The 125,215-nt window shown below is 51.6% G+C and overlaps 7 protein-coding genes across 18 annotated transcripts; 4 read left to right on the plus strand and 3 right to left on the minus strand.

The window, feature by feature from the left end:
* The first annotated feature begins 5,883 nt into the window (after positions 1-5,883).
* WNT2B (Wnt family member 2B) lies at positions 5,884-21,105 on the plus strand. Its single transcript, XM_064399188.1, has 5 exons — positions 5,884-6,131; positions 16,399-16,619; positions 18,143-18,420; positions 18,801-19,065; positions 20,063-21,105. The coding sequence occupies exons 1-5, from the start codon at positions 5,968-5,970 to the stop codon at positions 20,290-20,292; spliced, it is 1,158 nt and encodes a 385-aa protein (XP_064255258.1). The 5' UTR covers positions 5,884-5,967; the 3' UTR covers positions 20,293-21,105.
* A 7,057-nt stretch (positions 21,106-28,162) lies between these two features.
* On the minus strand, positions 28,163-50,941 carry ST7L (suppression of tumorigenicity 7 like). 8 transcript variants are annotated; one of them, XM_064399303.1, is made up of 16 exons: positions 50,914-50,941; positions 48,761-48,843; positions 47,690-47,849; positions 47,138-47,192; positions 46,499-46,614; positions 44,592-44,670; positions 43,629-43,783; positions 43,410-43,507; positions 42,891-43,005; positions 41,070-41,142; positions 40,298-40,418; positions 37,050-37,200; positions 36,818-36,910; positions 34,201-34,340; positions 28,923-28,990; positions 28,163-28,697 (listed from the first exon to the last, which is right to left on the minus strand). In XM_064399303.1, the coding sequence occupies exons 1-15, from the start codon at positions 50,924-50,926 to the stop codon at positions 28,937-28,939; spliced, it is 1,506 nt and encodes a 501-aa protein (XP_064255373.1). In that variant the 5' UTR covers positions 50,927-50,941; the 3' UTR covers positions 28,163-28,697; positions 28,923-28,936. The 8 variants fall into 8 exon arrangements, with proteins under 8 accessions (XP_064255373.1, XP_064255372.1, XP_064255374.1 ...); XM_064399302.1 differs by lacking the exon at positions 50,914-50,941 and adding an exon at positions 50,838-50,875; XM_064399304.1 differs by lacking the exon at positions 50,914-50,941 and adding an exon at positions 50,274-50,731.
* A 36-nt stretch (positions 50,942-50,977) lies between these two features.
* CAPZA1 (capping actin protein of muscle Z-line subunit alpha 1) lies at positions 50,978-62,247 on the plus strand. The gene is made up of 10 exons (XM_064399306.1): positions 50,978-51,075; positions 55,234-55,297; positions 55,537-55,588; positions 56,403-56,466; positions 57,797-58,003; positions 58,388-58,467; positions 58,889-58,967; positions 59,462-59,533; positions 60,105-60,167; positions 60,742-62,247. Exons 1-10 carry the CDS (start codon positions 51,037-51,039, stop codon positions 60,880-60,882), a joined length of 861 nt encoding a protein of 286 aa, XP_064255376.1. The 5' UTR covers positions 50,978-51,036; the 3' UTR covers positions 60,883-62,247.
* A 928-nt stretch (positions 62,248-63,175) lies between these two features.
* Positions 63,176-69,701, plus strand: MOV10 (Mov10 RNA helicase). Of its 2 annotated transcripts, none has more exons than XM_064399295.1 (22): positions 63,176-63,375; positions 64,076-64,169; positions 64,265-64,398; positions 64,480-64,718; positions 64,800-65,040; positions 65,210-65,332; positions 65,421-65,574; positions 65,652-65,806; positions 65,927-66,103; positions 66,188-66,335; positions 66,426-66,587; positions 66,680-66,783; positions 67,016-67,113; positions 67,190-67,309; positions 67,398-67,500; positions 67,702-67,825; positions 67,899-68,090; positions 68,219-68,293; positions 68,375-68,500; positions 68,684-68,772; positions 68,902-69,022; positions 69,182-69,701. In XM_064399295.1, the coding sequence occupies exons 1-21, from the start codon at positions 63,242-63,244 to the stop codon at positions 69,014-69,016; spliced, it is 2,907 nt and encodes a 968-aa protein (XP_064255365.1). In that variant the 5' UTR covers positions 63,176-63,241; the 3' UTR covers positions 69,017-69,022; positions 69,182-69,701. The 2 variants fall into 2 exon arrangements, with proteins under 2 accessions (XP_064255365.1, XP_064255366.1); XM_064399296.1 differs by having other exon boundaries at positions 69,333-69,701.
* Positions 69,702-70,040: 339 nt separating this feature from the next.
* On the minus strand, positions 70,041-79,552 carry RHOC (ras homolog family member C). Of its 2 annotated transcripts, none has more exons than XM_064399052.1 (6): positions 79,448-79,552; positions 77,339-77,404; positions 71,719-71,876; positions 71,358-71,478; positions 70,934-71,064; positions 70,041-70,798 (listed from the first exon to the last, which is right to left on the minus strand). In XM_064399052.1, the coding sequence occupies exons 2-6, from the start codon at positions 77,343-77,345 to the stop codon at positions 70,625-70,627; spliced, it is 591 nt and encodes a 196-aa protein (XP_064255122.1). In that variant the 5' UTR covers positions 77,346-77,404; positions 79,448-79,552; the 3' UTR covers positions 70,041-70,624. The 2 variants fall into 2 exon arrangements, with proteins under 2 accessions (XP_064255122.1, XP_064255121.1); XM_064399051.1 differs by having other exon boundaries at positions 77,143-77,404.
* Positions 79,553-80,928: 1,376 nt separating this feature from the next.
* PPM1J (protein phosphatase, Mg2+/Mn2+ dependent 1J) lies at positions 80,929-90,657 on the minus strand. Of its 3 annotated transcripts, none has more exons than XM_064398974.1 (10): positions 89,263-90,657; positions 87,956-88,082; positions 87,167-87,490; positions 86,608-86,720; positions 84,973-85,057; positions 83,552-83,670; positions 83,335-83,398; positions 83,061-83,168; positions 82,759-82,910; positions 80,929-82,517 (listed from the first exon to the last, which is right to left on the minus strand). In XM_064398974.1, the coding sequence occupies exons 1-10, from the start codon at positions 89,514-89,516 to the stop codon at positions 82,370-82,372; spliced, it is 1,494 nt and encodes a 497-aa protein (XP_064255044.1). In that variant the 5' UTR covers positions 89,517-90,657; the 3' UTR covers positions 80,929-82,369. The 3 variants fall into 3 exon arrangements, with proteins under 3 accessions (XP_064255044.1, XP_064255045.1, XP_064255048.1); XM_064398975.1 differs by having other exon boundaries at positions 88,970-89,400; XM_064398978.1 differs by lacking the exons at positions 84,973-85,057; positions 86,608-86,720 and having other exon boundaries at positions 89,263-90,656.
* A 4,785-nt stretch (positions 90,658-95,442) lies between these two features.
* On the plus strand, positions 95,443-110,371 carry TAFA3 (TAFA chemokine like family member 3). The gene is made up of 6 exons (XM_064399030.1): positions 95,443-95,781; positions 99,917-100,001; positions 100,269-100,387; positions 106,328-106,477; positions 107,382-107,506; positions 109,092-110,371. Exons 3-6 carry the CDS (start codon positions 100,270-100,272, stop codon positions 109,101-109,103), a joined length of 405 nt encoding a protein of 134 aa, XP_064255100.1. The 5' UTR covers positions 95,443-95,781; positions 99,917-100,001; position 100,269; the 3' UTR covers positions 109,104-110,371.
* The last annotated feature ends 14,844 nt before the right edge of the window (positions 110,372-125,215 follow it).

The raw sequence follows: 125,215 nt of genomic DNA on the forward strand, positions 1-125,215 counted from the left end.
TATCTGATCTGAGCTCTCTGGCCTTTCCTCTCTGGCAGACAGTCCTTCAAACCCATTCAGGGATGATGAGTCACTGAAGAAGCACTTAAAATCCATCCTGGATGATAAGGTTAGAGCTATGTGTGGTGCATTTCCTGCCCTAGTTTGGAGTTATGCTGGGGCTCTCCGCACTTCCTCGCTTATTCCACTTTCTTTCTCCTTCCAAACTCCCCACCGTGCTAAGCTGCAATGCCTCAAGCAGTTCAGTGGAGCTTCGTCAGGACTCAGTGACCAGGCTGGGCTTCAGCAGGGAGCAGGCAGCAAGGATGGATCAGGTCTGGGGAGGCACAGCACTGCCTGCCTCGAAGGGCAGAGAGCATCCATGGGAACTGATCAGGAGCTGCTGCAGGGATGCCACCAGCCAGGAGCTGCTCCTCGCTCGGCTGAACAAAGCAAATAATCTCAGCGTGTGGCTCCTTTAGACCTTTCACCATCCTCATGGCCCTCATTTGGACAGTCTCTAACAGCTTTATAACTTTCTTGTACTGTGGTGCTCCCCAGGACCTGAGGCGAGGCTGCTGAAGGGTCACCTTTGCCCGGGTGGGTCACCTCCAGGCAGGAGAAGGTGACCCCTGTGCCCAGGGGCTGAGCGTGGGCTCATGACAGCAGCACTAAACCCTGACCTCAGTCGGGCACCCACTGACCCACACCCCTGCTCACATCCTGCCCCTCACTGCCTTACAATGACGGTAAGAAATTTGCCTTACATCAGTGAAATGAACATTCTTAATACTCAGACACCGATCGTATTCCTGAGGAAAAGGAAACATAAATCCCTCCCGCATCCCTGGACAGGAGAGAGCTAATTAACCCTGGTCATTCCAGCCAAGGCCCGGCCGTGTTGGTGCGAGCTTTGCGGTCAAAGCAGTGAAAGATTTGGCCCCATTTCCCCATTTTCATTAATCACAGGGAAAATTCTCCACTTAGAAGCAATGCTAGAGATATACCTGATAGGGCTTTTTTTTCTCCCTTGGCCACTTCCCACTTGGCAACAGGGATGAAGTTCTGCCTTTGCAAAACATTTTGAAACCTGTTTCTGTTCCAATTCAGAATCACCCACCCCAAAGCTTTCCAGGTTATCTGTAAAATAAAACCTAGAGAAATTGATGGCTTGAAATGCTTCAAACTGATAAACTCAGAATATATTATTTTAACTGCAATTTTGGTTTGTGTTATAAAGCAGAGTGAAAATGTTAAAAACCACAGAACAAATAGCCTTTCGAAATGGGAAATGTTTTGAAATTGAAGAAATAGAATGTTTTTGCCCTGGGGACCACCTTCCCTTTCCTCCAAAGCTTGACAGAGTTTCACAAAACATTTCAAGTTTGATGTGCTGTGTTTTGGGGGGAGCTGAGCTGTGTCTGCTGGGGAGGGTGAGGAGAAACTCCAGGAGCAAAGAAAGCAGCTGGAATCCAGAGAAGGTGCACGGTGCCACAGCGGGATCAGTCCCTCCAGCTGGGCTCCAGTGCTGGGTTAGGCTTGGTTTGGGTGCCCCTGAGCCCCGTTTCAGGGGCTGTATTGTCCAGGGGAGGCAGAGGTGTGCACGGGAAGGCAGCTGCTCCGGGGTGAGCAGCAGGCAGCCCAGGCTGCTCCACTCCTGTAAAAACCCACCTCAAACCCTCCCCTGGTTATAAATAAAGCAGCCCTGACCTCGGAGATGAATCAGTGGGCCGGTGTCTCTGCGTGATGTCACGCCGTGTTTTTCCACAGGCCTGTCAGGTGTCAGCCCCTGCAGATTGATGGCCGCGCTCCCCGGCCCTCCCGCACGCACAGTGCACAGATGCCTCTGCAGGGGATGGAAACCGGGGCCCTGTGGGTATTTTTGGGTGTTGTTGCACCGTTTCTGGCCGCCGGTGGCTGCCACGACTGGCACAGCTGGATTTGCAGGGCTCCCTCTCCAGCTGGGTGCTCGGGCACGTCCAGCTGCTCCAGGAGAAGCCTCTCGCTCTGGTGGGTGAGGAAGGGAGGGAGGGAGGGAGCCAGGTCTGGGCTGATGCCACAGCATGGGATGGGTCTCCTGATGGGAAACCAGCTCTCTCCAGTGCACCACACCTGGCAAAGGCCTCGGGAAGGCACAAAAGCTGCTGGTTGGAAACCCAGGTCTGCCATCAGGGTTTAAATTTCACTGTTTGACCTTTTCTCCTACTTGCAGTTGAACCTGCAGCCTGATCCCCTTCCCACGTCTGGCAGGCAGGAGCTGCCCAGCTCCAACAGGCTCCAGTGGGAGGGAGGATGTCCCCACAATGTCTGTGCCCAGGTGGCCACGGAGGCCAAAGGGTTACACACACCACACAAGGCGGGCACTGCATGTCCACACAGCAATCCATCAATTAATCTGAGAAGGAACAGAGCAATTAACACTGGGAGCAGGGGACAGGTGACCCAAGCACACGCTGTCACCCTGCTAACAGGGCTGCCTGTGCCTGTTTGTTTGGCTGCTGTTTCTATGGAGGTGGGGCCGGATCGAAGGGTCAGCTCACTGCTTATTTCTATCTACCCAAAATGCATTCTTACCACCTCAGAGCCCGAGGAGACAGCCAGGGGCTACCTGGGGACTGCTCAGCCTTTGGGAGCTGTGCTCTTTTGGGGGATAAAAGATCTTCTTACCACAGCCAAGTGCTGGGGTCACCAGGACTCAACACCAGCCACAGGCTCGCCTTTGCTGGACCAGGTGCAGGGCCCCGGGCTCCCGTGGCCCTCATGTCCTACTGCTGTCCCCCTGCAAGGAACCCCTTACCCAGCCCGAAAGGAACCCCTACCCCATCTCCAGGTGGCTGGAACTGCTCCTGAGCACCCTCCTTGGCACAGCCCGGGGAATGTGGGGGCACAGGGCCAGCTCTGCCAGCTGCAGACACCCCAGCACGGAGCAGGACTGCCTGTCCCAAGCCACCTCTCTCCTGGGCTCCACGGGTGCCACTGTGCTGGTGCCACAATGCCCAGGGCTGTGTTCCCTGTGTGCTGTGGCTGGAGAGGAAAAGAGCTCCAGGGAGGCTCCAGCAGCACACAGCCCCTCACTGATCCCTTCTCTACGAGTCCAGGAGCTTGGCCGAGCTGCATGATCAACCCCAAAATCAGCTCCCAATAAATATGGCTATAACAGGGCTTTGCTCCCTCAGGAAAAGGGCTTCCCATGAGGTGAGCCAGCCTGGCACTGAGGGTTATCCCAGGACAGTGATTTTTCCCGTGATTATGCAAGGCTCCGAGTTATTCCTGGGGCTGCCACGTGAGGGGTGAGCTCCCTCCCAGCACTGGCACTGGGAGGCACTGGGAGGCACGGCAGCAACCCAGCGCCTCCTCTGCTCACACCCAGCACCTGTAGGCACCGTGACAGAGGAACCACGCAGGAGAGACAGCAGGAGAGGGCAGGGCAGGGCAGGGAGATCCCACTGCTTCCATCTCCTGCAGAGAAGGGGGATCTGGAACCCATCCATGGCTGGCAAACCCTGTCTGATGCTGCCCTGAGCACACTGCAGGCTGGATGCCACCCATGGAGCAGCCCTTTGGAGCAGGGAATGCTCCAGACCAGTCTTGCCCATGCGTTTACTCACCCTGTTCTCCTCCTCAGGTGTAACACTGACCATGGCTGTTCCTCTGCCCTTCACCACAGCTCGGTGTGTGACACCAGGCCCTGCAGCTGTCCCAGCGTCCTGGCATGACCAGTCACCACCTCCAGCACCCAGAGTAAGTCTGTGGAATGACCGACCTGCTAAGAAAATAGAGAGCCCGTTCCTTTGAAGTTAATGAGTCGTGAAAGCCTTTGAAAGCAGAGCCTTGTTTATTTACTCACCACAGCTCATGTGGATGAAGCACCCAGTCACTCTGAGCCCCGCTAATTTGAATGGAAGATCAAACACGAGGCTCTGCCCTGGCCTCTTCACTGCCCAACACAGGGAGAGCCCCAAAAACCCAGGGCAGTCCGTGGGCTGTCAGGTGGGTTTTATGGAGACAAACATCAAATAAGCCACAGGGTGACAGAGAAATTCAGTATCCTGGGTGCAAACCTCAGCCTGAGCATTTCACCTCGACACCAAAACTCAGCTGTGACCCTGCAGGCAGCATCACCTCCCCTCCCAGGGCTGGCACTGCTGCCACTTGCTCTCATGCTGAGTTCCAGCCCAAGCCAGGGGTCTCTTACCCAGCCCCACATCACAGCCAAGACCTGCACATGCACATGAACGTGGTGCTTGTCACCTCCTCCCTTTCCCTCCCCACGAGAGCAGGACACTCAGGCTCCTGTCTTTGTGTAGAAACAAGCCAGTAACAGAGAAAAGCCCACAGCAGAGCATCCAGCATTCTGCCCACTGTGATGGGTCTTCTAAACAAATCCACAGCCTTCCACAGTCTATAAATATCAGCCTTTCCAGTGCCACCACTTTGGGGATAAGCTGTAATGCAATATTCTGTGTGGGCACTCGGACAAAAGGACAGCACCCCACCAGCATCAGCTTTCTGTCACTGCAGTTTTCTGAAGTATAATTGGATTATAACCGTGTGTGAGCTTCTAGTCCCTGTTTCTCTCAGGCTGGGGAAGTCTCTCTCTGATCTGAACAGGAATAGGAAGGAAGGAGCAGAATGAGCTGAGCTGGATCGAAGGGAGGGGGCAGCTGAGGGCTCTGGTAATGGGGAAAGGACTTCGGTGGATAATGAGGTTTACAATCCCAGTAATTAATCAGGTATATCACTAAAGTGCTGACAATGAGAGGTGACCAGAATGCCTGCTCACCTCCACGGTGTGGCAGGACATGGGGAAGAGGGAGCTGCCAGGCAAGGTCGGTCCTCACCAGCTGTCAGTCACCAGTTTAGGTGATGAAGGAAGGAAAGCTGAGAGCCCAGGGCAGCTCATCCCCTGGCTCTCCCTGCCCCACAGCCACGGGCGGCAGAGGAACGCAGAGAGGGAAGAGCCCTCGCCAAAATAGTGCAAAGGGGCTGTGGCTGAGCTTGGCCACTGACACCCGATGGCGGCTCCTGCTGTGCCCAGCACCATCCAGGGAGTGTGTGCCCACTGTGCCCTGTGCCCACTGTGTCCTGTGCCCCAGACCGCTGCCTGCAGGTTCCCGGGCACCTGTGGGGTCTGCACCGCCTCGGCCCCGGGGCTGGGACCAGCGGAGCCGCCAGCTCCCGGCAGGGCGGTGTCCGTGCGCTGCCCGCACCGCGGCCCCGCGCAGCGCGGCTCACCGGCGCTTCCCAAACAGCAGTGACACCTGGCGGGGGCGAGCGCGGGCGGAGCCGGCCCCGCGTCCCCCGTCCCGCATCCCTCATCCCGTATCCCGGGTCCCACATCCCGCATATCGCATCCCGCATCCCGCATCCCACATATCGCATCCCGCATTCCGCATCCCGCAACGCCGCTGAGCCGCTTCCCCGGCCGGGGCCCGACGGAGCGGCCGCGACCGGCGGCTCCGCACCGCATCCCCGCGGGTGCGGGAACGGCGCCGGGAGCGGCCCGGGGGCAGGAACCCGGCGGGGGCAGGAGCCCGGGGGGGCAGGAGCCCGGGGGGGCAGGAGCCCGGGGGGGCTGTCCGACGTGCCCTCGGGGAGGCGGGGGTCGGTCCGGCCGGAGCGGCGGCTCCGCGCCTCTGACTCTGCCCAATGAGAGCCCGCAGCTCGGCGGGCGCCGGCAATATTTGGCCGCGGCCCCCGCGCTCCCATCCCCAGAGCGCCCTCGCCCTCCGCGCAAGGACCTCCATGGCCCGGCCCGGCCCCGCCGCCCGGGGGGCCCCGCCGAGCGCCCCCGGCCCCGCGGGGAGGGACCCCCCCGCCGCCCCCCCGGCAGCATGAGCCTGGGCGCGGGGGCCCAGCCGGGGCTCGCTCAGCAGCGCGGAGCCGGCGGACGCGCCGCGGGGCCGTGACGGGCAGTGCCCCGAGGGGAGCGCGGGCAGGACCCCCTTCCCCGGTCATTTCTCCGTCTGGACCCCGCCCCGGAGAGATATGCTCAGCCCAAACCGCCTGGAAGCGTCTCCTGGGATTGCCGTGGCCCCCGGGCGTGCGGAGTGCGGAGCCTTCCCTCGGACGGCGGGCGCGGCCCCCCGGCTTTGCCTGCCCCTCGTCCTGCTGCTGCTCGCCCTGACGCCCCGCGCCGACTCCTCGTGGTGGTGAGTGAGGCCCCGCCACCGGGGATGGAGACGGGGATGGAGAGCGGGATGAGAACGGGCACGGGGAATACCGAGCGGGGCACGGGGCAGCGCCGGCGGGAGCGCAGCGAGCCCCGCAGCGCCCGACGTGCGGGAGCGGCCGGGCCGTGCGCGCTCCCCGCGGCTCCACCTGCGCGGCCCCGGCCGCACCGGGCTCCCAGAGCCGAGCGGCGGACACGGAACCGCCCGGGCCGGTACCGAGCCCTCCGGGGCCCGAAAATGCCGCCGGGATTCCTGAGGGATGGGACTTGCCGCGGGGAGCTCGGTGCTGTCGGGGAGCAGAGCCCATGAGCTGAGACACCGCTGACAGCGTTCCCTCCCTGGCGAGGAGCAGGACGAGCCCCTCGGTGCGGTTTGGGCAGGGAAGGGCACGGCTCGGATCCCCCGATCCCCCCGCCGGAGCTCCCATCCCTCCCATGCCCTGCTGCCCCTGCAGTTATTTATTTTGCTCCTGGGAAGCGAAGAAAGTTGATGTCCCCCTTCCTTTAGATAAGATGAGGCTTTGTAAGAGACAGAAGTGACGCCATAACAAAAACCTTGTGGAAATGAGTCCCCTCCTGCCCCGGTTCGTGTAACAATGAAAAGTCATCTATGCAGAATGACAGTAATTAGGAAAACAAGGATCGAGAAGGTTTCCAAGTGACCCTGTGCTGTTTCAGTAGTTCAGCAACACTGGCGAAAAAAAATAGTTGGCTGCAGTAAAGTTCTCAGTGTCCCCCACCCTATAAAAGTCCTCTCTAATCTTGTGGAAAACAGCGTTTTCCATGCCAATCTCATCATCATTAACAGATCACGGTGGATGAGGCAAAACTTAATCAAATTCAACCCGACTGCCACTGAAAGAAAGTGGTAGTTTCTGGGAATTCTCAGCTACCGTGGAGCTCTCTGCACGGGGCCGGGAGCACTTAGAGTCGCGCAGATAGCACAAGTATTCGGTGTTGGAGAGCACGTCCGGGCGTGTGGCAGCCCCGGCCGGGCTGGCATCCCCGGCAGAGCGATCCAGGGTGAGCAGGGCTGGTGGGAACGCGGTGGGGCCAGGAGGGAGCGGGAGCTCGGGGCTGCTCGGGCAACTGGTGGCAACCAAGCACAAAAGCAACTCCGTCAAGAGACCAGAAGATGGTTTGGGGGACAAATGGCTGTTCACAGCCGTGCCCAGAGGAACTTTCCCGAAAGCTGGTCAGCTGAGGGGAGCTGGAATCACTGGGAGAGAAAATGAGTCACTGCTGGGGAGTCTCAGGTTGATACAAGCACTGACCTGGCTTCCAGAGCCAGCTCTGCCCCAGCCCAGCAGGGCAGGTGAGGGCAGGATTGCTTCTGCGGGCAAGGCGAGGCTGCTGAAATGTGAAAAGCTGAGGAAGGAAGGAAGGGACAGGGCAGAAGTTGGAGTATTTCCATTATCACAGAGGCTGGAGAAAGAGAGGTTCCTTAGAGCTGAGGAGTGGGTGCTTGGGATAACACGGCTGGGAGGAAAGCAGGAATGGAGCAGCCACAGCATCGTGTGCCCAGAGATGGGCAGTTCTGGTAGCACTCGTGGATGCTGCCTCAAGGGTGAAAATTCCTTCTTCAGGAGGAGTGCTAAAGCCGCCCATTTCCCCGGCTGCAGCCGCGGTCTGCCCCGCTCCGAGCGCCTGCGGCTTCCCAGCGAGCGGGAGGAAAAGCAGCCACGTTTAAAGCCTCGGTAGCTGTGGCTTGTTTGGAGGAAGCTCGATTTAGCTCCCACAGCAGTTTGTGTTCTCAGCTCGCAGGCTGATCCCCGGCTGGCAGCCCAGGGGAGCTGAGCCTGTCCGGGGCTGGGCAGCCCCACGGCCCCGGGGCAGCCTTTGGACATTTTTACCGAGCATATTGGTCCCCAGGACCTGAAATACATGACTTTTAAAACAAAAACAGTTAGAAATGGAGTATAATAAACTCTTAAGGGTCACGCTTTCAATTGAGCCTTCTCTTCTGGAAAGCAGAACATTCCTAAGAAAAGCCCAAATTGAACTGAGCGCTGGACGTGTCAGCCCTGATGAAATAGCGTGTTTAGATGAAATTGTGTTTTACTGAAAATGGTTTCAACCAGCTGTGGTTTGGGAAAAAAGTTATTCAGTGATTTGCATAGGTTTCCAAGTACATCTTTAGCACCACTGATATTACAGTAAATACATTTGGTGGTGCATCATCCTTCCTTATTTTAATTATTATTGCCAAATTCTTCTAGGGATTCACACACAATAAACTTGGGGAACTAGAGGAAATGCTTCTCATTTTCGGAGTCAACTTTTTAAGTAGTTTAATAGGAAAAATTGGGTCTCCTCTGATCACAGTACATGGAAAGGAAATATCAACCAAATGTTTCTCCTAAACAACTGCAAATTATTAATTTTCAGTGACGTCAGGCATGGCCCAACCGCTTCACATAAACGCCGGGAATGGGTGAACTTTGGCACCCAAAAGAGTGGCTGTGGGTGGGGGTGTGTGCGTGTGCACGTGCTCAGAGCACGGGCAGAGGGGACAGGTTGGGGACAGTGTGGTTTTGGGGTTTTGGCCTGTGTGGTTGTGGCCGGGCTCTGTCACCAACGGTGACAGCGGGGTGGCTGTGGCTGTGGGGAGCAGCACCCTCGCACAAATGCTGCCAAACTCCAAAGTGTTACTTAGCAACAAAATACCAGCTGAAACACAGACAGAAATTAAGGAGGAATGCAACGGGAAAATCCCTAAATCCCGTTTACACTTGCGTGCGGGGTGGGGAGAGCAGCGTGGTCGGGGCTGGCAGGGCTGTGCCCCGCGCCCCCAGAGCCCGCCAGGCCCCAAAAGCGGCCTCCGAAATTCCTTTGGAAAGATTTGGGAGATTAGACAAATGTTGCTTATAAACACAAACTGTGCAATAAACAAACTCGTTGTAAATAACTAAGTAGAGTTTACTCGCTGTTGAGAGCCCGGCGAGCCGTTCTGGTGTGGAAAGCCATCCTAAAATTAAAGGTTTGGTTAAAGAAAAATGTACACAAAGCCCTGCATAGCCCCCTGCATCCCACCCTCACACACACCCACTCTCCTGCAACCCACAGAGACCCCCCCAGCTCCCCAGCACACCAAATCCTTGTTAGCTAACTTGTTTATTGCTAACCACAGCCCTTGGAAACTACAAATATTTAATTTCATTTGGCATTGGAACAGATGGGAGGCATCAGGCTCCCAAAGAGATAAAACAAATCTGTGGAAGGAAGAGGATTGCGAGTTTGGGTGTGGGTTGGAGAGCATGTGGGAGCCTGGCAAGCACATGGGGCTACCCATGGAGCTGTGAGGATACGGGGGCTCCAAGAGAGCTGCTGCATGCCAGGGTGTGATGCACATGTGGGGATTCTGAGGGATGACCAGTCCAGAGTCAGGCAGCCATCATGGTGAGCTCCCTTCCCTGCCCAGGGAAGGAAGAGTGTGTTTATGGGCATGGAAAACACACCACGGGCAAATCATGAAGCAGGAGTGCCCCTGGCTCCCTCTGCGCCAGAGCAGCCCCTGGGCATGGCTCTGGCAAGGTTTGGCAAGGACACCCCACTGAGATGGAGAAGGAGCCATTCCCACCAGGACGGGCTGCTGGCTGTGCTCCCACTGCTGTTCTTGCCCAGGATTTGCCGTGTGTTTCCACTGGGACGCCAGTGCTGCCCAGCTGCAGGGGATGGGCACAAGGAGTGATGGAAACATGGAGCCACACGTGTGGACATAGGATATAGGATACAGGAGAGACAAGCTCATTTAGGCAGGCATCATGCTAAGGTGTGCGGGAGGGGAAATAGCATCAATAGGAATGTTTGAAATGGAGCCAAGGGAAGCCAGCTGCATGGAGGAGCTCCTCAGCCCCGCTGCTCCCTCCGTGCCAGTCTCAGCTGGGCAGACCCACAGCAGCCCCCGGGGGCTTTGCTCCTAGAGGGTCTGGGGGCTGCGTGGGGGCTCCGAGGGCTGTGTGTCCGTGGCTGGGATCCCATCCTGAGCCGTGGAGTGTTGCCCCCAGTGCTTCTGCTGCCGAGCAGCTCATCGCCCTTTCAGTCTTGGCACTGCTGCAGAAACAATACCGAATCATGGAATCACAGAAGGGGTTGGAAAGGACCTTAAAGCATCTAATTCCAGCCCCTTTGCCATGGACAAAGCTGCAGGAGCAGAACTTGCCACCTCGGAGGGGAGAGGACGTGCAGCCCTTGGGACACGGAGATCTCCGGGTGCTCGCCCGGCTGTCAGTTTGTTGTTGCAGAGCACTTTGCATGGCAATAAAAGCAGGAGGTCAGTGACCAGGAAGTCTTTATCCTGAGGCGCTCCGCAGCTCGGCTGTCCGGGCAGCCATGCTGTGAAAAATCAGTTTTAAAGTAATGTCAGGCTGATGGAGAATGAACCCCGTGGCCTTTGCAGCAGCCCTGGTGTTCTTGGTTGGGGTGGATGGAACAGATGGGTTCTCTCAGTCACTCTGAGCAGTTATAATAATCCTAACTGTGCTGCTCAGTCCATTTTTCATTAGGGTCACTTTCACCTATGGGAAATCTTTCTAAGAAAGAAATGCAGAAGGAAAAAAATCCTTCTGCTCTTCCGAACTCATTAGGTTTTGCTATTACCAAAAGTGATTTCAGCAGTGCCATGAGGAGATGTGTGCTGGGCCAGAGCTCGTGGAAACACAGCTTCTTCTTGGAGCAGCTCACACCCAACACCCAGGATATGCCATGGAAAAGAATTGTACATCCAGTTCTATCACCAGAGGCTGTCTTACCTCCCCACCTTTTAGGAAAGGACTTTAAGGGAGAAAAAAATTATTCTTAAGGGTAAAGCATATTTTTAATGAGCAATTATTTTGTATTCATGCACCAGCAACAAGGAGCAGCTTTAACCCAGTGCTGACCAAAGATTTCAGACCTCAGTTTTCAGGTTACTGTAATGCAAGATGCCAACAGCAAAGCCTCCCACATCCGCTCAGGGGACAAGAGACTGCAGCACCCATCTGCTCCATCTCCCCAGGACCACAGTGCTCAGTCCTCCTCACAGAAACTGCATCCCAAAGACTGCACAGGCTGCAGGAAAACCACAGAGAGAGGACTCTGACCAGGATCTGAAGGCAGACAACTTTAAAAGAGGGATGCACAAGAAAGAGAAAGATGGTGCAGAAAATAAAAAATGCCCCCTTAGTGGCACTGGTAGTGGCTCAACATTATGATATTAAACATTATTGAAGTGAGACTAAGGCTCTCAACATGCAGAGTAGTGGCTGTAAGTGAGGAAATTAGGACTATTAATCACTCAAAGGCGTTAACAATTCCAGCAGGCCAGGATGGCCCTGTTCCCAGTGGGGCTTAATAAAATACTCAGGTTTGTAATACTAAAATAATATCTCAGATGTTTATAGCACCTTGCAACCCGCAGTGCTTGGCAGTTGGCTGTAAATTGTCTGCCACAGCAGGGAGAGCAGAGGAAGGAAGGTGCAGCATCCTTGGGAAGTATGCAAAGAACTCGAGGAGGTGAAATGCTGCCAGGCATGATGGAATTTGCTCTTTAGCAGGCAGAGAGGCAGGGATGTTGGATTTGATCCTATCTGCTCAAGCTGTCTCCAACAGCTGCCTGCGGCTTTCCAGCCTCCCTCCAAAACACAGATTTCATGAGGATCCAGTGGGATGGGAAGAGACCAGAAGCCAGGGTAGCTTGGCTCCCAGGCTGGTCCTTCAGGGCTGCCAAAGCTGTCACAGAGCAATGGGGAACTGAGTCACTCTTCCCAGGGGGTGGACTCCAGCAGCCTCTGATGCCACCAAGAAGCCAGACCACGTTCTCTTCTCAGCCTCAGAGCTCTGAGCAGACCTCAGAAGCACAGACTGTCCACAACCCCCGGGGGTAAAACTGTGACAGTGGTTTTTGTTAAGCTTAGCTTCTATTAATCTAATTTAAAACTGTGCCTTTAATGGTATTGGTGCAACCCGCAGTGGGAATTTATGATGTTTCAAGCAGCTGTTTGAATTCAGAGCACTAAAATGTAGATTTGTCTGAGAATGGTAATTCCAAAGATTTCCCTTTTAAAATCAAGTTATGTTCAAATAGGTTTTCCAGTGCCTTATGAAATGGTGAAAAATCAAATCTTAGCTAAAGCAGTGTCTAGTATGAATTTCATTGAAACTGAATTAGGGCACTCACTCACTTTGCAGGAACACCTTGGTATTATGGAAGAGCAACGGGACAGTTTCTGATTCCATGTAATTCTATGAATTCCCACTAAATTAATTTCTTCCAAACCTCATTTTCCAAGAGACATTTCCCAGCTGATCTGTCCCAGTGAGCACGTGCAGGGAGGAGCTGTTCAGAGCCCAGGGCTGGTGTGGGAAGCCCAGGAGCCGGACACCCAGCCCAGCCCAGCGAGGAGGGGGCTCGCACAGCCCGCACGCCACCAGCTAAATAGATGCGTCTGCCTCTGATTTGCATGTTTATCTTAGAAGCAATTTAGGTTTCTCCTTGTTTACAAGAGCCAAAGTCAGCAGACTCTCCAAAGAACAACAGCTTGGAAGGCAGCGCGTGACGGGTGTCTCCTGTTCCACTCACGGGCGCTGGATGAGCTCGCTGCAGCCCCTGCATGCAGCCCTGCACCTCTGCATGCAGCCCTGCACCTCTGCATGCAGCCCTGCACCTCTGCATGCAGCCCTGCAGCCCCTGCATGCAGCCCTGCAGCCTCTGCATGCAGCCCTGCAGCTCGCAGGGACAGAGGAGGGCTTGGCCTCGCAGGCTCCAAAAGCACCTGCCCGTGGAGGATGAGGTGTCCGTGCCCTGCTGCTGCTGCCTTGTGAGCAGCAGGGCAGGGAGGGCAGGGAGGCAGCCCTGCGTCCCCCAGCACGGCCCTCACACCCAGCTCTGGGGAGAAGGGAGATGCAGCCAGCTCCAGACTGCACAGCGACGGGCAGGAGGGGACACTGCAGCCCAGGGTGGCCACAGGGGTTGTGCCAGCCCCTCAGCCAGGCTGGGCAAACAGCTCTGCACTTGGCAAAGGGCAGTGCCAGGGCTTTGCACACCCCCAGGAGGCAGCAGCATGTGGAGTCCTGTTGGGCAGGGTGGGGGATTGTTATCCCCACATGCACTTAATTATCCACTCCCAGCTCCTCCTCACTGCAGGCTGCCTGGCTCCTGCCTCTCTCCTCCCAGCCCTGAAGTCCAGGCCTGAGCAGCCTCCAGCATCAGAAGTTATCCCTCACAAACTTTTCTGAACTCAGGGCTGGGATTCTGTGGGTTTTTTTCAGCTGTAAAAATGCAGATTGCCCCAGAGTACAGCACTGCAGAAGTGTGCCACTTCCAGCAGAGTTTCATTTGTTTGAAAATGAAGTTCTGATAAGGCAGCTGGGGACTTCTCAGAACATCCATTGTCTTTCGCGTTGCAGTATTTTTAAAATGTCACAGATTTTGAGAAATAAAATTGGAAGGGATGCTTTCATCTATCCAAAACAAATGTTTGGGTTTTTTCCTTCCCAAAACTCTGCTTGGCAGAATTTTCTGATGTTCCTCGTCTTGCTCCATTTCAGAGTAACTGAACTCTACTGGAGCATTTCTCACCAAGCCTTCGCCTTTGCCGAGACAACCACAGCCTTTCCAGGTCATGGGAGGAATTTTCCCTTTAGTTGTGTTAGATTTCAGTACATAAACTCTGCTGGAATGCTGTAGGTGCTGTGGTGAATGTGCTGCCACAGGCAAAGGGAGATGCAGCCGCTGCCCCTGGCCCTTCTGGGGTGCTCACGGCGAGCTGCTGCTGCAGCAGTTGGTGCCCTTCACGCTGCTCTCCCTCCACTTTCTCCTGCTGATAATGTTTGCTCTGATCTGGGTATTTGGCAGGAGAATTAAGGAGAAGTAATTAGCTTCCAGTGTGAAAAAGGGAGTGCCTAGTGTTTATCTTGTCTGGAGGGTTTCCCTTGATCTCGGTCTCCCGGGGGATGGTGTTAGTGCTTTATCCATCACTCTCAGTCCTGGCAGCTCCACTCGCAGTGCTGGGACTGGAGACCAGTGCCCCAGCCCCACAAGGTCCCTGGCGAACTGGCCCATCACAGAACATTTCACCTTTCCCACCTTCCCCAGCATCACTTTTCTCCAGCAAAGAGGAGCTTTGGCTACTTCTGAACCTCCATCGTGCAACCTGCTGCCTCCCAGCATCTCCTCTCACCTTGCCAGCACAGGCAGGGGAAGCCAGCCACCCCCATCCTTGCTGGCAGAACGAATTTAGGGCTGGGGACCTGACCATGTGTCCTGGAAGGAATTCTGCAGTCCCACTTGATGCCACCGTGCCACCATGCAGCTGGTGGGACTCCTCTGCCCTGACCCCATGGGAAGGGAGGGGCTGCTCTGAGTCTGGCACGAGCAAGGCAGTGAAACATCTGCAGCTGGCCCTGCTCGAGGAGCTCCTGTTGGCTTTTCTTTCCTAAACAGCTTCTGCCACTTCCCCGTTCCTCTGCCCCAGGATGAAAGGCTGGAGAGCTTGCCTGTGACAATAATGCTCACTGCCCCTCGGAGTCTGGGCTTGCAAAGCCATGGGGAGCTGGGTTTATTATCCTCAGCTCCAGCCCGAGATGACCTTGTGCTTCTGCCAGCATTTAAACAAAATATTTTAAAAGAGGGAGCAGATCCCATTGCTTTGTGTGCTTGCAGGGCTTTCCTGAGCCTGGGAGCTCTCGCTGGGGTGGATAGAACTGAGAGAACATGTCCAGAGACAGACAATGAAATATTATCCAAGCTTATTGCTTTTTATTATTATTGAAGGACGGTTTTTGCTTCCAGACTGGGGGTTAGAAAAAAATCTGAATACCACCCAAACCTCATCCCTTTCAGCCAGAATCCCAGCTCCGTGCTCTGCAGCAAAAGTCATCCTCGAGCACAAGCAGCCGGAGGGGTGAGCGGGCGGTGCAGGCGGGAGCCGACTGGGATGGAAAATTCCACGTTGCTGCCATTGTCCGGGATGGGGAGAGTGCGGGGCAGAGCTGGGGTCCCTCCCCCGTGGCTGTGGGAAGCTGCCCATGGGCTCTGGCAGGCTGCTCTCTGTGCCTCGTCCGTCTGCTCCGGGTTCCTGCTCTCCCCCTGCTGCAGGGAGGGCACCAGGACACAGGTGGGATACAGGCAAGAGAGGGGCCACAGCTTAGTTCTGCCAGTTGTGGAGCTTCAGGGCACGGGAGTAAAGGTTCAGGAGATGCACAGAGCGAAATCCACAGCTGGGGGATGGCAGTGTGGGTGGGGAGTGCAGCCTGCTCCTCTTCCTCCCTCACCTGCGCATGCCACAGGAGTCTGTGCCACGGACGTTCCTGATGAGTGCAGGCAGAGGAAGGGCAGAGCCTGCACGAGCTGCACTGGGCTCAGCTGGGCTCCATCCTGCTGTGCTCAGCAGGGCTGGGGTGTTGGGAAGAGGGTGGGAGGGAGGTTTTGCACATCAGCAAGTTTCTGTGCTGCTGCCCCAGGAGCTGACACAGGCCAGGCTTATGGGAGACATCCCGTGACTCACAGCACCCAGAGCTGACTGTGCTGGGGGACAGGGGCTCCACAGACACCCTGCTCCTTCCTGCAGTGATGCACACACTGAGAAAAGCTCTGCTTGCTCCTGGCTCATGCATTTCAGGGTTATTTTATTAAACAAAAAGACTGTGATGGCTCAGCTGTGCCCTGTCCCTGTGCCCTGCCTGTCTGAACCACAGCCCCAGGCAGGTCTCATGTGCCTCACAGCTCTCCCGTGCCAAGGGGATGCTGCAAGGGCAACATTTCTGTGTAGAGACACTTGGGGCAGAGCCTGGAGCAGCTCTGACACAGCTGGAAAGGAAAAAGGGAAACTAGGCTTCAATGTAAGACCCAGCAAGCAGAGTGAGGACCTGGAGTGGCTTGGTTTGTTCAGCTGGAGGAGACTGAGGTCAGACCTCACTGGGGTCTGCTGCCTCCTCCTGAGGGGCAGTGGAGGGACAGCTCTGATCTCTGCTCTCTGTGACCAGGGACAGGAACCAGGGCAATGCCTGGAGCTGTGTCAGGGGAGGTTTAGGCTGGATATCAGGAGAAGGTTCTTCCAGAAGCTGTTCGGGCACTGAACAGGCTCCCCAGGGCAGTGGTTGTGGCCCAAGGCTGCCAGAGCTGAAGAAGTGTTTAGCCAATACTTTCAGTCGCAGGGTGGGATTTTGGGGCTGCACTGGATGACCCTCGTGGGCCCCATCCCAGGGGATATTCAGTGGTGTGTGACTCGGCAGGCAGGGCAGTGACGCGGCGCCGTTCTCTCTCGCAGGTACATCGGGGCACTGGGCGCGAGGGTGATCTGTGACAACATCCCCGGGCTGGTGAACAAGCAGCGGCAGCTCTGCCAGAGGTACCCTGACATCATGCAGTCGGTCGGGGAGGGAGCCAAGGAGTGGATCCGGGAGTGCCAGCACCAATTCCGGCACCACCGCTGGAACTGCAGCACCCTGGACCGCGACCACACCGTCTTCGGCCGGGTCATGCTGCGAAGTAGGTCCTGCCCTGTCCCCTCCCACCACCACGGGACTTGTCTTCCTGGAGAGTCTCTCCTCCCCTGGCTGCCATGCCCGGTGGCTTGGATTACTCCCTGAGGAGAGCTTTGCCTTTGCTTGTAAATTAATCAAGTAGTAATGGGAGCAGAGCACTGCGCTTGGGATGGCTGCACCAGATGAGATGGAGCAGGGGGAGCGCTGGGGGAGAAGGGGGAAGGAGGAGACACCTCCGGAGAACAGGCGCATATGTAAACAGTAATGGGATATATAAATATTTGGAGAGCGGGGTTGGCCAGGACTCAGCAATTCACGTGGGAACTGGCTGTTCCCTCGCATGGCAAGGGAGGCAAGGCACAGATGCAGCTCCAGTCCCTGCTTCAGGCTCTGAGGTGGAGGAGGACCATGGCTACGGGCAGGTGCCAGCCCTGCACAAGGGACTGGGCACAGCCCTGCCCGGGAGAGACCTTCCCTCTCCAGGTGAGGGATGGATACAGCACAAGCAGGGACACACCCAAGAAATGTACCCAAGGAGCAGAGAGGAAAGGTGGGGACAGGGGTGGGGCGGCTCCAGAGCAGGAGCAGCACGGTGGCTGCAGCTGCCCCGGGAGTGCTCTGGGAGCAAACAGGCCCTGGGAGCCAGCGTGAGCCCTGGCCCGGGCAGCAGCACTGCAGGACAGATGCTGCTGCATCCCATGACGTGCCGGGAGCATCCAGCCATGTGGCCTCCAAATCAAAAGCGGCTGGGAGAGTCTTTCCACTCGCAGCTCGTATGGAGGACACGTGAGTGCCACGGAAGGAGCCGGTGAGTGGGGGGCTTGCTCCTGGCTGGCGGGGGGATGGGGCAGCTGCCCGTGGGGTGGACAAGCAGCAGAGCCACGAGCCAGATGCCCGACCCGACTGGAGGAAGGGGACTGGAATGCTGAATGCAGCATTCACCCTGCCATGCTGCAGCCTGCCTGCTCAGCCTCTCTGTTCCCATCACGGCACCTTTTCTCCTGCTCGCATCCTCTCCTGGCAAAGGACGGGGAATGATGAAAGCTCCTCGCCACAGCCCCATCCTGCGAGGCCCAAAGAGAGCTCTGCTGCCTTTGAAGTTGCTTTCAAAGGCTCTCGAAATGAAGACTAACATGGTTTTGATTTGCAGCTTCTTTTACAGCATTATAAAACCAGCTGCGAACTTGAACCAGAGACACAAAATCGCAGGCAGCAAGCTGTGCTGTGCAGGCAGAGCAGGGCTGGGGCTGGGGCTGGCTCTGCTCAGCGCCAGGAGGGAGGACAGCAGCCCTGGCAGGGGGGCTGGCTGCTCTCACCACCCACGGGCATGCACCCTGAGCATTGCAATCACTCTGAAGGGCTTCAGGGCAGCCGAGGCTGGACACTGTGGTCAGCAGAGATGGCTGGGCTTGGTTTATCCCCACACAGGCTGGCCTCGCTCCCCAAGCCCTGGTTCTGCACGGGTGGCAGGCGCTTGGCACAGCCTGGCACGCTCACTCCCCGTTGCTGTTTCTCTCCCCGTGGCAGGCAGCAGGGAGGCCGCCTTCGTCTACGCCATCTCCTCGGCCGGGGTGGTCTATGCCATCACGCGGGCCTGCAGCCAAGGGGACCTCAAGGTCTGCAGCTGTGACCCGCTCAAGAGGGGCCGCTCCAAGGACGAGCGCGGGGAGTTCGACTGGGGCGGCTGCAGCGACAACATCAACTACGGCATCCGCTTTGCCAAAGCCTTCGTGGATGCCAAGGAGAAAAAGGTGAAGGATGCCCGGGCGCTGATGAACCTGCACAACAACCGCTGCGGGAGGATGGTGAGTGCAGCCCCTGCAGCAGAGCCAGGGCTCGCCTGTCCTCTGGGACCTTCTGGAGGGGACTGGGCAGAACAAGCCAGAACAGCTTGCCCAGAGAAACGGGACCTTGGGCATCTTTGGAGGGCAGTTCCTGCTGTGGATGAGGCTGGATGCTGCCCTGCCTTCCCAGAGCTCCCCTGCATGCCTTGCCCTAGGGAATGGCAGGACCTCGCTCACCTTTGCCTCCTGTGTCCTTGCAGATGTTGGCATTGGTGGCTTCCATTAGGAGCCCCATCCCACAGAGCCAAGGGCTTATAAGCTGCACCAGGAAGGAGTAGACCCTGCTGCAGTGTCTGATGCCCAGGGTGACCACTGGTCCTTACCCATCTCTCTTCCCACAGGCTGTGAAGCGCTTCCTGAAGCTGGAGTGCAAATGCCACGGGGTCAGCGGCTCCTGCACACTAAGGACTTGTTGGCTGGCAATGTCAGATTTTCGAAAAACAGGGGATTACCTAAGGAAGAAATACAACGGGGCCATCCAGGTGACGATGAATCAGGATGGCACTGGATTCACAGTGGCCAACAAGAACTTCAGGAAGCCCACAAAAACAGACCTGGTGTATTTTGAGAACTCACCTGATTACTGCGTGATGGACAAGTCAGCAGGTAAAACTTGGAGCTCCAGGCATTACCCAAAAGCATCTCTTCCACCCTTCCCAACAAGCCAGCCGTCCCATCTAGCCCAGCCTGGGGGCTCAGCTCCCCCACTCAACCCCAGTCTTTGGAGAGGGAGTTAGCCAGACCCAAGAGTCCCCACAGCACCCCACACCTGCACAGGCAGGACTGTGTTTGTCCAAAATCCCCAGGCTTTACACCAAGGCCCAAACCCTTCAGGCTTTTGGTCACCACAGAAGTGGAGTGTATCCTCAGAGCCCATCTTCTGCAGAGCAAAGCTCCCTTGAACAGGCTGCTCCTCTGAACACGAGGTTGGGATAAGAGCAGGGAAGAGGCATCAGGGCTGCTGGACTCCAGCAGAGATGATCAATTGTTTCTCAGCCTGGAGCATTCCCAGTTTAGTTTGCAGCAGCCACGGGAGTTCAGTGGGGAGCACATGGCCCTGCCATCCTCAGCCTAAGCAGAGAGGGCATTCTGAGCTTTGCCAGCTGCAAAACCTGGCTCGGTGGGCACACACTGCTCCAGGGGTTCCCCAAGGCACAGAGGGGCTGCAGAGAGCCCACCCCTGTCCCCTACCACTCTTACGCTGTGGCAGCAGCAAACACAGGCTCTAGCAGTGAGCATGGGAAGGGGGCCGTGCAGATTGCCATAGAAACCCAGAAGGTTTTGGGTCGGAAGGGATGTGAAAGATCATGTCATTCCACCCCTCCATCGTAAGGGACATGAGAGACACCAAAGCTGCATCCCTGGGCGGGCTTGTGGCATCCCATGTCCATAAAGCACAGCAAGCGCAGGCTTGGCAGCGGTGCCTTTGGAGACGCCCCTGCAGCGCGTGCTGTGACAGGAACAGCGCGATGTCCCCCCCAGAGCAGTGGCACCCACGGCCCCCACTGCAGATGGAGACGCCCGGTGTCACCGTAACCCCTGCGGGCGGGCAGGCGGGTGGGGAAGGGAGGAGAACAGCCTGACTGCTGCCGCTTCCCCGCAGGCTCCCTGGGCACGGCCGGCCGCGTGTGCAGCAAGGCGTCGCGCGGCACCGACGGCTGCGAGGTGATGTGCTGCGGGCGCGGCTACGACACCACGCGCGTCACCCGCGTCACCAAGTGCGAGTGCAAGTTCCACTGGTGCTGCGCTGTGCGCTGCAAGGAGTGCGAGGACACTGTGGACGTGCACACGTGTAAAGCGCCCAAACGGGCCGAGTGGCTGGACCAGACCTGACCAGACAGGAGCACTGAGGGAAGAAGCCACTGCCACCCCCCCTTGCGATTTTTTTTAAACCCCTGTGCCCTGAGGGCCACGATGTTCTGGGAGCTGTAGTTCAACTGCATGGCTTTTATTTAATTAATTCTACGAAGCACTAAGGAAAGGACTACAGTTCCCAGGAGGTACTGTGGGCCCTTCGGTGTGCTCAGCAAAACTAATCCTCGACATAGCAGGAGGCTGTGATCCTTGCTTAAACTGTGAACCTGCAAAGGTTCTCTTGGCAAAGGGTTGGTGCGACCGACGGAGAATCGGAGGACTGACTGTCGGGACGTGATGGCTGAGGAGTCCTGCACCTCCCCAGAGAATCTACCTTACAGTAAAGCTTCACCAGCAAAAAACACTAGTTCAGAGTAATCCACTCTTGCAAAAGCATTCTTGCTGTTTCTTTTTTGCAAGGCCAGAGGAAAGGTGTTGTGAATCCGTAAGACAGTTCCATGATAGCTGTGTTTCCCTCGAGCAGACCTGACACATCACTAACACCACTGAGCAAGAGTCACCTCTGCACGAGGCTTGTCCCTGTGTCCCCAGCACAGGGAACAAGTGGAGCTGTAACTTGGAACTGAACCCTGAAGGACTGCACACAGACAAAGGCCACCTCTAGATGCTGGTGGACACACGGGGCTTGAGAGAGCAAATGAGACCTGTGAACTTACTGGTAGGTTCTGAAGCCAACGATACAACAGCATCTCTGTACAACTCACGTGTATGTTGTGTATACTGCTTATTATTTTAAGTCAAAATTCATTATAAACCTGTACCAGAAAATTATGTCCTTTGCTTTCTGAATTCCTACACACTCAGCTGGGCACGTCCCCAGAGCAGGAACCAGCCCACAGCGTTTCTCTTCCCCCCTGTCTGCAGCTCCTGCTATCCCAAAGCTTCCTACAGAGCTGAGCATCCAAAGCCCCAGGGGAATCCTTTCTCAGCAGGGTCACACTTCAGGACATGTGGGTGCCCCATCCCCAAAAGTGCTCAAGGCCAGGTTGGACAGGGCTTGGACCAACCTGGCCAAGTGGAAGTTGTCCCTGCCCATGGCAGGGGGTGGAACAAGAAAGGTTTTGAAGTGCTGTACCACTCAAACCATTCCATGGCTCTAAAGCACAGGGTCAAGCAGGAGATGATAGATAAACTTACAACTCTTTCCCATTAAAAAACCCCCAAACACTTAAAACATAATCAACTAAAATGGAAGCTGATAAGAGGAGGGGAAGGCAGCTGCAGAGCTGCTGGTAAGTAGTCACAGGGACCCACCCCTCATCTCTACAAATCTCCTCTTTTCTCCACCAATTTGAGCAAGCAGACATTACAAAAATGCTTTACTTGGTGTACAAATATTTTATAGAGTCTGGTCAAAAGGTCCCAATCCACACAAATAAATGCAGTGTATAACAGTTGAACCTGGAAACTAAACTGACCCAGGTGAAAAAGAAAAATTATCTTAATCATTGCAATTCCTGAGGCTGAGAGTGCTCCTGCAGTTCCCCCACCAGAGCTAGGCTGCACATTGCCCCAGGCAGGCTGTGCCTCCTCCCTGAGCCAGAAAAATGGGGTTCATTTTCCTAATAGTGCTCAGCACTGTGCTGATGGGCAAGTAAGGACTTTTCATACAGAGGAAGTTTTCATGAAGTTCCAAACTTAGTAAGAAAGACCAAGTCAACAGGGACATTTATCTGCAAATACTTCTTGCTGGGGTCTGCTTTCCTGCTGCCAGAGGTCTCTGAGGAGCTGGGGTTTTCTCCTGGAAGCAGTGAGATGTGTGGGCAAGAGGGGCTGAGCAGGCTACAAGAGCAAAGTCTGAAGGAAGGTCAAAGGAACAGGATGGGATTAAGGCAAAGAAGATTATGCTGGTCCTAAGCCACCCATCGGCTACTGCACCAAAAGCGTCTGTGAACAGGGATTTTACTCAATGGCCCTAGGAAATAATAGTTTAAGTGGGGAGAGAAATCCACTTTGAAAACGGTTTTGATGGGGGAACTGCTCAAAGACTTAAAAGATCCTGCCATGGGCTGGATTAAGCACCTTCCTCCATGCCAAACCCCCAAGAGTGCTCATGCAGAAAAAGGACCTTCAGCAGAGCTGCTGCAAAGCCACAGCCAAGCCAAAAGGTGACATTTTAATGGAGATCTTAAGAGAATTACAGGACCTCCCCACTGCCTAGAGTGTTTCTTACAGAATTAAACCAATTCCCTGACAGCACAAGAGGGCTGTGCAGCACTTCCCTCCTCTTGCCTTGGAGCTGGTGTTTACCCAGGAGTCTTCTGGTCTCCCCCAGGCCCTTCCAAGACCCTCTGAATTTCAGGGAGAGACAATTTTCCCATCCTGGCTGTCCCGAGGAATGCTGGCAGGTGAGCAGGAGGTCTGAGGCAGGCCAGAGGCATCCCGAGCCAGCACAGCATCCGTCAGCACAGGCTAATCAACCGGGAAGAGCCTCTCATTTATCTTCATTACTGCTCCACCTACTCTCAATTTACGACAGACTTGAAAAAAACGCTGCCCCCTCAGCCATCAATCCAAGCCTCCCTCCCAGAGCAGGACACACTCCCTGGGCTGGGAGGGACCCGGTGCCCGGGGACCCAGGGTCAGCCATCAACAAACACCACTTCTTTTGCAGAGGACCCCTGGGGGGTGTCTCTAGGAGATCTGTGGGCCAGCTTGATGAATGACACCTTAATCAATGGCTGCTGCCTAAATAGACCCTCCTCGTGAATGCAGAGGTTCATATTTTAAAACAAAGAGGGAAACTCCTGAGGACAGGTTGTCTTAGGTTTATTGGCTTCCCCCCTTTCTTGTTTCATCACTGAGATGCTGAAATTGGATGCCTCCAGTGCTCTGTAGAGTAACCACAGCTGAGACAGGAAGCCTCCCTAGTCCTGCCAGGTCCACCTGTGCGGCTGCATTCCTGTCACAGCAGTAAATAACAGGAGCAGAAATACTTGGAATCAAGTGCAAGTGCTACAGAAGTACCTGGAGAAGAAGTCATGGGAAAGCCCACCAAGCTGAAGTCCACCTGAGAGAAGTGACAGTTTCTTCTGCAAAGGACTATGTAAGGCTACACTCATTTATTAACAAGCAATTAGCAGAAAACCACAGAACTGGAACAGAAACACACCAGTCAGCCAGAGCAAACTCCCAGTGCTTGTACAAGACAAGGTCCCACAGTGGTCTAAAGGAAGCTCAGGCTGGTCAGTGCCCCACTGCAGATAAGACCCATGGAAGCCCCCCCGAGCACACTCATCCTTGGCAAGCAGTTGTTCTCCATCTCTCATTTCTGAAGGCTATGGTCTCATCAGGGAACACTCAGTCCTTCTCACAAACCTCTCTGAAGTGATCTGCCTAAAATGTGGAAGGAGCCTTTTATGCAAGTTCATCTTCTAATTATCTTCCAGTCAAAAGCATGGCTGCACTCGAGGACAAGGTGCAGAATTAATTCCTTATGAGCTTGTGAATATATTACCTTCCCTGAAGCAGCTGGACAGGACACACAGGAGGCAGAAGGCATTGGAAACATGGAATCATATGCAGGGCCAGGAATTGGACTCGACATCCAAATGCTCCTTCTGGGTCTCTCCCCAGTCCAGGAGATTCTGTGATTCTGATTTTCTCCATGTGGGTGAGAACAGGCCTTAGCCCAGGTGACACCACCATTTTTGGGATGGAGGTAATGGCAAGATCTGTAAATCATTGAGCTCAGCAATGCAGGTGAACACATTGCCAAGCTACATCCCAATCCCAACACCCCCCTGTCCCCCCATGGGCCTTTTCTGTTCTCCACTGGGTTCCTAAAGGCACAGAAGGCTTTGCTCAGGTACCTGTGACCAGTGTGATCCATGGGGGATTACAAACCTGCCACGAGAGACCCAGCCCACAGGAGCAGATTCACTGTGGCATTTGGACTAACATTCACACAGCTTGTCAAGGTCTGTGTGCAAGCTTTCACATCCCAAATTCCCGCAGCCGAGTCACGGAGGGCTGCTCCAGCTAGCAGCAGGGGGGTCACTGCTCTGGAATCACAGCCGGTGAGTCAAGGCAGGAGAATGCAATAGTCACATACTGTGTCACTCTGTTTTATAACTGATGAAAGCCCACAGCCAAATTAGCAAAGAAATCAAGAGGTTGTTAAGAGAAGGGTCCAGCGATGAGGCCGCTCTGTGATTGCACAACTCAGTGCATCCAGAGCAAAAGGAAAATGTTGCTGGCCAGAAAGAACCAAAGGGGGAGATCCCAAGGGAGGAGCAGGCTCGTCGTGGTGGATGCACCCTCGGTGATGCCGTCAGCAAGGGTGTGTTATCTGCTCTCCCCAATGAGCAGACTCACTGAAGGTCCCACCAAAGAGCACAGAACAGCAGTCGAGGCTGGAAATGAGGAAAATTCCAAGCACATGAGCAGCATCCCTGATCACGGTCTTGTCCCTCCAGTCAGGGCTGGGGCGTGCAGAGCACACCCTGCCAAGGAGGCTCCAGACAGGGAGGAGGCAGCCAGGAGACAGGGCTGGAAACTGAAGCTGCCTTTACTCTTTGTCCACCTTTCCTATAAGATGGGTGAATTCAGAGCACAGGACACTGAACGCAGAAGCCCACTGTGACTGCTACTGTCATCCTGACTGATCAGTATTTTTCCCAAAAGCAGGTGACAACAGCTCACACATCACCTCTGCAGCCATCCTAATTAAATGCAGACAAGAGGGGTCTGCCCCTTTTAACAGCAAAACAGGGCAAGCTGGGCACTGCTCAGAAGCTGGCAGAGTAGGAATGCTGGAGAAGAGGTTTAGACAGGGTATCAGGAAAAGGTTCTTTCCCCAGAGGGTGGTTGGGCAGGCTCACCAGGGAATGGCCATGGCCCCTTGGCTGCCAGAGCTACAGGAGCCTTTGGACAAGGCTCTCAGGCACGGGGGGGGATTGTAGGGGTGTCCTGTGCATGGCCAGGAGCTGGAGTTGATCTTTGCAGGTGCCTTCAGCTGCGGGTACTCTGTGATTCCATGAACCCCCCTGCCCTGTGCCAAGAGCAAGCACAGGTCACAGGTGCTCCTGGCCTGCACAGCTGGGCCCACTCAGGCACCTCAGCACAGCCCCACTGCTCCCAGCCACAGCCCCACACATCAGTGCTTGGGAGGTGCTGCTCCCCTCACTGTCTCCCCTCCGAGCAGGGGGAAGGGCAATATTAATTTATGTCTGGCCTAGCCCCACACATACATCTCCTTTCCCTAAGGGAGTCTGCTCTCATATTTAACCTCTTCATTCTGCTGGCACTGGAGGTGGATGATGCAGCTTGTGGAGAGGTGCAGGCACTTCCCTCTCCCCCTCCTCCTGGAATCTTCCTCTCACTTGTGGTCCTTGGGATTCACCCAACGCTTCTCAGGAAAAAAAGGGGAAAAAAAAAGAGGACCTCTAGACAAGTATGCATTTAATAAGCAGTGAGACAAATAAGCTCCAGTTATCCCAGCAGAATTACAACACCAGAGAACAATTTTCTGCATTCCTCTGAAGGCCTGAAGGAACCCAATTGCCTGCTCTCAGGCTAAATAGGTACCAGACACCAAGTGCTCCATAAGCAAACAGAGCCCCCAAAGTGCAAAAATGAAATAAGTAAAAAGCTTCACATTACATATAAACCAGCCGTTTGCACCTTGTTATTAATGGTCTCAACTATGACCTTTACACCCTGCCTTGCTCAGAGTCATGGATCTACGAGGCTTGGCACCCTCACAACAATTCCAGGATGAGGAGCAGGGAATAAACTTGCCTAGCCAGTGCTGGAGAGATGCAGGAAGGGAACTGGCCTGTGACAAATCTGGATGGAGAAGCACCCCAGGGCCATCTCCATAGGAGTTTGTCCCCATAACCTCAGTGACCCAGGTGTCTGACAGCATGAAAAATCCTTTTGCCACATACATATACGCATAAAAGCTACTGACAGGCACCTATTCCAAATTTCAAAAATGAAGGGCTCCCAGCATGGTAAATATCTGTCAGAGATGACCCCCAGAATTCTGATCTGATTTATAGCCCACATGAACTAGGGTTGCAATGAACAGACCTTGTTACCCTGAAATATTTATTAGTCTGAGCTGCCTCACCTCTGCCACATAAAGCCTTGTGCAAAAGCTATTGCCAACCCAATGGTAAAGTCACCACAGTTCTTGTTCAAAGAAGTTACATCAATATTCATCTTGTCCCGAGTCATAATTGCCATTTTTAATGTATATATACACAGAAATGTATATGTGTATATACACACACACACAACATAATTGCTATGGTATTACTAAGGTATGGGTCAGGTGCAAGTCTCTGCTCCTAAGTGGCAAAGGAACACTTCCCAAAAACATGGAAAATTATAGAGAGCACTCCTTCCTCAAGAATTGCTGGCACTTCTAGAGACAGGAAGATTTTCATTACACAGCCTGCTGCCAGCTCTCCTCTCAGAACAAGCCCATCCCCTTTCTGTTACTGTTATGTCAAGGGAGGACAGTGAGAGAAAGCAGCTCTTGGGATGATACATGGGAGGCAGAGCTTCATTTATAACCCCACACAACTGCTGGAAAAGGTTCAACTTTAAAAAGCATTAGGCTGGTTACCTTATGGGCCCCTGCAGACCACGAAGTGAAATCACATGAACACAACAGGCCTATTAATCACCCCAGTGATTCCAAGGTGAGAAACAGCCCCAGTGACCAACTAGAAAGAAAGTTGAGAAAATTACATTCTAGTAGTTAGGTAACTCTGAAAACACTGGTAGTATCTCTCTGTAGGGCTTCCCTTTTGATTGCTTGATTAATTCAAATATTAACTGGACTTAAGTCCAGTCAACAGAAATATACAGTGGAGAGCAAACAATGGCATTTCCATCTAAGCAAGTATGTTTCCCTTCAGAGTCACAAATAAACTACACTTGCATGAAATACAGAGGTGACTTTCTGCTTCACAGACCTTGGTTTACAAGGTAAAGAAGGATTTGAAAATAAGCAAAAAGAAAGAGAACTAATTCTTTATCTTCAGTGTAAGGAGGTATTTTAAGTCAATTCAAATGACTTGTAATTGACTGCTGAAGAGATTGTTTCAGAGAATACAGTAGGCTACAGCGAGCTTCTTCCATCCAGGATTCAGAAACTGGATTAATATACACTACCTTTGGAAGAAGCCATCAATGTCACAAACATTCACAAAGATAGTGGAGATCAAACGTGTAAAATCTCCCCAGTTCTTATTGGTAAGTGTATGTGCTTATCTGCAAAAAGCAAGATGATGGGTTTTCATGTCTCAGAATTAGCATTTATCCACAAGTCTGTGCTATTTTTATCACTTTCCCTTCTAAGAAGCCTGGGCTGACACGACTGCTTCCCTGATGCCAAGCAGCAGACCTGTGTGGGAAAAAGATTTTTGCTTTAATGGGAGAGTGGAGATGGAAGTCACACCAATTACCTCAAACCACGAGGCTGCCACAGCCATCTTTTCACCTCTGCAGTAAACAAACCCTCAGGGCTGGTCTGCATGGGAAGCAAATCCTTTGAAGAGCTTTCCACATCTCCATTCTCTTCAAGTCTTCGTAATGACAGTGAAACTACTTTGGACTAACACTTGAAGGTTCAGGTCTCCCAACAGACTCCCGTGCAGGTATCACAACACTTTGGGCAGTTTCAGAAGCCATCCTGTCTTTCAAAATGCCTTGTTTAAAGAATAAAAGATGCACAATTAAATCTAAAGAAGTAACGTGAAATAAAGGAGTTCAACATCTCCTTGAGTAATGCAAGCTCATAAGACAGAGAAGAAACAAATTTTTGTTTGCACACTGTAATCTATATTTAACAGACACTTAAGAAGTCAACAAATTCAATGTGTTAAGTAGCAACCTTTTAATAAAGAAAGCAGAACCATACTTTGCTGTTAACAAATATTTTGAAAAAGGCTTATGAAATTAAATCTAAGCCAAGTATCTGGTGCATCTGCAGCTGAGAAGGAAGCATCAGTACTCCAAACACCTGCTCAGTTTGTGTATTCTCCTTTCTTACAGAGGAAGTATGAGCTTCCAGTTGTCCAAGTGATTTAGAGAGCAATAAACTCTTGCTCAACAAGAACTATTTTCTTAGATGATTACAGATTAAGGCCAAGGAAGAAATTCACATGCTAAGCACCATCAGCATGGAAGCTGGTCAAGGATATCAGTTTGAAGAGCCCAGATTTCTTCCTTGGCTCCCACAACGGGGGGTCAGCCAACCACCAAGTGAGGCTCATAAGAACAAAATCAAACTATCATGGAAAATACACGCCAGTCACACTAGTCAGCTGATGCCAGGGGCTGGACAGCAGCAGGTCCTCAATGTGCTCCATAGTGAAGATGAAGGGTGAAAGAAGAGTCCCAAAGCACTGGAAGAAACAGAACACAACAGTAAATCATCTCAGTTTCCAAACCAACTTCCTTCTGCACTCAAAGTATGAGCAAAAACCACCCTGTGTCTTGTCCTCAGGGCAACAGAATTCCAACCCCTTCCCTGCTGATGCCATGAAACAGGCTTGTTGTAAGCACTAGATATTAATGAAGACACACAGGAGAAGAAAAGCCCTCTGGAAGCCCCAGCCTGGTGCACTCACCCTGGTCAGTCCATTCAGCTGGAGGCCAGAACGCTGGGAGCACTCACGGGCCACAGCAGCCGCAGCACCTGGGGGGAGCACGAGGGTTAGGGGGGCATTCCTCCACAGCACAGCACTTCCAGGGCTAGCACTGTCCCTCAGGGCTGAAAGACCAGGCAGCAGAGGACAGCGGATTTTCAGAGAATCACAGAACTGTTTAGGTTGGAAGGGACCTTAAAGATCACCTGATTTTTTCAATATTCAGGCACAGATTATTTACAGGTCAGCGACCCAAACAGAACAGCCCATCCACCAAGAGCAGTCTCTGCTTCCAGACGGGATCCATATTCTAGATGCCATCTAAACAGTTCCAGAAGTAAGATTAGGCTAAAACAAATCCTGCAAACTCCTCTGCACCTTCTCAACCCATCCCCCAGATATTCCACTGGCACTCAGGTTATCCTTGTGCAAACCCTCATTTCATGAGTTAGCAACAACAGGACTCATTTACTTTGAAAGTTTTACTTTGGCCCTCCTGGCTTCTATCATAACCTCAAATATTACATTAAAAAGGCTTTTAAAACATAACATTCACAGCAGTGTAGGCGCTTTTCCTTGCAGTGGGCTTCTTCCCTGCCTGTTAGCGTGTGGCACCTTCACATTAAGTGCATGAGTTAAGATGTAGATTAGCAAGGCAAGAAACCTTTGCCCTTGGCATCGACACTCAGCTCTGACAGGAAACTTCAGGCTTTTTTTCCCTACCAAGTGTAGAACCACTCATTACACATTGGCAGGGAAGTGCACATCTCCAAACTATACACATTTTCTCTTAGATAAGCAAAAGACTCAAGTGTTTATAAATATGAAAAGTTCAGCAGCTGGCTAAAAAGTTAATTCTCCAGTCTCACTTAATGAGCTTTGGGGAAAGTGGTAGGGGGATTTGTTCTTAAAGTAAAGCAGAGTGTCACACAAAGCAGGACTTGCCAGACACAGCTCTGCTTTGCCCTATTTTCTGTCCCTAGATGGCTGCCACAGACAAAATGGCAAGGAATCCTCCAACAGGGAGCTAGGGAACAGCCAGAATGAAAAATGTTTTCTCCTAATCTTGCAATCATAAAAATTAGCCAATTTTTAATTTAAATCCCATGACTTCCTTCTTTGTTGTGAAAGTATCAAGCAATCCATATAAAACCACTTTGGAACAGGGACTGTCTTAGGATTTTGTCCAATTCCCTGAAAAAGAAACTTGTTTTCAGTAAGATACAGCAGGAACACTGCTGCACTATTTTTTCAGTACTTTAATAATAATTTACACTGGTCTATTCCAGTAACATACAGTTCTGATGTAAAAAATGGGATTGATCTGCTTGGAATTGTCCAGAGCAGCTGTGGCTGCCCCATGCTTGGAAGTGCCCAGGGCCAGGCTGGACAGGGCTTGGAGCACCCTGGGATAGTGGAAGGTGTCCCTGCCCATGGGGAGGAGGTGGAACTGGATGGGCTTTGAAGTCCCCACACAAATCATTCTGCGACTCTGTGAAGGTATGTTCACTGTTTTCAGGAACTTGTGAGATCTCTGCAGTGCCTGCTATCACTCTGTATCACTGCTGTTCTTCGCAGGCTTCTTGGTGTCTTTGTATTACAGAAGGAACTGTGCAACCTCACTTTTGCAAGGTGATACACATCCACCCAGTCCTCCATCTATGTAATTATTAAAACATAAAAATTCATACTGAATGAAAAAACAATCAGACCATTTTGTCTGCAATTTCAAAGGAAGTTGTTTTATCTAGCAGCATTTTTCAGCTTGTTCAGGTAATCGTCATTTGCATTCCTTCCTCCCTTCTGTCACTTGCTGTGAAGACTCTAAAGAGCAGCTACTTCAGAAACAGAGCTGTCTGATCATCAAGAGCAGTGTGATTCTCCAAGAGATCAGAAATCTGAATGAAACAAACAGTGAGGCCCAGGGAGCACCTGTGCTGGTACTGCAGCTCCTGTGGATCCTCTGCCACTGCCTGTTCCACTGCCCTCGCCAGCACCAACTCACACAGTTATCATGGAATCACAGAATAGTTTGGGTTGAAAGGGACCTTAAAAGATCACCCAATTTCAACACCTTGTCAAGGGCAGGGCCACCTTCCACCACATCACGTTGCTCCAAGCCCCATCCAGCCTGACCTTGCACACTCCAGGGATTCAGAAGCTGCAGCTTCTCTGGGCACCTTCATGGGCTCCAACTGCACCAGCACCTGCTCAAGGTTCTGGCAGCACCAGTCCCACACCTGCAGAGCCCCGAGGGTGAGGGGAACAGCATGCAGGAGCCCAGAGAGCCCCCAAGGCGAGGGGAACAGCATTCAGGGGCCCAGAGAGCCCCCAGGGTGAGGGGAACACCGTGCAGGAGCCCAGAGAGCCCCCAGGGTGAGGGGAACACCGTGCAGGAGCCCAGAGAGCCCCAGGGTGAGGGGAACACCGTGCAGGAGCCCAGAGAGCCCCAGGGTGAGGGGAACACCGTGCAGGAGCCCAGAGAGCCCCAGGGTGAGGGGAACACCGTGCAGGAGCCCAGAGAGCCCCAGGGTGAGGGGAACACCGTGCAGGAGCCCAGAGAGCCCCAGGGTGAGGGGAACACCGTGCAGGAGCCCAGAGAGCCCCAGGGTGAGGGGAACACCGTGCAGGAGCCCAGAGAGCCCCAGGGTGAGGGGAACACCGTGCAGGAGCCCAGAGAGCCCCCAGGGTGAGGGGAACACCGTGCAGGAGCCCAGAGAGCCCCCAGGGTGAGGGGAACACCGTGCAGGAGCCCAGAGAGCCCCCAGGGTGAGGGGAACACCGTGCAGGAGCCCAGAGAGCCCCCAGGGTGAGGGGAACACCGTGCAGGAGCCCAGAGAGCCCCCAGGGTGAGGGGAACACCGTGCAGGAGCCCAGAGAGCCCCAGGGTGAGGGGAACACCGTGCAGGAGCCCAGAGAGCCCCCAGGGTGAGGGGAACACCGTGCAGGAGCCCAGAGAGCCCCCCAGGTGAGGGGAACACCGTGCAGGAGCCCAGAGAGCCCCCAGGGTGAGGGGAACACCGTGCAGGAGCCCAGAGAGCCCCCAGGGTGAGGGGAACACCGTGCAGGAGCCCAGAGAGCCCCAGGGTGAGGGGAACACCGTGCAGGAGCCCAGAGAGCCCCCAGGGTGAGGGGAACACCGTGCAGGAGCCCAGAGAGCCCCCAGGGTGAGGGGAACACCGTGCAGGAGCCCAGAGAGCCCCAGGGTGAGGGGAACACCGTGCAGGAGCCCAGAGAGCCCCGTGGCGCCGACTCCAGGCTGGGAGCACGGGGCTGATGCTGGATCACACTGTATACATTGGAACCAGCACATGCTTCCTTGTGATTTTTGGCCACTTGGAATATTTTTAGCAATTTGCCAAGGTTTACCCTGTGATTTATTATGGAGGAAACAAACTCAAGCACTAACAAATGAAAATATGTAAACTCAGACTTTTCAAGTCCATAGAAAGGTATTCAACTTCTTAAACCCCTTCTGAGGCATTCAGCTTGCTGTGGATTCAATTGCTGGAAAAAGAGTTTGATTAAGAAGTAACTGAAATGTAATCTAAGGAGTCACTGCTTGGAGATTTACAGTGAAAAAATTCCATATACACAATACTTTCCAACTGCCATTCCTAAAACAGTGTTCTAGGTTTCTTGGAAATTCAAGAGCTGGAAATACATTTCACATTGCTTTTACCTACAGCCAAAACACTCCAGATATACCAGCTAGAACTTTATTATCTCAAATTACAATATTTATTAAGTTAAAGAACAGTAAGATGAAAAGTACTTGAAGTAATGAAATACATAGGAAAAATAATTTTAAAAGCCTAAAGTACTAGAATTACTTGAAGATATAACACTCAATGCAACAAATAATAATTGCTTTATTACAGTATGCTTGAGTGAAAAGGCTGGTATCATTAAATAGAAGATAATCTTCTATTTTTGGTATGAAAATTTAAGTAGATGATACTACAGACCTCCAGAAGACAAGAGAGTATGTTTAAAGTGTTAGCAGCCATCAAAGCATTATCTGCAATAAAACTATTGAAGCAATCTATTAACTGAACCACAGAATCACAGAATGGTTTGGGTTGGAATGGACCTTTAAAGTCATCTAGTTGGAACACCCCTGTTTCTGAGGGGTGTTGAATCATGAGCACAATCATCAAATAAGTAGAATGTGGAAGAATTTTTATCATTAGGATATGATTGAGAGTCAACATTAATACTAGCTAAAATAGCAGAATACTGGAAGCTGGTATTTCCTTCTCAGCTGTCAATCTCAAGAGAATAATACAGAATTCCCTTCTCACTAGATGATCTCAGTGCACAATTTCAACTTTTGCTGATAATCAACTGCCACAGAGAGTGTCAAGAGCCCCTTTGTCTGTGCCTGCCACCACTGATTTGGCTGGGGAAATGCTGTGGCAATGCACACTCTTCTTGATCATCTATCTTTTCAGCTGAACAGACACTATCCATCTTTTCCTAAAGAAAATAAACAAAATAAACACACTGCCAAACAACTCAACCCTGAGAGGTTTCTCCCCACACTGGGATGTGTCACTGGACATCCTAACTGCAAAGCCAACTCAATCATACAAAGTCTTTTCTTTTTCTTGGTTCAAGAAACCCAGCAGAGAGAACTTCACCAAACAATTTTTTGTTAGCATAACATTTGACATCCTATCTCTCTGGAAATCATACAACTTTGCTAATGCAGCCCTTACAGAATTAATCAAACAAATAGTTAGCCCCTAGTTACTATGAACCCAGCCAATTATGAGCAGCACTGAAATTTGTCACCTGGCATGTCCAACTACATTTTCCAGCATAAAGATCAACACCACTGTGTGGAAATGAGGCCCCACTCTCCGACCTGCATGACTTGGACACTGGACTGGGCTCACCAGTAAAGCCAACACCTCTAGGAACAAAGTATTCTTAAAAAAGAAGGGCTTTCCTCTGGGTCTCCATTACCTGTTGCATTAAACCAGCCAGCATGCAAATGTCTTTTACCCTCAATTTTGACTAGCAAAGCCAGAATGAATTATTCCCTTAGAGTTCAGAGCTCTTTATTTGCTACTCTGCTCTACTGCACGAGATCCACAGTTCAGTAAAGGCCAAACTTACTGCTTGGAGTAGTTTGAGAAAATAATTTATGCTCCACAAGCATGAGACTGACTAGAGGCTACTTTGCCCTGGACCTTTAAATTCCCAAAGCCCCACAAGATACCTTAGCAAGTCCCATGATAGGGACAGTACTTACAGCTTTTGCAAAAATGACCATCAGCTCAGGGAACTGGTGGGTAAGGAGGGCCAGCATGGCTGAAAAGGAACACAGGCCTGCTGTGAAATGGATGAAAAAGGGAAGCTCCTTCTGGGGGTAAACGGAGACTTCGTGAAATGCTGAAAGGAAAAAAAATGAAGAATGCTGACATTTGATAATCAAGGACTGCTTTCTGAATTATTTATGGCCTTTTAACGCATTTCTGGACTTTCAGAAGGAAAGACTCCTGCAGCACATCTTAGGTTCCAGTACCTGAACTTCTTAAAAAATTTTCCTCTACATCACATGCTTGTTTTCATTATTAAGAGTCTTCACGTATTTGTTTTCATTATTAATATTCTCTTCCCAGTTTTCATTTCTAACAGGACAGAAGGAACACCTGTAAAGTTCACAAGCTGTCAAAATTACCCAAACCAACTAAAACAGTTCAGGTGTCTTCAACTCTCTAGAGCTCTATGAAGCTGAGCAAGTACAAAACAACCAGCATGCTGTATACATATATATTTCATAGTACTTCTTGAAGACTTCTGGCTGTAGACTACAGTAAATCTGTTCAGAGCAGCTGACAGAGCAGACCTCAAAGAAAACAGTGCCAGGACGGGGTTATAAATTCTGTACATAGCAGCTCCTTGCAATTTCCAATCTCTGGTAACAAAATCCAAAGCAGGTGATTAGCCAGGCTAAGGGTGGCATGTGGAGCTTTCAGCACTCACAACACTACTACTGGTCACTCGCCGAGGACCTGCTGGGTGAATTTGCAATTACTTACTGCCTCTGGATACCTCCAGCTCTGATTTCTGTCTAATGATTTCAGAAGATTTTTAAATTAAGAAAAAAATAGTTTCTATAGACATGAGTAATTATAAAAGGACTGCCCTTCTTGACAAGCTGTTTTTAAAATCTAACAAAAAACTAAAAATATAAATGAGCCTTTTTTTTGTAAAATAAGAAAATACAATTGTATTCTTTCTTAAATCGAAGTCTGTGGAGGAAAAAGACACTTTACCCTCCCAGTTACTGCGTCTGTATGCTAGCACATTAAAGCACCATTAGAAGAGTAAACCCAGCACAAGTGTGTTGTGCTCTTGCAATTCATTAATGGCGAAGTGCTCAGGGTTTGTTTTGGTTTTAATGCTATGACTTTGGAGCGCAATTACATAGACTCTTTGGAGATCCATGTCTAACATCCATCAGAAATGTTAATGGTACCTAGAGATTCATACTATACAGAAACTCACCTCATTTCTAAAACATGGAGCAATGTAATTTAGGAAAGTATTTAAAAAACAGGAATTAATTTCTTTTGCAGTAGCTTTTCCTACACTGGGAAATTAAAACCAAATTCAAGATAGGTAAAGACAACTAAAGCTAATTCTGTATGTTCACAGACATTTCAGCAGCGTTACTCATCAGACCAATCCAGGCTTTTTGAATCATTGATCTGGTCAACATTATTTTAAATAGATAACTTTTAAAAAAATTAAGTGTCAAGATTTCTCGAAGAAGTACTGCAATAAAAGTGCTAAGATGATTTTATTTATAGGTAGTTCTATATTTAAAACAAAACAGGAATGCGTGAGTGATCCTGTTGAAATATCTGCATGTGTTGGTGTTTAATTATGCTGGGAAGTCTACAATTTAGGGTTAGTTGCTAACCAAGGAATTCCTTGTGCAATATCCTGCATAAGTGAGAAATGAGTAATTTAAAGCAGTCTGGGGGCAAATTTAAATTACACATTTTAAATATAACTTCAGGCTTTTAAATAGAAACATGTCTGTGCAGTTTTCCTTTCCACAGCTGTGGTCTCTGTAGGGCTGCTGCTGCTTTTGCAGTAGCCCTTTCCAGTCCTAGGGGAATTGTGTTTCTTCAAGATATAGAAATTCAACCCCAAAGGAATTCAATTAAGATGTATAATTAACAGCTCAATTCTAATCTAAAGTAATGCTATTTTCCTAAATATCATGAGTACAGGCAGTAATGATAAGAGTCTATTTATAGAAAAAAACATGTAGGCTCATCACTGCATAAAGTAACCTTGAAGCAAAGAGCAGCTGGATGAGACTTACTTTTCAGAATCAAATGTTAGTATAAAACCATAGAAATACATGTAGAAAAACTTCCAGGAGGCAGCCAGCAGATCAATACAGACCACTGAATTAATGACAGAAAGCAATAAATGTTCTGTGAAGCTACAGGTTAACCAAAGATACTCTGTAAGATCACAGACAGGTTCTACTGGACACCCAATGCAGGACTGGAGCCATGGATTGAATCAAATCCATGAATTCTTTTCAAAGCAATTTTTAACAAATGGTCAACTTTGTTGTTCTCAAGGCTGGCCAGACTCAGCCTGCATGTACCACACACAGATTTCATCTCTGAAGGACTTAGGTTATTACTGCATCAAGCTGACATTTACCACACACACAAGTCAAGTGCTTCAGGATCTTTTGGGAGGGACATCAACAAATAGCTGAATCCCCTTCACAGGAAGCTCAAACTAAAAAAATCACAGTAAGGTAAATACAGAATACCACAACCTGAATATGTCCTTAGCCTGTGTTTTATTATCATTACTGCTTAGAAACCACTTACTTGGCAACAGTTCTCTGTCTGCTGTTTCTGTGCAGCTCGGGTAGGGATAGAAAAGATGTCCTTTCTCTAATGGGTATGGGATCATCCTAAATGCTGCAAAATGGGTGAGTGACATTAGATCTGAATCTAACCAGACAACCAGCTTCTCACAAAGAGAACCAATCATGTTTGAGGGGGGTAAAGGCAGAGAGGCTAGTCTACTGTACAGAAAAGAATAAAAGGAGATACTTACTGCCTTCCCATGTGCAGTGCAACAGATTTAGAGCCCCTTCTATCCTCTTCCAGTGCTGGAGGTGAAAAAAAGCATATGCTACTGCCTCACTGTCCCCTCGCTTCAGAATGTGCTCTGGAGGCAGCACTAGGCTTTTCATTTCTAGTAAATACTGAAAGGAAAAGTGGAAAGCACACCTGGTTACATGGAATGCTCCAAAACCTTTGATTGGGAAACGTAATTCATCATTTTAGCAATAATTGAGCATAGAAGGGGCCAGGGCCACTTCTACCACACAGCAGCCAGGCTGCACTAAGTGAGAAATGAAAAGCAGCAAAACACACTCCTGTGTGTATGACTCTTAAAATAGGCTTTCACACAAAAAATAAAAAAGTCAAGAAAAACCATACAGCTTCAGTAAGACAAATAAAAATACATTCTTGTGGATCAGACATTAAGTATAATGCTGCAGGTGCAACACCAATGAGGGACAAATTTAGGCTGATAAAAAACCCCAAACCAACAGTATTTTTGCTCATTACTTCATCACTGAAAGTTTTAGTGTAGGTGGTTGAAGACTTGTTAGTTCTGAAGTATGAGCAGCAAACCTGAAAGTATCAGTGTGCTAACCAAAAAAAGAATAATAAACCAAACCCAGGAAAATCTTTTAATGCGGTTTTACTGGGCTACCACAAAGTATCTTTGATTTCAGATTTTTTCAATTTCAGCCCTCTCCCTCCATCAGCAGAAAATCTGATGCTCAGAGGGGTCAAAGAACACAAGGATTAATCATTTCCTATTTCTTTGCAACACAGAACATGCAATTTTTTTAATGTACCACATTTTCTTATGGTACATTAAAAAAGTCAGGTATTCATTTGAACTTAGCTTTTAAAAACAGATGACTACTTTTTACAAGACTGAAATGACAGTTTCAGCTCTAGTATTTACCTGTGAGCTGTCCTCTCCTACCATAGAGTGTCTCACTCAATAACAGCCAAAGTTAATCCACATCTTTGATCAACGTAGCTGGCAATTCCTTGGAGTGTCCCCCAAAGTGTAAGAATGCAGCTAACTCACCGATTTATTTCAGCAGATGCCACAAACCATGAGATTATTTACTAATCCAGTTTGAGGACTTAACTTTTCCCATTCAGACTCTTCAAGGAATGTAGGAGGGGTTGTGCCCCAGCCAAATAAAGCACATTTGCTGCCTGGCTAGGTTCTTCTCTCAGTGCCTTGGGCCTGCACTCTGGAGGGTAATATTCTTGCTAATCCTCTCTAATCCTCTTCAATTTTTTTTTTTAACACAGTAAAGGATCACTCACACAGCACTGCTGTGGGAAAATGGTCTCAAATATCTGACCCCTGACCCAATCCTCATGCTCTCCACAGTGCCCACTTTTCCATTATGCTAACTGGGAATATAAACCCAGCAGTGGTGCTGAAGCTCCGCTGCAAGTATTGCCACAACACACCAATGCTCATCCCCAGGCTTGGGCCCTCTCTGAACCCATGTTACCACATAAACAGAAAAATTCCAGTCTCGCAGGTTTTCACATCCATGTTTATGCATAAAACAGGGAAGGTGTCAGTACTGAAGGTGTCTCAGTACTGAACTGAAGGTTTTGAGGTCTTTACACACAATAAAAATCACTAAGATATTCAGAAGATGTTTAAGATTGTTTCATAAAGAACCACAATGCAGTTAGATTTCTAATTTGAAATGGCTTAAGAGAACCACTTTTCTAGCTGGTTCTAACTTTCCAAACAAACGCCAGCCTTGTAAAAGCAAAACAAAGAGAAATAATTTATTTTCCTTATGCAAAATGCTACGAACAAAGACAATCACTTTCATCTGATGTGCTAACAGGGGGATTTCCTGCTTTACACACCCATTTTTAGTCTATGGGGTAGAACAGAGTAGAAATTCAAAGATCAGATTTTCTTCCCCTCTGTGATCCACTGGGCAAGTTCCTTCACTTCCCTGCCCTTTTTCACCTGTTTGCTTTGACCATAAACATTTCAGAGTTCTAAACAGCCTGCACCAGTAAAATTCTGCTCTGTCATCTAATCAACTGGTGCCTCAAGGCAATGTTGTAATACAAAACCCACAAAGAATGGACAGATGTACAATTAGAAGAGAAAAGCAAGTTACTGAAACCTGGAATCAGTTTCTGCATTTGTCTGCAGAGTTACAGACCATATTTTAACAACAGCCTGCTTGAAATCATCTCTAACTTCTTTAAAAAGGTATATGAGGCTCCAGAAGCAACTGGAGGATACCCAAAACAAAAGAACTTTTAGATAATGATAATGCATTATAATCTTCTGCCCCTAAAGGCAGAGGCTAAAGAAAAATCTGTCTGAGACTGTCTGAAATGAACTTGCTACGCTCTTGATCAGTCATGCAAAGAAGCAGCAATTTCTCCCAGCAATTAGCTTCCTCAGTGCACATTCTATTGGATTGGACAGGCAGACAGAACGGAGCGGCCGGATCATTCCAGCCTCCCCAGCAGCAGCCACTGGGGCTCCAGCATCATTTCCAGAGGATTAGAGCCTGCCCTGAGCCAGCCTCCTGCTTCAAGGTTCATACTCAAAGCATCCCTAGTACAGTAAAAAGCAATGCAGGACTTTATTTTCACCCAGTGCTCTGTGGAATCTGTGTTTTGACGGGAGACATTAAATTACAGCCTGTGCTGATATAGACTCTTCATCTTGTTTACACGTGGATGAAGAAAATAAGGGACTGCAGATCTTTCAATAACCATGGAGCCATGGTTGGAAGCCCAGCTGAATAAAGGGGTTTGGAATACTGGAGTGATTATTGTTTGGAAAACTTAATTTGGCTTTAGGGACTTGGAAGCAGGGTCCTGGAATGAGATATCTTTAAGGTCCCTTCCAACACAAACCATTCTGTGATTATTTTATGACATTAAATATCTACATTTATATTTATTAATGTCCACCCTTATTGAGAGTAAAGGGCCTTCAGTAATACATTACTGGATTTTCCAGTGTTAGAAAATTTGCAGTTTAAATTTTTGTGCAAAAACCCATGTTTGAACATCAGCTATTATTTTAAAAAAATCTGGCCACAAAATATTTATTATATAAATACTAATGTTTTTAACAACTCCATGGTGGGAATTATAATCAAATTCAGGAAAATATGTGGCTAGAAAGGCTCCAATAACAAAATTATATTATAATACAGTATTTTTCAGAATACATTACAAGTGGTCCAACAGGAAATAAAATACTTTTACCTTTGGAACATGAGGGTTAAATTCCACAGCTCTGTGAATTGCTTCCACAGCATTAATTTCTGCTGTACTAAGTCCTCTCCTGGAGGCAGTTTCTGGGGAGAACCTGAAGGGAAAAACCCACCTTGAACAAAAGTAATAAATAATAAATGCTAACCGGGTATTTATTTGCACTGCAGCTCAGAGTTCATTTAAAAACTGGCTGATTTATCAAGAAAGATAAACCCCTCTAGGAGAAAAAATATTCATGTTAAGTCAGGTATCTTGACTGCTACCCGTGACATATGAAAATTCATGTTGATCCTGACTTTCAGCTCCCTGTTACAGCATCACCTGCTGGGAGGAGGAGCTGGGCTCAGACCATGGTGAAATGCCAGCATCAACTACCACAAATATCCAAAAAAAAAAAAAATCCCAAGCAAAACACTGAAAACAGAACTTACACGAAAGCACTTGGCCAATACACGGGTTTGTAAAAAACATCCTCCCCTGTACTAACTTTATGGATGCTTAAAAGCAGTTTTAAATTGTATTTTATTCCACACACAAATATATGTATATATATAAATACACTCAACTTGCTCTTAGAAATGTAATTGCTACATAAATAGGCATAACCAGGGATGTAAAAAAGACTAAAAAATTTAAATAATCCTTTAAGTGAAGCAAAGATATCATTACAGATTGGAAGTAATTTTAAAACAAAGGATTTAGACCTTTTTTCCTTCATATTTTACATCAGAACCCAAGATCTAGCGACAAACCCTTGTCTTACCTTTCTGAAACAGCTCTGGCTTTTAGCAGAGCCGCTGTGTAACATATTGCTGCTGATTTGGGAAGACTGATATCTGTGATAAAATAAAATAATTAAGCTGTAAGATTCTAAGGCAATACAAACATTTTAAACCCACATCCTCTGAGTTAAAGATTTTTCCTTGGGTATGGGAGACAATGAATTTAACATCTGGAACATTTCAGCTGTGATTAGAAACTTTGAATTTTCTTTTTTCTGACAGTCACCAGTCAGTCTCAGATTGAAAACCCAAAGTTGCATTTAGGTGATAGCCACCTTTTGTTTCTAAATGTACTAACACACTGAAACTGAACCCAAAAAGAAATGTGCATATAAATACACTTAAGATTAGAATGCATTTCCTGTATTAACCCACAAAGATTTAAAGTAAGCTTCTGATCTTTACCTAATTTTGCAACTGTACATTAACACGGTTTTGTACAATGCTGAGAGACTGACCAGAAGCTGACTGCAAAAAATGACATTACAGACAGGTAGATGAATCTTAACCAAAATGCCATTTCCGTTCTTCTGCAGTTCCATGGGGGAAAATTCTGTTAGTTGTAGCTTTGTAGCACATCTGAAGCCAAGTTTGAGCTGACAATTACAGATTAGAAGGTTAGCACTCCACAGTGCAAGTTTACTTTAAAAGCAGACAAAGTCTGGGTCTAATTCCCAAGTACCACGTTGTGTATAGTCAGATGGTTCTTGCTTTTCTTGTAAATCCCATCCTGAGCCTGTCCATCACTTACTACAAGTCTGGCTGTTGTGTCAAGCCAAACACAGAGGTGCTGCAGGGAGTTTGAAGCTTGTACTCATTTTTCCAGATGCTCAGAAAAAAAATCAGCAATGCTTTCTTAACAAAGTGTCACAGTTCCTGGTGCTAACAGAAAGAAGCACTGGGCAAAGTGCAAATGGTTTTCATAAATTTAAAATAATCCACCCAGAAGAGGATCAAGGAATGGGAGCAGGGTGCTAGGCTGGCCATGTACAAGTGGCACAGGATTTGGGCAAAAATATCATACCTTTGACTCCCTGAGGCAATGAAGAATTGACATAAGAGAGAAATCAACAACTTCTGACAATAACTGTCATAAAATACTGCTATGTCCCTCCATTCCAAAGGTGATTTAAGGCCCTGCTTTGAAGCAGCCTTTTGTACACTTGTGAAATGGGCACTATCCAGGGGGCAAAACTGAGTGCAATAAAAAAAAAGAATATACTTTATTAACCTTTATTTAGACTTACACAATATCCAAAACCTACAGATTGAGACAGAAAGTGAAAGCAAATGACACCATTTGATGCACATCAGTGATCTCTGGCAGCAGCATGTTTGCACACTGCTGATTTCTGACAAGGAACCTCAGTACTACAGAAGCACAAGACCAAGCCTAGAAGATGACAAAAAGGGAAACTACCTTTTCCAGCTTATTTACATCATTTACTTACAGGGCTATGTGCTGGCTGAAAAAGGCTGATGAATTTAGGCATATCCAGGGATGTAGAAGAGATTAATTAAAATAATCCTTGAATTGAAGCAAGGATTTCTTTACAGATTAGCAGTAACTTAAAAACACAGGAAGTAATTCATATGCAATTTAGTTTGCCTAAATTTGACCTCAGCAGTCAGAAGGAGAACTTGACCTGCACTCAGCAAGCACCTATTTGTTACTGATGGAGGGAGCCTGCTCACCTTGCTGAGGTCATGGGTGGACTCCTGCCTGTGGACAGACATCCCTTGCCCACCCCACTCACACTCTTATTCAAAAACAGCCACATTTTCCAACAGGCATCACTTACCATCATACTTGGCTAAAACTGCCTGGACATCTGCATATGCCTGCAACTCCAGAAGGGCCTCCAGGAGGTTTTCATGGATATTCAGCATACTGAGAAGTGGAAACTCTTTCATCAACTGCAAATCAGTAAAGAGAAATAAATTACATATAGAATTGCAGCTGAATGACTGAAATACTTAATAGAAATCAGTACAATAATCTAGGGCTTTTTAATGTTCTCAGAGTGTTAGAGAATGGCATGGAAGCAGCATGAAAAGAACTGCATCCTTTCATAAAATCACAGAATGGTTTGGGTGGGAAGCAATCAAAGCTCATCTCATTCCAACCCCCTGCCATAGCAGAAGGGCAGGGACATTTCCTACTAGACCAGGTTACACACAGCCCCATTCAATCATGAGCAAACTCATGGGGAAATAATTCAACTAGATTAATTACGATGCCTAGAAATGAACTTAAAACCATCAATTAGGACAATGTGATTGAAAACAGTTAACTTAGGGTTTTTTTTACTTTTACTTACATCTCTCATCATTTTTACTGCTTCTCGTATTCTCCCAAGTTTCCTGGCACACATAGCTAGTCTCCTTTTCACATACACCAGAACATTGGTGTCTCTTCCTGATTACAAAGACAGAAGCATTAGTCTATCAGTTTCAATCCTTACCTCTCCTAATTATAACCTTAGTTTCACATTTCTGCTCACACAAACCCAGGAGTTCATGTGATTCAAAGTCCTTACTCAGCTGTGCTTCATGCTGGGGGCTCTGAGAATGGCAGTTCTGAGATTTTCTGTAAATCATTTCTCCTGCTTTCAGAGCCTGCTTGAAATATTTCTCAGCATCCACAATAGTTGTTGCTTCTTCCTCAGCCAGGAGGACATATGCAGTAGCACAACTGAAATAAGAGGAACACCTACTAGTTACTTTGAGGTAGGAAGTTTACTATTTTTATTAAGTGATAGAAGTGTTAGAAATGGGCAAGATTCACTTATGTTTAAGATGTAAGCATTGACAGTATTAAAATTCCAAAATACTGACTTGAGTTCAAAGGGGGAGGGACAGGAAAAAATAAACCTCTTCCATTTTACAGAAAAAAACCACACACACCCCTCCCATTTGGAGCAAAAGCAAAGGAAAAAATTGTTAAAGCAAGTTAAATTATTTCTCCTTGAAACTGTAAAAATGGTCTGTAGTTGTCTGGAAAGGTTTTTCTTCATTTGGTTTGCTTTTAAAAATCAGGAGGTTTTAAAACACTTTACACAAAAATAACAAGACAACATAGCAAAGTGGATCACAGTTGTGGGTGAAATTCTGTGGTTTATGCTACAGAGTATTTTTAATTCCTTTACAGGAGTGGCATCTGTGAGTTCCAAATACAGTTCTACCATGATACCATCTTGAAATACATGATCTTATATTCAATTATGACCACTCCATACATTAATATGATTTCTCATTTGTTATTGCCACTAACACAGCAATTTAAGAAAAAAAAGCTGCACAAAAGATGTTTTTAGTAGAAGAGTTCAATATTTCAGGGCAATTTACAGCCCCATGTGCAATTCCCAGCCCAAAGAGTCCCCCTTAAGCATTCAGAACTTTGCTGTAAGTGAATTATTAGATGAAGAAACTGATAGTGTGCTCAGTATCCTTGCACTTAATCCTTCACACTAGAAATACAGCAACTGAAGACACAAACTCACTCGTTGTTCAACTCCAGAGCTTGATACGCTGCTTTAATCCGGGCCTGCGGGTTCCTCTCTCGCCAGGCTTTCTGCATCACTGTAGAAAACACATGGAAAGGCTGGTGAGGGACATGGACACGTGTGAAAGACCTGGGAGCCAGCCCTAATTAACATTCCCTTCCCGTCTGAAAAGTCCTGTTTGCTGCACCATTGTTATAAGGAAGAACAAACAAACAGTTTTAATTTCAGCCTGTTCCTACCACAAGCATCAAATTCGTGCAACAGCTCAGTACACCCCAAATTTAGTTTAAGAAAGCAACACCACCAGGAAGATTCCTCGCTGACCGTCTCAGAACTCCTCCACGGAGCACAGACACAGCTTACATAACCAGGCAGATGTACTATTTCTAAATTGCTACAGATTTTTGGAAACATTCCCCAAGACTTGTTGAAAGCTTGGCAGGAGCAATTGTTAAACACAGGTTCATGCACAGACCTGCAAAGAACTTTAATTTAAGCTTTCAAACAGAACTTCAAAGAAAACAGCGATGGAGTAAGTGGTGTCTTGCACAGGTAAGACTTTTATACTTCAATATTAAACTGGCCAGAGCAGCTGCCCCTGGGTCCCTGAAGTGGCCAAGGCCAGGTTGGACACTGGGGCTTGGAGCTCCCTGGGACAGTGGAAGGTGTCCCTAATCATGGCAGGGGGTGGAGCTGGATGAGCTTTAAGGTCCCTTCCAACCAAAAACACTCTGGGATTCTGGTCCATGATTATTTTTAGATAACTGTCAGATCATGAACGGTTAACAATTTATTTTTAAATTTACAAAGCACATTTGAGTGGCATCACAAGGCAAAGCCAATTCAAGATACACATTTATCATCTTATTTGGTTTGGGAACGAGTAAAAAGGGTGAAATCTGTTCAGAAGTGGCCTTTGAACTACAACTTGAATTCAAAATTATTTCAATGCAATGACTCTAAACCCCTCCTACCATGCTTCCATTTGGTAAAACTGGAAAACACAAACTGAAAACCAACTTCTAGGAAAACAACACATTCAGAGCTACCATTTTCTATGCAGATTATTAACTTTCACACTAAAAACCAGTCCTGACAGAACTCCAAAACCTTACATTCATGGAGTTCGATATCTGGCCTATCTCAAGGACGATAAGAAAACTGAAGAATCTATACATGTTTCTTTTGGAACAAAACCTCCTGCTGTCCAGCAAGAATAACGTGGAAAAATATTTGAGTTTTCTTTCGGAAACAAAATATTAGTCTTGGCTCAGCAAGCGAGACAATTCACTCCCTTTGTGAAATAAAAACACATCTTTCATATCAAACATGTCACAGCCAGCTGACAAGGAACACCTCCGGAATGTGACAAATTGACAATAATTCACACCCACACTGACAATAACCAGGTAAAGAACATTTTCTGCACTAAACATGTGGAACACAAGGAAAAAAACTGGAGACTGCACTATTCATTACTAAGGTTTAAATGAGACCACATTTTGGCTGTTGAGAATATAATCTAGGTTTGCAATACTGTGTTAATTATTTGAAATGTGTGAGATCTTAAAAAATATCAGGACTGTGACAGCACTAAAGTCGCAGAGAATGCACAATGTAAAACAACATCTTTCCACTAAATTTCACTAAACACGAAATTTCAAGAGGCTTGGAGCAGCCTGGTCTAGTGGAAGGTGTCTTGCAGAGGGGGGAACTGGATGGGCTTTAAAACCACTCCCAACACAAACCATAGATCCTCTACATCTATTAAACCTCTTTAGTAGCTGAGAAAGGCTACAGTTTCATGAAATATTTGACACAATAACTTGCACTACTTTCAAGTCCACTAAAAGCACGTACTTGGCACTGTCCAAGACTTACACACCTTGGGCAGACATCAGTACCTGTGTCTGAAGGCCGGAGGGCATCCGTGTCACATGTGAAAAAGGTTTGATGATCTTGAGCAGACAAATTCATGTCATAGTAAGTAAGAGGCTCCTTCCCAGTCACCCACATGTACCTAAAACAACAGATTTCAGTAAGAGGCATTCCTAGTAATTAGCAATGCTGATATCAAGGCAATATCTGATGTGCCTAGTGCAGAAAATCTAAATAAAAAACTAAAGCTACGAACACAAAATTTCAAGTACTACTGTTCAATCATCTGTAACGTTCTAAACAAATTGGGAACTGGCTTCCTAGAAAGCAGCTTTTCCCATGAAGTAACACTAGGAGACTTACAATACAGTTTAATAAAAGAGAATTTAGATTGAGAATCACTGTCTCAACCTCTGAATAAAGTTTTTTCCCCTACTTTACTCTAATAAAGCCCTGATGTTACGGCAATATTTTTGTTCTTAACATTGAAACTGCCAAAGCTTGGCTTGGTGCCTTTTAAATACAGGATTGGTATCAATCACTCCTATAATCTTGCAGGTCTCCAGCTGTCTCCTGACATTACCAGTGCAAGCTCTGTGAAAAAGTCATGTGCATGCCCCCGATTAAATTTAAAAATATGCAGTGGAAAGCAAGATAATTAATACCTGCTATACTCTGCCCCTCTGAAAAGATTGAGAGGATTTCGCCACACTTTGCACTCTGAGGAATAACAAAATAAAAGTATTTTTAAAATTAAAAGCATGGGAAATATTACCTTGACATTAAAATGCAGTAATGCAAAAGCAGTTGTGTTTTCAAAAGCTACTTTAATTGTATTATTATGCAATCATGATCTTCATAAACTTCTGTTATTCCATAAATATTTTTGCTCCCCAGCATTGCTGGGGTACAAAAGCACTGGACAGGAAGATTAAGCAATGCATGTACACTCACACAATATTTACCTTTAGAACATTAAATAACTAATGTTACTGAAAAGCTTTAGCTAAATGCAAAACATTTTCTAAATCATATCTTTAACAATGAATGGTTTAGACTGAAAAGCCATTATTATTTAGTTTATTTTTAGCACTACTACCAAAACACTTTGTAAGATGTAGGTTTTGTCCATTTTTCACAAGCACTAATGCAGAGCCAAAGCCACCACAAGCCCCCTCAAAGCTCAAGGAAAGCTCCCGGGACACATCAGGAATCACCTGGCATGTTCTGCCTGCTGGTGTCGTTCTCCCCCGCCGAGAAAGCTGCTGGGGCTGGGGGGCTGCTCTCTGCACCCCCGATGAGGGGCCTCAAATGGCTCACAGAAACCTGCTCGATGAAAGACGTGCCGTACTTTCGGAAGTGCCACCACTCAAACACCTGCCACAGCAGAAAAGAGCACCAGGAGGTTCCTTAGGTGGCACCTCCCAGCAAACACTGGGGACAAAGAGGGCTCACAGCGAGGACATCCCCTGCCAAGGACCAGGGGTGGGACTCTGCTCCACACAGAGTAACACCAGCGATCCAGTTTGGCCTGCCTTGCTATGCAGGATCACTCACAGAACATCAAAGAGATTGGGGAAAAAACAGCAACATTTTAGTCAAATGTTATGTTCCTCCCTCCCAAAGTCACTAGGGTAACTCAGAAACCCTTTCAGAAGTACCTGGATAAGGAAACTGTGAACAGAGGCAAAAAAACCATTATATCCTCTTCTCTGGTGAGGATATTTCAAGCTGTAGTACCTGCAGTACTACAGTTCAACAGAGTAGTTTTTTCATTTCACAAAAATAATCTAAAAGAATGAAGGATAAAATGGCCCATTAAACTGAGATGTTCTGCTAAGCAGAAAGAGAGAGGCTAACAAAGAGACAAGGCAAAGTTAACAGCAGTTACAGCCACTTAGCAGAAATTCTGGGCCAAAAATATTACCTTCTCTTTTTGAAGCTATTAAAAATACCTGCATATCACAAGCCCTCAAGGACCAAAGTGTCAGCCCTGGACCAGCCTGGATCAGGCCCTGGTCTCTCTCTGAGGTGACCACTGACAGGCTGGAGCTGTGCAGGGGAGGTAAACCACTCCAGCATCCCACACAGGTCATTTTCTCAGACTCCTACAGTCCCAACATACAACACACACAGCAAAAGAGCTGTAACAAGACATCAGAGAAGTTCCTTCCCAGCACAAAGGCACCCTCTAGAGTCTGATATTCATTCCCTTTACCCCTCATAAAGTCATCTGAGAGGTGCTAAAGTTGTTTTTTTTTTAAAAAAAAAAAAAGTGGGCTACTTACAAATATCAGTCCAGATATAAAAGATGAAGTTACTGTAAGGGCAAAGTAGAATTTTGGAGTCAAAGTGCTTAAGAACATGGTCACTGTTAAGAGAAAAAAATCAAAGACTTACTAAGTAGAACTGAAAAAGATAAATAGCTTGCCTATTAAAGAATGCCAAATATCATGCAAATACATTGTACACTATAGACCTAGTAGCTTTAGAATGCTACACTGTTAGGGGAATCCTCACCACCTATTATTTTGTTTGTATCTACCTGTGACAGCCAATTTCTATATCCCACCAAAAAAACCCATGTGAGCGTAAGATGAAGCATTTTACAGTTTCATCCATACAGTGGCTGCTGGGCCATAAGAAGACAATTTAATATATTATTTCACTTTAAGACAAAATTATCCTGTTCTGATGCAAATTTATATTCAGTGCCAACATATGTTTTCCACAGACCTCTCCCTCCTGCTATGGAGAGCACAGTGCAGAGAATGCAGCTATGTACTGGTGCTCTGGCCATGGCTTGGACTCAAACTGCACCTCAGCCTTGTCACCTGCCAGCAGCACAGGCTGGACAGGGCCAGTGGCAGCCAGGGCAGGGCTCCAGCCTGGCAGGGACACGCAGCAGCACCGTGTCCCTCGCCCTGGGGTGAGGTGACAAGCTCAGTGTGCCACCAAGCAAAGGTGGGATGCACGACCTGCCCGCAGGCAGGGCTGGGACAGACCCACAGAACCAGAGTATCAATTAGTTTGGAAACAACCTTATACCGAGTCCAACCTGTGACCAATCCCACCCTGTCAACAAGACCACAGCACTGGGTGCCAGGTCCAGCTGCTCCCTGGGCACTCCACCACCTCCCTGGGCAGCCCATTCCAAAGCCTGACCGCCCTTTTCATGCAGAAATTCCCCCTGATGTCCAACCTGACCTTCCCCAGGCACAGCTGGATGTCCTGTCCCTGTTCCCAGGGGCACAGCCAGACCCCCGGCTGTCCCCTCCTGGCAGGAGCTGTGCAGAGCCACAAGGGGCCCCTGATCCCCCTGTGCTCCAGGCTGAGCCCCTTCCCAGCTCCCTCGGGGATTCTCCATCCCCTTCCCAGCTCCCTCGGGGATTCTCCATCCCCTTCCCAGCTCCCTCGGGGATTCTCCATCCCCTTCCCAGCTCCCTCGGGGATTCTCCATCCCCTTCCCAGCTCCCTCAGAGATTCTCCAGCCCTTCCCAGCTCCCTCAGAGATTCTCCATCCCCTTCCCAGCTCCCTCGGGGATTCTCCATCCCCTTCCCAGCTCCCTCAGAGATTCTCCATCCCCTTCCCAGCTCCCTCAGCCGCTCTGCTGCCCCAGACCCGTCTCGTTCTCTGCACACTCCAGCCCCTCAGCGTTCCTCCTGCAGGTGCGCAGCACGGCGGGACAATCACCGCCCGGCGCCGCGGGGTTCCCGGTACAGCCCGGCTCCAGCCCGGCACCGAGCCTGCCCTGCCCGCACGCAGGGCCCGCCTCGCCCCGGGGCCCCCGCCGCCCTCACCGGCCGCCAGGCCGTCCCGCAGCCGCAGCGGCACCCGCAGCACGGCGTACAGGAGCCCGAGCGCGGCGGCCGCGGCCAGCAGCCCGCGGGCCCAGGGCGTCGCGGCCCGCCGCCGCAGCTGCTCCCAGCGCCGGAGCGCCGCGGCCGCGCCGGGGCACGGCGGCCCGCGGCCGCTGGCAGCGCCGCCGCTGCCCTCCGCCATGGCCGCCGCCGGGGCACGCCGGGACAGGGGCGGGACGGGCAGCGGGGCGGGGCTCCGCGGGGCGGGCGGCGCGCTCGCCGGCCCCATCGCTGCTGCTGCAGGGCGCAGCGCGCACCGACCGCCCCCCACAGCACAGCCGGGGTGCCCGGGGGCTCCGGGACGCGGCGGCTCCGCCACCGCCGTGCTGCCGGCGGCGAAAATCCTGCCCGTCCCTGTGATGGCGGCAGCACGGCGTCTGCCCGCAGCTACGATGGCGGCGGCCGCGCTTCCGGTCTACGGCTCCCGGCCGTCTCAGCCCACGGGGCACGCCGGGACGACTAGAGCGGCGCTGCTGTGGGCAGCCTGTTGGTCGAGTCCATCACCGCTGCTCCGCCCGAGCATATCTCACACGATGACCGGGAGGCGGCGGTTCTGTCAGCCGGGACCGCGAGAACCCACCCGTTTCTACCATGGCGGCCAGTCGGCGTCTGCCCGCAGCTAAGATGGCGGCAGCAGCGCGTTCGGCGCGCCGCCCGGCGCTCCCGGCATGCCCCGCGCGGGGCCGGGCACACAGCTGCCAAGATGGCGGACCTGGAGGAGCGGGTGTCGGATGAGGAGAAGGTAAAGGAAGGGCTGGCCGCCCCTCCGCTGCGGGCCTGCGCCGCTGCACCCGGCAGCGCACGGGGTGGGGAGTGCCGGGCAAGCTCGCCTGGTGCCGGTGTGCCGGCCTGCGAGTGCTTCGGGGCGGGCGGGCTCCCGAGACCACCGGGCCGCCGCCGCCCGGCTGAAGGACCAGCTGTTCCTTTCCAGCAGCGCTTTGCCTTCCGACTTCCTCACTGCCTTCCTTCTGATTTCCTCACTGCCTTCCTTCCGATTTCCTCACTGCCTTCCTTCCGACTTCCTCACTGCCTTCCTTCCGACTTCCTCACTGCCTTCCGATTTCCTCACTGCCTTCCTTCCGATTTCCTCACTGCCCTCCTGTTTCCTCATTGTCTTCCTTCCGATTTCCTCACTGCCCTCCGATTTCCTCACTGTTTTACTTCCTATTTCCTCACTGCCTTCCTTCCGATTTCCTCATTGCCTTCCTTCCGATTTCCTCACTGCCTTCCTTCCGATTTCCTCACTGCCTTCCTTCTGATTTCCTCACTGCCTTCCTTCTGATCTCCTCACTGCCTTCCTTCCGATTTCCTCACTGCCTTCCTTCTGATTTCCTCACTGCCTTCCTTCTGATTTCCTCACTGCCTTCCTTCTGATTTCCTCACTGCCTTCCAATTTCCTCACTGCCTTCCTTCCGATTTCCTCACTGCCCTCCTATTTCCTCATTGTCTTCCTTCCGATTTCCTCACTGCCTTCCTTCTGATTTCCTCACTGCCTTCCTTCTGATTTCCTCACTGCCTTCCAATTTCCTCACTGCCTTCCTTCCGATTTCCTCGCTGCCTCGGTGCAGCTGATGCGTCTTGGCCGGGCGTTGTGCATGAAAATGGGCAGTCTCAGCCTAAACCAGGGCAGGTTTAGGTTGGACGTCAGGAGGAGCTTAACAGAAAGGGCGATCAGACATTGGAGGGGCTGGAGCTCCCATCCCTGGTCAAGGAAGGACCGGAGGTGGCTCCTAGTGCTGTGGTCTTGTTGACAGGGTGGGAGTCAGTCACAGGTAGCTCGCTTGGTGATCCTGAAGGTCTTTCCCAGCCAAAATGATTTGGTGAAAATGTATTTTCTGTGCTGCTTTTCCCAAATCAGCAAAGTAACAGGGTGTCTGCAAGGTGCTTTGCAGCTCTTCACTTCCTGAACACCCTCTGAGTGTGTTGTTGCATTTTCTGCTCGCCCCAGCTGCTGACAGGGACTTTGATGTAGACCCTGAGAATTCTGCTGGATCAAAGGACTGAGTCGGAGCAAATAGAGCCATACTTATTTTGGGAAATGAGCAGTTTGATCTTCTTGTGTAGGAATGTGGAGAAAGTTGCATACTCCAAGTTCTCTGCTGGGTCATACGCTGTTGTCTGCACACAGCAGTTCAAAAATGCACTATTACTTTCCTTGCATCATGGAAGTGTTACACTCAGTGCTTGCTTTGTTTCTTAGCATTCTGGAGCAGTTGTCAGGATCATGGATCTTCAAGGATCCTACAAGTCCAGCAGTTGCTTTCATTTTTCCCTTAAAGTGCATTTTCAGCTTCATTTCAGTGACACCATTTGTGAAACAAGCAGGGCTTTAGAGGTGCAGTTCATCTATTAGTCAGTATTTTAGGTGATGTTGTTTGGAATAAGTATTCCGGAGCAGAATATGGCCTTTAGAACACTCACTTTCAACCAACTCCGTGCCTCACAGAGGCAGAGAAGGATACCCTTAAAGGAGGATCTGAAAGAGAAACATGCAGCAAAGATTTACTGCAGTGTGTGACTGTTCAGATGAGTCTAGAACCTTATATATGTTAATTTTTTAAGTTTGAGTTTACTTTAAAGCAAAAAAAACCCAAAAGCATCAGTTGAGGAACAATATTAATTCCTTCCATCCTCCAAGCTTCACTCCTTTATTCTCTTTGGGTGTATTTTAGGTAAGAAATTAATTTCTCAGCCAGGCCGGGAGAGCTGGGGTGTCCAGTCTGGAGAGGAGAAGGCTCCAGGAGACTTTGGATCCCCTTCCAGCACCTGAAGGGGCTCCAGGAGAGCTGGGGGGGGACAGGACAGGGGGGAGCAGCTTCCCACTGCCAGAGGGCAGGGCTGGATGGGATACTGGGAACTGGGAATTGTTCCTGGCACGGTGGGCAGCCCTGGCACAGCTGTGCTGCCCTGGATCCCTGGCAGTGCCAAGGCCAGGCTGGGCAGGGCTGGGAGCACCTGGGGCAGGGGAGGGTGTCCCTGCCATGGCACTGGGTGGGATTTAAGGTCCCTTCCAACCCAGCCAGTCTGGGATTCTGGGATTTTCTTGTAAGTTCTTCTGAAATCTGCCCTGTTTTGCTCACTCTGCTGCTGTTCTGCCAGTTTAAGCTAACGGCTGAGCAGCTTCCCTTCCCCTCAGACACTTTCCCCATTTTAGAAGCAGGAAGTTGGTGCTGCAGAGCTGAAATGACACCTGAAATGGCCCCGGGGGCCAGGAAATGGGGCAGGTTGCAGAAAGTCCTATTTTGGTGTTTCTGCAGAGGAGCATCCTGACACCACCCTCCAATCAGCCAGCTCCGAAAACCAGCAACCATTCAAGTGCTTGACATTTCAAATTAATCACTCCCCAGCCTGCTTCCTGCACCCCTGCTTTCAGTAGTTTGACTGAAATGTTTTGTATTTTATTGATCTGTGAGAGGGAGGGCAAGGGATAATTACCCAAGTGAACACTTTCCCCTTGCAGCCTTTGCTTTGTTCAGAACTGGCTTTGTAATAACGTTTGATTGAAGTGCAGCACATGGTGTCCCTTCAGAAATCTTCCAGCTTTTTGGGGCAGACTCTGAGCAAAGTCCACTGAGGATATGGAGCTGCAGGGTCTCCATCACCATCCAAATTTCTGACAGTGGAATTCAACAATATTGTGGCAGCAATCTGTGCTAATTACAGCTCTCTAAATAGTGAAAGTTTTCAGTTGAAGAGCTCTATTTTTAGAATTACTGTACACTTACCAACCTAAAACCAGAAAATAAAGAGAAAATGGTTTTATGTCCTGCATCGTATCAATTACACAAGATACTGTCTTTTTAATGTGTTCTTTGTATTGTTTCATTTCTTCAGGCACAAATAATGTATATCTATTTTTTGAAGTCATTGCTAATTTGGAAGGCAGTCTATTTTTATCTGAAGCTCAATCCAGTTAAGGCAGAGTTGTTACTTGATCCTGTTGGAATAAGGCAATTACCTTTTGTTTGGAAAAGTGTTTATTCTTTTCATGGCTTGCTTTAAATAATTATGTGACAAACAATACAAACAATTTCACATTAAAACAGGGAACACTGTTGAGAGAAGTGAGTTGTTTTCAGCTCTGGTAATAACTCATGTGAAGCAGTTACATACATATAAATATATATATACCCAATTCTTTGTTTTGCTGCTCAAAGTGAAAAGTAGAAAGTAATCAGAGTAGTAATGAGCAATTCTGCAGTCACTTTCAATAAATGTCTTGTTAGACCAGAGAGGCTCATTGGTCAGTTTTGTTAGCTGGAAATGTTGGCTGTCAGAGGAAATGGGACGTTTTTATTATTCTAAGGGAGAGGTTTAATTTTGTGGCATTTCCTTTTTCATTTCTTCCAAGATCTTTCTATTCCCTTTGGTCCTGTAAAAGCCATAAAAGATTTTATAATGAAAACCATAAACTCTTACCAATTCCAGCAGAATCAATATTTGGACCACCTAAATTCTAACAGTGCAAGACGTGTATATTGGATTTCGGAACACATTACAATTTTATTACACTTTTAGAAGAGACGGGGTTTTTCTTTTCCAGATTCAGAGTTTCTGGACATTGAAAGTTGGCTTTTTCAGTTATTGATGCCTTCATCATCACAGTCCCACGTGCCTTCATAGAAACCCAGAACGGTTTGGGTTGAAGATCATCCAGTTCCACCCCTTGCCATGGGCAAGGACACTTCCCATGGTGTGTCCAGGTTGCTGCAAGCCCTGTCCTGCCTTGCTTTGAACACTCTTAAAAGACTATTTCTACCTTGACAATGCATGCCTAGATTTCTCCCTAAATCTGCCACCTTCTGTCACTTCAGAGTTGGTTTTGTTGGTGAATTGCTTCAATATGTGTGAGCTCAGTAAGGTATCTTTTGTCTTTAATTACTTTTCTGCTTCATTGTAGGTGCGTATAGCTGCAAAATTCATCACTCATGCACCCCCTGGAGAGTTCAATGAAGTATTCAATGGTAAGCAATTAAGGAAAAAATTATTTGTGGTGTTTTCTTCATGTTTTATCTATTATAAGAATCTAAGGCTGTGTCACACCATACTGCTTTGAAGGTTAAGTGGCATGGGAAAGCATGCAGTCCTTCCTTACTAGTTCTGCCTAATGAAATTATTTCATCTTTTAATGTTTGCATTTGTACAGTTGAAAATAAAGTGCATTAAAAAATCCAGTAACACACCTGGACCCTTTCTTCTCCAGATGTCCGGTTATTGCTCAACAATGACAATCTTCTCAGGGAAGGAGCAGCACAGTAAGTACTGACATTTCAAACACATAAATTACCATCAGAGATCCCTCTGTTTTCTTGTACCCATCATTCTGTGACAAAGAGAACCATGTGCTGTATTCAGAGCAATCTTATGTAATTCCTTAGCCCACCTAACAAAATACATAATGAAAGGTGTGGATGATTCCTTTTAAAAGCCCTAAATTGGAATTTGTGCTGTATAAAACTGACAGGAAGGCATTCTGCCAAAAAGTTTCACTCTGCAGCAGCAGAAATGTCTGAACATGTTGAATCATCTGATTTATACAGTAAGTGAGGCCTGAAATACTGATTAATCCATAGCCTAAGTTTAGAAAAAGAACTGCCCTCAATAAAAACTTTTCAAAATTTGTTGTTTACTTCCACAGCTTCATCAGAAGATGCTTAAAGATTACACATACAGGCTTTTTGATGCTAAGATCTATTTCAAGCTAGGTGACATGTCAGTCAGCAAGTCTTTACATAAGAAAATTGTTTTAAATATCCATCTATTCATTTGTTTACCTTGCTTCTGTCTAAATTGTATCTGGGGTGTTCCTGTTTTGCCTTGGCTTGCTCACATTTCCCCAGGCTATCTGCTGTTCTACTTTTGAACTCTGTATTTTCCTGGCCATTGCTAAACAAACCTGGTTTTAGACCTGGGGTTTATAGCTATCTACAGTAAAAGGTACTGGAAAATCTTTTAACAGTGCTTGTGTGCATTGTTTGCCCAATTAAGTTGATGTTTGCTGTGAGCTTACTTGAGTCAGAATAAATGTGCATGTGCAGCTAAAGTTCATGTTCCTCTGGTCCTCTGCAGTGCATTTGCACAGTACAACATGGATCAGTTCACTCCAGTGAAGATAGAAGGGTACGAGGATCAGGTGAGAGGAAACTTTGTACACTGGGGGTTGTATTACTGCACGGTGAAAAAGCAATAAAACTGTTCTTTCATCAGGATGTTGGCTCACAAGTCAACGTCACCATCAGCTGACTCACTCACTCTGCTCACAAGGTACCAGCCCTCCTCCTTCCCCCACATATCACTGTGACAAACTTCCCTTGATAAGAGCAAAGCATAACCAAGACATTCTCTAAGTTCTGTGTCGTACTACTTAGTAAATCCAATTCATTGTTCCTTAAAGCTCCATGCTGAACTCACTGGAATTTTACTTGAGTATGAGTGATTAAAGATTACTGTCTATTTAAAGCTGACTTACAAATCCTTATGTTGCTACTTGCTTACAGTTCCTACTGACAATTGGTAATAAATTCTTAAAAGTTTGTTTGGTTTATTTTCTGCAATTTTAATTCATTCCCAGCTACCCTAAAAAACAAACTTATCTTTGTTTATACCAAATCATTGATTTGGTGTAGTGATTATACCTAATACTATCCAGTCTATGCCAGCAAAACAAGTTATTTCAGGGGTTTTTTTAGTTCTTTTTTTTAGAACAAACAGCAAGTCGTAGAGAAGCCAGAAAGCTGCCTGACCATCTGCTCTGTTCCCTGAGCCAAGCTCTGACCCAGCTTTTCTAGTGTCCCAGATATGTTTATGGGAGTATGGGAGGCATATATTAAGAAGGCTGTTCATAGAAATAGCTTTGATGAATAAGTTACTGTACGACCTGCAAAAAAAAAAAAAAAAAAAAAAACAAAAACCCACCCCAATAAAGTTAATATTTGGGAAGCCAGAGAATTAAGGTGAAAAAGAAAAAAAGAAGGGAATGTGCAATGCTGCTTCACTGTCTGCTTTAGTTATATTTTAGAAGTAGTCACATCTATGTACCCTTCTTGCCCAGAAGTAGAGCTATTGCAAAACATGAAACATGGCAATAAATGGTAGATTTCAGAGTAAAAGTCTCTGTTTCCTTTAGCAACAAAGAAGGAAAATAGCTAAAATCAATTTAAATGCAAAGCAACCTGTTTGTATTGTAAGGATACCCAATTTTAAGCCAAATTTATACATTATTATAGTTCAGCCTTTTCTGGGACAGAAGTTGAAGTGCAGTATTACTGTGGAGAGCACAGAGTTACCTTCAGCCTCACAACAACTACTAATTTAAATTATTACCGAAAATATTTGCTTTTCTTTACGTGACCTTATAGCTCAATGAAAGAACCAATTGTAACACTGATATGCAAGTAGGGGAAAATGCAAAATAACACATCTATATCAGCCTAAATGTATCATCATTTCAACTTCTATTCCAGGTCTTAATCACAGAACACGGTGATCTGGGCAATGGCAGATTTTTAGACCCAAGAAACAAGCTTTCTTTTAAGTTTGATCACTTAAGGAAAGAAGCAAGTGATCCCCAGCCCGAGGACACAGAATCGGCTTTAAAACCATGGAGAGATGCCTGTGACAGTGCACTGAGAGCCTACGTCAAAGATCATTACCCCAATGGCTTCTGCACTGTTGAGTATCCATCTTGTTTCCCTGAAGGTGTATGCCTCTGAGTCAGTCAGTCCCAGAGCAGACTCTGCTGGGCAGAGCTGTTGGAATTCTCCATCCTCTCTAGCATTTTGGCTAACTTTGGAATGATGTGTTCCAAAGAGGGTGCAACTATCTTGGTATGCACACAGAGGTAAAGATGAATTAGACCCTTGTCATGGCAGGACTGCCAAGACCTTCACACCTACCCACAGTAAGATGCCTGCCAGGGGAGGTGTTGGACAACGTAACTCATGCATGTTCCCAGTGAGGTGCCACCTCAGCAGCCTGCACCTGCTGCCAAGAACAGAGATTAAGAATGCCTTTCCTTAGCTCTTGGGCCTTTTTAACTCTTTTTCTAAATACAGGTTTATGGTAAATCTATAGATGGACAGCAGACAATAATTGCCTGTATTGAGAGCCACCAGTTTCAGCCCAAAAACTTCTGGTAAGATTATTTCAACTTAGTGTGTTTTCTTCCTTTGCCTGGTTCCTCAAACCAACCCATCCTCTAGCTCTGACACGGTCTGAAGGACAGGGAGTTTTGGGCTTCCCAAGAAGTTCTTTTCCTTCTGTAGTCTGTTTTCCTTGCAGCCCCCTTGGCACTTACCAAACTCTTCCTGTGACCTCTCTGGAGGAAAAGGCATTAGCAGAGCTGGATAGATACTCCTTTACATCTCTGGAGCTTCTGTGTACTGAAGCTGCATTATATTCAGCTGGGCTGCAGGAATTTAACTCCATGCCATCTAAAGCACTAAATCCCATGTGGTATTGGTGATAAGACATCAGAAACAACTTGGTTGTTAATTTTGTTCTTTTTGCTGTTAGAGCTTCTTGGAAATAGTTTTTCATGCTTTGATTACTTTTAGGAACGGGCGTTGGAGATCAGAATGGAAGTTTACCATCACACCACCAACAGCTCAAGTGGCTGCAGTGCTCAAAATCCAGGTGAGTTATTTTTCCTGGCAGTAACAGGAGAAGCTGCATTGTGCTTCTCTTACACAAATGCATTTGGTTCAGAGTAAGATCCTGAAATGCAGCAGAGATGTCCTTCTCAAGTCAGCACGTTACTAAACTAAACAATTCAAGAAAGTAATTCTTAAATCTACTATTCCAGGAATAGTCTCAGATCTGGCCTGTGGTTTATTATGTAGCATTACCCCATAGGCCTCCACTTTGCTTCACTTCATAGGGCTAAAACCTCTGCCTTGAGTCTTTTATAATTGCTCCTAGCTCAGCTCTAGGCATTTACTGATTAACATAATCTTGAACAGTCCTGACAAAGAATGAAACCTTTTAGATAATCTATCCTGCTTTTAGTCTCCACGTAAGCAGAGAAGACTGGCACGATGCTCTGTTGTGGCATTTTAATAGCATTTGGGGGCTCAGGAATTCTGGAGGGAATGATCATCATAAAACCTGCATTCTGTCTTTTTGTCCAGGTGCATTACTATGAAGATGGCAACGTCCAGCTGGTTAGTCACAAAGACATTCAGGACTCTGTACAGGTGTCAGTAAGTATGCTAAAGGATCTTTATGATAAGCAACTGTTTTCATTCCTTTAACAGCTCATGAAGCTGTGACTGCATTCTCTTGACTTTAAAGTAATTTTAGGGTGAACAGTCAGTGTGGTGTTTAGAGTCACGTAGGAATCCCAGATTCCCAACTGCTTAAAATTCAGTCTTATTACAAAGTCTGTGTTGGGAAGCTTCTCTTGGAAGTTAGGGTTAAAAAGGACAGAATATGCTTTTCTATCTCTGTGCAAGGGAAAGAAACAGTAAGAGACATATGCTAAGGGAAATCAAGAAATCCTCTAGCATGGTAGAGGGAGCAGCAGCTGCAAAGTGAATCATTTTACCATGAAAGTCCACTTCCTTTTTGCTCACTAGGGTGCAGCTTTGTTCCAGTTTGGAGCACAAGCTCTACCCACTATGTAGTAAGTGAAAGGAATCCAGCTACAACCACAAGGCACAAGCTGATGATGTTACCTATTTTATCTATACTCAGCCTATCATTTGAGAAGAAATCTATTGTGTAGCTTTTGTAAGTTGCTCTTAAACATGCAGTTATTTTTTTCCTTTGCAGAGTGATGTCCAAACTGCTAAGGAGTTTATTAAGATCATAGAAAATGCAGAAAACGAGTACCAGGTAAGGTCAGTGGTAGTTAAATAAAGCACAGAATTGTATCAGTCTCCATTTGCAGTTAATGGAAACATGGAAAACTGACCTCTGGTTCTGTTCCTGGCTGTAAGAATTACTGAGAAAAGGGCAGTAGTGTTTGTTAAAAAAATACAGTTATGAAGCTGTACGGTTACAAAGCTGTGTTGTAATTAACTATCAAGTTACTGTATGGTTTTTTAAAAGGTTACAAATGATACCTGGAACAAGCATGGGAGGGGAGTGGGTGAGTCAATGTATTTTCCTCTGTGACAGTTAAAAATACTGAGGAGGAAATTTGTGCAACAGCTTGTGCATTGTCCCAGCCTCTGTGCAAGGAGACTGGAAAGAGATAAAGTCAGTGAAAGACCTAAGGAGATGCTGCTACATTCGAGGGGAGGTGAATAGAAAACCTTTGACTTGCACACACGCTGATGACTGCATTATTAATTTAGTTAATAGTGTGCCTTACAGCTTATAGAAAGGAGTTTGTGGCTTTAATGCTAAGTTGAGCTGTCTCATAGTGTTTTATGCGTGCCCTAACCAAATCTGCTTGCCCTTGCAGACAGCAATCAGTGAAAACTACCAGACTATGTCAGACACCACTTTCAAAGCCTTACGCCGGCAGCTGCCCGTCACCCGCACCAAGATTGACTGGAACAAAATCCTCAGCTACAAGATTGGCAAAGAAATGCAGAATGCTTAATGCAGAAACGAGGAGGTGTATGAAACAGTCGTGTGCAAAAAAACAAATATGGTCCTATGCCAAGTAGATGGTTTTCAAACCAGAGCAGCATTTTTTAGGGCTTTCAAAGTTAACAGGTTTTCTAGCCTGAGAGGGAACCGTGGAACAAATAGTTGTCTTTGTGTTTTGTGTTTCCTGCCACATAAACTTCCTGTTGTAGCTGCATTTAATAGGTCATTTAAATTCAGCCATTCGTGGCTCAGAAGTATAGCTGTTTTCAGTCACTGGCTGGAAAACTTCCTAGCTGGAAAAGCCCTATTATTACCCCAGGAGAGGGTGCAGAGCGTTCCCTTCACCTGTATCCAGCACTCCAGGTATCCAGTAAGTTTGTCAAACCTGCCAAGAGCTCACGGCGCTGCAAGACACAGTAAGTGCAAGACAGTGAGTCCTCGTGTATCCTTATTCCCAACCTCCACAAAGCAGATGCCTGCAGGCTTAGATTTTGCTGTAGAAAATGAGTTTACAGGATCCTTTACAGAATTCCCTACTGACCCAGCTCTTCTGGGGACGTAACTTTTTTTTAATCTGAAGATTTGAGCCATGTTCCCTAAAAGTGAACATCTTTCTTCTCCCCTCCCTCGTGTACGTACGGTTACCAGACATCTGCATTTTTACAGAACTACAAGATGAGTCACTGCTGATCCACAAGGGCTGGATGGTGATTAAAAATGCAAATGTCTACAAAATAATAGGTATGTTGTGCTTTAATGCTTTGTGGCAGGTTCATAGATTTGTATCACAGGTGTATGGATGGATAGTGTACAAAATAAATAAACTTGCACCAAAGTGAAAGAAAAAATCCTTTCCATTTGTCTCAGTTGTGGACAGTTTCTTGTCATGCTTAGAAGGGACTCTGGAATTAATCTCTTCTACATGCTTGCTCTGCATTACTGTTTTCCCCCTCTGACATCAAAACTAGCAGTCATAACAGTTTCTGTTAAGGGGAGGATGAAGAGATAGACATACGCCTTTCAGATCTTGGAACAGAGATTCACTACAAAGTGAACCTCCTTCGGTGAACTCCCTTTGCTTTGTTTGCACTTGGTTATCACTGGGCGCCTTGCAGGTTCTGGTTTTTAAACTGGCTCATGTCTTCTTGTTTTTAAATACACAAAGGAAAAAGGGTTGGGAAGAGAAGGGGTGGGGTTGCCTGTGCATTACACTTCAGGTTTTGCACAGTAACGCTGCAAAATAAGTGTTTATCCTTTGTGGGGTTTCTCTAATTAAAATATATTTGTATTTGCTGCTGAGACTGACAATTCATCCCTCAGGCATCCTCTGTATCAACCAGTCTAGTGCAAATACACCAGTCTTTGTTTAAAGCCATTTGTGTCTGTTCTTTCATGGTCTCACTCCTGTTAATTCCTGAAGTCTAGGAAGTGTTGGCATCACCATCCCTGAAAGTGTTCAAAATGTGAATGTGGCACTTGACCTGGTTTAGTGCTGATCACAGTGGTGGGGCTGGGTCGATGGTTGGACTTTAATGATCTCAAAGGTCTTTTCCAACATCAACAGTTCTGTGATTAAGGCAGGGATGGTATCACACCAGACCCATGGGTGATGCTCCAACCCTGGTACACAGGGGAACTGGAGGGCTGAGGTTCCAAACTGAAACAATCACAGAGCTTTAATGCAGCTCCCCACCCTGGAAAAAAGGCAGCCAGGAGTTCATTGCACTCACCCTCGGTGTCTTTAACACCTGCTTCAGACACTCCTGGCTGTATCCCACACGGGCCAAAGCAGGGCTGTTTGGAGGGTTTGCACAGGACAGTTTGAGAGGCTGCTCCTGGGGCAGCACCCAGGGGAGATGAAAGCTTGTGTGGGCCTCAGGTGCTGTGGGCTGCGGCCCTGGACCCATCCAGGAAATAGCTGCAGCAATTCCAAGAATGTGAAGCCGGAGCGGGGCCCAAGATAAGACTGCACACAACAGCTCTTATCTGCCTCAAGGCTAGCCTGCTCCTGGGGCACGCTGCAAGCCCTTCACCGCCGCTGCTCCAGCCGTAGGAGCGCTTCTATCGCTTTGTCCTTCTCCGAATCTTTAGCTAATCACCCTGCAGACCGGCCGGTTCCCTGCCTGCCTCCTGGCCCCTCTCCCCCCGGCTGCGGACCCGGCTGCGCTGTCCCGTTCCGGCCCCGATCCGCCCCGTGCCGGGCGGGCCCGCAGCCCCACGGTCTCTTTCGCTTTCGTTTCTCCCTGCGCGACCAGCCCTGGCTCAGCCCAGCCCAGCCCAGCCCAGCCCGGCTTAACCTGGCACTCCTGGACGCGGCACCATCTCGGCTCGGCACGGCTCGGCTCGGCTCGGCTCGGCTCGGCTCAACCATGCCGCGGTTCAGCGTAGCGGAGGCCAGTCTTTGGGGGCATCAGTTCGTGCAGTTCCTGCAGGACACGGGCCGGGAGCAGACGAGCCTGCGGGAAGCGCTGCGGACCATCTACAACCAGGAGTTCCGGGGCAGGTGAGAGCCCTCGGCCAGACCCGGCAGCCTCACCTGGGACAGAGCCCTGGCCAGCATCTCCCAATCCCCGGGCCAGCATCCCCAGTCACGGGTCCCCAGCAGCATCACTGGGGTCCCCAAGCTCGTCTGTGTCTCCAAAGCCCTGCTGGGATGATCCCCAGCTCCACGGGCCCCCAGCTGCCTGGGGATGGCCTTGGGCACGCTCTGCCCACCATACTCCCCCACCTCACCTGCTGGCACCAATCACACTGGCCCTTGTGCAATACCACCGCTGTTAATCATTGGCAAAGCCAGGGCTCGGGGCGCTGGTGGGACTGAGAGGAGGTACTGGGGAATCATCGCTGCTGGGAGCGCAGTGGCAGTGCCAGCTCAGCTCCTGAGCATGGCATGGGCAGGGACTGCATGGCTGTCACTGCAGGCAGCGATGCAGTGGGACAGCTGCAATGGCTGTGGCATAGCTGGGACAGGGATGGCACAGCACGGACTTGCTGGAGCAGCCAGCAGGGATGTAAGATTTGCACACACCAGTGGGAAGCCCAAGTCCTCCTTCCTCTCCAGGAGCAGAGGGGACCTGCTGAGAGCCCCCTCACTGCAGCCTCAGTGTCCTGCTTCATCTTCCCACTTGCCTCACCTCAGCTGCCTGTGCCCATGGCAGCCGGGCCACACTGTCCCACACAAACCCTCTCCCTTGGCTCCACAGGACTGATGCAAGGACGCCAAATTTTTCCTGCATGTTGTACGCACTGAAGACAACCCACCAGGTTCAGGTGCGCGGAGAGGTGGTGAAATTCAAGGTGAGCTCACGCTGGGGCAGTGCCCACCAGGACTGGCTCCTCAGGAGTCCCCTGCAGAATCCCAGGGCCACGCTGATTCTGGCTGCTCCTTGCAGGTGACGAGGCACGTGGTGGTGGCAGACCAGTACCGGCGACCCAGAAGGAATGCACAGACGTCCGTGTCCATGTCTGCCTCAGGACAGCAGCTCAGCTCCACCCCACAAATGCCCCAGAGCTATGCCAGGCAGTGGTATGACCAGCAGCACCCCACCTCGGCATGTCCCTTGGATCCCCCACCTGGCTGGGAAAGCCTGACCCTCCCTCCCCACAGGGCTGAGCTCATTCGTGGGAAGCATGGGGTAGAGATCGTCTCAGACCATGACCAGGGCGACGGGAACATCCGCTTCCCAGTGGAGCCGGGTGAGCCCCGCACAGTCACTGTGCTGGTGCAGAACCATGGCACAGAGGTGGTGACACTGCAGCGCTTCCAGCCACGCCAGCAGGCACAGGAGCTCTCCTTCACCGATGAGCAAGGGGCAGTGCAGGGCCAGTCCCTGCTGTTGCACCCAGGTGGGTCCCATCCCGTCCCCTGCCCCGTGCCCTGCCCTGCAGAGAGGATGCAGGACCCAGCCTCACCACTTCGCCCCGCAGGTGGGATGTACCCCATCCAGGTGCGGTGCCTCACCACCTGCAATGGGCACTTCAGTGCTGTGGTGTTCTTCGAGTTCACCAAGGAGCCAGACGTGTCCTTCAGCATCTCACGCTACGTTGCTGCCATTGCCGAGAGCCAGCTGGCCAAGGACCTGCGGCCCTCGGCACCCTTCCAGCCCTACGAGGCCAGCCTCCAGCGCCACGTCACAGTCATCACCGAGGATGGCATCCCCCCTGACAGGTATGTGGTGGGCTCACCCGCTGCCGTCCTGAGCAGAGGGGCCCAGCCTGTTCTCCAGCCAGGACAAGGTTCAGCTCCTTGACAGTTCTTCAGCCCTGCGCCATGACTGGTGACAGTGGGGTTAGGGATGCCATGTAGTACCTGAAGCACTGCTGTCCCCTCCACGCAGCTCCCTGAAAAATGAACTGGAGAGGGAGATCCCTCTGGGCACCTACCACTACCCAAAGAGCCTCAAGGACACGATCATGCTCGGACCCAACAACAGTGCCAGCTCCAGCTGGGCTGCCATGCGGTGAGTGCCAAGGGCTGAGAGCAATGCTGAGGTGTTCCTTGAGTGCCAAGCTGTCCCTGGGACACAATGACATTGCTGCTGCCCTCAGCTCGCTGCTGGAAGCACCTCTGCAGGCTGAGAACTACTACCAGAAATTCCAGCTGCTGCTGCACCTGGAGGAGATTCAGATGGAGGTTGACATCCGGCGCTACGACATGCAGGATGTGACCATGGTGCAGGACAGGGCGCTGCTGGTTCTCGATGTGCGTGGGGGGCTGGGGCATGGGAGGGGTGCTGGCACTCCCAGAGTGCCTGGCATCACACTGGCCCTTTGGCACAGGTGCCTGGCGTGGCCGAGAACCGTCCGTCCGTGCTGAGAGGGGACCACCTGTTTGCCCACCTGAGCAGCGAGCGGGACCGCTCCCCACTCGTGCGCTACAAGGGCTACGTGCACAGCGTGGAGCTGGAGAAGGTCAGGCTGGGCTTCTCCTCCAAGTGAGTGGTGTCTGCTCCCAGCAGCCTTTCTCAGAGATGCCAAAGGCCAGGAGTGGGTTGGAGAGGGCCAGGAGGGCATGGGGGCATGCCCCGTGCCCTGCTCACACCACTCCTTCCCAGGCTGCAGAAGAAGTTTGTGAACAACCTGAAGTTCGATGTGACCTTCACCTTCAGCCGGCTGCCGCTGCAGGTCCAGCACCGGGCCGCAGTCCTGGCCACGCGCCGGGGCTTGTTCAGCCTCCTCTTCCCCTCCGCCTCCAGCCACAAGTCCCTGTTCTCTGGCCCCTTCCAGCCCCGGTGAGTCCCAGATGTGCAGGGTGGGAGGGTCTGGGGGATGAGGGGATGGAGGGAATGGAGGCAGCGCAGCCTCTGCTCCCGCAGGTGGTTCAACCGCAAGCTGGAGAGCAACGAGGAGCAGCGCAGAGCTGTGACCCACATCGTGACGGGGGTGTCCCGGCCAGCCCCATACCTCATCTTTGGCCCTCCTGGCACTGGCAAGACAGTCACTATGGTGGAGGCCATCAAGCAGGTGGGTGGCCGGTACCCAAACCCAGCCCTGAGCATTGCTGCCCATTCTCATCCGTGGGGCTCAATGCTGTCACCTCCTCCTCCCACCCAGGTGTGGACGTGCTTCAAGGATGCCCGTATCCTGGCCTGTGCCCCCTCCAACAGTGCTGCAGACCTGCTGTGCCAGTGCCTCATCAAGGACATTGCCCCTCAGAATGTCTACAGGCTCATCGCCAGCTCCAGGAACTGCAGGGAAGTGCCCCCTGATATCATGGTAGGTCCCTGCCCCTCCACCCTGAAATCCTGACAGACATCTGGGTGGCGTCCCCCAGGATCATGGGACCTCACCCAATGCCTGCACTCCAGCCCTGCTGCAACTGGGATGATGAGCAGAGCAGCTACGTGTACCCAAGCAAGGAGAGCCTGAGGCGCTACCGGATTATCATCACCACACTGGTGACAGCAGGAAGGTCAGAGGAGCTGGGGTTGTCCCCAGCATCCATGGCAGGTGGACCCAGGGCTGCCTTTCAGCCAGGCTGTGAGGGCAGTCCCTCTGGTACTCAGCAGGGAGGGGTTGGAGGAGGGCAGGCAGCAGCGGGGGAAATCCCTCCTCTGTGGGAGGATGAGGATGAAGGGTGGGAGAGGAAGGATGGCCAGGTGGGGCAGGATGCTGAGGACAGCCTCATTCCATCTCTCCTCCAGGCTGGTGTCAGCCAATTTTCCCCCTGGGTATTTCTCCCACGTCTTCATTGACGAGTGCGGGCACGCGGTAGAGCCGGAGAGCCTCGTCGCCATCGCGGGTGAGTGGTGCCTGGCTGCTGACTCTGCATGGCCTGGGCTCCCTCCCGTTCCCTGCTGAGCTCCCCCTCTTCCCAGGGCTCCTGGCTCCCATGGATGAGGAGACCAACCCCAATGGGGGGCAGCTGGTGCTGGCAGGAGACCCCAAGCAGCTGGGCCCCGTCCTGACCTCCCCACTCGCCATCCAGTATGGTCTGGGTGAGTAGGGAGAGGAGTGGGAGTGCTGCGGGCACCCCACAGGGGCTGAGTGGCCTTGTGGGGAGCCACAGGATATCACTGGGCACAGGCATCTCGCTGCTGGAGAGGCTGATGCTGCACAACCCCTTGTACAAGAAGTCGAGTGGAGGATACGACCCACAGTTCATCACCAAACTGCTCTGGAACTACAGGTGGGGACAGGGATGGAGCAGGAAGGGATCGAGCCAGGCAGGGATTGGTGAGCACGGTGCTCCAGGACCTGGCCCCCAGAGCCTCAGAGTGCCCCAGCTGGTGTGGGAGATGGGAGTGCATCTGCTGTCCTGGCTGCACGGTGCCTGAGAGGGTTCTGGACCCACACGGCACCCACCCTGGCACGGTCCTGCCTCTCCCAGGTCCCACGAGGCCATTCTCAGGATCCCCAACGAGCTCTTCTATGACAACGAGCTGAAGGTGTCCAGGAGCAATGGGCTTGACGTCCGGAACCTGTATTGTACTTGGGAGGAGCTTCCCAAAAAAGTGAGTGGAGGGACTGACCCAGGGGGTTCCCCGAGGCACAGGCAGAGCAGAGCCAAATGTTCTCCATCCCCAGGGCTTCCCCATCATCTTCCATGGGGTTTGTGGGGAAGACCAGAGAGAGGCCAGGAGTCCCTCATTCTTCAACACGGCCGAAATTGAGGTGCTGGTGCACTACCTCAAGAAGCTGCTGCAGAGCCGGGGCAGGGGCAGCTGCCCCAGTGTGTCCCCCAAGGAGATCGGCATCATCTCCCCCTACAGGAAGCAGGTGAGGGAGGCAGGGCACGGGCAGAGACCTCCCCAAGGGACAGGGGGCACTGGGATGGATGGGCAGCCCCGGGGCTGGCACAAGGATGGCCCTGTGGTGGCTGGATTTTGCCACGTGCCCCCACTCAGGTGGAGAAGATCCGGAAAGCCATCACCTCCCTGGATCCCGAACTGCAGAAGCTGCCGGACATCAGCCAGCTGAAGGTACGTCCTGGGCATGGAGGAGAGAGGAGCCCCTGGAGCCCAGGGGTGCTCCTGGCCCCTCACCTGTTGTCCCTGCCCCAGGTGGGCTCTGTGGAAGAGTTCCAGGGCCAGGAGCGGCAGGTGATCCTCATCTCCACCGTGCGCAGCTGCAGCACGTACCTCCAGTTCGACCAGACCTTCAGGCTGGGCTTCCTCAAGAACCCCAAGGTACCACCTAGCCCCGAGCAGACCCTTCCTCCTTGGCATGCCCTTCTTCCCTCTGGTTCTCACGGGCAGGTGGAGCTGCTCTGGGTGCTCAGTGCCACACCAGAGCTGCCTGCAGCCCGGTGGGGCTGTGAGACGATGAGAGATGTTGCAGCCAGGTAAAGCTCTCTGGCTTGTCCTCTTCAGAGGCTCAACGTGGCCATCACCAGGGCCAAGGCTCTGCTGATCGTGGTGGGTAATCCGACCGTGCTCAGCAAGGACGACCACTGGGCCAGGTGAGCTGCTCCTGGCCCTGCCACTGACGGGGCTCAGCAGCACCTGCCCTTTCCTGCTGCCTGGCCATGCCCCCTGCCTCAGAGCAGCGAGGCTGGTGCCACCTCGTGCCCCTCCCTGTGCACCTGCAGGTTCCTCAGGTACTGCAAGGAACAGGGGGGCTACACCGGGTACCCCTACGAGGACGAGAGCTCAGCTGAGGACAGACTCGCCAACGACCTCCACGCACTGCAGCTCAGTGTTTAGCACCAGGTGAGCAGAGCTGGGCACTGCCCTGGGGCCCTGACACCAGCAGGCTGCCAGGTTACATGCCAGCACCCCGGGGGCAGCAGCATGGCCAGGTAAAGCTGGGGCACTGGGAGGCTTCTCCTGCCCCAAATGCAACAGGACTTACAGCAGGTTTTTGCTTAGGGCTTGCATGTCTCCATCTCGAAGTCAAACCCAGCTCTGTCGTGAGGTTTCTCTGCAGGAGATGCACCTGGGAAGGGAGGAGAAGCCCCATAAGGTGCATCCCCCTCAGCCTGTCCCTAGCCTGCAGCAGCTCCTGTTTTTTCTGTCTCAGTTCCGGGGTGCTCCAGGCATCCCTGTGCAGATGGAGCTGAACCCACTGGACCAGGTGTTGCCAGCCTTTGCTGCCAGCCACGAAGCCCAACCAGCATCAGACTGGGACAACTCTCCATTTTAATCATTTTTTACATGTCTGTGGAAAAACTATTCTCTGTGACTGGTCCCACCATTCAGTGAAAGACTCTGGCCTCCAGAGAGCCCCACCGTGTGCACAGGGGAGCTCACAGCTGCTGTGATGGGTGACTGGGGAGGGCAGGGACCTGGTCTGGGACAGGCTGGCTCAGCTCTCCGCTGGGCAGCTGCCTGGCCTGAGAGCTGGCACGGCTGAGCAGGCACCCTATTTCCCTTGAATAAATGTTTAAAGAAAAGCAGTGTACTGTTGAGTCCTAGGTGGGCCTTGCTTGCACAGACAGAGCAGCACCAGGCTCACTGCAGCCCTGCCCTGAGCTGCTCCAGAGGCAGGATGGCTCCAGCAGTGAAGGCAGTGCCCATCACCCAGGGACTGGGTACAGCTGGGAAGCTCCTGCCTGGCCCTTCCCATGTAATCTGCTCTTTTGCAAGTGCAGGGCACCGAGCCCTGATCCTCCAGCAGCAGCTAAAGCAACAGGGGCTAGGGGCCAGGCAAGTCCCCACCCTGCAGCACCCGGCCCTGAGCCCAGGCTGGAGCACAAAGGAGAGCCAGAGGAACACCACACAAGCAAAGTTATAATTACTAAAATACCAGTTTGCATTTATTCTCCCAATTAAGCAGTTGGGTTTAGTGCTGCCAAGCCCACGACCGAGGCAGACTCGCAGGCGGCGACACCGGCAGAGCTGGGCACGCGTCCCGGGAGGAGCTGCTGGCAGCAGCTGAGCCCAGCTCTGCTCAGGCAGGGCCAGAACTGCCCAGGCCAGTCTGTAACGCTGCTGGGCGCTGCCTGCACGGCCGAGGAGGGCAGGCACAGCACACCAAGGGCCTGGCACATGTGAGCTGTGACCGGCGCCTCCTGCTCCTGTGGCACCTGCCCAGAGCCAGGGAAAGAGAGTGAACGCCGCAGCAATGCCCACGGGAAGGCAAAACCAGGGAGCTCAGTACAAAACGGGGCGACACGGGAGCGACACGAGCACCCGGCCCACGGAGAGCAGCGGGCGCTGAAGGCACTGGCCCCTCACGGCCCTGGAATGTCGCAGGGACACCCTGCGAGCGTGGGTGGCAGCTCTGGTGCAGAGGGTTCAGGGCAGGCGGTGGCACCACGAGGCGCTGCTGGGGCTGCCTGGCAGCAGTCCCTCCCGGGGGCAGCCAGGCGCTCACAGCAGCGGGCAGCCTCTGCGCTTCTTGTTCTTGCGCACCTGCAGCCCGGCACGGGTGGCCATCTCAAACACCTCCCGCACGCCCTCCTTCGTCTTGGCCGAGCACTCCAAGTACCCAAAGGCGTTGATCCTGTTGGCCATGTCCCTCCCCTCCTCTGGCTTCACCGGCTCCTAGGAAGCAGTGAAAAGAGGGTTTGGAAACATTGCCGGAACACAACAGCCACTGCCCTTGGGGCATCCAGCCCTTGCAGCCAGGATCTGGCACGGGCAGAAGTGGCTGCCTGGGGGAGCCAGAGCTGTCCCCACCTGCTTCATCTTGGCCAGCTCCCGCCGCGTGTGCTCGTCGTTGCGCAGGTCCTTCTTGTTCCCCACCAGGATGATGGGCACATTGGGGCAGAAGTGCTTCACCTCCGGCGTCCACTTCTCAGGGATGTTCTCTACAGCAAGCACACAGGGAATCCCGTGAGCTGAGGGGCTGCTGCCCCACGGCCTGCTCAGAGAAACCAGCCCCAGGCTTTTCCCGTTGGAGCAGGGAGGGCTCCCCCCACAGCACCCCCCTCTCCACCACCTTGCCCAGTCAGCACTGGAGTTGCCAGCGCTGCCCTGAAGTGCACACAACATCAGGGGATGAAGGGAAGGCTCTGGCATCCTGGAGGGGCAGCTCAGAGGTTCCCCAGACCCCAGGGGGTTCAGTAGCAGCACCGGGCCCTGTGGGACCCCCAGTCCCTACCGAGGCTGTCCGGGCTGTCGATGGAGAAGCACATGAGGATGACGTCTGTGTCCGGGTACGAGAGGGGCCGCAGCCTGTCATAGTCCTCCTGTCCTGCTGTGTCCCACAGGGCCAGCTCAACCTGGGAGGGGACAAGGACATGGCTCAGAGGCTCTGCAGGCCAGGAGTGACAGATTTATCCTCCTCAGGTGCAGCTGTGCTCTTCCTCAAACTGGGGCAGGCTCAGGGTGACCCAGAAAGGCTGGAGCCGTGGGTTCCTCTGTGTGTGCAGGTGCCTCCAGGCACACAGAGCAAGCACTGGGCAGTGGCACTGCCAGCAGGGGACACAGAGCGAGGGGACAGGAATGGCAATGGCCCTTACCTGCTTCCCATCCACCTCTATGTCAGCAATGTAGTTCTCAAACACCGTGGGCACGTAGACCTCGGGGAACTGGTCTTTGCTGAACACGATCAGCAGGCACGTCTTTCCACAGGCACCATCTCCCACAATCACCAGCTTCTTCCTGATGGCTGCCATCGCTGTGGGGACACGAGCAGATGAGCAGGACAGAGCAGCACGGGCAGCTCATGCTCCCGGCGCCCCAAATTCCTGTGCCCAACAGCCTGGGAGATGCCAGACACGAGCACCTGGGCACATCCCACCGTGAGCTGCCAGTGACTGACTGGACAGAAGGTCCCAACCCTCTGCCAAACTCCCCTCCAGCTCCCACACACATCAGCCCACGGGCACCACAAGAAGTGGCCTGACTGAACCATTGCACCCAGCACTGCTGCTGTGGCTGGGGGAACCATCCCAGCTGTGGCTGCACACAGGGACCTTGTGGGAGGTGACAAACCACTCTGCCTTCCCCAGACATCCAACCCTCCCTGGTTTTGCTGTGCTACCACCCAGGCAACCAGGATTTTAGACAATATCACAGTTCCATGCACATGCTGGGTTTATTTTAAATTATAAATTCTTCAGGGCAGAAACTGTGCTTCGCATTTCACCCCAGCACGCTCACCAGACCCCAAATAATCTGATCAGCAGCTGGAACACACCAAGCCAAGCGCCTGGAGGTCTGGGCAAGCAGGACCTGTGTGCCTGGCACCCGGCATGGCTGGCCCCATCCCAGCCTGTCTGCAAAAGGAGCCTTTGCCATGGAACCAAGAGAGCTGCCGCCGGCACTGGCAGCGGGAGAAGCTGCCAGTCATCACTCAGCAAACAGAGCTGAGACCCCAGGACAAAGCAGGCAGCTTTCTCCCCACGGGAAAAGGATGCAGTTCTGCAAGGAAAAGCATGCCTTTGCATCCCTCACTTTCAAAAGGGGTTTACAGCTGAGCCTGGGAACCAGCCAGGACAATGCCACAAAACGCCTGGCACAGCTTCTGAATGAGCATGAGAAAATCAGCCGTAGTGGGATCACATCCCTCCCCAGCCTTGTGATCAAAATCTCTTTTCCATCCCCAGATTCCCAGTCCTAAGAGCCTGTCCTACTCCTCACATGCCTTCAGCACATCCCCTGTCCCTGCAGAGAGCCTGGGAATGACATGTCAGGGTTTAGTCCCTGAAAATTTACACTGCTCTGGGGGAAGCTGCAGGTGATCACGAAGCCTCTCCTGAAGGCAGGGATGTTCCATGCCTTCCCCCTCAGCCCTATCCCTCCCCAAACCCTCTGCCCAGGCAGCAGGGTGGGAAGGAGCCGTTCATGCTGGGAGCCTGGGGAAGGTCCACAGGAAACAACCCCGTGGGAAGGACAAACACAGCAGTGCTGAGGCACCGAGCTGCTGGGAGTGCACCATGCTGGATCACTGCAGCGTCACTGGCACCGCTTTGGGAAGGCCAGAATATCACAAACCTGGCCAGGGCACTCACACTGAGCCTTAACAAAGGCCAGGAATCTGCCCCTGCCCCAGCAATCCCACCCTCACTCTGTGCCAGCAGAAAAGGGAGGAAAAGGGTAAAGCAGGAGTCTGGCTGCATCATAATTAGCTGCAAGTGAAGGATTAATAAATGAGCCTGAATGGCTCACTCACATTGCAAAGGCAGCTGCAGACCTGCTTGTCTCATTGATGTGCCTGGCAGGTCACCTCTGTCACACAGAGCCCAGGAACCACCCCAGTTTCACAACTCACACTGCCCAATGCTTTGGGCAAAAGAGAGAGAGTTTCCACCCATCCTGGGCCAGTCCCTGCTGGAGCCATGGATCTTTGCAGCTTCCCAGCATTGTGGCTCACAGGCTGAGGCAGGAATGGGTCATGGCTGCTGAGTGCTCTGGAGCTGCCGATAAAAATAGAAAGCTGGCACTTGTAAGGTGAGAAGAGTGAGCATCAAGGGCTGCATCCAGGAGAGGGGACATTCCTCAGCTGGGATCCTTGGTGCCAGGCACACATCCCAGGGAAGGAGCAAGGCTACAGGAAGGTGAGCACATCTGTGCAACACTGAAGTCAGAGAAAAAAAGGAAAAGGTGCTCCAAAGGGTCCGTTTGAGGAACCAGGGGCACTTTTGAGGGAGGTAAGTGCTGAGCATGGGGGGAAACAGCTCCTGTCCCTGTTCCTCATGCCCTGCTGCTCCTGCCCTGCTGGGCCAGGCAAACCCACAGTCCCACAGAATCATTAAGGCTGGAAAAGACCTCCAGGATGCACAAGTCCAACCCTTGCTGCAAACCATCCTTCTCTGACCAGAGGCTCGTCCTCTTCCAGCAGCATGTCCAGAGCACAGAAAACAGCTCAGGGAGAAGGAAGCCTGTTTACTTGGACACAAAGCTCCTTTGCCCACAGCAAAACATGATATGCTGCTTTGTGGCTCCCTGTCTCCAAGAGGAAAGGCGTTTTGGGCCGTGCCAATATCTCACCCACAGCTGACAACGCCTGCAGCGTGAGGAGCAGGAGATGCCCAAGGACAAACATCCGCTCCAGGACAGACAGACAGACACCAGGCTCTGCCCATGCCCAGCCTGCAGACTCTGCACTGGAACCCAAGCCGAGCAGGGTGCACTGCTCCTGCCCCAGGCTGAGCAGGGTCCCCACAGGCAGAGCTCCTTCCCACGGCCCCAGGTCCTCCCTGCCCGCGCCCGGCTCGGAGCCCAGCGGTGACTCACAGGGCAGAGGCACTGTCCCCACCCAAAATCCCAGCACAATTCATTCCATTACTCAGGAGAGCCATCCAGAAATAGCCCATTACTAATCCAGGGCTGCTGCGCGAAGGCGAGCAGGGCAAGGAGGCTGCAGGAGCTGTGAGCCCCAGGGGTCGGCTGGGTGCCCCAGCCCTGCCCTGGGCCCAGCAGCTGGCACAGCACCAGTGCCAGCTGCCAGCAGCTCTCTGCTCCAGGAGAGATGAGCTGCTTTGCCAGGGGATGCTCTTCTTGCTCAGCAGGATGAGGCCAGACCCTGGGATGAGGATTCTGTTTGCACTGCTGCCAGATTATGAGCAGATAAAAAGAGTGGAAAACATGAAGACAACTTTATGAAGACAAACAAGACAATCCCAAGTACAAATGCAGAAGAATTAAGTGGGAGCAGACCCTGAGAGGAAGGACTTGGGGGTGCTGGTGGATGAGAAGCTCAACGTGACACAGCAGCATTCACTGGCAGCCCAGAAACACCCCAGTGTGCAGGGCTGATCCCCCAGGGTGGGCAGCAAGGGAGGGGGAATTCTGCCCCTCAGTGAGACCCCACCTGCAGAGCTGGGGCCCCCAACACAGGGAGAACACCAAACTGCTCTGGAGCCAGCCTGGGAGAGCTGGGGGTGCTCAGCCTGGAGAAGAGAAGGCTCTGGGGAGACCTCAGAGCCCCTTCCAGAAGAAATTATTCCCTGAGAGGATGGTGAGGCCCTGGCACAGGCTGCTCAGAGAAGCTGTGGCTGCCCCTGGATCCCTGGCAGTGCCCAAGGCCAGGGTTGGACGGGGCTTGGAGCAGCCTGGGGCAGTGGAAGGTGTCCCTGCCATGGCAGGGATGGGATGGGATGAGCTTTAAGGTCCCTCCCAACCCAAACCACCCTGGGATTCTGTGATAATCTGAGGACAGCTTTGCTACAACTGCCAAACGACTAAAAGCACACAGTCATCCACAACAGACACGAAAGCTGAGATTTTGAAGTCTGCAAAGTGCCAACCACCCCAAAATACAGCCAGCACTGCCCAGACCACGCTGGCAATGCACCCTGGCAGCTCTTGGGTGTGAGCAGCACTCGCAGGGCCCCGCTGCAGATGCCTCCTGCTCATCCATGGGGAAAACAAAAGGGAGCAGCAACTGTGTGCCAGCATTTCCCACTGGCAAAGCCCACAGGGCTCCCCTCCTGCACTGTCCTGCACCTGCAGGGGATGGCTGTGGGTTTAATCTGTGCCACCACTGCCAGCACCAGCCAAATCCTGAGCAAAATCTCCTTCAGCTCACCAAAGGCTGCAGCATAACCCCAGATTTCTCTGTTCTACTTTCCCAGCAACTGTTCCAAAGCCGTCACCATAAAATCAGCCAGGCTCCAGGGCAGCCCTGGCGTTGCTGGTCTCTCCCAGCTTTGTGCCTCAGCATGTGAAGTTCCTGCTGAGCAGGATACAGGGAATTCCTCAGGCAGCAGGATGTGTCCATCATCCAGTGTCTGCTATGGGGACTCAGGAACAGCAGAGAAAGATGTTAATGCTTTGAAGGGCTCCAAGCAGGGACAGAAATCTTTCAATGAACCTCCTTGGCCAGACTCGACTTCCTAGAGGTAACAGAGGGGTTTTGTTCTAAAGCAGAAATTCCCCAGCACTGCTGAGGGCCACACCCTGGTCAGACCGGTCACACCAGGGATCACAGCCCTGGCCAGAGGCACAGCTCTGAAACCTGGGCAGGGCTGGGGGAGAGAGCTGTGCTGGGAGCAGCCCCTTGGCAGGGACACCCCCAGGGCTGTGGGGCAGCTCCACTGCAGAAATGGTTTTAGCAGTTTGGACTCACAATGATAAAACAAGTAAATTTCCAAATTGAAGCCCCACAGGAACGCCCACTGTGGGGAATTTCATTTGCTGAGACACCTAAGACAAGGCAGTACAGGACAAGTGCCCCAGCCACTGCTGCAAGCACCAGAGGGATTCTTACTGCAGATCACAGAATCATTAAGGCTGAAAGGCAGAAAAAATTTCCAAAAAGGGCTGGAAGCAAACAGTGATGCTGAGGGGCAGTGCAATGGGCAGGGCAGAGCGTGGGCTCCTGGCAGCTCAAGACCATCCAAGTGGCTTTGGCAAAGCAGCACCTGGATTTTAACACTGCTCCATCCCCCAGGCTGGCTGAGCTGTGCTGTTTGTGCATCACAGACCAGCCCTGAGCCCCCAGCCCTGAGCCCCCAGCCCTCGCTGGCACACCGGGCTGACCCCCACCCAGCACTGCTGCTGCTCCCACCCTCCTGGCTCACCTGCCTGCCTCTGTTGCCAAAACCACCCAGCACCACGGAAAATGTCTGTATTTACCACTGAGAGGGCTGCCTGAAACCTTCCTCAGACCTCTAGAGCTGCTACAGCCAAACAAGGGATTGTCAAAACAGGAGCTCAACCCAGTGCTCAAGTTTAGACTTTACCCGTTTTTTTTTGAGATATTCTTTGGGCACAACCAGGCAGGCTGGGCTTAACACACACTCCAGTGGCAAGGGGCAACTGTCCAGACCCAGACCCGGAGCAGAGTGTCCAGGCTGGCTCATTTTCATTGCTAAATCCCACAAAAAGCATCCACAAGCAAAACAGAGAAAGGAACTTGGAACAGAAGAATTTGAAAGCCTAAACAAAGCTCAAACCACAAGTGTTTGAGCATTGAGGGAAAAGCTGCCTGCCCTTACCTCCTTTTCCAAAGGACATCATGCCATGTTCTTATTTTACCTCCTGCAGCAGTGACAGCCTTCCCAGCCTCACGGCAGCACCAGTGTCTTGCTGAAAGCTCCAAACCACACGCCACAATCTCAGCAGATGCCTGCACTCACTCGTGCAGCGCCTGCCTGCCCCAGCGCCGATCAGTTTGCTAATGCAGCTCCTTACTTTTCATGTCAGTGCTCCTCTCCAGTGCCAACTCGGGAGCTGAGCCTGGTTAATCACTCCTGATACCTGTTGGAAGACAGTGACTTGGCTTATTTTCCACTTACACCTTTCCCCGGAGAAGCTGTAGCTGTCAGGAGCCTGGATGCCAGGGAAAGTCCGCAAAATCTCATGCAGTCTCTACCTGAGCTGAGGAGGAGGAGCTGGGCATGAACTGGAACTGTTTGGACACCAAAAGCACTGGGCAAAACAGAAACAAAACGCAACTGGTGCCCACGACACACAGGCAGCCAATCCTCCAGCTCCAGCCTCCAGTTTTCCCTGGAACACTTTCCCAGGGATATCAGCCTGGGGGGCTCAGCCAGGCCCCTGCTGCCAGCCCCCCAGGGATCACAGCCCCAGGGATCACAGCCCCAGGGATCAGTCCCAGGGATCAGCCCCAGGGATCAGCCCCAGGGATCACAGCCCCAGGGATCAGTCCCAGGGATCAGCCCCAGGGATCACAGCCCCAGGGATCACAGCCCCAGGGATCAGTCCCAGGGATCAGCCCCAGGGATCAGTCCCAGGGATCACAGCCCCAGGGATCAGTCCCAGGGATCAGCCCCAGGGATCACAGTCCCAGGAATCACAGCCCCAGGGATCACAGTCCCAGGAATCACAGCCCCAGGGATCAGCCCCAGGGATCACAGTCCCAGGAATCACAGCCCCGGGGATCAGCCCCAGGGATCAGCCCCAGGGATCAGTCCCAGGGATCACAGTCCCAGGGATCAGCCCCAGGGATCACAGTCCCAGGAATCACAGCCCCAGGGATCAGCCCCAGGGATCACAGCCCCAGGGATCAGTCCCAGGGATCACAGTCCCAGGGATCAGCCCCAGGGATCACAGTCCCAGGGATCAGCCCCAGGGATCAGTCCCAGGGATCACAGTCCCAGGGATCAGCCCCAGGGATCAGCCCCAGGGATCACAGTCCCAGGGATCAGCCCCAGGGATCAGCCCCAGGGATCACAGTCCCAGGGATCACAGTCCCAGGGATCAGCCCCAGGGATCAGCCCCAGGGATCACAGTCCCAGGGATCAGCCCCAGGGATCAGCCCCAGGGATCACAGTCCCAGGGATCAGCCCCAGGGATCAGCCCCAGGGATCACAGTCCCAGGGATCACAGTCCCAGGGATCACAGCCCCAGGGATCACAGCCCCGTTCTCCCGGGGCTGTTGGGAGGCTGGGGCTGCCTTTAGGGAGGTTGGCCACTGGGAGACTTGGCTGCCAGACTGCTAGCACTGGAAAAGGCCACGCAGTCATGCTTTTGGAATGCTCCCCTGCTCCTAAGACATTACACAATTATTTCCCCTCCCCACAAACCCCCCTAATATAAATGTTTAAGAATGAGCTCAGCAGTAAGGAAAGGGAACTTTTTTTCCCTCTTTCTGAAGAAAACACAGAGCAGCCACTCCATGGGCAGGGCTGTACACAGGGACACTGCTGGAGTGGGGTTGTGGGGAGGGATGTGGGATGGGGCAGCAGCCCCAGGCTCTCATCCCAGCTCAGGCACTGCCGGGGGTCAACTGCAAGCTGGGACCCACAGCCCCAAGGCCACCCTCAAGGAATGACAGCCTGCAGCGACTGAGGCACAGCTGACCCATCCCTCACCACACCCAGGGACCCCCACCCACCCTGGGCACACCCACCCCACCCTGCCCCGCTGCACCCCACCCAGCAGCCGTGCTGGGCCACCCCCCACCGTATGGCCCACTGCCGCACCCCTGCACGGACCCCACAGCCCACAGCCCCAGCTCTGAGCCACACCTCAGCAGGATCGGTGACCCCACATCCCAGCAGTAACCCCAGTAACCCCACCTCTGAGCCCACACCTCACCAGGATCACTAACCCCACATCCCACCGCTAACCCCAGATGTCAGTCCCTCCAAACCCATGGAGCAAACCCTGCTCCCAGCTCCCCCAAGCCGCACCAGTAACACAGCCCTGTTTGTCCGGACTCCACCAGTAACTCGGACCCATCACAGGCAGTAACCCAGCCCGCAGCTCCCCGGATCGCAGCCCTGGCCCCACTCCTCCCCAGAGCCCCCCGCCCCGGCAGTGCCCCCAGACCCGCACCTCTCTCCGCCGCTCCCGTCCCGCTCCGCTCCGGCCCCGCCGCGCTGCTCCGGCACCGCCCCGAACGGGGCCGCCCGCGGGGGGCGGAGCGGCTGCGGGGGCCGTGCCGAGCCGTGCCGAGCCGTGCGGAGCCGTGCCGTGATGGGCTGTACCGAGCCGAGTCGAGCGGAACCGAGCCGAGCCCTTTCCAGCGCTGCCCCCGCCTCTCCGGGACACCGGAGCCCCCCGGTGTTCCCCCCGGAGCCCCCGGTGTTTGTTCCCCCCGGAGCCCCCCGGTGTTTGTTCCCCCCGGTGTTTGTTCCCCCCGAGCTCGCCGTTCGGGGTTTCACCGGTTCGGGTTCCCGAGGCCCGGTGGGAGGGGGCGACCCCGGCCGCCGGGAGGGCTGAGCTGCTGCCCTCAAACCCCGTGCCCGGTTCCGGCAGCCGGACCGGCCCCGGTGCTGGGGCCGAGCCCTGTCCCCAGGGTCCCTGCAGGGGTGGCAGAGCGGGGCCGTGCCGTGCTGTGCCCCGTTAAGGTGACCCCAGTGCCACGGGGGGGCCCGGCTCCCCGTGCCCACCACGGGCTGTGGGAGGGGGCACAGGCGGCTGCTCCCCCCACATCCAGCTGCAGCCAGGGAAAGGCAGCCCCAGGAGCCTGGCCTGGACCCAGGCTCATAAACCGCTGCTATTTTAAGGGCTTGCAGACTATTTTTCTTTATTTATCAAGCCCCAGGCCAGGAGCTGGTTCCAAAGGAAATGTTTCCTTAGTAAAAAAGGGAACCACAGAGGAAGCTTTAAATGCAGCAGCCACTGCCTCCTTGTCTTATCCAACAGCCGGGCAGTGACCTGGAAAAGCAGAGCCGGTTCTCAGCCACCAGCATGAAAAGGAATGTGCCAGGGGAACAGGGCTGTGCAAACCCGTGAAGAGAGCACCGGGACTAGCAGGGGTACCCGGTGGATGTTTCCAGCAGGCAGCCCACCCTCGAGGCCGAAGCAGCTGCTGCTGGAGTGCCTGAACTCCGGGGAGGGACGGTCACATTCCTCGGAGCCACAGCCTGCCCCACTCCCTCCCCCGCAGACAGGAAAACCATTATCCCTTCTCCCTTCCATTCCGTGAGTGGTGTTCCTGTTCCCACCGGACTGGCCACTGCTGTGCCTCCCAGCCAGATCCAGGGATCCAAACCCCCCCAGCCAGACCCAGGGATCCAAACCCCCCCAGCCAGACCCAGGAATCCAAACCCCCCCAGCCAGACCCAGGTATCCAAACCCCCCCAGTCAGATCCAGGGATCCAAACCCCCCACCCTGGCAGCACCCCAGCAGCTCCCCCTACCCAGGGGTGCTGAATGGACGCTGCACGGGCTCTGACAGTGCCAGGGGCAGATGGACAGCAGCACACGTGGCTCTGCTGGTTTGCCTGCCTACATAAATTAATCAGAGCTAATTGGCTTTTTGGTAAGTCGTCTTTGCAGGAGCTCTGCAAAGAAAGACTTTGAAGTAGGGCTGCGAGTGGCAAAGTCTTTATTTAAACACACAGTGCTACACAAGGACAGCTCCCAGCCCCAGCAGCACTCCCTTCAGCATGGGTGCCAGCTGGTTCAAATCTTGTGCATAACTTTCACTTTCCATTGTGTGCCCCCAGTTTATTTACATCCCACTGGTTACAGGACACAACATTCACTAGAGGTGACACTTGATGGCTGCACCCAGTGACAGGAGACAAACTTATGGTGCCACAGAGCCTTTCCCAAACAAGGGACCATGGCCCAGCTCTCCCCTCCCCACACTGCCAGGATGGGACCATCCCTCACAGTTTAGAACTCTGCAGCGGTCTGGGATGTGGATGCTCCAGGTTAGAGACGTGTGTGATGCAAAAATCCAGTGCTCAGCTCCCCTCTGCGCCAGTTCTGAGATCATTAAGGAAAATATGGGAGCTGTCTTTCCCTGCCCTGGTCACACCAAGCTGCTTTTCCTGTGGGTTCCCAGCCCTGGGCTAAGCAGATCCAGTGCAGTTAAGCTGTTAAGCTCACCTGAATAGGGCTGCTCTGTGTGAGGCTGCTAACTCAGAGCCACTCCAAGATGCAGACATACATTCATAGGCTCCCCTCTATGGGAGTCTTTTACCAAGAAAGGATTTAGATATTTCCCAGCTCAGCTCTGCAGTTAATAAATAATTGGCTCCAGAAGCACTGCAGCCACCCAAAGCATGAGAGGACGGAGCAGAACTTGTGGCACAGCCAGTGCTGGTGCAATTGTTTTTCCCTCCTCAGGGCTCTGGGTGCACAGCAGAGCTTGGCCACTGCTCCAATCTCCCACACTGGAGGCTGAGACAAAGTCTGTGACAGAATGAAGGTGTGAGGGGCTGAAAATAGGGAGCACAAGGCTGGGATGGCCATTGTGGGGCCACACTGGACTTGTGCCAGGCTTGGCACTGCCCAGCTGCCTGTGGGACTTTACTCCCAGTCTCATCCCATCTGAGCCCCAGCTCCCACCTCCGACAGCAGCTCCAGTGTCGCTGGCCAAAGCACCCCAGGGCAGGAGCTGGGGGTGGCTGCAGCAGGTGTGAGTGCCCCAGCAGCCCCACGGCTGTCACACGGGGCTGCAGTCAGCATAGCCACGGCAAGAGGCAAAGGACATGCTGAGGGGCCAAGGAGCCTTCAGGCTTTTCACAGCATTGAGAAAGTAGCAGCATGAAAACATCCCTTGAGCCCAGTGCTCACACTCTATCCAAGGCCTCTCTGTCTCCACCTGGGACTGGGATGCAAGCACGTGGAGGGGGATGCTCTGGACAGGGGCGCTGAGGCTCCAGGTTTCTTACACTTCTTGCACTTGGCTCAAGAAATGAGTGCTTAGAGGAGGCATGGCCCTGAGGCAGCCCCAGCGTCCCTCTCCACAGCGTCTCCACCCAGGCAAGCTGAGCCCCGCTGCCCCAGGCTCGTTCAGCATCACGTGTAGTTGCCAGGGCCACCCAGGGGGATCACAAAAACAGAGATGTCATCTCCAGAGCCCAGCTTGTCATTGGCCAGCCGCCAGCCACGCTCCTTCAGCACGCCCCGTGAGCGCACCACCAGCTCCTGGGCCACCATGGTGTACCTGCAGAGCAGAGAGAGCACGGCTCAGCACTGACCCCAGACCCCTGAGAGAGCACCCTGGCAAGGAGGGAGCAGCTAGAGCTGCAGGAAAGGGTCCCTTGGAGAGATCAGGCTCGGATGTGCCCATCCAGGGGAGCAATGCACTCTGTGGAGCCCAGAGGGATGCGTGGCCACAGCACTGCTCTGAGGAGCCAGGCCAGGGGAGGTGCTGGGGTGCACAGCGTGCCTGTCCCCCTGCCCACCTGCACGGGTCGTTGGGCTCGTAGCTGGCCAGCACCTCCATCACCACTCCTGCCACCTCCTTGTCATTGGTGACGTCCCAGAGCCCGTCAGTGCCCAGCACCAGAACGTCGTCAGGGCAGTGCTCGTACTGCGTGAGGTCATAAACCCTGACCTGGCAGAAAACGGGGCAAGACGCGAGGGTGAGAGGCAGAGAGGCAGAGGAGGCTCCTGCTGCCCTGGCCACGTCTGGGTCTGGGCCTGCCGAGTGGCTCTGGCCTTTGCAGGGACCCCTGGGTGCCCAGCTGCTGGCAGCCAGGCTTACCTCGGGGAAGCAGGACAGGAAAGGCTTGATGTGGATGTTGGAGCTGAACACCTTGAGGTCGTGGTCTCCCAGGCCCCTTGTGACCCCAATGGTGGCCATCATCCGAGCCTGGAGAATGGTGGAATCAAAAGAGGACTTTAAGCAGCTTTATCTCCAATTCTATTCCCAGCTGAGAATTGGTGGTGACAGCACTACCAAAAATGGTCTAGAGTCCCCCAAAACAGTGAGAGCAGGCAGGAAACAACCTTGCCAAGCTTCTGCCACAGTACTTTACCTTTTTGCCTTCCCCAAAGATAAGTGGAAACTTCAGGTCATCCTCTTCTATCTTTTTGTAAGCCCTGGTTAAAATAAGCCAGAGACAAGGTGTCAGCAGGTGAAGCTTCCAGCACCTCCCTGACCACTTGGGACCTGGGCACCGGGTGTGCCAGAGCCCCTGCCCATGGGATGGCATGCCAGAGATGAGCCCAGTGCCACCAGGGGTTGGGGGTTACCAGCCATTCATGTCCTGGTCCCTGTAGAGCATCTTCTTCCCCAGCTCCTTGGGCTGCACCCTGCGGGGGAACTCCAGGGCCGTGAACTCCTTCCCCAGCAGCTCGGGCCTGAGCACAGCCTGCAGGAAGGAGTGCTGGCTCACCCCAGGGCTGGGAGAGCAGGCTCTGTGGATCCAGCCCTGCCCAGAGCAGGATCCACCATCCACAGGCACTTCAGCTGCAACATTCCTTGGTGGGAGAGCATCGGCTGCTCCGGAGCCACTCGGATAGGTGCTGCTAAAGCAGTTTCAAACTGCCACCTGTGCTAAGCCAGAGGGGAAACTGGAGCTGAGGACAGCCATGCCAGCACTCAGCAAGGAGGTGAAGCTTTTGCATGGAGAGTTCTGGGAAATAAAGATCTCCAAGAGGGATCAAACCCCAGCAAATTCCAGGAGAAGCTGGAATTTACCAAGTAAGAGCCATAGCTGCAGATCTCCAGGATCCCAGTTCAGTGCAGGGCATGGCAATCACCCAAGGAAAAGAGTGATGGGTCTCTTCTGAAACAGAGTCCCAGCTGTGACCATGACAAGGGACAAGCAGCAGCACAGAGCCCTGCCCAGGGCAGCCCCAAGCCCTCATGGAGCACAGTGTGGAGGGGACCAGGGAGTGCTGGAAAATGCTGAAGGGGAAAGAAAAGCAGGAAGAGAAGAGAAGATCCCTTGGGAAGACGGGGTGGCAGGGGCTTGGCGCAGAGGAGACCCCAAGCCCACTCTGGGGGAGCCCTGATCACAGCCTCAGCACCATGTGGCAGAACAGCGTGTGCCTGTCCCCAGCCTGTGCCCTGCCCCTCGCAGCCAGCTCAGGAGGATTCTGATCACAGCAGTTCCCTCCTCTCGGTCATTCAAAAATAGATTCCAGAAAAAACGCCTCAGTGTTTTTCCAAGTACATTGCAAGCCAGGAAATTTCATCCAGCAAGACCTTCTCCAACACAAACTCCTCCTCCCCTGTGCTGCTCTCAGAGAGGTCTTTATAACCTTAAAGAGTCTCCCTGGGTGGCACCAGGGGGTTCATCCAGGAGAGGGACAGGAGCTTTCAGGGCAAAAGACAAAAACCCTGATGTTGGCAAACATCAGCTATGACTCTCTGGGGAGCAGCCAGGGAAGAAAGTAGGGCTGAGCAGGAGCACTGCAGCTCCTCTGACACAGCAAACCAGGCTCTGCCAGCCACAAGATGCCCCCACGCCAGCTCCCTGCATCCCAGTGCCTCCTCCCATCCCAGGAAGCAGTCTGGGATGGACGAGTGCCAGCAGCAGGTCCCAGCCATGGGGCTGCCCTCGGGTCAGAACCCACCATGGCAGCAGCCCAGCAGGCAGCACAGGGGACTGGGAAGAGGCCAGGAGGTGTTTCAGCAGGAATGAGGTTAGAAGAAAGGTCTTTCTTACTAAAAACTGCAGCCTCTGCCTCTCTGTCTCTGGAGTAAACTCCCTGGACATTGGAATGATTTCCCCATTACGGATGATAATGGCCCTGCAATGAAACATGGAAGGATGAGATTAGAGAGAAGGAGACTTGGCAGAGGAGCTGAGCCTGGCTCTCCAGGGCTGATTCCCGGGACTGGTGCAACCCCTTCCCCTCTGCTGCCCACCCTTCTGCCCGCCTGAGGTGGGAGCTGCTTCCTGGATTCACTGCTCGCCCTGGGCAGGGCATGGCATCTCCCTCCTGTGCAGGAAGGAAGGGAAAATGGAGAGAAGCATGGGGCAGAGGGGAATGAAGCAGACCAAATCAAAGGACAGAACGTGGTTAGAAAAGGAGCAGCACAAAGGCTCCCTTTAGAGGGGAGCTGCACACAGCAGGGGCAGAAATTGCCTGCAGCAGGAGACAGGGGCACATGCCCATCCCACACCAGCACTGCCACTTGCTGCTGGCTCTGCTCTTACAGTTTAATGTCTCAAGAAAACATAAAGGTCTGATTATGAGATGTTTCTGGATGTCATGGTAGGCCCAAGGATCCCCAGCACTGGTGGCTGTGAGTCTCCTCTGGTGATGTAAGGCCAGGCTGGGCTCAGCTCTGGCAGTGTCTGATGCCTGAGAAGGCAATGGAGGCTGTTCCAGAGGCACAGCTACAACCTCAGGACTGTGCATGCTGACATCCTGCATGGCCACTGCTGGCTGCTGCTGCCATGGAGGGGGACCTGCACCCAAAATGAGGGATCTCCTTCTCTGTCCCAGAGCTGGGAGCACATCCAGCCCCAGCCAAGCGACCAGAGCCTGTGTTTGCTGGTCTGACATTGCTGAGGACAAGGTAACCTGCCGTAAATACCCAGAGCAACTGCAGCTGCCCCGTTCTTGGAAATGTTCAAGGCCAGGTCAGACAGGGCGTGGGACAACCTGCTCTGCTGGAAGGTGTCTGCAAATGGCAGGGGGTGGAACAAGATGAGCTTTAAGGTCCTTTCCTACCCAAACCATTCTCTGATGCAATGATAAATACAAGGCAGTTCCAACCAGCTTCACCTGCAGAGTCACCTTTAGTGTAAGGTGGACCTGCCCTCCTTTGCGTGGGGCTGGGGGCACACACAGGTGCAGTGACAGTAGCCCACCCCTGGAAATACACACAGCAATGAAAGTCCTTGGGCTCCAAGCTCCCACTGCACATAGATTTGTGTCCTTCTCCTGAAACAGGTCACTGCTATGAAGTGTACTCTAAAATGACTTCTTGCACATTTTTGAAAGTTTTGCTGAGTGCAATTTTCACTCTCCAACCTGCAGCCCAGGCCAGCACCAGCAGCAGGGGCCAGGGCACCCAGAGCCATCTGGGTAGCAGAGAGGAAAAGGAAAGAAGGGAGCACATCCCAGATTTTGGGAGGCAATTCTAGCCCTACCTGTGTACCTGGCAAACACAGAGATCACAGCAGAGTGCATTGTCCCCAGGCCATGGAGCAGGCAGGGGGTGACTCTGCCCGGTTCTGCCACCTTGACCCTCCCCCAGACAGGCATGGAGCTGGGTGTTCCTCACCCCACTCTACTGGGGTGTCCCCAGCCACTGAGCAAAAGCTGAGGGCTGCCCTGTGGGGCTGTACCTGCTGTCACCAGCGTTGGCCACGTAGAACTTGCCCATGAGGTAGATGGCAGCCAGGGCACAGCACCCCCCGGGCAGGTGCTGGGACGCCCGCTCGCGCTCGATCTGCTCGTCCTGGGGAGACACAGAGGCTGCAGGGTAGGGGGGCAGCCCCACACAGCACCTGGCTGCTCCAGCAGCCCCTCAGCTCCAGGCGGGAAGCAGAGACCAGCCAGGGTACCTCTCCCCACACTGCCACGGAGTGGCTGCAGGGCTTGGGGGGCCAGGGGTGTTTTGGGGCAGCCAGGGACGTGGCTTCACTGGGGCAGCAAAGAGCAATACAGGAGGGGAGCAGGTGGGCCTCTGGAACAAAGTGCAGTGGAGCCTTCTGCACCACGCAGGCCCAGAGCCCAAAGCCTGTGCATTCTGTAAGCTCAAAATGCAGAGCATCAAGAGCCCTCTCTGAGTCCATCATGCCTGGAGCCCTCCCTGCAGTCCCCTCCTTGCTGCAGAGCTGCCTTTCAGCAGACACAGAGAGCAAAGAGGTGCTCTAGGTGATCCCACAGGCAGAGGATGCTCACCATGTGCTTAAAGGCATTCTCAATGGCACCGATCACCAGGCTCTCATGGGACACTGCTTTCTCCAGGTGAAACCGTGGCACAGCATCGTTCAGGACCTCCCCACGCTCCTCGCCATGGGACATCTGGTTTGGATCTGCAGGACCGCCCTGTGCGTCGTGTGGGAGGCAGATGGGAGGTGGGGAGGGGTCCTGCAGGATCTCCACGAGGTCCCGGAGCTGCTCACAGATGTGCAGGTGCAGCCTCTCCGAAGCCATGACAGCAGCACCGCTGCCCGCGTGGCCATCAAACAAGGCCCAGTAGTGGAAATAAAAACCTTTCCTGCCCTGCAGGGAGAAGAGGGAAGGTTAAATGAGCCTGCAAGGCAGCAGATGGCGTGGGGAATTCAGAGCAGCTGGGGCTACCAGCTGAGGACAGCGACACGAGTGTCACAGGTCTTAGTTCAGGCAATGGGGCAGCTGACCAAGGGTGCCTGGACACAGCTGGTCCCTGGCTGCAGCCCAGCCCTGTGTCACACACCTGGTGCCCCTGGCAGCCTCAGAACGGGGGGCACCGCGATGCCAGCACAGCAGGCACTTCTGCAGCCCAGCAGGGCATGTGGGCCACTGGTGTCCCTGGGCCAGCCCTGGTGGTGCCACAGGGGGATGGAGGATGGTAGGAGCAGGCAGGGAGAAGGGCCACGAACCAAGGGAATCCCCAGTGTGCACACACTGCCATGTGTCCCATCCCGTGCCCTGCTGCTGGGCATCCCCCCTGTCGTGCCCCTGCTTGTGAAGCACCACGGCTCTCACCCCATCCAGCTCCCCGCTGCCTTCCCTGGACGGCAGCCAGCCCCTTGGGCTGGGCCTCTGCTCCACAAACACCACCTCACAGCACGCCTGGTCCTCATTGTGCTGGCTCTTCCCTGCGTTTATCACCCTGCCAGGAGGAAAAAAGGTGTAAAGGCCCTTTCTTCCACATCATGCTCCAGCAAATGCCATCCCGCAGCACTTCTTCCCCCCATGACCACCCCACCCCTCCACTCCTGCCCCCAGAGATGCCAGGGATGCCCTGCACGGCGCTCCTGCCCTGTCCCAGGTGTCTCAGACCAGGTGTGTGGGTTGATCTGGGGCCAGGAGCAGCACTGAGTCCCACCCACAGCTGGGTCCAGCGGGGAGCAGTTGTCCACACACCTACCAGGGGAAGTGATCAGAAATAAACTGGGTTTGCTGAAGGTCCCTGGCACTGCCCCAAGCAGAATAATTGTCCCAAAACCTGTATCAGCCTCAGCTATGCACCCCTGGGACACACAGAGAGAATCACAGCCTCGCCCATGTCCCATCACCTCCTGGGGGGAGCAGGGGGCTCGGGGGAGGAGGGGAGAAGGTGATGACGGTGAAACCAGCAGAACTTTTGCAGAAAGATTCGCACTGACTTTTCCCAGCCTGTGCTGACACAGCAGATTTCAGGTCTAGATTGCAGAACCTGCTCACAGGAAGAAGCTGTAAACACAGCAGGGTGATTTTTCTTTGGGCTGACTTTCCAAGTGGTTTGCAGAAAGAACTCTTGGGACATCAAAAAGGGGTTTTTTTCACTCTGGGTACGCCTACCCCACTATCTCCAGGGACAAATCAACATCTCATAAAGCTCTCTAGGATATCGGGAAGATCAGCTTGAGGAAGGGTGTGGGAGTGGCTGACAGCAGTAAGCAGTAAAAGCCTTCACAGTCCGACCTTCCCGCCCGCTTTCAGTTAGGGCTGCAACTCGCAGCTAGTGAAAGAAGAACACAACCAGGTCCTTGAAGGGGAAGTCTCAAGCAGTCTCACCCCCAAGAAATCCCCAGCTCCCTGCTCCTCATGAGTCCCACGCCCTCGGTACCCATCGATGACAGCGGCTGTTGTGCAGAAAGCGCAGAAAACCAAACGGACAGAAGAGCCTAAACCCCTCGGGGATGGGCGCAGCCCCTCGCTGATGCTCCCCCATCACGGGCACCCCCGCGCCCGCTCCCCGCTGCCGCCGCTGCTGCAAAGGGGACAGGCGCAGCTCACCGCCCGCCGCGACCCACTTTCGTCCCCAAGGCTGCCACCGTGCCCTCCCGGCCGCTCCCGGCCCCGCTCACTCCGCGTATCCCGTGCTCCAGGGCAGGCGGCGGCGCCCGTCGCGGGGGCTCTGCACCGCCCGCCCCGCGTGGTCGTCGGCGCGGCGCAGCTCCTCGGGGGTCAGCTGCAGGAAGGCCGGCCGGCAGAAGGCGGCTGGCGGCGGCGATCCCCGGGCGGCCCCGGCGCCCCGCGGTTCTGCGGGGGGCTGCGCGCCCGGCCCCGCGCCCAGCCCCGCCGCCAGCTGCGCCACGGCAGCGCGCACCCGCAGCAGCATCCCGAGCCGGGCCGAGCCGAGCCAAACCGAGCCGAGCCGAGCCGAGCCCCGCCTCCCCCCGCAGCGGTACGGGGGGGGAAGCAGGCGCGGCAGCTCAGCGCCGCAGCGCGTACGCGCATCTCCTGCCGCCGGCGGGGAACGAGCCCTCCCGGGCAATGAACCCCCGCAGCCGGTGGGGAACGAGCCCTCCCGGGCAATGAACCCCCGCAGCCGGTGGGGAACGAGCCCTCCCGGGTAATGAACCCCCGCAGCCGGCGGGGAACGAGCCCTCCCGGGCAATGAACCCCCGCAGCCGGCGGGGAACGAGCCCTCCGGGCAATGAACCCCCGCAGCCGGTGGGGAACGAGCCCTCCGGGCAATGAACCCCCGCAGCCGGTGGGGAACGAGCCCTCCGGGTAATGAACCCCCGCAGCCGGTGGGGAACGAGCCCTCCCGGGCAATGAACCCCCGCAGCCGGTGGGGAACGAGCCCTCCGGGTAATGAACCCCGCCGTTATCCCGCAGCCGGGTGGAGGTGGAGGTCGAGCTCTCCCGGCGAGGGACCCGGCACCCAGCCGGGAGCCCGGGGCACACGAACCATCCCGACGCAGAAAACGCTCTGGGAAACTTTTCCCGGCTGGGGCAGGCTGGCCCTGTCCACGCGATTTGCCGGCAGGTGAGTTTCCTGGCTGGATCGTCCCACGGTTCCAGCAGAGCCGCCTACTCCGGGACAGCATCCCCGTCCAGCGCCGGGCGCTTTGCCGCCCCTGCCGCGCTCTTCAGCCCACGCCGGCCGTTCCGGCCTGTTAATAACCCGCAGAGCTATTAACAGCCCAGAGGAGCAGGGACAGACACACCGTGAGAGCGCTGAACGCCGAACCGCTCCCTCCCTTTCACCCAGGATGCTGCGCTCCAGCGTGAGCAGGATGCGGATTTAGCTGGTGCAGAACAGCACATCCTCCCTGGCTGGGAGGGGAAGAGTCGCCAGCGTAAACACCATCGCCTGCACAGCCTGACCTAAGCACCTCCCTGCCTCTGGGCTCCTGTGACAGCAAAAAAAAAACTGATGAAAAACACAGTACTTGCCTACTGTAAAGCTAAATTGAGGCTGTTTCTTAAAATTCGTGTGCCCCCGTGCCTCAGTTTCACAGAGGAACCACTGATTCCAGTCAGCACGGGGATTTTGCATTGTAAGTTACAAGCAGAAGCAGCTCCGAGAAGCCCTCCAGGCTTTAGCCCTCTTCAGCCAGAGATTTCACACTGTACTAGGTTATTAGGACAGAAGTGACTCAGTGGCACCTATATTCCCGATTCTAATCCCAAGATTTAAGGTCTTCAGTACACTTTAAAGCTCTTTCAGTACCCTTCAGGACCTGGTCTAGTGGGCAGCATCCCTTCCCATGGTGAGGGGTGGTACTAGGTTATCTTTAAGGTCCCTTCTGGGGGGTTGGAAATACTGATCTTTAAGGTCCCTTCCAAACCAACCCTTCCAGCCTGAGGCCAACTCCCCTCTAGCTCCTCTCCAGCATTCATGGCTCCTCTCCTCAGCTCCTGATGCCTTCCCCTCACAGCACCCCTGTCCAGCTGCTGGTCACACTGGCGTGCTTTTAGATATTCTGAGTGCAACATCACCGTGTTATTAAGGCTGAAAATCACTGGATTCTCCAGCAAATGCGTCTCCCGCTGTGGGACTGCCAATGTGCCCCATCCTGCTGAGTCACCAGGATGCTTTCCTTGGAAAGAAGCAATTGGCAGTTTCCAGACTGACTTCTGTGACCTGCTCGATATTTGTTGTTTCCGTTATGTTGAGCACAGCGTGGAAAGAATGGTCTGACAAATAAACACGTTCCTGCAGGAATGCTCCCTGAAACAATGCCGTGTTAAAGACTGTTTTCCAAGAAAGAGGCTCCATTTCCCCCTATTCACCCTCCCAGACAGACCCATGTAGAGTTTTCTCCTTATCTGCGAGGCTGATGTTCCTCTTCACAAGGTTGCCTGGCACAAGGCCTGGGGATGCAGATGTTGCAGAGTGAGTCAGAACAATGCCAATAAACAGCCATTTCAGGTGCCAGCAGCTCTGCCCTTCTCTTCCCATCCCTCTGGGGGTCCTGCTTGGATGTTCATGCTTTCCCTGCCTCCCCATCTCACCCAGAGTTACCCCTGGGTGTCAGGCACTCACCTTCCCTGGACACAGCTTCAGGTGAAGCACTGTAGCACGCTGCCATGATAAACAGTGATTTAAAAATCAGTAACACAAGAATTAGTCTTAAGTTATGTTATTTTAGTTAATTTCTCATGCAAGTGCTTAGCACTGAAAAAGCCTTTCTAAGTTTCATCTTTCATCTATGTTGCCGAGCCCCAGAGGAGGTAGGATGGAGCCAGGGATATTTCTTTGTGAAAGAATGACATGTTGGTTGCACTTAAGCCAGAACAGAAGTAAATTAAACATCTAGATCATAAAAGTACCAGAGGATGTTTTAAACCTGGCTCTTTGCAGCACTGCATTAGTAGACCGTAGAGCCTGACTGTGTAATGAGTAATATATTAATTTATAATTAGCATAGTACAGTGAAGCTCAGCAAATAGCTCTGTGCACTCTGGATAATTCATCAACAGAAGAAGTGGTTCTTAATGGTTTCCAAGGTTTGTATGTCCCCTGTAATTGGGAAGTTCAGCATTTATTGTTGTTTCTTTGAAGGGATAATTTGATTGCAACCACACATCTTTATTCCCTGTCTGTTTCTGCTGGAGTGCAGAGGAGCCTTTGGAGTGTTGCTGCTCTGGGTATGTCTGTGACCTCTCTGCAGGTGAGTACATCAGTGTTTTGCAGAGCAGACCACCTGGATTTGGTGCAGATTCTCAGAGGGTTTTGCTCTTTTCCTCCTGCAAAAGGGAGGGGGGAAGGGGGCACATTAACCTCCTTGAGTCACTTGGCTTTTCCCCCTCTGCAGCTTTAAAATCTTCCATACAATTTTCATATCTCCCACAGGATCTTCATTCACAATTCTTCTCTCAAAGTATTCAGGAGCCTCCTGGTCTCATTTAATATTACCTGACAGTAGAAATACAGAAGAAGAATAATAAATGTATAACAGGAACACTCACTGGAATTTATGGAGCCTTTGGGGAACTTACTTTTCAATTTGGAAGATCAGGCACACATTCCAGAGGATGCAGGGAACAGGACTTCTCCCTGCTTTTGCAGCAGTGCCCGGGGAGAGATCCTCTCCCTGGATGGCTGTTTTGAAGGCTGGGAATCTGCGCTGAAATCCCCTGTTGTCAGCAAAACCTTTTGAAAAGGGAACAAAATCCTCGGAGGCGGGTACTCGGTGCTGAGACAGCCTGGAGGCACTGGGGGCTCATCAGATGAAGGGAATAAATAAACTTGAATCTTAATTCAGTGATCCACTGAAAACAGAGTGTGATAAATCTTCCCCAGGAATAAAATGTCAGGAGTTCTGCTTTTCCCAGCTTTAATAAAATAATTTGTACCCTTCTGCCTACTAGCAGCTGCAGATAAGTTGATTACCCTGAGCATTTCAATTCTTCTGACATGTCCATCTGCCTTTCCAGAACCATTTGCCCTTAACCCCTCTTGTACCCCAAGCTCCAATCCATGAGTTTTCTTCCTGAAAAAGAAAAAAAAAGAAAAAAAGAAAAAAAAAAAAGCTGGTTGCTCACCTGGAAGGTACAGAAGGATTCCAGGCGTGTGACAGATTGCTTACATGGGAGCAGGATTTATCACAGAGGATACATCAGGAAATGTTGCTAGGGTTTTCTGGGCAGTTCCTTTCCAAACTTGGCTTGTTATGGGTACTGGAAACTTGTGTCCCCTCATCCAGTAACGTACTGGGCTCCCTGAGGAGTCACAGCCAGGGAAGAGAGCAAGGCTGAAGGCTTGGACACTCAACGAGAAGTCAGGATGATGATGAGCAGGAATTTCTGTGTTCTCTTCCAGCTGAATTTAAATTAAAGCAGTTTTACTGAAGTCTTAATTCCTCCCTGAATTTAAATGCTGTGATCTGGAAAGCAACAAGTTTATATTTCTGTATCATTACATCAATAAAGAGCTAGAGTTTTGTAGACTTCCTTATTAAATAATCTGGCCTAATTTAATTGGAATTTGGCTGGTGTGGAAAATAGCTCTGATTTAATTTGCTCTTGATCGTTCCACTAAAACTTTGTGATCTGAAAGTAGTATGTTTGTATTTACTTATCACAGTGCTAGAGACCTGCATTGGCAGGCTCTCCATCAAATTACCTGATGAATATAAACAGCAGATTTAATTTAGTTTCATATTGATTTTTGTCATTATATTAAAACCCTCTGATCTGAAGAATGAGATGCTTGTATTTCCTTAATATCTTATTACTGGGGTTTGGTTTAATCTTGTAGAGCTTTTCCTTTTTCTTTTGAGTAACCAAGTCTAACTAATTGGAATTTAACGTATGGCAGTTTTGACTCTGTAAAGGGGGAAATGAACTCAGTTTCCTAGGACAAAATAGCAAAGTACCCTAATCTTGTCAGGGGCTGGGTGCTCTCCCCTGGATACCTGTGTGCCCTTTGGGGTTGTGGGTCCCCAGGAGCGGGTGGGTCACCCCAGGGCATCTGCCTTGCCATCTGTCTGGTGCCAGTGGTGCTAGCGTGGCACTGACTCACAGCAGTGCCCTTTCCAGGGGCTGCTTTCTGGGGAAGGGAGAGGGCGTGCACAGAGGCTTTGGGATCCCATGGAAAGCAAATGCTGGGAGACTTGCAAACTGCCCACACTGAGTTGTCTGAAGAGCTGCTGCTCACCTGTAACTCAGCTGGGAAATGATTCCACGCTTCCAGCTGAGCGGGGAGTGGACAGTCCAGGGGTAAGCAGTGAGCTGGCTTTGGAAACAGAAGGCTTTCATCGATTGCAAGTAGGTTTGAGCAAAGCAACGAAAATGAGTGCCTGGAACTCCAGCCTCTCATCTCAGCTGTGCTGAGGTTGCAGGTCTAATTCTTGACAACAATGGTGAAAATTCAACCTTTGCCCTGGCTGTTTGTTGGTGTTTTAAAGCCTCTTGCTGCCTGCTGCAAGAGGAGTCAAGCCAGCTCTGCCCTGGAGGCACCAGGAGAGGTTTTCTGGACAAGCCCGGAACTGCCATGGGGAAAAAACTGGCCCAGGCTGGTGTTGTGGTCCCAGGTGTTGGAATTCCCTGTGTCAGGGAGAGTCTCCTGCAGAGCTCGATCCAGGCTGGTGGTGCTATTTCAGTTCCAGGAAAGCTGTTTTGGTGGTTTGACACACACTTTGAGGAGAAGAGGGCTGCAGAAGTCCATCTGTCTGCCTGTCCATCCCCACACCATTCCACATCCCTCTGTGCTCGCGGACCCATCACACCTTTTTTGGCAGGGAAAATTAGGTTTTGGGTAAATTAGTTCTGACCAGGTTCATCCTTTGAGGAGGAGAATGCCAGGGCCAGCAATGAGGCTGGCTGTCTGTCCGTCCATCCCCTCACCACTCCACATCCCTCGGAGCTCGCGGGGCCATCACCCCCCTGATGGTTTTTTTAGGGATGCGGAGGGTGGGGAAAGGTGTCGCGCGCGTCAGTAATTTTCCCGGCGAATTCCCTCTGCCTGTTCCTCCTCCCCGACAGCCTTGACGGGCACCGGGGCTGACCGGGGCGGGGCAGCGCCCCGGCGGGCAGGGAGCGCTCGGTGCGCAGCCGGTGCCGGTGCCAGCCCGGATCGCGGGGCCGGTCCCGGTCCCCGGGCGGCAGCAGGCGGTGCCGGTGCCGGTGCCAGCCCGGATCGCGGGGCCGGTCCCGGTCCCCGGGCGGCAGCAGGCGGTGCCGGTGCCGGTGCCGGTGCCAGCCCGGATCGCGGGGCCGGTCCCGGTCCCGGGGCGGCAGCAGGCGGTGCCGGTGCCGGTGCCGGTGCCAGCCCGGATCGCGGGGCCGGTCCCCGGTTCCCGGTCCCGGGGCGGCAGCAGGCGGTGCCGGTGCCGGTGCCGGTGCCAGCCCGGATCGCGGGGCCGGTCCCGGTCCCCGGGCGGCAGCAGCCGGTGCCGGTGCCAGCCCGGATCGCGGGGCCGGTCCCCGGTTCCCGGTCCCCGGGCGGCAGCAGGCGGCGCTGCGCCCCTGCGCTCCGGCACCGGCCCCGCCGGGCTCCGCTCGCTCCGCGCCCTCCGCCCAGCCCAGCCCGCGATGCCCGCGGCCCCCGGCGGCGGCTGCGGCCCGCGGAGGCGCCGCTGACCCGGCGGAGCGCAGCGGCCCCGGCCATGGGCAGCGTCGGCCCCCGGCCGCACCGAGGCCACCGGCAGGTACGAGCGGAAAGTTTGGCGGGGGGGAACGAGACGGCGGCGCCGGGGCCGCTCCGAGGGGACGCTGGGTCCCCACGAGGGCCGGGGAGCCGCCGGGACCGGAGTGCCAGCGAGCACCGGAGTGCCGGTGCGGGGCTCCGCCGTGGGGTCCAGCGCTCCCCGCCGCTCCCCGCGTGTCCCGGTCCCTGCCGCCCGCCGGGGCTCCCGGGGCCGGTGCGGGGCTCGGCAGGGCCCCTGCCGTGAGTTTACCGGGGCCTCCGGCAGCAGCGGCGGGCACGGGCCCCGCGGGGGTTCGGAGCCGCTGGGGCCCTGTCCGGCCACGGCTCGGGCAGCGGGCTCCTCACGGATGCTGCTTTGCCAGCGCTGCGAAGCTACTCGCCTTTCTGGGAGGCAAAGCCAAGGATGCTCCTTTGCTCTGGAAGGGGCCACAGATCCCAGCTGCTGCTGCCTTCAGCACAGGCTGTCCCTGCGGCCAGAGCCGTGAGCAGGACAGGATGGGATGCGGGGCTTTGATCTTCCTCTGCTGCCTCCCTCTCTGCTGTAGCCCCTCCAGCCAGGATGGCTTTGCCTCTGGCCAGCGCCAGGCTGCGGTAGGGCAGTGGCACGGGGAGCCAGCTCGAGGGGCACAGGATGGGCACGGGATGGGCAGGGGTCAGACGGCCCCATCGCCACGGGCAGGGGCTCGGTGGCTCAGAGGAGAGCGTGAGCTGTACCAGTCCCATTCTGGAGTCAGGAGTTTGTCCATGCTGCGGGGGCCCAGGCAGGGAAGCAGCAGTCTCCTGCTCCTGCTCCTCAGCCATCCATCCCTTTTGCTGCAGGGAGAGGCCTGGGGGGCAGTTCATTAGCCTCATCAGCACTGTGGGGCACTGGGCTCTGCAGACCCTGGCTGGAGGGGCGCAGTTCCACGTGTGGCTTTAATGGAGGAGGAGGAACAGGTCCGCAGCTCCTGTGAGGGTTGTTGTCTGGGAGGGCAGCAGGGAGCTGTTCTGTGTTGTGTCTGTGCTGAGAACCTCGATGAAGCTCCCACGTGGATGGTGGCCCATGCCCACATGTGCCTACAGGGGGGACATGGACCCTCACAGAGGAACCATCATCTCTTGACACTCTGGTTGCATCTGAGATTGATAGTCTGAGAGATTGGGGAATTTGACAGTTCCTTCAGGTCCCAGCTCAGACCCAAAAGGCAAAAGCAGATAAAAAATGTTAGTGAAAAAATCCACAAAATTCCAAACGGCACATAACAGAATGGAGAATACCAAGATTTTCAATCAAAATTAAGTGTTTTGACATGCCAGAACACCACTCTTCATTTCACTGACATTCCAGGCTGAAAAATCTCAAGTTAGACCAAACATTTGTAGTTGTAATCTCACGACACTGGAGGTTGATAACTATCAAACCAGCAGTTTCTGTGGAGCTGTGTTTTCTAATGGGAGTTTGGCATGGGTGGGAGCTCTGAGTGCCTCTGCTCCCCTGAGCTACACGTGCTCTCCTGGCCACCAGCGTGGCTCCTGCTCAGCTCAGTGGATTCCCTTTGGAGTGTGGCATGGACAGTGTGGATTGCATTATTGATAACACTGTAATTTATTTATGCTTCCTTGGCTATAGCAAACAGCTCAGCCTTTCTGAGCTAAATATACTTTGTACTGGGAGCGTGTTGCTGTGCTCTGCGGGTGGAGTGGCCAGTGGAGTGCTTGGGTTTTGGTCCAGCTGAGGGGTTTAGGAATGTCTCCTGGACACTCACATGGCCTGGAGGGTCCCAGGGGCATGAGCTGGGGATGGGCTCCTCCAGAAGGACTCAGGTGTGTGCTGTGGGCTCAGGCCTGGTGCCTGGGAGCTGGGCTGTGCTCCCTGCATGCAGCAGGAGCTGCAGCTGCCAGGAAAGCAGGGTCTCCTGATGGGGACCTGCCTGCTCTGGCGGAAGGCACATGGGAGGTTCCTCAGCACTGGGGACTCACTGTTGCAAAAACTGCACTGGCATTGTGTGCTGTCCTCACATCTGGGCTGCTAGATGTGCCCCGTCGCGGGGCAGGACAGCTGTGTGCCTGTGGGACACGGCTCCTGTGTACAGCGTGGCTGGGCAGGGCTGGCCCCACGCCCTGGGCACACACTGCCTCTGTAGTCAGGTGAAACACTGAGCAGCTCCGAGAGAGCTCTTTGCTTTGTCATTGAGCAAATGGTGCATGCTTGAAGCTGACATCAGTATTTACACCGTGGGCTGTCAGGTCTGAAAAGGGGCTCCAGCAGTACCAGCTGTTGTGTGATCCCCCTGTGAGAAGCCTCATGCAGAGCACATTGTGCCAGAACATCAGAGACCACCCAAATATGGGTTTACGGGAGAGAGTCTTACAGTCCCACCACATCACCTCGAGGAGCAATGGTTTTCTGGCATGTTGAGCCATACTGGATTCTGTCTGGAGCAGGAGCAGCCCCTCATCCCCCAGTGGGCAGGGATGGAGTCAGGACAGCAAGGGGGATGCTGCCAGCCACTCTTCAGTCTGCTCCTGGCCGAGCTGACCATCCCACAGCATTCATGAGAACGATTTCCTTACCTCTATTTTCTTTTTTAGCATAAAATATGTGGTTTTGTCAATATACCTTTGGTTTCTTCCTGCGCAAATGTCAACACTTTTGATGACATTTTATGATTTTTGTTTTCCAGATGGGAGAATCAAAGTGCAAAATATCACTTTAAATCACCAATTCAGAATGAAGCATTTTTCATTTTGAAATGCCAGTTTAAAACAGGAAAATTCATTTTTAAATGCTTCTAAACAAGAAATGCCCTTTTTACCACTTCAAATCACTTCATTTTGATTAAAAATGTCAGCATATTTTGTTCTGGCTCTTCATTAGAGGAGTCTGTGGTTTCACTGTCTCATGGTCCAGAGCAGATAGAAATTTCAAACATGGCTGGAAACTGAAGATTTCTTCTCTGAGAGGTATGGGTTTGTCCAGTGCACTGCTGGAATTTTGTACTGCCCATGGAGGGGACTGTGGGTGCAAGGTTGGCACAGGGCAGGGCTACCCCTGGCCCCTGCTGCTGGTCCTGGCAGCACTCCCCACCCTCAGTGCCATCACCCCTTGTCTTTGTGGTGACTTGGTAGTAAGTCATGATCCAGCACTGAAATTTTATGGGGCACATAGTTGTTTGCTGGAGCTGGTTAGACCCCAGCAGGTGATAGTGGAGGCTGGGAGGTCACCATGTCACCTGGCAGCTGCCCAGCAGTGACATCGCTGCTGGTGCCACTGCCTGAGGAGTGCCAGGGCTGTTCCCATCTGAAGGGCTGTAAATAGTGAGGAGAACACATTTAAAGGGTGCAGCAGTAAAACACAAAACCTTCTGGGACTTGCATTTTTCCCTAGGGGCTTCAGGTGATGTAAAACTTGGCTTCTTCCCAGCATGTGCTGCATGGAGTGGGAGTGGTGCCAGTGTGGTGCCAAGAGAGATTCTCGGTGTGCCCAGGGGTAGCCCATGCACTTTTGAGTGTGTGGTTGCAGGAATTTGGTGTCTGTGCTGGAAGGAGGAGCAGCCCCAGAAGAAGGTGACGTGCTGGGAGGGCAGAGTGCAGGTCCTGGCACTGCCATGGGCTCTGTGTATCCGACTGGCAGCCAGCTGCCCCGTTCCTGCTTCCTGTGGGGTGCTGGCCCCAGGACACCCAGCGGGATCAGCCCATCCTCCTGTTTGGCAGCAGGTGGTTTGCAAATGCCAGGCCTTGGGCATCACTGCAAGGGTCCTCAGTGACACAGGGACAATAGCAGCACGTAACCACGCACAGAAAAGGCAGAACCTGAAATGACTCGCTGCTGGTCTGCTCTGGCTCTTCCCACACACACTGGCTGTGCATTTAGTGTTTGTCATCTGCTTTAATGACCTGCTCTAAAGGACCTGATTTTGTGCTCTCAGCATAAAAATCAGGAGCAGCTCTGCAGGTCCTGCTGTTCAAAGGGGTGGGCAGGGTGATGGGCTGAGCTCCTGGAGAAGTTTCAGTGGTGCAATGGACACATGCACCTGAGAGTGTGTGTCCTGAAATGGGGCTGGTGAAATTGCCAGGTGTCCCCAGCCACTCCCAGGGACACAGTGGCTCACACTGTTGGCAGGTATCACTGCCCATGTCCTTCTTTCTCCTTTCAGATGTGCTGATGTCTGCTCCTTGGAAAGACCTGACCCGCCTGAGGTTGGCAGATGCACAGATGTGACCGTGAATCACCAGTAAAAGGTAACCATCACTCGCCTGTTCTCCTGCTCGTGGGGTCTCTTTCTGTCCTGCTGAGATGGCCTGTGCTGCTGCTGAAGTCTGAGGTCATCCGAGGGTGGTGGGTGAATCCCTTCATCTCCCAGGGCCATGTCCCCACAGCCAGACACCCCAGTCCTCACAACGTTCAGGAGTCATGGCACTGCGTGCAGGAGCACTGGTGGGTGGATCTGCACCTCCCAGCCCTCCTCAGTCCCTCCTCCTCCACATATCTCTTCTTGTTTTCGGTAGAATGAGTGAGAGAGATTTACAGAGCCTGAGCAAATGGGTTTTCGTGCTCAGTCTCTGCCTTTCCACGCTGTGGGGACGACTGACGCTGGCCTCCACGCATCACCACAGAAGCCATTCAGGTAGGGGAGCAAGATCCCTGCTGCATGTCTCACATGCCTGTGCAATCATCTGGGTCCCCATGATCGTGGCAGTACTTTGGGGTCTTCATGGGATGCCTGAGGTGGGGGTTTTGTGGGGATGAGCTGCTTGGTGAAGTTCTGTCTCCCGTTTCTTGGTGGGGGCAGGAGGAGTTTCAGGCTGTGGTGCACACCAGGAGCAGGCGGGCATCTCTCTGGGTTCCAAGTGCTGACAGCCCCAGGGAGCTCAGTGTCCAGCCCTTTTTCTGGGGTCTGAGCAGCAAGGATGGATGTGCTAAATGTGTGGGGCAGCATCCAGCAAACAGATACCAAGAGGCACAACGCAGTGCCACGGTGACAGCTGTTGGATTGGCATTTGGAGTGTCCACGCGTGCAGGAAACTCCTGGACTGCTCCTTCATGGGGAGGAACATGCAGCCATAGGAGCTGCTGCTTGGAGTTAGAAGTTGTGAATACTCATTATGGGGCATTTAGAACCAGTGGCTTGGTGAGCTGGGATGGTCTGAGGAGTTAAAGAAGAGAATTTCTTCATGTCTGTAGCAAAATCTGAGACACGTATAATGATCCATACATAGATCTGATACGTCTGTGTGAACCTATTGTTGTGGTAATTCCTGCTCTGTGGGCAGTGGATGTAAATCTTTCCACCCAAGTTGCTATGAGTATCACAAACCCCCCTTGTTATGTGATGGACACTCTCCACTCCACTCTCCACTTATTAGAAACTTATTATTGACTTATTATTGACTTATTATAGACTTATCATTGTATTGCTCTGGTTGCAAAGATCATCTAGGAAGACGGAACGAGTGTAAAGTGATGTAGAACTGAAAGTCTTGGTGGAAAACATCGTTGTGGCTCTGAGATGTTCATTTGTTATTCCCAGCTGTGAATTTGAGATTTCCTCTCTGAGCATTGGAATGCTGCTTTGTGGCATGGATGTGATTTTTTGGAGGGGTTATGTGAACCCATGGTTGAAGTTTGTGTCCAGACAAGAGAAGCATCTGAGAAGTTGTGCTCAGCCCTTTGTGGCCATCCTCCCTTGCAGAGGAGCCTGATGGGCCAGGGTGGGACCAGAGCTGTGGGCTCCTTGGAGCAAGGTGGGAGGACACATGGGGAGGGGGATGCTGGTGATGCTGGTGTTGCTGGTGATGCTGGTGTTGCTGGTGTTGTTGGTGTTGCTGGCAGAGCTGTGCACCTGGCAGCACAGGTGAGCACTTGGATCTCAGGGAACCTGCTGTCTGCATCACATGCCTCTGCTTGGAAAGGGCACTCACGGGTTAATTTGAAACCATTCATGCTCTTGATTGACCCCACACCTAACCCTGTCCTATTTCTGTCATTTTTGGCTGACAGTTAAAGCAGTTCTAATCCTGTAATCCCCTCCTGCGTTGCTTAAAACCAAACACATCTTCCAGAGTGAGTCCCTCAGCCAGCCAGTCAGCAGCTACTGCCTTTCCCTTCTCCTAACCCTGGGTGCCCCATCCTTGGAGGTGTCCAAGGCAAGGTAGGACAGGGCTCTAAGCAACCTGGTCTAGTGGAAGGTGGTCCTGGCAGGCAGTGGAGCAGGATGAGCTTTAAGCTTCTTTTCAACCTAAACCATTCTGTGATTTGAACTGGGAGAAAACTCTTTGCTTTTTTCCTGGATGACTTGAAGTGCTCACTGAACCTGCCCAGTCCCAGTGCCAGAGAGCCCTGCTCCTCCATGGTATCAGTTTGCAGGGAGCTGCTTCTTTGGGGAAGAATTCCACCTGGGATTAATAAAGCAGCAACTTGCTGAGGTTTGAGGTGCAGATGCCCAGGTGTACTGGTAGGTGTGAATTATGTATAAATCTCACTTGCCCATGAGCAGCCAGGCTCGTGGATTCATGTGCCAGCAGGCCCAGAGTCAGGGATTTTTTGCTCTCACACACTTATGCACAGCAGACCAAGCTGTGTGATTTTTATTCAGGAAAATGTGATCCACAGAAAAGAGGGCAGACCAGGAGCAAACACTTAAAAGTTTGGCTCTGCTCTATGTCTGTCTGAACACAGTTTCTCTCTGCCCATCCTGCCTTCCTGATATTGTAAGAACTTCCTGTGACTGCCTCATCTCTTGGGCTGGGTTTCCATGGTCTCAAAACAAGAATTCTTTTTCTACTTGTTGAGTTCATGGGCTTTTCTCTCCTGTTGTCTGCCCTGTTGTTGCTGCATTTGGGACAGTTTTCGGTGAAGGTTATGTTTGAAACATAATGCTGCATAATAATGCTGCTTTCATAATGCTCATTCTCAGTGGCAGTGACATTTGTGTCCAAGGAAGCTGCAGCTCTGTTTCTGTGTGGAGTTGAACAGGGATAACCTTGTCACTGATGCCTGAGACCCCCCCAGAGTCAGAGATGCTGAGGGACAGATACATCCAGAGCTTTCATCCCATTAAAGAATTGTTATTCATCCCATAAAGAATTATTCACAGGTATAACCACCTAAAAATGATCAGTAGCAGAGGAAGGTCTTTAATTGTGACCTCAAACTTAAAACTTTCTTGGAGAGTCCACATGCAAACCCTCTGTTTGCTGTCCAGGGACACATCTGACTGTGGCATCCAGGTCTTATAATAGAATTATAGAATAGCTCGAGTTGGAAGAGATCCCCAAGGATCATTAAGTCCAACTCCTGGCCCTGCACACGAATCATACCATGTGCCTGAGGTCCCTAGTGCCCACCCAGCAAAGCACTGCTTCCTGCAGAATTTGGATTTGGATTTAAGGAGCCACATGAATCAAGCACAGTCATTAGGAAACAGAATAGGAGGCTCCTTGGTGAAGAATGATTCACCAGCAGTTTAACGCCCTGTGTAACATGGTGAGGTCTTCATGATGAACAGGGCTGCAAGGTCTGCATCCAACTCCCACCAAGGTGGCCCCAGCACCTCCTAAAGCTGATAATCAAAGGGCTGTCTTTGTGCTCATCACTCAACCTGAAACAGAAGAAAAAAGCGTTTAAGTCAGCTGGAATTTTTTCTTTTGGGAAACGAGGTTCTCTTGGCATTGCCTGACACTTACATGCATCCAACTTCTCCACATTTGTAGCTCTCCACCAGCAAGCATTATTTCACACTGAACATGTGGGGTTGTGCCCACGCTCCCTGAGATACTCAAAGTGTGTCATTTCGGGTTATGCCATAAAAACCCCATGTTCTGCTGCTCATTTAAAGGTCAATAGAGTAGGACAGCATTTTTATTTTATTTTTGCATGCAGGATTCAAAAGCTGTTTGCTCTTACAATTCTTCATGGTTCCACGAGATAAGCCGTGTCTTTTAAAAAAGGGTTCCAGTGGGGAAATACCAGTTAAACGGGAGGGAGAAGCATGCCAGAAGCTCTGGAACTTCTCCCAGGCTCTCGGGAGGTTTCCTGCTGTCGGTGTTAAACACACCATCCATCTGATGTGCATTTTGTTCCAAGTTTCCTGCTGCTCAGCAAAAGGAGCAGCAGCTGCAGGGAGCTCTGGAGCCGCTACTCGCCCTGCACGTGGGCTCAGCCCCTCTGCTCGCCCTTCCCAGGCGTGGGGCATGAAAACTCCGTGTGGCAGGAGCCCCTGGGAGCCCCTGGTGTGGCAGGAGCCCCTTGCCACCACGCTCGGCTAGCTGCAGTAAGGCAGAGGGAGTCAAATTTCTCTTTATCTCTGAGCTGCACCTTTCCCAGCAAATTAAAAGGGCTTTGACACGTTAGCAAACTGCTATTGCATGGTTGTAATGACCGATTTCTCAGCTCTGCCTGGCTCTCCCTCGGCTGAACCTTTTGAAATGAGCTGAAAATGAGCAGCCGGAGAGCAGGACTGCAGGGGAGCAGAGGGGTTGCCTGGGCAGCCCTCCCGGGAAGAGCTCTGCTAATGAAGCTTTTCTGAAAATGAGTCAGAACACTGAGACTTGAGGGTGTAAAATTCCCTGGTGAGGTGCAGGGGGTGGAAGAGTGACTCCTTGTGGTCCTGGACCACAGTGTGAGAGGAATGTGGGCTCAAGCCAAGGATCTCTACTTCTTCCTCAGATTATTTGAAAAATCCCATAAAGAAAGGGCAAAACAATCATGTTTGTTCTGCAAAGAGTTGCTTTCCTTTTCACTTTCACCAAAGTCTACCATTTCTGTATACAAAAAGAACGGAATTTATTATTAAAGCTGAATTACTATGGCATTTCAAAGAGAGGATAAAATTTGTGGCCAGAGATATTATTACAAAATATTCCATATAATAATGGTGTAATTATTATGGACAGAAATGAAAGTAAGGGCTCATTAAAAGAAAATGACCATGAAATAGCAATAAATGAAGCAAATTAAGGTCCCAGTGATTGCACAGCCCGTGCTGCCCGTGTGCACAGGGTGTGTCCCGAGCAGCTCCTCACATCCTCAAGGATGCTCTTTGCCTCCCAGCCGGCACTGGAAGCTGGTGGAGCCGTGCCCGGCTGCCACAAGCCAGGCGTTTGCACTTGGAAGAGCATTTCCGAGCAGGGATGTGAAAAAAAATATGTGCAAGGCAAAGGGATTTCCCCCCGCGGTGGGGGAGAGATCCCATTCCCCTCAGCTTTCCTTGGAGAGGGAAGTGGCTGCGTTCCAAAAGCTGGGCAGCGTTTGTTGGTGAGGCTGGGGACCTGCAGGGGCACTGGCTGTGACACAGGGCAGCTGCCCTGGCTTGGTGACACTGGAGGGGATGGCATCCAGGATGCTCCAGCAGTGAGGCAGAGCTGGAGCTGTGGCAGCGTGGGTAGGGTGAGGCCAGTGCAGGGTGGGTCGGAGCAGCTGCTGGAGCCTCGTGTGCTGGGAGAGGGCTGGCTGGGGGCTCACAGGCTCCTGCAGCAGCACACACCATCCTGCAGAGCCCTGCCTGGCCTGCTTGCACCTCCTTCCAAGCCTTTCCTCCTGGGGGCTCGTGCCTGCACCCCCGTGTGGGAGGTGTCCTGAGCCAAGGGCATGGAGCAGCCAGGAATGCCCTGATGCCTGCTTACCTGTGTGCATTTTGGGATGCCACCCTGCAGGAGTGCAGCTTCCCTGTCCTCTACCCAGCTTGGCTCCTGTTTGCTAGGGAATAAAAGCCCGTTCTGGTGGCCCACGGGACCCAGGATGTGCCCACGTGTGGCTCTGCTCTGCTCCTCCGGTGCTCATTAAGCAGGACCTGCAGGGATCTCTGGGGTCATGGGAATGAGGTCTCTCAGCCCTTTTTGGCTGATTTATATTGTGCTTGTGTGGGCCATTACGCAGCACTGATTTGAGATGCCGACCAGCTCTAAACTCTGATCCCAGAGGTGATCAGCCAACACGGTAGTTTTCTACTTTCCTTAATATTTTAATGGCACTGGGAGGGGGAGCCGCAGAGCAGCTTGAATTGCTGATGAACAGTGTGACATTTCTGTGCCACTGCAGGGTGGAAACGCCATCCTGATCCTTCTTCTCCAGGCAGAGGGTGGGTGATGGCGAGGTGGAGGCGCTGACTGTAGCTGTGGTCAGAAGTGATGGTGCTCTGCTTGAAGCCAAAAGCAGCACAAAGCACCATCCCCTCTTGCAGCAAAGTGCATCTCATTATCAGCTGCAATTAGCTAATGTGCTCGTTAGTTTCAATGAAGCTCTTGGCTTGGCTGTGGCATGGAGGGTACGATGGGTGTGAGGGCTGATAGGAGCAAGAGCTCAGATATGAGAGGTGTGGAGCAGGAATCATTTTTGGTACAGGTGGGCTGGGAAGGTGCTGTGCCCAGACACCAGCTGGGCTGGGAAGGTGCTGTGCCCAGACACCAGCTGTGTGCCACCAGCAGCCCAGGGTGATTCCAGAGCCAGGGCAGTGCTGCACACACCGGGCTCTCCGGGTGCCCTGGTCACAGCTCACACAGCAGCGCTGCCCTGGGCAGTGGGCAGAGGGGCTGAGCTCCGGGCTCTCACGGGGCTGTCTCTCCTGCAGTGCACGTGGAGCCCGGCACGTGCGAGGTCATCGCCGCTCACCGGTGCTGCAACAGGAACAAGATCGAGGAGCGCTCCCAGACGGTGAAGTGCTCCTGCTTCCCAGGGCAGGTGGCAGGGACAACGCGGGCAGCTCCCTCCTGCGTGGACGGTGAGGACCCCGCGGTGCAACCCCTTCCTTTTCAATCCCTGACCTCATCCTCACGGGTTAAACAGCTGTGGGGTCTCCGTGTGCCTGGCATTAACAGAGGAGACCTGCCCTGGATCCTGCAGCAGAGCAGTGGGGAAGGGGGCACGTTTTGGGGACACTCTCTCATTGGGCACTGACTCAGTCGGTGTGGCTGTGATACTGCACTGTGCAGCCCTGGGCTGTGTGCTCTGGGGAGTTACTGGGGTTCCAGCATCACTGTGCTGGGGTCGGGTCTGCAGCCCCGATCCCTGCACGTCTCCTCACCCTGAGGAGCACCAAGCGTACAAACTGTATGTTTCATTGAATGCCATCATGTGCCATGACCAAGGAGCCATCAGGAGCACTGCCAGCCCCTGCCAGCATGGTACTGAGTTGCTTGACAGCCAGTGGCCTGTGACTGCAGTTCTGTGCAACACCAAATAATGCCAGAATGAATTGTCAGGGAAGGTTCTTGTTGTCTCCAGCTGCTCAGGTCATATTGTTCCCAAATAGAAGAGAGCCCACTCTGGCTCCCAAACTGGAGCCATGAATCACAAGACCCTAACAGAGCAGAGTGCTAGGAGACAATCCCTTTCTCTCTGAGTGGAGCCTGAAGCAGGTTCCTGAGCAGCACTGCTCTCCCTGGGAGCAAGGACATTGGGCCTTTTTTTCCTTGGGCAGAGGGAAGGCAGGGTGTTCTGGAGGCAGGTGGAGCAGTTGGGTCAGGCGAGGCCAGGCAGGTGAGGAGCAGCTCCTTGTCCAGGCCCCTGGATGTGAGCTGTGCTGCAGAGAGGGGCTGTGTGTCCTGGTGTCACCCAAAGGCGGGCAGAGCTGCTCCCCCACACCCTGTGCTGCAGCCGGGGCGCTGATCCCTCCTCTCCCCCAGCCTCCATCGTGCTGCAGAAGTGGTGGTGCCAGATGGAGCCGTGTCTGGACGGGGAGGAATGCAAAGTGCTGCCTGACCTCTCGGGATGGAGCTGCAGCAGTGGCAACAAAGTGAAGACCACCAAGGTACGTCCCTGTCAGGCGATGGGGGAGCCCAGGTGTGCCTTCCCCAGCCTGGGGCAAGCAGGAAAACCCAGTTCTGTGGGGAAGGAGAGAGCTCCAGCTCCTTCAGGGCACACACTGCTTGATAAGGACCCACTGAGGCAGAGCAGAGGGTCTGGGCTGTGCACACCAGAACACAGCAGAAGGTCTGGGCTGTGCACACCAGAACAGAGCAGAAGGTCTGGGCTGTGCACCCCAGAACAGAGCAGAGGGTCTGGGCTGTGCACCCCAAAACAGAGCAGAGGGTCTGGGCTGTGCACACCACAACAGAGCAGAGGGTCTGGGCTGTGCACACCAGAACACAGCAGAAGGTCTGGGCTGTGCACACCAGAACACAGCAGAAGGTCTGGGCTGTGCACACCAGAACAGAGCAGAGGTCTGGGCTGTGCACTTGTCACTGGTGCTGGAGGGGCTGGCAGACACACCACAGCCCTGAGTAGATCCCGGAGCTTTTCCAATTGATCATTCTTGCTGGAAGGCTTGGTGTTGAATGGCTCAACCCCTGAGCAGACATCCTGGGTGTGTCTGTGTAACATCCCAGGGCTCCCAGGATGTCCAGCTCCCCAGCACCACCCGCTGCTCCGGGGTCACAGGCTGCCCTTCCCAGCCCCGTGACACAGCCCTGAATCTGTCCCTGTTCTCTGGCTGAGGCAATCATTTGTGACAGAGCACTACACGATTATTATTTTCATGGCTTGCTGAATGCCCCAAAGAACAAGGTGTAATTAAAATTTTATCAAACTCATTAGTAATTACATATATGCCATGGTTAATCCGTTGCATAATTTTGTAATCATTGTTCATACTGTTGAGTGTAATTATTCCTTATGCTTTCGTTTTCCTCGCCCCACATCCCCCACCACAAAATTATGGTATTAAGCAATGTCAGGATTTTTTTCATTGCTGCTATTATTTTTGTGCACAGAAAGCACTTTCATGCTGAAGTGTTTTTATGGACATCCAAAAAGGTTCCTCCAACCCTGAGCATCCATCACTGACCAGTAACTACAGGATTACATTGAGCTGGCTGTCTTTTTCCCCTCTTAGTGTTTGGTTGGTTGGTTTCCCGCAGCAGCTAACTTAGCACAAAACCTCTGCTCTGGCTTCTCTGTCTTGAATTCTCATTGGGACCATTGCCATCTGGAATGGGAGTAGGACCCAGGAGCTTCTGCTCTCCTGCCTCATCCAGCAGACCCCTCCATGGCCAACCTCCTTCTGGGTGCTGTGCCCTCCTTAGGGAGGTGACACTTTGGGAACACAGACCTGTGTTTTCAAGAGGACTTCTGGTAACTTTGGATGACTTTAGTGACTTTGGAATGGTGCCAAAGGGCTGGATTTGCATCTCAGTCCCCTGTGCAGACAGACCTCAGTGGGAGCTGCAGCCAGAGCACAAAAATTACAAACCATCCTTAAGGTGACGTTTGGAACGGCCACTCCATTAAATGAAAGTAAAGAGCCAATCTTATTTACACCTCTTGAGGCTGTTTGGTGATAATTCATGGATGGGAATCAGCTGGATGCATTGGATAATTTCTCCTCTCCTCCACAGGTCACTCGATAGCCTCTGTGGCTGAGCAGCCTTGCCCGGTGCTCCCGTGAGCAGCAGGAGGTGGCCCAGTGCCTGCAGAGGGGGGATGCTCCAGGGCTGCCATGCTGCACTGCCAGCAGGACTGTGAGCTGCTGGATCAGAGCATCCACTGCACCCCAGCTTCCCTGGAGGCTGCAGGCAGCGATCCCAGTGCAGCTGCCAGAATCCCATCGCTCCACGGTTTCCTCCTTTTCTGTGGACACATCCACCAACCAAGAAATGGGCTCGTTTTCTAATCCTGAATAAAATACTCCCACTGTGTAAGAGCTGTTGACAGTGCAGAGACAGACAGGCAGCAGGCCCCCAAAATGGGCTTTAATCTGAATGGCTGAAGTCATTGCTGTGGGTTGCCTTTCCCTGCCTCCCGAGATGCTGAATCCAAGTTGCATTGGAATCGGGAAGTCAGTGGTTATGTGAAGCCCTTCCCCTTGTGGCTCCTGCTCCTGGGGTTCCTAGGAGCAGCTGCTGAGCTCCAGCCTGATCCTGAGTCACTGGGGGCTGCTCTGCCCTCGGAGTCTGGGCTTTCCCTGCCCCAGGCAGCAGATGTGGCAGTGCAGTCAGAGGGTGTCTGACACCCTGTTGGCTCCCAGGGATGGTGAGATGTCTCCATGGTGCATGCTGCTGGTTTCTCCTTTCTCAGTAATTGCATTAATCAGGTTGCAAATTTAATGTTTTGCACCATGCAAATCCCAGGCACTGAGTTTCTGCTTGTGTTTGCAATTGAATTTCAGACTCGTGTGAGGCGATCCCTCTGTCTGCAGCTCTGGGGTGTCTGGGGCATCAGACAGGGCCTCAGACTAAGCTAGATTTTGTTGTAGTAATCCAAAATAAAGAGAAATATACCACCTCCTGGCCCTGAGCTCATGACCTTCTCCAGGACACACCGTTTTCTGTGGTGTGGCAACTCAAGGTTGGGGAGAATTTGAGCGCTGTGCCCCCGACGTCAGAGGTGCTTGGGACCCTGGGGCTGTGGGACCAGCACCTCCAGCCCTGCTCTGTGCCTGCTCTGGGACCCCGCAGGGGGTGTGCTGGTGCAGGAGGGGCTGGAGATGGTGTGAGGACCACGGCAGTGAGGGGGTCACTGGTGTGTTTGCTGCCACTGCCTCCTGCCCTGGCGCCCACCACAGGACTCATTATTGAGACATTTTTGTAATGGGGTATGTAATACCCTCTCCAGATGTGATGTAAATACCAGACTGTGAAATAATAAATTCATTTTAATCTCTGAAAAAGGTCTTTTCACTCAGCAGCAAAGGGAGGCTCTGGGAGTGCTTCTCATGCTGCTGAATCCAAGGTGAAGGGGCTGGGGACTCTGCCCTGGCCATTCCAGTCCCAACCAGCTTGTGCAGTGATAGCTTTGGAGGAGAGCTGAAAGCCTGTTGTGGCCAACAGAGGCTGAGTAGCTCAGAGTAATCCTAAAGAAAAGTGCATTAATTTGTACAGGATGCTTTGCTGAGAGCTTCTCTTCTCCTGCTGCTTCACCTTTGTGTGGCAGCTCCCACTGCTGCAGTGCCATGTCCCCAAAGATGCTCCCCCTACCAAAGGCCAGACTGTGATTTTAAGGTTCCCATCTGGAGTCCTGTGCCCTCTGAGAACCTAGGCTATCTAATGCAGACAGGGAATCTGTTTGTTATTTCCAGCAGGAAACACCAGGCTGTAGATAGGAACATCCCTGCTTGGCTGAGCATTTTCATGGTTGGCTCATAATGTGAAGGATCCACTCTGCAGAAGTGTTGAGCTTGACACCTACATTGATATAAAAACATTTTATTGTCTGCATAATAGGCACCCTTGAAGCTTATTTTTCACTTACTGCAGCACACAGTTTAGTGAGGAAATAGCCCCTTGGTGTCTCTGCTGAGTGCTGACCTCGCTGCTATCACACCATCAGAGTACACAAATACTGCAAATTGCTGCTCCTCTCCTGGCAGGTAAATGTGTTCCTAAGGAAAACACTGCAGCCTGCAGGACTGCTGGTGTTACCTCTGACTCCTGAGCAGCCAGGGAAGGATGCTGCTGCCACAGCTTCTGGCCCCCTGCCCTTCTTCCACTCACTGTATTTCCAATGCTTTCCTTTGGCCAAGCAGACAAGCAGTCCTAGCAGGAGCAGTAAACCAAGGAAGAGGTGATGGTGATGGGAGCATCTCTGGGCTGAGACAAGGACTTTGATGCCCTGTCCCTTCAGTGCCTCAGTGGGACAATGCCACCTGCACGGCCCCAGTGACCTCGGGCACCCTGATCCCCTCTCTCTGCCTGTGCCCACTGCTGGTCCCTGAAGGACACATCAACCCCTGCAGCTGCACCAGCAGCTTGGGCACTCCAGGGCCCCAGACCCACCCTGCCCCAGTCCCCATCTTGGTGGGGAAGTTTGTGCCAAGTTCTGTCTTGGCACATCTGGGCAGTTCCTGGCTGGGAGCTTGCACAGACAGGATTTGAAGTTGCCCAAGGGGTGATTAGTCAGAGGAAACTGTCACAGTTAACGTAGTTTCAATATCATCTCCCTGGGTATTATAATTACACCCCATTCAATTAGTCTTCAGGGAAAAAAAGTCTTTTGTATTAAGATTTGGTGGAGAATTATTAGAGAGTGAATTAAAAGACAAGGATTCCATTTTACCTACAAATACTAAAAGCATAATGCATAAAATACCCCCAAATTACAAGCTGACTAAATGTAGAGCTGTGCTAGGAGGTGAAATGAAAGGTAAAATGAAACCCTTTGAGCAGTACAAGTTGCAGTATTATCAAAGAAATAAGATGGAAACATAATTAACCACCCAGCATTATGCTGAAAGATGGCAAATTGAAATGGGAGACAAAATTAGGTGAAATTGCAGAGCAGGCTCATTTATTTCTGCTTTATAAATCGGTGCTACCTGTCAGCAGTGATGCCAAGCCATTCCAGAACAGGAGCTTTCAGGGCAGGCTGTTCACTGGGACCTCACCTTGTCCACGCTGGGGCTGCTGTGCTCTCCTGGATGGTGAGCTCTGTGTGACTGCAGGAGCAGGGATGCCTCCAAGGCTCACATCTGTGGTGCCCTTTCCTTCCCCCAGCCATGGTGCACTCAGGCCACATCTGGTCTGTCCTCTTCCCCAAAAGCTGTGTCCCTTTGCCTGGTGCTCTGCTGCTCTAACAGAGCCACCCTTGTGACTTCTGCAAGTGCTGCTCCTATGGCATCCCACAGGGAGCCTACCACAGTGGCCTCTTACTCTGGTGAGTTGAAGTACAATTTAGGGCTGGAGGAACATTTCCTTTAACTGTGCTGAATTTCCTCCTCTCAGCCTTAATTGGCTCCTGTTCCCTATAACCTCTGCCCTCTCCACTCTCCTGCCATGGCTCTGCTTGCTCCTCTCTGCCCGATTGCTTTATTGCTGCTTTTCAATGAATTCAAACAAGAAAAGAATTGTCTTTTCCAGAAGCAGAAAGATTTTAGTTAGAATCACCTCAGCTATGCAAAAACATCCCTGTGCATCTCCCGGGCTGTGCTCAGGAATGGAGAAACCTGGAATTGGTTTATCAGTTGAGAAGCAGAATCTGTCTCGTCCAGCTCAGAGGTGGCAGTGCACGTGGCTGCTCTGGCACTAGTGTGTTTGGACATGAGCACGTGGCTCAGGTTTTTTTTTTTTCATTTTCCTCTCTCTGGCTTGTTTGTAAGTAGATATATCCCTGTTTTGGGGATGTGAACCAAGTGCCTTCAGCATCCAGACATGCTGCCCCACCCCTCCCACCCTCAGGACAGAAGCCAGCAGCAGCCCCCACCACCAGGACGTGGGACATGTGGCTGTAGGGACATGGGGCTGTGGGCACCTTCCCCTCTGCCTCGCATGCCATGGAACTCCATTATAATCACTAAGATAAAAATACAACAGCACAGGCTTTCCTCTGGTTAATACACTGATGGGGCTGTTGGAAGCATTAGATGGCTCTTCCAAAAATGCATCCTCATGTTTTATTCAACTGTGCATTTGCGAAGATGTTCTTAAGGGAATGAATAAAATATTCATTTAGATGCTGCTGTGCAATAAAGGCAGTCAGGGCAGAAACCATGCTGCTGGCTCAGGGCAGAGCTGGCCTTGTTTTCCTGCTGGGGCAGCTGCAGTGGCCACAGCAGAAAAACAGCCATTGGCTGGGGCAGAGCAGAGAGGGAGGATGCAATTTAATTTGTGCATTTCCCAGCTTGTTAATCTCCAGATTTACTGCTGGTATTTGATTTCTGTAGCATTGCTTCATAATAAAGGGATTAGCCTGGACCATAGGTCTGCTCTGATGCTCATCTACCAGGGATTAGAGAGAAATTTGGCAGTTAGTTCATGGGTCAAATAGGTAGAAATGAAAAATATGTGTATGGTTTTGTTGACATTCGCAGGAGCATTCAGTCTGTGGTCTAGCACAGGCTCTCCTGACCCATTCAGCATCCCCTGTTCTGTCCCACAGGGGTCCTGATCCTCTCCCTCCCTTTTCACAGGGTTCCCAATACCCTGGTCCCTGTCTCAGAGGGGTCCCAATCCCCTGCTCCCCATGACAGGATAGTTTCAATCCCCTCTTCTCTGTCTCATGGGCATCTCAGTCCCCTGTTCCCAGCCTCACAGGAGTCCCCATCCCCTGCTGTTTGGCCCAGAGCCCCCGAGTCAGGAGCCTCAGCATCTCTCCCTTGTCAGGGTGATGGATGCTGTGGTGGCAACCAGCAGTGCCTCCAGCTGCCAGTGCTGGGCACGGTCAGAAGTGCCTTGGGCAGTGTGTAAAATCCCCGAGAACCGTGGTTTGATTTTTTCCCGTGCACGTCTGTGGCACCAGAGGTTAATATACTACCAGGCTGACCTGGATATGAGCAAGTCAGACATGCCTAATAAATGCGTGCTAACTGAAAACACAGACAAATTAGCACATGCTCCATTTCCTTCTAATGCTGTCCTTTTCTCTGGTCTCAGCTTCCCCCTGTGTGCCAGCTGCCCCTGGAGTCCTGTGGAGCAGGACTGGCCACCTCCCTTGTGTCACCTTCTCTGCAATGCTCCCAGCCCAGCCTGGTCCTCTGAGCCATCAGGAGTGGGATCTTGCAGGCACAGAGGTGCAAAATTGATTTATTGGTAACATGATACAGCGCACGGAGCCAGGATTAAGTAATGATCCAATTAAACACTCCTGGATGTATGCATATTAGTGAGCTCTAAGTCAATCAATTATTTAAATACAATAATACTTAAATACACTGGGAATCCTGTGATTATTACAGGGGCTGATACCATGTTCATTAACAGCAATAATAAATATTGTGGATACTCAGTTCTGTAAGGACATTTTTTCTAGGAGTGTGAAGACTGCGCAAGGCTGGAGGACATGAATATGGATCAGCAGGATTATTACATACACCAGCACCAAGGGACAAAATTAGTGTTTAAAATTCCCTGCAAAGACAAAATGTGAAATACAAAAACTTTTGCAATCAGTCATAATAATGAAATTTTGATTAGAAAGCCAGGATCATGCATAAGTACCTGAATCCACCCTCGGGGCCAAACAGTGTGTTGAATCCATGAATCCAGCTGGGAATATTTTGGCTTTGAAGAGAATTTTGGCCTTGTGGTGGACACAGGGGTGCCAGATCCATCCAGGATGCAGGTGGACCACGGGCCTGGGTGCTGGGCTCAGGATGCACAAAATTAACTGACCTGACCCGGAGGAGGACAAAGAGGAAGAGGAGGAGGATGAGGCAGCAACTGCCTGGTGAGGGGTGTCCTTCTGAAACATCCTCCACTGGGTGCACACATGACCATGCTGAGGACAGCAGTCTTCCTTCAGGGTTTTCTGCTCTTTCATAGCAGGGAAATAAGAATATAAATTATTTAAGCAGGCAGAAGATAATTAACTCTAAATAATCTGGACTCTGCCCAGGTTATAGCTCTGCAACAGCATTAATCTCACTAATTACTTAATATTACTAACACATTTTTCAGTGAGTTCAACAATGCGTTCAGTGAATCCAACATTGAGCAATGGATGTAAAGCAATTGATTCTGAGTTGGAAAGCCTTGTGGTCCTGCAAATCTGGCCATTTTATTAATCAAGTTATCACTTCTATGGCATTGAAGAAATAGCAACTCAGTCTCACAGATAAATTTTTTCATTGCAACAATGGGTTATTCTGGGGTTGCATTAAAGGGTGTTCTTTCAGAAACATTAAGGAGAATTTAGACTAACGGATCTCTGGTAAACAGTTATTTAAATTATGGGGTGAGCATTGAGGTTAAAAGCTTGGTTTTGATTGAGGAGTTGCAGCTTTTGTCTGGCTCTGAGGTGAACCATCCCACCAGAGGGTTTGAGCAGGATTCCACCCAGAGGGTTTGGGCAGGATTCCACCCAGTCTGGCTGGGAGCACAAGCACTAGGCAGGGCTTTCCACCCCTCTCAAGGTGCCTCTGCTCATGCCCTGGCCTCTGTTTGGTGGCATGTGGCCTGACATGGGCTTCTTTGCACCAGCACCCATCGCTGTGAGGTGCAGCTGGCCCTGGGACTGGGCTGGAGTCATGCCACACAGGAGGGAAGGTGGGACTGAATCCACTCCCTGCAAACACCAACCAACATTTCTGAGGCCACCAGACAACCCAGTCTGTTATCTCCCAGTCATTCTGCTGTGCAAGTCACAGGAACCTAGGGAAATGAAAAGGTGAGAACACATTATTGATTAATTACTTAGTCATCTCCAAATGGTTATTGAGCCCGGATTCAACTTAGACAAATTGCTCCTCAATTTTTGTGACTGATACACAGTTTGATTAATGCAGTTTTGCAGTACTCCTGTCAGGGGGTGACACAGAGTCTGATCCCAGTGCCTGGCAAAAGGCAGTGGTGTCATGTTCCCCATATCTGGTGGCATTTGCAAATGATCAGCCAAGACATAATTAAGCAATGTGATATTTTGTTTGAAAGAAACAGTGGGTTAATAAATTGAGCTGAAGGCAGAATACCAACGTTATCTGATCAGACTGCCACTGATCACTGTGAGCTGGTGCCCTTGCCATGCAGGGTGTCTGAACACTGAACAGCCACTGTCAGTGTCAGGAGATTGACACTGGCTGATGGCAAGGAGACCTCAGAGCTTTGCCCACCACCTCTGCCCTGCAGAGCCCTGGCACAGGGATAGCCCTGGGCAGAAATTCCTCCCACTTCAGCCCCATCTCTGCCTTTCTCAGAGCTGATATTGCTCCTGGGAAAAGGCAGGAATGAGCTGTAGCACTCTGGGGTCTGGTCAATATTTGATGAATATTTGGGTTTTGCTTTTCAACCTTCACTTTGAATCAGAAACCTTGCACAGCAGAGCCCAAGAAGTGCAAGCAGAGCAAACCTCTCATTTCCACCAGGTTTTTTAAATCCTGTGCAAGAAATGGGAAGATTAACGACCTGTGGCTACAGCGCCTGGAAATCCTCATCTGCAGCATCCTTCACTTTATCTAACTCAAGAGCAGCACGTGTAGAGCAGGACGGTGGGGCAGGGGAGGACAGGCTGTGTCTGACAAATAACACTGGGGATAACACGGCAGTGCTGGATGCTGCAAAAGACCATTCTCAAAGACCAGAAGGCAAGTGGCCTCATAAAGAAGGATTTCACACTATTTGAACAATAAAATCCCCAGTGGCTGCTGGGGGAAAGTGTCCTGTGGAAAATTTGTGATGTGACAATAGTGAGTGTCAGCCTCAGTGTGAAGGGAAAAGCCAGATGAGCCAGGTCACAAAGGTTCTTCACAAACATTAATTACTTGTGTGTGGCACATCCCTACCTTGCAGCAAGGACTTGGGAATGTGCCACCAGGTGCTGGGAATGAAGGAGAGCTAATCTGCCTCCCCTGGGGCTGGGAGGGGAGTGCTGAGGAGTGCCTGGTGTCCCGTCCCTGCCTCTCACCCAGCCCAGCCCCTGCTGCCCTGGCCTGGCTGCTCCCTGACTCCCTCCCTGGGGGAGTGGGCAGGGGTGGGTGCTGGGGGTCCCATCGCTGGTGCTCAGGCAGGGGGGTCTGTGTCTGCCAGGACACAGCTGATGATTGATGCCACAGGTGCCACTGCCAAATCAATATTGCTAGAGTGTCCATCACTCATACCCCACCCAGTGATTCTGCTTGTTTTCTCTCCACAAAAATCAATAATTTGCTTTTTAAACAAACTGGCTTTTTGTCCCTTGAGAACCATTGCCCCAAGCTCCCCTCAGTGCTCCACGTGTGTTACATGTTTAACAAGTGTCATGCTCTGTGCTTTTCCTGCAGAGCCCACGTGCAGGGGCTTTTCCTGCTGCTTGTGCTCACCCCAGGGTTGTGCATGCCGTGTTGCAGTGGCCACTCACTCCAGACTGAGCTGTTTCTGCACCTTCACCTCTCCTCTTAGCACCTATTTCCATTTGAGACCTCCTCTGGAAAGCTGGTGCCTGGAGCAAAGAATCCAGAACTCTTAAATGCAGCAGGGCTATTAATTAATATTTTAACTGCTTTGCTGGAATAAATTCAGCTTTAATGAAATAAAACTAAGCCAGTGGCCTGGTGCAAAATGAGCACAAGGATGGAGCTTATGTCACATTGTAGTGTCCCAGTGGTGAGTTTTTCAAGGGAAGCTGCATTTCAGGCAGAGCTCTGGCTGTCAGATGGTTTTCCCTGTATCACTTCCAAATGCAGTACAGCTGCCTTGGAGCCAGGAGCTGGAGATGTGCCACCAGATGTTGGGAATTAAAGAGAACAAGCAAATCTGTGTCTTAAAAAAGAAGCCACTGTTATTTGGGATGGAGCCATGGGACTTGGCATCAGGTTCCCTCTTCTATTAATCAGTATTTGTGTTGGGTTTAATTAGTTTTGATTGCAGTTTACAGATGTAAATGTGTCTCTCATGGCATCTCCCTCACCCCCTGGGAATATGAAATGAGTGTTTAGTGTAACAGCTTTGGAGAGACGCACAGGAAAGAAAACAAACAGAAGAGCTTCACGTGCATCCTCAGAGCTTCTGGAGATCCCCACCTCAGGCTGTGGTAATAAACAGAAAAGGGAGAAGACCCTCAAAAAGAGAAGGGCAAGGAGAAAGGAACCCCATCCTGAAGCTCCTAGAAAGCAGTGTCTGATGCTCTGAGGGAAGGTCCCTGTGCCGGGGTAGGCTGCAGGAGCTGTGCATCCAGCTGTGCTCCACAGGAGGAGCCACAGCTGTGCAGGAGGAGCAGCCAGCAGTGACCCTGGGGACACCTTGCACTGAGCCGTGGGGTCTCTCAGGTCTGCCAGATGAAGAAAGAATTCCTCGCCAGGAGGTTAATGTGCTTGATTCACCCCCCGCAGGAATATCATCCTCCTTATTAGTGTTTGCCATTTTATAGTTTAATTAAGGTCACCCAGTGGGCCTGTAAATGACATCTTAATTAATAGCCTGCAATATCTGCCGGCACCAGCCAGGCTTGCTGTGGGTGCCCCGGGAGGAGGGAGAAGGGGAGCACGAGGCACACCTGGAGCTCTCCCTCTGCAGGAAGAGGTCGGTGCTGGTTCCAGAGAGCTCCTGGGGGAGACAGGAGCACCTTGGCTCTGCCCCGGGCGCTGCGGGTCCCAGGGAAGGGGCTGTTTGATATTGGCACCCCGGATTTACACTGACTTTTGCTCCCAAACCACGGGACAGAGCAGAGCACCTCACCAGCCCGTCAATTGGGATGTGTGTGCTCTGAGAACCTGCTTGTGACTCAGCCATGTACTCAGATCCATCTCTTGTGATTTACAGCTCAGCTTGGTGACTTATTTCGAGTCAGTCAGGTTCAGAGACAACCTATAACTCAGAGTCATCACACATGCATCAGTGACACAGGACTTGGATAACTTGAGGATAACTTCAGAATTAATTGTGTTACTTATGAAGTTGCTGACATGACTAATCAATTGCCACATGGCAAATAAATCAGCAAGACGCCTGAGAAATTCATCATTGTTTTTTTCAGTTAGAAACTTCACATCCCTTATAAATCAGGCATTATAATAGTTTGTTTTACATCAAACCCATACTTGGAAAATGGCCTTTTGGGGAGAATATATATTTATGGAATATCTGTCCTGAACTGGTTAAAGGAGTTAAAGAAAATGCAAGGGCAGTGGGTTGAACATTTTATTTTACAGTCAATGTAAATGTGTGCAAGCAATGAGCTGAGAACTTGCCACAGCCACGGCCCAGTGGTTTGGGTCAGTGCAGGGCACGGTGCTGTGTCAGCAGCAGAGCTGTGAGCCATCCGCTCTGTCCCCACAGTCTCCACCACCCCCATCCCAGGGCTTCACCCCTGAGCTGGGAAGATGTGCATGGAGCTGACCTTCAGAGCAGATCAGGCTGGGTGAGGCTTGGAGCAGCCTGGTCTGGTGGAAGGTGTCCCTGCCCAGGGCAGGGGATGGAACCAGACGAGCCTTAAGGCCCCTTGCAGCCTAAACTGCTCTGGGAGTTGCACACAAAACATCCTTTCTCTGGAGCTCAGCACTGCTGCTGTCATCCTGTCAGCCTCCTGCTAGCCAAGAGGAGCAGATCTGCTCTTAATGATAATAATCAATACATCCAATGAAGAATCAGATTTTATTTAATGTGCAATTCACTTAGACTCTGACACCTCTAGATTTATTAAAGCAATTCTTGTACATTGACTTGGTACTGACTGATTCCTTGAAATGTGTTTTAGTGGGGATTTAAAGTCCCAACAAGATAGACATTTTCTATATCCTGCATTTAAACTGCTACAAATGCAATGTGTTCTTATCAGTAGGTGTCCCTTCAGAATACAGAATCACCCCTCTTTTGTTCTATATATAAAATACATGGAAGAGATTATTCGGAACATATTTAAAGGATGGGTTTTTTAATGAATCTGTAGGCAATTTACCATAAATTACAGATGGAAATACAAAATCTAATCAAACTAGTTGTATAAGCAAAGCCATATGTGCAGGAGTTCTATTCCTAGGGGAATTAAAAAAAAGAGGTTATTTGAATATGTAAAGTAGATTTTTAAAGTATTTCCTTGAGAAACTCAGCTTGCACAAAGTGCTGTCGTTAATAGAATGGGAAAAATTGCCAGTAAATATTTATATTAGCAGCTTTAGATAGAAAACCAAAACTCCAGGCAGAAGATCTAAGGTTTCCTATCAGATGCAGCTCTGAGACTTTCTGGTTTCTTGCTGCTCTCCCAGTGGAGTGGGATTTTTGGGGTGATTCTTCCTGGCTGTGTGTGGAGGGATCCCCTGGAACACAGGGACAGCACTTTTTCAAAAGCATCTTTCAAAGACCTGCTGATCCAAGAGCTGGCATGCAGCCCAGGCCTGCACAGTCATGGAACAGGCAGAGATGGAAGAGGATGTGCAATTTTGCTAGTTTTAGAACCAAAGGATCATAGAATGGCTTGGCTTGAAAAGGACGTTAAAGGTCTTCCTAGCAGATGATGAAAACTGTTTATAACCTACTGGTAAAGGAACCAATATTGGTGCCAACAGGCCAAAAAATATCCCTGGCTTTACCTTCTCTTGTATCCTCTTTTTCCTGCCTCATCTGCAGCTGGAATTGTTTAATGAGGTGCAAATATTGACAGCAAACCTCAGCTCCTGATTTTCCCGGGTGCTGGCATGGGGTCATTGGCTGCTGAGCCCCATTTTCTGCTAGCAGCCAAGGCATAGTGGCTGTCCCGGGACACAGGGAACTGCCTGGCTTTCTCCGGAGGGGAATAAGCTCTGGTGAGGACTTAAAAAGCCCTAGCAGCCTGACTCTGTAGCGATGTGCTACTCAGTTTCTATGGGAACGGGCTGAGCTGGTTGACTGGAAGCCCACATGTAGGAGAGGCAAGAGGAGTGAGTGGGGCTGCGGATGCAGAGATTAATTGGTGTGACTCAGGCTGGGCTTTTATATAATTTGCAGCCATCCCAAAAGGTGCCTGGGCACTGGAGCTGGAATGCAGTGAGGAGGTGTTCACAGGAGAACAATCTCAATGCTTGCTGAAATGATTGTAGCGCCTACACAAAAAAAAAAAAAAAAAAAGAAAAGGAAATGGGTGATTTATTTTTGTCCACTAGCTTCTAGATCACCTTTAACTTAGAATCATGGAATCATTAAGGTTGGAAAAGTCCTCTAGGGTCATTGAGTCCAGCATTAACCCAGCACTGCCAGGTACACCACTAAACCTTGTCCCTCAACATCACATCTGCACGTTTTTGCACACTTTCAGGAATGGTGATTCCACCACTTCCCTGGTCAGCCTGTTCCAAGGCTTGACCGTCCTTCCAGCAAAGAAATTTTCCCTGATAGCCAATCCAAAGCTCACTCACAAAGGTCACTGCTCAGGCATGAGGAGCACCTGCTGCTGGTGGGAAGGCAAGAGGCTGCTCCTTCCCCTGCCCTTGCTCAGCTTGATCTCACCAGTATTAGTCACAGGTTAAAAAGGGATTTTTTCCCATTTGAGACATTATTGCTAGCTATGGATAGGAGCAAAAGAAGCCATAGGACTGCTGAGCCTCAATCCTGACAGTGTATCACACACCACAAACCACCAATCTCTCCTAAAAATGATCCCTGAGCTAAAAACCTCCCTTCTGTCAGCCTGGAGCTTGGACATGCCTCAGCCCCATGCCAGGCAGATGCTGGCACATACCCTTTAGGAAGGCAAAGCTGCTGCCAGACTCCATGTCCATGACTCTCCCAGCCCCTTTGGTGTGCTTGGATGCATTTTTTCAGGATGGTGCATGAGCTGGGAAAGCACTGGAATAATTGTAAAGCATATAATATATTCCACTTCAGCCATTTAGAAATAAGGAGTAGAGCTACATTTGCAAAAAATGTAGCTTGAAAAAAAACCCCCACATTTGGAAACCAAAATTAGATGCAAAGCTGAAAGATAAAGTCTGTTGTAAGCACTTGTAAGAAAGAGTTTAAGAAAAGGATTAAAAGGGATTAGTTGAGCCTCTGAGACAGAGAAGCTCCATCAGTAAATCTGATTATCAGCTCTGCATAGCACTCAGTGATTTAATACACCAAAAGGCTGATGCTGGAAATAAGGTGGATTTGGAGAGGCAGGCTCCCATCCCTGCCGGGGTGGTGGAGGCTGGAGGCCACATGTGGCCAGCCCTGAATGGGGTGACAGCCCCAGAATCCTCTCCGTGGGGTGGGGGCTGCCTGGGATCAGGGCATGGAGCTCCCCTCCTGCCCACAGAAGGAAATGTAATGTCACCAGGTCCTGGACAAGAACCTGGACCAGCATTATCCTCAGACATGGAATGGATTGCAATAGAAGGGCTCTTAAAGCTCAGCCAGTTCTACCCCCTGCCATGGGCAGAGACACTTCCCACTATTCCAGGTTTCTCCTAGCCCTCTCCAGCCCGGCCTTGGACACTTCCAGACATGAGGAGTTAGCTGGCAGATAGATGAGGTTTTCATCCTCTTCCTAATGAATGATGCTCAATGCAAATCAGGAGCTGTTACTCATGTGTCAGTGGCTGTTGAATTATTCATTGGTGAGAAAATCACCAGGGACCAGGCAAAGGAAAGTGCAATAAGCAGCTAACTGCTTTCATTGGTGCTGCCTGCTCTTGCTAATCCACTTCCATGTAGTCAGTAATTTTTCCAAGGGATGCATTTGGCTCCGGGAGGGAGCACAGTGCAAAAGCCATGCTAGGCACAGGGTACCTTCTGCTGGCGTTTTCTAGAGAGTGAATGAAGATTTTTTGTTGTTGTTGTTGCTGTCTGTCTTTCTTCGGTTCCTTGGTTGGTTTTTAGTTTTTGGTTCCTTGGTTTGGTTTTTGGTTTTTGGTTCCTTGGTTTGGTTTTTTGTTTGGTTTTTGGTTCCTTGGTTTGGTTTTTTGTTTGGTTTTTGGTTCCTTGGTTTGGTTTTTGGTTTTTGGTTCCTTGGTTTGGTCCTTCTCAGAGCTGGAGGATGCCTGGTAAGCCCAGTCCTGTCCTACCATCAGCACTGCTCCCTGCAAGTCTTTGTGTGTACTCATCAGACCTTAGATGTAGGAGAAGTAGAGTAGATTTCATCCCCACACAGTTCTTGGAAGGGTTTTGCAGCCTAGACCCACCCTGCTACAAGCTCAGAAACCAATTTGTTATTTCCAGCCCAAATTTTTTCCTCAGTTCCTACCTCTTCTAACAGCATTCTTCGCCAGCCCCTCTGGGGACAGCCTGACAGAGAAGTTCAGATGCACAATGGGGGCATTTCCAACCCCAAAGCCCAGACAGACCCCTCGGGGTTGGACCCATGGTCCCTCCTTGCAGCAGCAGTGCCTGGCCTCAGCAGCATCCCCATCCCACGGCGTCCCTCCTGCTCAGCCAGTCCTGGGACCCTCAGCCCTGGAAGGTGAAATGGACCCTTGGGCTAGGGGTGATCCACAGAACCTCCTCCCATCCGGGTTTCTAGGCACTGCATGTTTTATTATTTTCCTTTCCACAAAGGCAAAACCTTCTAATGAGCTGGTTAAACATTGAAAACAGGCTTTCATTAAATTTACATACAAAAAAATTGGTTGCAATTACAACAATTAGCTTGCCATGGAAATTGGGTGTGCGGAGAGGATGAAAATGTTCCTGCAAGAAAAGGACTGAAAATTCACGTTCACACTTACTGAAATAATCTCCTTTAATTTGTCACTTTGACTGCAGTCCTGTATTTTAATGTGTGCTTTACACCCCAAGGGTTTAGCTCACTTGTTGAACGATGCCACATATGCACATACTTGGACAAAAAATAATTGGTGTTTCAGGGATTTTCTTAAGTCCCCAGAGCAGCCCATCTGTGTTTTGAAGCCTCTTGCACTTACAGACTGGCCTCAGTGCAGTGAAACTTTACTTAGAAGTTACATTTCATTCAGAACAACTGTAGCCTGAACAAAATTACTCTTACAAAATGCAAATGAGCTGCAGTTCCTTTTCATTTTCCGTCTTTAACAGCATTTATTCTGTCACTGGTGGATTTATGGCATTTGGCTGCAGGTTTTAATTGCTGTTTGCATGCACAGCAGTGCCACAGCCAAGCACTAAATGTGTATTTCCATTTTACATCCACATCCAAGCCACTGCACAAAAATGATCAGTGTGTGTGTTTTCATATCAGCTCCATCGTAATTTGCCCTCAGAGCTGCTGGGGAGAAGGGACGGAGTAGCTTTGTTTTATTTTTAACTCTGTAAAACACCCAGTGAAGCAGAGAGGAAACCAACCCCAACAGCAGAGGCCACTGTGTGACTTTGGGACTGGAAGGAAATGCAATAAAAACTTGTGTTGCTCCAGTGGGATGAGGTGAAGAGCTGGAGTGGTGCAGGGATGTGCCACCAAGCCTTGGAGACAGTGTGGTGGCTCTGGGAACCCTGTCACCCCTTCTGTGTGTCACCCACCCCCGAGGTAGAGGTGTATTTCATTTCCAGGTCACACACAACCCAGGTACCTTTCTTCCCCCTTTTTTTTTTTCTTTTTTTTTTCCTCCTCTTTCTTATTCCCTGATTGATCAATTATTAAATACACTTCATCCCAGTGCAGAGCTCCCTGAAGTGAGTTGTTTTAAATTAAATACATTTCTCTTTGAATAAACTGGAGTCCCTGAGAAATTTTTAGCTCTGCAAATGAGTTCATTAGAATTTTGGAAGTGTACCTGAATCTCTCCTCTGTGTTTTTTCTTTATTTTTATTATTTCAAATCTCATTCCACTTTGTTCCATGTTCAATCTTTTCCCTACAGCAATGCCCTATGCACTGACTGATCAGAATAATTTCAAAAGGAGCGAATTAAAGGGCCCAACATGAAATTTCCTTTGAGAATTGATGTGGGTTAACTGTCTGTATCTTATTGTGCTGCCTTGTTTGGAAAGCTTCTAGCAACCATCCATTATAGTTATAAGGCTGAGTGATGACTACAGCTACACTGGAAAAAAAAAGGGGGAAAGAAAAGCGTTTGCTATGAATAATAGCAGCAGGGTATTTAAAATACTCGGCTGCACACTTTTCAGGCAGCAGGTGCTGAAAAATGCATTTCTCCCTTAATAACCTTTAAATCCCTTGTATGATGTGGGTTTTCTCTAATCCTCTAAATATGTTCCGAGGAGACAACAGAAATATGTACATGACAGATTGTGGCT

The sequence above is a fragment of the Passer domesticus genome, chromosome 25 (assembly GCF_036417665.1).
Source record: "Passer domesticus isolate bPasDom1 chromosome 25, bPasDom1.hap1, whole genome shotgun sequence".
Classification (NCBI taxonomy): Eukaryota; Metazoa; Chordata; class Aves; order Passeriformes; family Passeridae; genus Passer; species Passer domesticus.

Excerpts from the sequence above, each read along its gene's own strand:
- WNT2B (XM_064399188.1), top strand. The coding sequence starts at position 5,968 with ATGCTCAGCCCAAACCGCCTGGAAGCGTCTCCTGGGATTGCCGTGGCC. Across the intron at positions 16,620-18,142 it reads CGGCCGGGTCATGCTGCGAA|GCAGCAGGGAGGCCGCCTTC; the intron begins GTAGGTCCTGCC and ends TCCCCGTGGCAG. Across the intron at positions 18,421-18,800 it reads ACAACCGCTGCGGGAGGATG|GCTGTGAAGCGCTTCCTGAA; the intron begins GTGAGTGCAGCC and ends CTCTTCCCACAG.
- RHOC (XM_064399051.1), bottom strand. The coding sequence starts at position 77,164 with ATGATGTCCTTTGGAAAAGGAG. Across the intron at positions 71,065-71,357 it reads CGACAGCCCGGACAGCCTCG|AGAACATCCCTGAGAAGTGG; the intron begins GTAGGGACTGGG and ends TGCTTGCTGTAG. Across the intron at positions 70,799-70,933 it reads AGCTGGCCAAGATGAAGCAG|GAGCCGGTGAAGCCAGAGGA; the intron begins GTGGGGACAGCT and ends ACTGCTTCCTAG.
- TAFA3 (XM_064399030.1), top strand. The coding sequence starts at position 100,270 with ATGAGTGAGAGAGATTTACAGAGCCTGAGCAAATGGGTTTTCGTGCTC. Across the intron at positions 100,388-106,327 it reads TCACCACAGAAGCCATTCAG|TGCACGTGGAGCCCGGCACG; the intron begins GTAGGGGAGCAA and ends TCTCTCCTGCAG. Across the intron at positions 106,478-107,381 it reads AGCTCCCTCCTGCGTGGACG|CCTCCATCGTGCTGCAGAAG; the intron begins GTGAGGACCCCG and ends CCTCTCCCCCAG.
- ST7L (XM_064399305.1), bottom strand. The coding sequence starts at position 50,562 with ATGGGGCCGGCGAGCGCGCCGCCCGCCCCGCGGAGCCCCGCCCCGCTG. Across the intron at positions 47,193-47,689 it reads CAGCAGGCAGAACATGCCAG|AGTGCAAAGTGTGGCGAAAT; the intron begins GTGATTCCTGAT and ends GTTATTCCTCAG. Across the intron at positions 46,615-47,137 it reads AGAGGGGCAGAGTATAGCAG|GTACATGTGGGTGACTGGGA; the intron begins GTATTAATTATC and ends CTGTTGTTTTAG.
- CAPZA1 (XM_064399306.1), top strand. The coding sequence starts at position 51,037 with ATGGCGGACCTGGAGGAGCGGGTGTCGGATGAGGAGAAG. Across the intron at positions 58,004-58,387 it reads ACCCCAATGGCTTCTGCACT|GTTTATGGTAAATCTATAGA; the intron begins GTTGAGTATCCA and ends TTCTAAATACAG. Across the intron at positions 60,168-60,741 it reads ATGCAGAAAACGAGTACCAG|ACAGCAATCAGTGAAAACTA; the intron begins GTAAGGTCAGTG and ends TTGCCCTTGCAG.
- PPM1J (XM_064398974.1), bottom strand. The coding sequence starts at position 89,516 with ATGCTGCTGCGGGTGCGCGCTGCCGTGGCGCAGCTGGCGGCGGGGCTG. Across the intron at positions 87,491-87,955 it reads GCAGCGGGGAGCTGGATGGG|GGCAGGAAAGGTTTTTATTT; the intron begins GTGAGAGCCGTG and ends TTCTCCCTGCAG. Across the intron at positions 85,058-86,607 it reads GCCAACGCTGGTGACAGCAG|GGCCATTATCATCCGTAATG; the intron begins GTACAGCCCCAC and ends GTTTCATTGCAG.
- MOV10 (XM_064399295.1), top strand. The coding sequence starts at position 63,242 with ATGCCGCGGTTCAGCGTAGCGGAGGCCAGTCTTTGGGGGCATCAGTTC. Across the intron at positions 65,807-65,926 it reads AGGCTGGGCTTCTCCTCCAA|GCTGCAGAAGAAGTTTGTGA; the intron begins GTGAGTGGTGTC and ends ACTCCTTCCCAG. Across the intron at positions 67,310-67,397 it reads CGCCATCCAGTATGGTCTGG|GCATCTCGCTGCTGGAGAGG; the intron begins GTGAGTAGGGAG and ends CACTGGGCACAG.